Source organism: Carassius auratus, chromosome 41, assembly GCF_003368295.1.
Source record: "Carassius auratus strain Wakin chromosome 41, ASM336829v1, whole genome shotgun sequence".
Classification (NCBI taxonomy): domain Eukaryota; kingdom Metazoa; phylum Chordata; class Actinopteri; order Cypriniformes; family Cyprinidae; genus Carassius; species Carassius auratus.
The window spans coordinates 21576463-21720641 of NC_039283.1; the positions used below are offsets into that span (position 1 = coordinate 21576463).

At 36.6% G+C, this 144179-nt stretch overlaps 5 protein-coding genes and 1 pseudogene across 9 annotated transcripts; 4 read left to right on the forward strand and 2 right to left on the reverse strand.

Moving 5' to 3' along the window:
* Window positions 1-12797: 12797 nt before the first annotated feature.
* On the reverse strand, window positions 12798-14021 carry LOC113059264 (type-4 ice-structuring protein LS-12-like). Its single transcript, XM_026227638.1, has 4 exons — window positions 13908-14021; window positions 13720-13789; window positions 13330-13456; window positions 12798-13116 (listed from the first exon to the last, which is right to left on the reverse strand). The coding sequence occupies exons 2-4, from the start codon at window positions 13763-13765 to the stop codon at window positions 12897-12899; spliced, it is 393 nt and encodes a 130-aa protein (XP_026083423.1). The 5' UTR covers window positions 13766-13789; window positions 13908-14021; the 3' UTR covers window positions 12798-12896.
* A 1672-nt stretch (window positions 14022-15693) lies between these two features.
* Window positions 15694-16488, reverse strand: LOC113059265 (type-4 ice-structuring protein LS-12-like; annotated as a pseudogene).
* A 1163-nt stretch (window positions 16489-17651) lies between these two features.
* On the forward strand, window positions 17652-21517 carry LOC113059267 (RNA-binding protein 8A). The gene is made up of 6 exons (XM_026227639.1): window positions 17652-17796; window positions 18207-18266; window positions 18348-18425; window positions 18535-18671; window positions 20809-20945; window positions 21106-21517. The coding sequence occupies exons 1-6, from the start codon at window positions 17730-17732 to the stop codon at window positions 21149-21151; spliced, it is 525 nt and encodes a 174-aa protein (XP_026083424.1). The 5' UTR covers window positions 17652-17729; the 3' UTR covers window positions 21152-21517.
* Window positions 21518-22259: 742 nt separating this feature from the next.
* Window positions 22260-48253, forward strand: LOC113059268 (OTU domain-containing protein 7B-like). Of its 4 annotated transcripts, none has more exons than XM_026227640.1 (12): window positions 22260-22488; window positions 36166-36346; window positions 36936-37112; window positions 37331-37558; window positions 38034-38135; window positions 38457-38584; window positions 40582-40688; window positions 40793-40920; window positions 41203-41352; window positions 41573-41687; window positions 42720-42804; window positions 43139-48253. In XM_026227640.1, the coding sequence occupies exons 2-12, from the start codon at window positions 36262-36264 to the stop codon at window positions 44591-44593; spliced, it is 2760 nt and encodes a 919-aa protein (XP_026083425.1). In that variant the 5' UTR covers window positions 22260-22488; window positions 36166-36261; the 3' UTR covers window positions 44594-48253. The 4 variants fall into 4 exon arrangements, with proteins under 4 accessions (XP_026083425.1, XP_026083426.1, XP_026083428.1 ...); XM_026227641.1 differs by having other exon boundaries at window positions 42720-42798; XM_026227643.1 differs by having other exon boundaries at window positions 22261-22488; window positions 36936-37094.
* Window positions 48254-48332: 79 nt separating this feature from the next.
* LOC113059269 (myotubularin-related protein 11-like) lies at window positions 48333-79970 on the forward strand. Of its 2 annotated transcripts, XM_026227646.1 has the most exons (18): window positions 48333-49120; window positions 50608-50720; window positions 64129-64198; window positions 67449-67585; window positions 67732-67801; window positions 68306-68445; window positions 69202-69286; window positions 69596-69743; window positions 70600-70687; window positions 71563-71651; window positions 71748-71872; window positions 72072-72150; window positions 72451-72521; window positions 73647-73819; window positions 74813-74983; window positions 75938-76153; window positions 77117-77416; window positions 77738-79970. In XM_026227646.1, exons 3-18 carry the CDS (start codon window positions 64135-64137, stop codon window positions 78152-78154), a joined length of 2373 nt encoding a protein of 790 aa, XP_026083431.1. In that variant the 5' UTR covers window positions 48333-49120; window positions 50608-50720; window positions 64129-64134; the 3' UTR covers window positions 78155-79970. The 2 variants fall into 2 exon arrangements, with proteins under 2 accessions (XP_026083431.1, XP_026083430.1); XM_026227645.1 differs by lacking the exons at window positions 48333-49120; window positions 50608-50720 and adding an exon at window positions 50744-51216.
* Window positions 79971-89164: 9194 nt separating this feature from the next.
* On the forward strand, window positions 89165-115720 carry LOC113059270 (synaptic vesicle glycoprotein 2A). The gene is made up of 13 exons (XM_026227647.1): window positions 89165-89356; window positions 100974-101714; window positions 106162-106342; window positions 107128-107279; window positions 108410-108543; window positions 108661-108750; window positions 109193-109303; window positions 110250-110338; window positions 110428-110592; window positions 112054-112187; window positions 113527-113730; window positions 113827-113986; window positions 114969-115720. Exons 2-13 carry the CDS (start codon window positions 101117-101119, stop codon window positions 115150-115152), a joined length of 2202 nt encoding a protein of 733 aa, XP_026083432.1. The 5' UTR covers window positions 89165-89356; window positions 100974-101116; the 3' UTR covers window positions 115153-115720.
* Window positions 115721-144179: the final 28459 nt, after the last annotated feature.

Genomic DNA, 144179 nt, shown 5'->3' on the forward strand with positions numbered 1-144179 from the left:
GGTCTTCTTGAGACATTTTGAGATGAAAGTCCAGAGATGTGGAACAGAAAACTATCTGGGTCTTTGTTTCTGGAAAAAAAATCAAACGAAACTGTCATTCCAGTTTGTTCTCATTGATGCTAATAAAGGGTGTTTTTTTGTTTTATTTTTTTTCAGTGTGTTACAGATCTGCCTGTTGCATTTGTCCATGTGGTTTATACTCTCAGCTCAGAGCCACTCAGGGCTTTCTGGTATTGAAAGGTTACAAGAGGAGGATGGATGTTTTTGGCCGACTGCTGTGATTACGGAGTCTCATCCTCCCATAAGGGATAAATATTGTGTCTCACCTCCCTCTCAGAGAGTCTCCATACAAGCAGCAGGAGGTCATAGTGCCCTGACCACAATTACTGGCGCAGAACCCTTCTTATGCTGCAGTAAGGACATAGTGATGGCTCCAGACTTCCTCCTCTCTTTCCTACTTCATCAGAATCAGCAAAGATAGAAATATAGATGGAGAGAGAGAGAGATGTGGGTGCGAGTGAAAAATCCATCTATGGTGGTTTTCTATCCCATGGCCCTAAAATGGCAACCCGAGAGTTTGGACGGTTCTCTCGTGCTCTTTAAAAGCTCATCTTGTGAAGAGGCTTTTAAGACCATTTCGCAGATTCCGGACCCAGTTGTTTACCTCTTTACATCTAGCAGTGTGCCTGTGTGCTTCCGCAATCCATTGATTTATTTCAGTGCATTCTCACTCTTTTCGAAATAGCTAAATCCGTCAGGATGAGGAGAGGCCGGTTATTAATACTCCCTCTGTGTGCTTTAAAGAATAACTCACAGACATATCCATACCGACTATTACACACCTTACAGATCCTGTGAGTTAAGGGAATAGTTTGATTAAAAACTTCCGATTCTGGCATACATTTTCTCCCTTTATTTTGCGGAGTGCCTTCCCAGTCTATTAATGTTAGGCGTAGGACATATCAGTGATTTTAAACAGGATATGCTGAATAAGTCTTTCAAGCCAATCAGAGTAGAGAATAATTGAATTACAGGCCAAATTCACCACTCCCACACAACAAAACTACTGCTAATGGGCTGCAGCTTCCAAATAAGAAGGACACACCAGACCTTTCTCAGAGACGGTTCAAAATTGATAGCATGTGAAACAGAATGCAGTATGCAATGATACATTTCAAGTAGTATTTTAAAAAGTAGTGATTTTATTTAAAAACTTCTTAAATTGCATCCATTTCTCTCTGAAATCAACACATTTCTTTTTTATCTTCATTCATTCATTCATTCATTCATTCATTCATTCATTCAAAAATACAATTTTATTTAAAAATGTCTTGCTTTTTGGCATACTTTATTCATTCAAGTATTTATTTAAAATAATTTCATAACAATTGCTGTCCAATTAACTAAATAAATGCATCTACTTTTTTTCATTCAGTGTTATAAATTGTTGAAATATTTGAATAATTTTAGTATTTTTTTAGTCTTAGTCTTTACTTTTTCCTAAGCAGCAGTGACGACAGAAGGGGAGAGTAGTGACCGGCTGCAGGTTACTCAGTCCACATCAAACTAATGTCCTGTCACAGAGAGAGACCTGTGCAAAGTGGACCGGAGTAAAAGCACTTCTGGAACTGGTACAAGGAAATGCTTTTACACCTGCAGTGGTTAATATATGGATCTCCACACTACTGCTCTCCAGTGCCACACACAATAAAGCACAAGTTGACCTGCTTCTGTGCGCTGCATTTGCATATCCAGTTAAGTTATTAATAACGTCAAATTAAAATAACACCATAAGCTTTGTAAATTTATTGCAGCCCCCAAAAAATGTGACCCTTCACCCCTAGTTTTAAAAATATTGCTCAGTGGTTCTTAAAACACATTTGTTTGCATATTAAAGAAACAAATGGAACAACACATACTAAGCTGTTTTTCTCTGCAGGGTGTGGCCTCTCTGGCTCATCTTCCCCACACATCATCTCTCTACCAGGAAGCAAACCCCATCAACACCCAAAACACAGTGTTAGTGAGACTCGCTGGGGTAAACCTGGGATCGATTGGCTCGTGCTGCTGGGGTTTTGGTAATGTAACTGAATCTAGGTTCTCTCAGTAGGGACACGAGAAGCCTGTCTTCATGCAGATGAACCGAAACTCGAGGAGTGCTTCGCCAAAGACTAATGAACATGCAGCATCTCCTCTCCTACTCTTCATTCTGACTCGCTCTTACAGTTCTTTTCTTCATTTCTACCTCTTTCGTACCTATTAGCTCACTATTATCATCTAAGCTTCACTGCCCTTCTTAACTGAAATTAAAGCATAATGATTACATTATGTGGGGGTTTTTTTTCATGAAGACTCTGTAATTATCTGCACTGCTTCCATGAAAATATTCTAATAAAAGCGGTATTAAAAAGTGCAGAGGCATAAGAGGATATCGACTGATCCTAAGTGTCTCATCAGGTTTGGTCTTGGTCCGGATACGTTTAATTATTATAATGCATCATTATGAAATAGCCCAATTACATGACTGACCTCAGTGCAAAAATAGTATTTCATTTCTTCAAATGAAAGGCTCCCAAAAAGCCCAAGGCTGGATCTGAACACAGCTTCAGGGCTCTCGGGGTCGATTGCCATTCACCAGAAGACATGAAGTGTCCAGCATCTCTGATCCTTGAAGAAACTGCAAATAAGGTTTCTCCTTCAATAGTAAATGCTCAAAATAGATATTCTCATGCAACTTAATTTTTTATTAAGAAGAAGAAGAAGAAAGACTGAATTGTGAGATCTAAACAAAATTCTGAGGGTGTAAAATTTGAGTTTATTAATAAATATATTGAACTTTTCTTTATTATTCATGAACCACCACATGTTATTTGTACTGAAATATAGTGTTCACACATGAGTATTTAAATTAAATTAATTATCATTCTTTATAAAACACCCCCTTAATATGTAAGTTTTTATTTAAATTGTAACGAAAATAGAGAATATTAGAGAATATTAAATAATGTTTTAGTGATGGACTAATGAGATTAAAACAAACCTTTTTCATCTTCTCAGTGTTTGATGGCTGGTTTGGCATTTGAGGCCAAACATTATCCAAATATCTGGGTGAGTGCATTTTCTTTGATTAATCTCATAACCTACGCAAGGGTTAAAGGTCTGTGGGCAATATGGCTTGATGCATTATATTATCTCATGCATAATGACTTATTCATAAGCCCACAATGATTTTGCAGTAAATGGAAGCTATTCCTAAACACAGCAGTGAAACATTGCCTTTTCTGTAATTAATGGAAACTTATTGGTTGTGCATTATAATGATCTTGAAACAAATGCCATAGTAGCAATAATCTGACTGATCCAAGAACAGCCCATTTTGACAGGTGCAGCATGGAAAATTACGGGATCTAAAGAAAATATTATACAACAATTTCAAGAGATTCAACACCAGTAGCATTTATTTCACAGATATGATATTTTAGACTCTTTTTGATTTTGTGGGTGTGTGTGTGCGTGTGTGTGTGTGTGCGTGTGATATATCAAGGTCTTTGAACAGTTTAAGTGTGGACTTAAGGTCCGTTCACACCAAGAGTGATAACTATGAAGACAACCATTACAATAACTATATTAGCATCCACACAAATACATGTCAGTGTTGTTCTAAAAATTTAAATAAAGCTAAGAAATTTTTGTTAAAAAACAAATAGAAATAGAAAAACTAACATGATTATTTAAAATTAAAATGAAGCAAAATGTTATAATCAAAATAATATAGTAATATATATTATATTAAAATAACACTGGCATTTTTTATATTGTTGTCTGCAACATTGTGTTCAAGGTCTTCATAGTAGGATGGATTCTTATTCGGTAAATACGAGCAAATTTTTTTCCATTTCTATATTGGAAGAGGTCATATTAGAATTCAAATGATTTGCAATTGACATTTTAATTTTAAATGCACAAATACATTTGAGAATGACATGATTTATTTTATGATGTTTTTTTAATATGTAACCCCGTGAAGCTTAGAATAAGTTTAAAGTGTAAAGGATCTCTCAATCACTGCATGTCACCTCCTCTGGGAATATAACACAGATGGGTAGCTTCACGGTGCACTTGTTCATCCTTAAAAGCGGCCCATGCTTGTTCACTTTTGAGATCAGATTCACAGAATTACTCTTAATAGCAGTACCCCTCCCCCCCGCCTCCCCCCCAAAAAAAGTCTGAAAAGCAAATCTATAAATGTGGTTTTTCATCAGATGACTCAGTGAGCTGATAATGAATCACTGGCAGTGTCAGGAAGGAACTCAAGATGGATGTGATCTAAATGCAATTCAATTGTCTTTGTGCGCAGCTTTAGTTCTGATAAAAGACACACTGGTCATCAACTGAATTAGCAGTTATCTGCTTTTTACGTCACTCACCAGGATTATGACGATCTGTACAATGTTTGCTTCAGGTGTCAGTAGTTTCTATCATTACAAATAGGAAAAAAAATCAGTTTCATAAATCTACTTTTGGAACTTTCTATTCATCTAAGAATCTTACATCTACATGAAAAATATGAAGCGGCATGGTTTCTTGAGCATCAAAGCAGTATATTAGAATGATTTCTGAAGGATCATCTGACACTGAAGACTGAAGTAATGATGCTGAAAATGTATCTTTAAATCACAGGAATCATTATTATTATATTTAAGATACATTTAAATAGAGAACATTTATTATTTTTTATAATGTTTTTAAAAATTATTTCGAAAAATATTTCACAATATTACTGTATTTTCATCAAATAAATGCAATCTTGGTGAGCATGAGAGATTTCTTTTAAAAACATTACAAAATCCAAACCAAACTTTTGAACAGTATGCATATTCGAAAAAATATATAATTTATATTAAAGTAGCTAAAATATTGTTTTTGTTACAAGGAAATTGGACTTGTATTTAAATGATTCTTTTAAATAAGTATTGTGATGTACAGGTATTTTATTATATTTAACTGCTAACACGCAGCACATTTCCAGCGCATCCGTTTCACTGTGTTTACTAGCAGCTACTGACCTTTTCAATTGTCTGTCTAAACACTCCACTGACCCTTGTAAGCAGATTTTCCGCTCTCGGTCGGAGCACGGCTGTGCCATCAGGGACAGATCGATAGCGGACAGGCCTGACATTGGTTATTGGCTAGAGAAAGTCTCGTCGTTCAGATGTACTCGTAATATGACGGTGTAGTGGCTACATGAGCCCAAACCAGATTCTAGCAGATATCAATCACAGGCCGTCCAGTCGCTCTGCCAGCGTTCAGATCTCTCTGCTTCTGTTCTTCATTTATGAGGTAAAATAATAAGGTGTAGGTTTGTGTGTGTGAGAGAGAGATGATTTGTGGGCCTCTCTTGTGTACTAGCATTACAAGAATGGCCCTCATGGGTGGCATAAAAAGGCTCTTGATTGTAAGGAGTGGTAACTTGATATTCAAGCTCCTTGCCCTGATAGATTTATTTACATTCAGCACCTCAGCCTTGTCTAGAGAAAGAGAGAGAGAGAGAGAGAGAGAGAGAGAGAGAGGCATTGCTGTTTGGTGATGATCATGTTTTAATTGAAGCTCTTTGTGCTTCTTTGTACAATCACACTACTTATTGGTAGGACTGATTTTATATTATTTGCAGGTCTTTTTTCTATTTTTTTTGTTTGTTTGTTTGTTTTTGTACACTTTGTTCAAAATTTTGTTCAAAAGTCGCTAAGAATTTTCTCTCTTTTTTTAAAAAAAATTCGTAGATGAACACAAAAACTGCATTAAGTGTATTGAAATAAAGAGGGGAAAAACTGTAATATTGTGAAATGTTAATACAATTTAAAATACCTGTGATCTTTCAGAAATCATTCTAATATGCTAATTTTGCTGCTCAAGAATCATTTATTATTATAAATGTTGAAAATTGTTGTGCTGCTTCATAATTTTTGTGGAAACCATGATATATTTTCTTCAAATGTTTCAGATGAATAAAAAGTTCAAAAGAACTTTATAATGGACTTCAAATTCCAAAACTGTTAAAACTGTGAGCCTGCTTGCTTTTAAAATATTTTTTTGTTAAAAATAATAATAATTTATAATAATGTGTATTATAGTTAAATAAGACAAAAACCATTAAAAAGAAATTAACTAAATAAATGTTAACTGAAATAAAATACTAAAAACAACAACTTTTTTCCAGGTAGCTGCCAAAGAAATATCTAACTTTAATTTAGTTTTACTTTATGTATAAAAAAACCTAAACTAAACCTGAAATAATACAGAATAACTATATACTGCTTTATAAACTTTAAACATAAACATTAAAAACACACACATAACTACAACAAAAGCAAAAATCACACTGTACAAAATTTTAAATGGAAATGGAAAATATAAAAATAAATCTTGATTTAAAAAAACAATGTAATATGTTATATGTTATATATTACAAAATTATTATATAATAATATTATAGATATTATATATTATTATGTTTTATATACAGTACATGACCTGACATAAAAAGCAAGAGCAGCTGGGTTCAACAATTCATTTAGAAAAAAGTATGAAGTTTTCACAGCATCATCCCTAAGTGTGTGTGTGTGTTTGTGTGTGTGTGTGTATGAGAGAGAGAGAGAGAGAGAGAGAGAGAGAGAGAGGGGGAGAGAGAGAGAGAGAGAGAGAGAGAGAGAGAAAGAGAGAGTCCTCATTTAGGGGATTGGACCTATTTACCCTGACGGCCATTAAATATGAATTAAAAACCACACAGGCCTTTTTGCCTCTAAAATATGATTACGCATCTTTATGGCGAGCAGTTGTTGAATAAGCAGTTTGCAGGGCTCCCCCGGGTGGTGCTGCTGCTGGATGAGGCCAGCGTCTGCCAGTGAGAGTGCCACAGGGCCAGATGCATGTACTACTAACAGAAAGCTCTGGAAAATAAGCAGAGATAATAGCCACTGAAATGGAATTTACATTAAGAGCCCTACCGGAGTGGAACACTTCTGGTTTGGGCCGTCTGTGGGGCTGATGGGGGCGGGTGGGGGGCCTTGAGTAGAGTGGAGTGGAGCTCCACCATTTCCTCAACTCGCTGATGGGGAAAATGAAAATGAAATTGCAGCACTGGAGCAGTAGCTACATTAATGGAGAAGCATTGTGTGCCCATCAAATATGTCTTGCCAAACTGCACTGCAGCCATACTTTAATATGAGAGCAGATTTGTACAAAAATAACTGTAAGGATTTTACATGTCCCCATGTTACACTTATATATGTCCTAATTACCTGATTTGTTCTCACCCGTCGTGACAAACAACAGAACACTTTGTTGGTTGCTTGCACAAAAAAATCTCAAAGCAAAGCTGAATGCTCTCGATGTTTTTATGTCTGTTATTGAATTGTTCATGTAATGTTGCTATCATTGCATATTAGGCCTCAGAGTGATTTTCCTGTACTAACACATGCCTTGATAAGTAGTGTGTGATTACCTGGGTTGTGCAGAATTCAGAATTAAATGAAGAAGGCCTTTTAAATAAGGCCTTCAAACTTTAGTTGAATTTGAATTGAGGTAACAAACAGGATGCAGAATTGCTATTTGAAATTGAACGTAAGAATGCAGAATTAAAAAGAATTGAAATTCAAAGAAATTGAGGAGCAAACACAAAACCAAAAAGATTTTGTGGCCATGAATTAAGAAACACTAAATATGAATTTGTCCCTTTATTTTAGTTAAATCAAAATTATATTTATATGCATGTGCGAGGCTCTATTTAAGTTTATATAACTGTAATTTTTACCTAGAAAAGTCAAAATAACCATTGTATGTTAGCTTAACAATACTTTGCTTGAAACTCTTCAAGGTTTATAATTTTAGTAAGCTATTATGCAGTTCAGAATTCAGCAACTGTTGATGCACTAAGCAGCCATTTTGGATTGTGAAGTCAGAGTTGTTACAGTTCCTTCCTCCAAAATTCCGAGGCAGAACTCTGACTTGAAGGAGCAATCCAGTTCCTGCTGGGAAATGGAACACACCATCAGTTCAGTTCATTTCTCCTCCTGTCATGCCATTCCAACTTCCTGTGCACTGTGGCCAGTGGATCATTTTCACAGACTGATGATCCATTTCCACAGTTAACATCATATGTCAACAATGAAGAAAAAATGTATAATAAAAATTGGAAACAATTTTCCTGTAGAAGTTGCTATTATATTTCACAATTTTTAAAAATAAACAGCAATAACAGATTGAATTAAACATGAAATTTTGAAGTCAAAAGACTGAAATAGTATTTTCTTGGAAAATTTGCTCAAATGATTTTTTTTTTATTTACAGCTTTTTTTTTTTTTTTTTTTTTTTTGAGTGATAGCGAATGTTTTATACCATAATTTCCCAGTTTTTTCCTTCCTTTACATTCAACTACAGAAAACTATTTAACGCTGCTGTATGATTGTTTCTAATACAAAGATTTTTTTCCTCCTTTGCAGAGTCATAAAAAAACTACCTTTGATTTGATTGATTGATTGATTGATTGAATGATATTGGAGAAAATTTTAGTTATTGAATTAATTGTAGTTTCTATTCACTACTACAGAATTTTAACCAGCTATTTTTTAACATCAGCTTCTGAGAATCACGGAAATGTGAAAAAATTTCATTCAATTCAATCGGAATTCAATTCTCCAGTTCTGAATTTTGCACAATCCTTGTAATTATCATATTCATAAACTATGATTTTTGCAAGACACATAACACACTTTAGGATTTTCATGTCCAGAAAACTGTGACAATCCCATTGTGCTCTGTTCTAAATGATCATTTAATTTTAGAAAGCCATATGGCAAAGGAGCATTTTAATGAAAAAGGTGTGGTTTTAATAATTCAGCCTCATTTTAATATCCTAATTAAGGGAGGTGGGGAGGCAGCTCCTGAAAAATACAATTAATTTAATTGTGCTTTTTAATATTGGAAATGCCTTATCCTTGCAAGTCAGTCGTCGTCTTTCTCAGCATCGCCCAAAGTGCACCTGCCTCCCTCCTTCACTACCTGCCTCTTGCTCTCTGTTTCTACTGTTTTCAAGTCTGTTCTCTCATTCACCTCCACTTTGTAGCTGAACCCATCAGTCATGGGCATAAAAATACCCACTGTGCCTCTCAGGACCACTGGATCACTGGATGTGTATTAGAGCAATTTAGTCTAATTTACATCTTGCTGCAGGTCCCATTGTGAAGATGTCTAAAACTCACTGGGGTGCATCAAACTTGCCTTATGCATTTCTTTTTTTCCCGCCAATAATGGGCTGTCCTCAACTTAACGAAAGAATGGTATTCTAATTACTAAGCGTTTGCCTTTAGAAAATTGAATTTGCAATTGATTGATAAACTGTAAGTTGAACTACCATATTATAATTTTTTTTCGATGTAAAAACAGTCAATTACTTTTTGAGCCACCCTGTAATTTACATGACAGATTACATTTGATTATATTTTATTTTAACCGTTACATTCGTTTTATTTTATGCACTGTATAATAGCGTTTACATTTACATATTATGTTCTGTAGCTAATGTTTGTAGGAATCAGTTTCATTTGTGTATGCTGGTGAATAATTTTGTGTTTATTTCCATTGTCCATAAAGCAAAAATATATATTTTCAAATACATTTTAAAATATATATATTAAAAATAATGGCCAAGATATTTGAAATATTCACTCAAATGTTTACAAATTATATATAATTGATCTTATATTTAGGATTTCTGGTGTTTTTTTTGTTTTGTTTTTTTGCCATATGGGTTAATAGTTTATCAGGTAATTACACAAAAATAACATCTTATAGTAATAATCTTCAATAATCGGGAAAAATGTAACATTTAAAATGACACAGTGCCATAAATAAAACTTGGTTTATAAATATGCAGTAGGTGAAATTGTTATTTATTTATATAGTGAATTTATTTATATGGCATTAAAACCCAAAGAGTTGCAATAAAATGACACTGAAGATGAGCTCCATCTCTATTTAGCTCAGTACATCAAGTTTAATTTGCTTTGCTCTGCTACTTTTAGCCCAAAAAACAGCCTTTGGTTTCTAAGGAGGCCATTGTATTTCCTCCATCGCCTAGCAACTATCACCAAGGCCAGCGCTTCATTGTTGCTGAGGCCAAGCTCTGTGTGTGCTGCACTGTCTGTCTTCAGATTCATCTGCATGCTTGCATTACTCTATACATTTTACTCTATAGATTCTGCTTGTTTAAATGTACTTGATTGTTCAAGCATGTTAAAAACATATATGCACTAAAGGACATAATTAATCAAATACAGCTGAATTATCAAATGCATAAATGTGAGGCTCTTTAAAGGAGACACTAGTCTATAGAACAGATGAACTTGTATACAGTGGAGGGCGGGACTTTTACGCTGAAAAGATTTTCAAGTAAAATTTGGTTGACGTCATTTTTACACAATATCCTTGAATAGCACCTGTGTGCAGGAGGGGGTTGTCTGTCTGTCAGCTTGGAGTAAAAAACATAACCCATGTCTGCAAAGCCTACCCATTAGTATCCACCACTGTCCAGAGACGCAGAGCTTTCCTCGCGCCCGGGGCCCTTCAGGACCGGACGTTTTTTGAAGAGATAAGACTCCTCAGGAAGCAAGGGCTCTGGACTGTTAGTCCTGCAGTTTTTCCAAAACAAACCTGTAGATTTGTTCCCCAATTTTCATCTAAAGCACCTTGGAGTTTGTATCAGTACTCTATTCATCTGGCCTCTGTTTTATTTTCAAGTGCTGCAGAGCCTCCAATTATCAGCGGGAGCCTTGTTTTTCCTCTTTTTCTGTTTTTCTTTCTTTTTCGTCAAAGGCAAGCCCTTTCAACTATAAACCGGTTCCTTTGAGAGACACACAGAGGCTGGTCACGGTGAGTACCAAGTGTTTTATTTGATTTTGAAGTTATTGTGAGAATGGTGACGGACACGACATACCTCCATGTACGCTTTGTCTGACATTAATTCTGCTGCCTTGTATCATTTGCTTCATTTTAATTCATCCATTTTTGATCCATCCTTATAGGTCACCAGCTATTGAAGACTTTGAATGCATATTTCATACCATATGGACCAAGTAAAAGTAGATTAATGAGACAGAAAGGGGACAATCGTCGACTTATTTTAAATCCACCACATCAGGAATCGAAGTGAATGTCCTTGTAAATCATTCTGGTAAGTTTTTATCCATTTTTTGGAGGTAGGGAAATGCAATATTTTGTACCTTTTAAGACATTCAACACTGTTTCAATTGTAATGTTCTATTAAAAAGTATTTTCCTTTATACATTTTTGTCAAATGAAGTAATTTGCTTTGGAATAATCAACATTTTGCATATGTAAACCCCCCCCCCCCCCAAATTTTAATAAATGGCATTGAATTTCGAAGAGAGGTGCAAAAATGTGCTTTATGAAGGTTGACGTACATGAAAAGCTTGATGTAGTTTATTTATCTTGCTATACAAGGAGAAGGTCATGGGGACTAACACTGTGTCCCTCACACCCGTTTGACCTTCACGCCAGATATATCATGGTACTGTTGATGTGAGCTGATAAACCACCCAATTATTGCTTCATAATGTGTTCAAACTCTGACAGATGTATATAAAATGTTGATTTGTGCTCAAATGGGACAGTTACTGCTGTCTGCAGGCCAAGTGTTGCATTGAAAGAAAGAAGTGGCAAAAATTATCAAGACAGGAGAGTTTGTATGTAGATTTATCTTGTATTGAAAGCTCTGATGTCTGCAATGTGGGAATACATGCCTTTTTTAGCAAATTAATATTTGATTTCAGATTTAGTCAGAGATGTTTTCATCAAATCCATTGCCATGTGGAAGACTAGTGATTTTGTTGTTTTTATTATCTAAGAAGACAACAAACCCTAGTCTACCTCAGGGCTCTGAGATGAATGCCTTCAATGCACACAGAAAAGAAGCAGAGTTTATTTATTTACACTGCCCTCTGCTGCCAGACTAAATGACTGACGTGAACTGAGGAGATTCATTTGGAGATAAATGTACCCAGATTTGTTTGTGTGGTTATTCAGATGTGTGTAAGGTTTTATTCGGGATAGATGAACTGACTCCTTTAAGTGGTTCTGTAATTATATTTTCTTATTGTGATGCAGCTATCTCTGTTTCTTTGCATAAAATATTGTTATGTAGTGAAATCAAGAAGAAAGATAGCAAACCTGGGCTTCCCTGAAATGTTTTTATAAACTTTTTTATTCTTCTCCTTTTTAGCATTGGATATGAATGTGAGATTCACTCAGATTAATTAAAATGACAAAATGATAATTTTGCACAAGTTCTATTAAACAATTGTTTATAACATTTAAAATTTCAGACCTAATATGGCCACTTTAGGTTATTTTTGCTCAACCAATAAAAATAATAATTTCAGATTTGTATAAACATATATATTTTTAAATGTCCTAAAGCTTTAGCTTTTGTTTAAAAAATAAATAGATAAATAAATGAATAAATAAACTGAAACTCTGTCCATATTAATCCATCACTGATTATTGAACTATGGCATACAGTTATTATTATTTTTAAAGATAATCACTAGAATGTTCCTAAGACTAATGTACAATTTCAGTTCAATATGGATTCAAAAATCTAAATTCATTAATATATTTTAAAGAGACATTACTACTGTTATATATTTTAAATGCATTTTTATTAGGTTTCTCCACTGTTTCACTATGAGATGTGCAAAGGAAAAACACATAGAAGAAAGAGATGGCAGACTGACCTTTAAATCACTTTTATTATTATATAAACACACATTAATTTAAAGAACAAAATGGAAGAGGAAAACTAAAAAGGATTCCTGTGGGTTTTACTGGGGAGGCAGGATGGCTTTACTCTTGTCAGCCACAAACTTGAGGACATCTTCAACATGAGTCTGGATCATGCTGGCCAGGGGGGCGACCTGAGCCTGGACGGAGGCGGCCAGAGGCTTGATGTGGTCTTCAATGTTGCTGGAGAGGGGCTTCAGCTGCTCCTGGAGCTTCTCAACCATGGGCTGGAACTGGGCTCTGCTCTGCTCAAAGTAAGCGCTGCAACACAAACCAAAGATAATCAGCACTGCTCTTCTGTCTGAACAATAGTCATGTGATCCAATAAGGACTTTTATTTCTACTAATCAATTCTTTATGCTGATCAGAATTGTTATTTGAAATGGAGGGAATATGATGTAACTGAAGATTGTGTTCCTCACTAATATTACGTTTCAGATTCACTGATGATGAAGACGAAGCTCATGGACTTACTTGGCCTTGTTGACCAGCTCAGGGCCCTCGACGTGCTTTAGATTGTCCACGAGATCCTGAAAATACTTGGCGATCTTCTCCAGCTCAGCAGGAGCATCTCTCTTGACCAGAGATACTGATTCAGAGCCTGGAATACGAGCAGAGATGTTTGATCAATACAGTCTTGCATCTTAAATGGTTTTACTCTCAGCCACTCGAGCTAAATCAGGTGAAAGACTGTACGTTTCTACAGAGCACTTTGTTATGTCTAGCACTTTAGAAAGTGAAGATAAAATATCAACAACACGCATTGTTCTAGTAGTCTCTTTAATCCCTAAACTAACTGTATAGCATTCACAAAATACAACATATCTTGAAAGCATCACAAGCTAACATGATTTAAAGTCTCACCAATGGCCAGAGCAACAACAAGGATGGTGATGAGAGAGAATTTCATTGTTGCAGGTTGAGTAAGAGTTGCCTGTACAGAAAGAGACAATAATTCATTTTAAGTTTCTGGTCATGTCATCATAGATTTCCTTTAGGAATTAATGGTAGAGGTCAACATGAACATACACATAAGGTAGCTGTAATCTTACCTTGTATCAGGGGTTTTTAGACCTGATGTTGTGGTGGTGAGTTCTCTAAGAATCCATGGGTTTTTATAGTCCCAGGATGCTGGGATTGCAACCGTTCAAAGGGTGACCTGTGCTGATGAATTCATCCATACACACCAAACCTTCAGGCTTTACCTGACACTGAAATGATTGAATCAAAGCTCAATAGCAATCTGTGTTTGTGCTTAATTAGTGCGTTTCTGTGGTGCTTGATACCCACTGACTTCATCAGTTTTAAAGACGACATTCCAGAAGCCTTCACTGTCTTCCATGTGTGCAGAAAACTTATATACACTGAACTTAGGTCATCAATGTGCTTTGGTTGTACAAGAACTAAAAATACTGTTTTGGAATTTGGTTTAAATAAATGTATGTCCTAAACTGCTTGCGTGGTGATTTCAGTGACAGTGTGATGATGAGAACATGCTGATATTTAGTTTTAGTCATTAACTTCATCACAGCTTCTACTTAAATGTGATTGTCCCTCCGAGGGGGTTTCTTCTACTTCTTCTTCTTCTTCTTCTTCTTTTATTGTATGAAAATATCTCATAACTGTCTTTGAGTCTGATCTTGCATGCATAAAATATTTGAATGCAGTAAAATTAGGATAAGAGCAGACTGAGTGACACTGGCAGCATGGTGTGTGAAATGCTTTGTTTTTCAAGATTAGAGAAGGTAACTAAAAATGACGGGAAAAAATCCTAATTACATGTTTTCTATTAAATTGGTTGTATTTAAGTGAACTGTAGCCTACTGTAGTTACAATGATCATTCTGTTTTTATAGGGCTATTGTAGCATTGCCATTTGATTTGATTTGTTTAAATGCAATGATTTTAAAAAAATGTTTAACATTGCTTTAAACTGTGAACTGTAAACCCCATTCTTGAACTCAATTAGAGTCAGGAGTACCTTGCAGTAGATGGTTTTAGGGGGTTGATAATGCGAATGCTATGGTGTTCAGGATGGTTGCTTAGGCATTATTGTATGATCACATGATTTGAGGTATAGCTTTTCTTTTATGTCTGTAGCACAAACGCTGCCCATGATAAAGTAGTCCTTTTCACAAGTTGTGCTGTTTTATTAGTGAATTTGTTCGATGTAACAACCGAAGTAATAAAATTGATTAACATTCTTCCAAACGTGTGGGCGAACATGACGCAAGTTTCTGCGCATGCGCTAGATTGTTGTTGGATGCATGTGTCAACAACTGGGCCCCGGGATAATCAAGATAATCGAAATTGTGTATAATGCAGAAAATATCAACCAAGAATTAAGAAAATCCTTTGATTGTTATCATTCTCTTACCATATTAGATACAACTGTAGCCCATTGTATAAACATAGCCACTATGTGTTAAGAGCTAGTTTGACCAACTTGCAGTTATGCAATGGATAATCAGTTACATTTCAGATTCAAATTAAACCAATCTACCTTTTTGTAACTGACTTAAAAAAGTTATGACCAGTCCTGAAGAAAAAAGAACCATGATGACTAACTCTTTAAAATGAAGCAGTTTATGCAGCCAGCCTAGTAAAATGTTGTATCTTTATGATGAGTTATCTTATTTGTCAATGAAAGAGTTCAAAGTCCATGAAGTAAACTAGCTATCTTCAAATTATCAGCCACTGTAGCTATTTTACTTAAAAATTACTGCCTTACTAAAAAAAAAGATTGTTTTACATTATTTCTCACAATAATTGTTGGAAAGTAGGTGGTTTTCCAAAAATATGTTTAAATATCTATTAAAAAGTATTACAATTTCAGACATTTGAATAACCAGCCAGCACAAAAGTGGTCACTTTAATCCTTTTTTATCATTACAAAAAAACCAGCATACATACGAAGAGAGAATGAGAAAAGAAAAACAAAACTATGAAATGGTTATTCCTGTGGGTTTTACTGAGGCAGGATGGCTTTACTCGTGTCAGCCACAAACTTGAGGACATCTTCAACATGAGTCTGGATCATGCTGGCCAGGGGGGCGACCTGAGCCTGGACGGAGGCGGCCAGAGGCTTGATGTGGTCTTCAATGTTGCTGGAGAGGGGCTTCAGCTGCTCCTGGAGCTTCTCAACCATGGGCTGGAACTGGGCTCTGCTCTGCTCAAAGTAAGCACTGCAACACAAACCAAAGAGAACTCATTAATAAAAACAATTAAGTTTAAATTGATCAATTACACAGCTGAGATGAAGATTCCACCACAATGGATGATGATGATGATGGACTTACTTGGCCTTGTTGACCAGCTCAGGGCCCTCGACGTGCTTCAGATTGTCCACAAGATCCTGAAAAGCTCAGCAGGAGCATCTCTCTTGACCAGAGATACTGATTCAGAGCCTGGAATACGAGCAGAGATGTTTGATCAATACAGTCTTGCATCTTTACGCTCAGCCACTCGAGCTAAATCAGGTGCACACAATGTCCAGTTTATGTAATTTAACCCCTAAACTAGCTGAATTACCATATCTTAAGAGCATCAAGTTAACATGGTTTAAAGTCTCACCAATGGCCAGAGCAGTAACAAGGACAGTGATGAGGAAGAATTTCATTGTTGCAGGTTGGGTGAGGGCTGCCTGAACAGAAAGAGACAATAATGAATTTCAGTTTGTGGTCACATCCTCATACATTTCCATTGAAAATCAACAGCAGAGTTTGACATGTTTATACAAATAATGTAGATATAATTGCACCTTGCTTACAGTTCTTAGACCTGATGGTGTGTTCTCCAAAGGATTTTATATAGTCCTGGGACAAGTTCAAAGGGTGACCTGTTGATGAAATCATCCACACACAGCCTTTAGGCTTTACCTGACACTGAAGTGATTGAATCAATGTTCAGCAGTAATCTCTTTTTACATTGTGTGCTCACATGATGCATTTTGTGATGTTTCAAATCACCTAATGATCAGTTTTAGATGAGGATATACTGTATATTTTCCCAAATTTATTTTATGCAAAATATGTGTAATTATGATATTCAAAACCTCCCTGGCTAATTCTCTTATTTTCACCAACAAGTTATTCTGGCATGGATTCTTACTCTTTTATATATATATATATATATATATATATATATATATATATATATATATATAATCAGAGGTTCAGTAATGAAATGAGTCAGTTTGGGAATCGCAAACCATTTGAATCAGTTCGGGAGTTCGGAGCGGGTTCGCAAATCATTTGAGTCAGTTCGGGAGTTCAAAGCGGGTTCGCGAATCATTTGAGTCAGTTTGGGGATCGCGAATCATTTGAATCAGTTAGGGAGATCGTAGCGGGATCGCGAATCATTTGAGTCAGTTATGGGGATCGCTAATCATTTTAATCAGTTTGGGAGTTCGGAGCGGGATCGCGAATCATTTGAGTCAGTTGGAAGATCGGAGCGGGTTCGTGAATCATTTGAATCAGTTCGAGATTTCGGAGCGGCTTCGCGGATCATTTGAATCAATTCGAGAGTTCGGAGCGGGATCGCGAATCATTTGAGTCAGTTGGGAGATCGGAGCGGGTTCGTGAATCATTTGAATCAGTTCGAGATTTCGGAGCGGCTTCGCGGATCATTTGAATCAATTCGAGAGTTCGGAGCGGGTTCGCGAATCATTTGAGTCAGTTCGGGAGTTCGGAGCTGCTATTTTTGATTGTGTTCTAAATTTGTTGTACCATAAACTGCATCCTCATATACTTCGATAACTTCCAAAACAACAGATGGCGACGTACTCGAATAGCATGTGACGCACAGAAGCCGAACAAGACGCAGCGTTGCGTTGACTGTTCTGCGCATGCGCTCACTCACTCACAATCAGGCATCATGGCGGACGTGTTAGATCTTCATGAAGCGGGAGGTGAAGACTTTCCTATGGACGAGGATGGCGATGGTAAAGTGGTTATTTACATTCAGACGATGCACAGATATGTGTTGTAATCTAATTTCACCTGTTTATTAGTGTTTAATGTACTCATACTTGTGTTTGTGTCCGGGGGCCTAGTCCTATTAGCACGCGTGCTAATAGTTAGCTAATTCAAACGAGTCGTACTGTTGTTGTGATTGTTTTATTTTGTAGCCTTGCTTTGGTTTTAGTTTGAATCCATTTTCATTTTTATCATACCCAATAAAAGTATTGTATGGTCGTTGAGCATATAGGCTCAGATATTCAAGTTCATCGCCTTTGTGCTTCATTGCAGTCTCACATTTTGTTTTATTTTTATTGTTCGCATATAGTTGTCTTTAAAAACGCTTTCGAATGCATCATGTGGGATTAATTATTTTCTTTTGTTGACTTTACAGAGAGCATTCATAAGTTAAAAGAAAAAGCCAAGAAGAGAAAGGGTCGTGGGTTTGGATCAGGTAAGTCACATCATCTCCAATCTTGTGTTTTCATGTTTTGATAAATCATGTGCTGATGATGTTTGATGCTTTATTTGCCAGAGGAGGGAGCGAGATCTAGAGCCAGAGAGGACTATGACACCGTAGAACAGGATGGAGATGAGCCTGGACCACAGAGATGTAAGTGTAAATCGCAGAACTATGTAAACATCTGGCTTCTCTCATTCGACGTCGTGATAGAAATCAAGAGGCTGTGATATATTTTTTAACATGTTTTGGTGTCTTTCAGCTGTTGAAGGATGGATTCTGTTTGTGACTGGTGTACACGAGGAGGCGACGGAAGAGGATGTCCATGACAAGTTTGCAGAATTTGGAGAGATTAAGAACGTGCATCTTAATTTGGACAGAAGAACCGGTTACCTTAAGGTTAGTTTGCAGATTCTGGTTTAGTAAAATGTGTGTAAATGATTAAAAAAAATTCTTATCTTGCACATTTGCATAATTCTGTTTCTAGTTTTTGACTGAAGTTTGTAGACAAGAAACTAAATATACACACACAGACACATATATAAGCGCATCTGTAAAGTGTTTTATAAATTTCCAAAAATATATATTTTAGTTTAATATATGTATTCACTCATTTATCTGTTCATATAATCACTTTGGATATTTTATTATAATAGCTGCTTTTTATTTTCTGTGTTGTTGAAGTAATTGATTCTACGGATAACAGGCTTTTGTTTTAACATCAGTTTTGGCATGGTTTATTTGGTTCAGGAAGGTTTTTTTTTCCTCTGTATCTATGTATCGGCTCTGACAGACTTGCTAATTTTTCTCCTAATTAAAGTAATTGTTGAATCTGATACAACAGAGATACACTGGCATGTGCTTGATTTTGTCCACCAGATGGCAGTGTTTTAAATGGAACCCAATCTGACTCTTTGATTTAAAATGACCCTGTGTTTAGACCAGGGCTCAGCACTATGTGCCGTTTTAATTTTTCTGGTTAACCGCTGCAACCCCCCTCCCCTTTCCGTATTCTGTATTTAAACAGTACATACACATTTTTAAATACGATAAAAAAAAATAATGCTAAAAATAATTTGATGCAAATAGTTTCTGAATATTTTTTTATAGTTTTTTAACTTTAAAAAAAATGTGAAAAACAGATAAGCCGTGTGTGTGTGTGTGTGACTAGGCCAATACATTAAAACACTTCCGTTTTAATCACCCTTAATGCTGATGCGTGTGCGCACATACATACACACACACGACACTTGCACACACAGATCTGAGATCACTGTGCAAAAAGTAACATTCAGAAGCTCGTAAACTTGTTAGGGCTGCCACTTTTATTAATCGATACTGAATCACTTCATTATTTCTCGACAAGGGGGCAAAATTGCTTCATTATTTGTAGAGAGAGACAGACACAGACAATTTACACATCTCTCTCCACCCTCTCTCTCTCAAATTGGCCATATTTGAGCAAATTTTTCATCACTGGATTTAGCTGTCGGTCATTTAAAATTTCTATCGTAAAACGTATTATTAAAAGTTGACTAATTTTAAATGATTTGCAGCTTCATCTTACCTCGTTCTCTTTAAGGTTAAACTTTGCACTCTGCTTCAGTGAACCGTAAACCCCGCCTACTTTGATTTGATTTGCCATCTGTCATTTTGACATTGAGCGCTGTTAGACCTCTGCTCTGATCTGAAGTGCCTAATATGTGCAGCGTTCACACGCGCATCCGTAGACTAGCGGAAGCTAATTCTCGCACTAATAGTATTTATAGCACCTAACAGGCTGTGTGACTATGAGAAGTCTTTACCTAATAATGTACGTCAGTGTGCAGTTTTCCCTATTGCTCACTTGCAAGTGAATATCCCTCTGCGTTCCACTGTTGGAACATGTGCCATAGGTTGCCGACCACTGGTTTAGACAGTGTTTCGTATAATAATATTGATGCTTTCTTGTGCTTATGCATTCTAATAATTGTTTTAGACATTGTTTAGAATGGTATTTTCCATGACGAGAAATTTCATTTAGTTTAATGTACTGCAGCAGCTTTGTATTTGACTAGGGCTGTGCGTCTATGATAATTTGTCTATTCAAGTACTTTCGAGTTCTTTGTTCAGTGTATATAATATGATGTTATATAAAAAATATTTAAACTAAGAAAAACTCTACCTCTGTGTCCTTTTCCACTCAGTCATGTTTCATTTAATGGTTTTTGATCACAAGATCCTCTATGTGAACAGGAGTTTGAATGTGAACACTTAAACCTTTTGTTTTGTTCATATCTACTATTCTGTCATCATTTTTTTTTTATGCATATCTCTGTCTGCCATTGGAAAATTCTATTTTGGTCACTCATGAAACTTCCTTGGGTCAAGCTGGCGTGTGTTAATGCATAAAGTGTTTTATTTACTCCTGTTTTAAGACAAAGAATGTAAAAGGCAGTTCTGGAACCAGGCAACCCCTTGCAAAAACATTCCTTTGAGGCCGTCATGTGTTGTTTAAAACATTATCTTGGCAAATAATGATACTTGTTTTTCATAGGGCTATGCACTGGTGGAGTATGAGACCTACAAAGAAGCTCAGGCAGCAATGGAAGGGCTGAATGGCCAGGAACTTATGGGACAACCAATCAGCGTTGACTGGTGCTTTGTAAGAGGACCCCCTAAGAGCAAGAGGAGGTGAGTCAGTTTCTGATCCTGTTAAAGTGGATTTATGTACTTGGACCATTTCATTGCTCACTCAAACTTCATTTGTAGTGGATATTTGTCTTCTATTGAATTTGTTAATGGTACAAGCTGTAATACAACATGACTAATGGACTGCTTTGCTTTCCTCAAGGGGTGGAAGAAGACGCAGCAGGAGCCCTGACAGGCGGCGACGTTGATTTTCCCCGTTTTTGACTCCAATGTCTGTTTCCCAGCCAGTGTGGCATTGTTTTTCGAGACAGTTTGGAGTCAGATTGGAGTATGCGTGTATCTCTTTACATAAGGATTTTAATGTTTTTGAAGGACTATATATTTTTTATTGTCTTAATCGTTAGTTATTCAGCAGTTGTCTGTAGGTCTTTTGTTGAAGAATGACAGACAATGCAGAAGCATATATGTGTCGAAGCTGTTGGTATTATCACCACTTTTATTTTATTCTTTTTTGTACAAAGTGGCAGTACACTGTATGTAGACATGAAATCTCTCATTGAAACTTGTTATGAGTAGTGATCTGTATATTTCCAATAAATTAATTTCGATTGAAATCTTTGTTGGTTTCATGCTTTGCATTTGAGCCCATTCTACTAAAACAGTATTAATACCTAATAAATAAAATAACCAGTATTAGACAGATGTCAATAGTTATGTATAAAGGAATGCTCTTGAGTTTCAGTTAAGATGTTTTTAACCCTCCTGTCCTGCCAATCTTGTTAATGACTAATGTATTAACTCATATTGACCACATATAGTTTGATAATTTAAAAATGACTCAATATAATTAGTTAATTTGCATTCTTTTTTTAATCAGAATTTTAAATGAAAATATATATTTATATATAATTTTTTTTTACCTAGTAATTAATATCGTCGTATTTCATCAGAACTGGAATTTACACCACAGAGGAATGTCATATCTCCATTATGAAATGTTTTAGACGAGTTTTCCACTGACATCATGTCACGCTGACAGAACGTAGAATTGACCAAAGATATTCTTTCCAGCATCAGCAAAGTACGTCGTGACTAAGCCGGTCCCCCTCAAGTAACATTATTGCTTATTGCTTTGTCACCGTCACTCCGGTCCGATTTTGTTTCGTGGGCTCCTAGATCCGATGCTCACCATGTACAATGTGGTTAACCAACCAGCGTGGAATACTGAGCTCCCCACTCTCTCTTTACATTTGCCCTCACTGCCCACAGGCGGAGCTTAACTGGAAACTCCTACCGCCATTGGCTCACGTATGTGCCTGTCAAACTTAACTCTCTCTCTGATTGGGCCAAACTGCCAGTTGAGTTTCCTTAGATGGGCGGATTTGTAGCGCCTTGGTTGACATTGTTGTTGTTGTGGGAGTAAGAATGTACTTAGTCGTGAAGTCTTTTTAGGACAAGAAGCAAGCCGTCTTTCTGGCATATACTCAAAACTGAATACCGTATTACCCTAGAGGAAGTCATTTTCTGCGAAAGTAAAGCCCAGAGTGTGAGGAAATGAGAGAGAAATTCCGCGAGGCCGCTCGAGGTAAGCGCGTTACTGCGTTAGCTTTAGCCGCACGAGCCAGAAAACCCCTCACGAGTGTTTTGTAACTGAACCGGGGTCGTTTTTCCACAGCCTCCGAGTGTCGGTGATTAAAGAAAAGTGTCAGTTATGTCCGCTATAACCACAGTTTGACACCAGGTTAGATGTTTTCTCTAGAAAAACTGTGTGAAAGTAGAGCGTTAATAAGAGAAAGTTGGCCGTCAGGTCATGTTTTAGGCTGGACAAACCGAGGGGACGGTGAGCAAATGGTGGACCCTTTTTTAACTGCTGAAACTGTGTTAACTAACCACCCAAACTATAAAAGTTCATTACAATTATTATTAAACGCTCTTAATTGTATAACAAGACTCAGTTTGTGGGCCAACACAATATTTGTGGCTCGGTAACTTTGAGAGACCCTCACTGTCCGCTAGCCGAGCAGCTAACGTTAACTGACTGGTCAAGCAATGACAGTCTCGATGAAAGATTAATTGTCTAGTTTAAAGGTTTTAGATTTGAAAATGTGTTATAGATTATTGAACACTTATTGACGATATCATCTGGCAGCCTATGGTTGTGGCGACTGACCCTTTGTGCTTCACATGCATTTGGTTTTCAATTATGTGTGATACTGCATATGCTGACCTGTGCATCATATTTGTTTGCCATTTGCTTTATATACCGTAGCTTATTATACTGTGCACAATACTTGTCCCAAAGTGTATATTATATCCAATGTATTTTATGATGACCTGATTTGCATCCTTAGTTATTATCTTCATATGACAATTTCAGCTAAAGTTCATAATCTTTTCAAGTTTATGTATGTTATAAGATATATATGTATATATGTATAAATGTGTGTGTATATACATACATATATACATATATATATATATATATATATATATATATATATATATATATATATATAATACATAATACACACACATCATTTATAAGTTATTTTTTAAATTTTTTGAAAAGGGAAGTTTATTTGGTTAAATATGTCACTCCAGTCTTTTAGAAGACTATGTTTTGTTTTGGTTTTTTTCAACATGGAGGTGGTTGCCCAATCAATATTACGATAAATTCTCAAAACAGCAGTCTAAAATAGCAGTCTAACACTGATTGAGAATAAACCGTGGGAGATCAGTTGCTAAAATCAATCAAATAATTAGTAAGAGTTTGTTAAACGCAAGCAAAGTCATACTGATTGCATCTTTAACCGTATATTAAAGTGACCGGCCAATTACAGCTTAAATGTTTTGTTGTGTGATTGCACCCATCTCAGTTGAACTTTTCAGTAACCCAAACGAGTATGTGACAGTTTAAGGAATTTAAGTTAATTAGATACTTTTCCCACAACTTTCTTTCTTTTTTCTTTTTCAGTTCTTTTTGGTGGAATTTAACAGAGATCTTCGAGTGTGGGGTGCTCAGTACTGAACCCCGCTTAAAATGAAAGCTGTGGGCACTTGCTGCCATGGTTTGAATCCCTACAATGTGTGGGTACGGTTACAGACAGCCCTGAATTATTCAGCTCTGTGTTTACAAGCTCTTTTGTCAGCTTGTTGTTTAGTGAAGGCAGCCACCCCTAAACATGAAAGTAGGACATGCAAACAAAGTCTTGGGGTTTTAGACAGTTTGGGCTTGTTTTTTCTCTTGTGTGGACCTTGAAAATAGTAGTAGCTAAGCCTTCGTAGTCTAAACACAGACCCACATGATTTCATATTTGTTTTTATACTTGGATAACTGACAATTGAGCATGAACATTAACTTTTGTTTTAATTTTTATATATATATATATATATATATATATATATATATATACATGTTCTGTGACAAATACATTTTTAAAAGTAGAAATTTTCCATGCAGTTTCTAGAATAATATGAATATGAAGTCATGAAAGCTGCATGCACAATAATTATTATATAATTTGACATGCTGTTTGATGCAGTTTTATGTAGATTAACTTGTCACACCACAGGACAGTCCACTAAGTTACTTTACATTGTCTTAGACATCTTGCTTTGTGTTTAAAGCAGAATGTTTTAACACTTAAACTGTCCTGTAGCTCTGCTAACCTGCAGTTTTCTGTTAGTCATGGTGAAGTTCAGAGGCAAAACATATTGTGTCAAAGCTACTGAACAACATTAACTAGGAAAACAGTCTGTCAATAATGCAAAATGACATCGGCAGTTCATCATTGGATTCAGTGATGTCATCATGCATCTCTGTTAAAACAGTTCAGAGAGAGTGTTATTGATGAAAACATGCTTTAAAGTTATGCTGATAAGCATGTTTAAATGGCCAGCATAGATCATTGTTAGAGTCAGGAATTTCTCAATAATCATTACTTGGGTTGGGCCTTTTTACAGCAGTGTGCATGTTTGTTATAAGATTATTTTACTGTCACCATTTAATAGTAATAGTTGTACCTGCAGGGTTAGTAAGTGTCCCCTTTCTACTGGACATGACTTGGCTCTGATTTCTAAATTGCCCAAAATGTCCAGTTTTTGGTTTTGTTTTCCTGTTCTTTTCTTACACATTGAAGATAATGACTGAAAAGTATTTTGACAAATCGCATGCAGGCATTGTACATAATCATGAAATTGTGGCGTGTGAGAAGGTGCGATCTATAGAGAACAACCAAAACAATTCAAATGGGCATTCATATAATGTATGGGGACTGTAGAGAGCATGTAAATAGGAAAACAAAGCCAAAACCTGGACATTTTAGAAAGCCTGACAAAGGCATGTCCAGGAAAAAGAAAGACATATAGCCACCCTATATTATTGATAAATAAGTTTACTGACGTGTGCTATTTCAGACACCTGCTAACTGATAGTTATATTCTATGCTTCACATCAATCTGTGTTTGTGTAATTTCCTTTTTTTTCTTTTGAGAGCTAATTGTGAGCTAGGTGCAGGTACTGCTTGTTAATTATGAAAATTTACGTGGTGTCCCCTCACCAGTGGGCCTGTGAACAGCTGGTAAATGAGAGCAGGTGGGGCAGAGACTCCATATCACTTACAGTGTTATCCACTGAGCCAAAATGCTCCCACAACAATCATCTGCCCCGATAAACACAGGCACCATATTAAATTGATATGGGACCTTCCGCTTTAGACATCTAGCTTTGTTTAAATATACAGAATTTATAGAAAATATAGGCTATCACTTGATGTCTTTAAAATGCAGGTTGTTTTTTCTACAGGACAGAGCTTCTAGGAGCTAACTGTTCTCTTGGTTTCTCTAAAAAGCCAGGTGACGACAGCCAGTGCCCACGGTTTGATTCATTACTCTAGAGAGTCCCGCTAGCAGCATACCTTGCTGCCCCAGACCTATGCGTCAGCTTCACAGCTTTCTTTAAGAAACTGCTATTCTTCAGTGCCACAGATTATACTGTGCAACTAAAGCTGACCCGGTAGTTTTAAACTGTGGTCAGTGAGTCAAATAAACAATATCAGCCACGTAACCATCAGTTTACCCAATCCACCCACGCTGTGACTGTCATTGGGCCGGGTGCCTGGTGTGAAAGTGTGCTGATCACATGGCTCATTCCTCATGCCTTGAACATCAGTCTTGATCCAGAGCAGCCGTAATCCTATCCCAGAGAAGCTCTAGAGGAGTCTTTCGCCTTGGATGACATCACAGGGATTGATGCAAAGATGCCTGGCTGTCGAGTTTGCAGCATGTGGGGATTCACATGAGCAATAGTTGCCTTAGGCTGTAGATAATTTCTATTGAGCTGCTGTTGCACACACGTTAGATGCCTGTATTTTGGTATATGGTCCAGGAGTCCTACTTGATTATACATTTGTTTGCTATGAAAGGAATATTTGTTATTTATTCTGTTGAAAAGCAAAACCTGATGAACCCACTTTGTTTGAAGTGTTTTATTTGAGTAACAAAGCAGTTAAGATTGACTTGCTTAAGCGTCTTGTACAGGTATGTTTCTTTAATTTTGTTTATGGTCATGGCAACACTTGATAAAATCTCATTAAGAAAGATGTGTAAATCAAAACTCAGACCACACCCTGCCACATTAATTTTGATTGCATAACAGGATCAGAGTAAATGCAACAACTCAAAGTCATCATTCATGCAACAATAGCATCCTTTGTTGGAGCTGCAGCTAGTTTCCCATGGCACAGTGAGCACTGCACATTTTTCAAATGACAGAAGCCGTCTTCAGACTTCACTTCACCTGCTAAGACGGCTAGTTTTCTGATGTCTGTTTGTGAATTTCAAATACATAAATCTTACACAGTCAGATGTGAAGGGAATAGGGGAACCCAAATCATGTACACAGTACAGTGTGACTCGTGGTCCATACATTGTTTCTTTTGGGATGGCAAACTCTCCTCTACTGTAAAAACTTTGGTGAATTGTTTGCCAGGGTCAATGACAACATAACTCTTGTTAATATTTTTTTCTCTCTCTCTTATTTTTTGCAGCACAGCAGTAGCTGTCTCATGCAGCGCACTATCTGCGTCTGAGTAACAAAACAAACAAACAATAAAAAAGTGCAAAATACTAACAGATGCACTATGCTCATATTTATAATTCCAAACAGTAAAAAAACAGGTGCTTGGAAACGCTGTTTTGGACTCATTTATTATTATACGAGTCGGCTGCAGTATGACTTGCTGAAAGCGATGTTCCTCTGTCACTCACTGCACAGATCAGACATTGAGAGAGACAACACTGGGCCGGGAGAGTAAGACCTTGCGCTCGCGGGGCAGCGCTGGCGACATCTTCCAACTGAATCATAGCTAAAGTCGCTAGGTTTGTCAGTGTATATATTCTATGAAAAAAAGCTGATAAAGCGTCTGAAAGTTGCTAAATCTATCGCTGAAGTCACACTCGTGTGTGTGTGTGTGTGTGTGGTGCGGGAGCTGATGGCAGTGGGCAGTGGATATGTGTGGCAGTCAATGGATATTGTGGACGAGTTCTTCTGTGTCATCACGTTCTACTAGTTCTACAGCTTCAGTTTTGGAACTTTCATGCTTCGTAGCACAAACAGCTATGTCCCCGCTAGAGGTCGACCGATATATCGCTCGGCCGATATATCGGGCCGATATTTGTCAATTTTTAATATATCGGCATCGGCCGATATCCGTGTTTAGTAGCGCCGATTTAAAGTCAGGCACGTCGGCGGGCAGCCCCGTGTTATTGGCGCGGTGGAAAGTGCTGCTGCAGCCACTGCATGTGAAGCTTTTGGAAGATTCAACAACAGACCTGCGAGATAAAGGTAGTCAGAAAATTTCACTCTGTAAATGGGGTGGAGAAGTTGTCAGCTCTTACAAACACTGCAGCGTGATTGAGGGCTCCGTTACTCCGCCCCGCTCACAGACACCACCGCGCTCTGAGAGACCGACGTCCTGGAGCTGCCCAGAACGGTGAATCACATGTGCTCGGAAGCATGGTTTGATGCAGACAATAACCAGTTTTCCATCCAACTCATTTGTATTTAGGGATGTCAATATTTGATAATTTCCATGATCGATCGTCGTTTAAATTAACGATCAAGTAATAACCTTAATGCTGCAAAATGCGTCTGCAGCGGTATTATTATTATGTGCAAAAGCCACTTGGAAAAAAAGCTCTCACCTGAATTAAAGAGGTTTTAGTATTAATAAAATGCTAGTAGCAGGACTGTAAAATGAATAAATGTGATTATGATCGTTTGATAAAATGAAGAGAGCGCGCCATACGTTTGAGATCATTTTACTTTGCTGAATGTTTCCCGTCAAGGAGACCGCTGAATGCGCCTCTTTAAATGGTTTCGTGGTGCTCGTTGTTGTATTTTGAAACGCAACTGCAATGTTTTCAAATGACACTATAGTATTGGTGGAACGGATCATCATTGATCCGTGATCCGTTCAGATCAATATCTTCAGTTCGACATACGCGTGACCCGCGGATTGATTCATGAAAACAAAAAAAAAACAAAAAAGTTGTGCATGTTCAGTCCACACTCAGTTATAATGCCGAGCGGAGGAGCTTGAACGCCCCGCGCATTTTGGCTTCCCTGTCAGATATAATGATGAAGGAAAGAGGTTAGAGTGAAAAGATTGCGCCAGATCTTTATGAACAGGAGAAGAAAAAAGTTGTGGATGAGCTATCCCGAGCATCCTCTGTTGCGCTCACGACAGACGGGTGGACGTCCAGGGGGACGGAGAGCTCTGTGATGATAACTGCTCACTTCATCACAGCAGACTGGGAGATGAGAAGTCCTTATTATTGTTAAAAAGAAGATATTATGCCATGTGCACTAAGTCCATACGAGGACGAGCGAGCGCGGGTTTGACTAGATGTATTTGGAGGTTATTGCTCACGTCTCGTTCTGCACATATCCAAATGTTTCCATATTCGCAATGTATCTGAATGTTAAACTATAATATTTTTTTTAATGTAAACTAGACGGAAAAATCATCCTCTTCACATGAGCAAAAACGTCCTTTGCATAACAGCAGAGAGGACCGGTATAGGGTGTATTTAAACTGCAGTGTAACTTTTTAAATGTTTGGTTGACTCTACTTTATTTTAATAATGAACAGACTGCGATGTAAGTTCGAAATTAGAATGCACTTTAGGTGTTCTGTGTCATTTATACCAAACACAAATGTTGCTGGTTGCTAGTGTCTTTGCAGCACTACTGTTATTTATTTTTTATATATTAATTTTTTTATATTTTTCAGTTTAATTGATTTTTATTTCTAAAATTGTATTTATTTAAATGTATATTTAAGTTTACATTTATGTTCCAACAAACCTGAAAAATTCTACTTGATAAATGTAAATGCTCTAAAACTTTATATATTTATATATATATATATATATATATATATTACCTGTTTTATATATTTAATACTTGGTCAGTTTATTAATTTTAGTGCACTAAATTAAGATGAATGAAGAGATGGTTCAAGTCAGTGCTCAATAAATTATGATAGGTTTAGAAAAAATGTGTTGTGCATCCACTTATTATTAGTGTGACATTTTAGCATGCAAATCAAGGGGAAAACTCCAAGATATCGGCCCTAAAAATCGGCAGCACATATCGGCCATCGGCTGACCCTGACCTCTAAACATCGGCATCGGCATCGGCTATAGAAAAACCCATATCGGTCGATCTCTAGTCCCCGCCACAGTGCAACAGTGAAAAGAGACCCCTATCAGACGCTTTCCGAACATTATTTAAACAACACCGGTATTGCAGTATTTTTAAAATTCATATCATAAGGAAAATAAACACCGGTATACCGCCAGCACTACACAGCAGTAGTCTTAGCCTTGAAGCAGAATTGCCATGGTACTACTGAGATGGCGGGCATTCTGCATTTCCTTCACTGATTTGTTTTGGTGAAAATCTGTGGTGGTATGGGATTTAATAAGTGTTAAATGGAGTACTGTGCTCTTATTGGTAGCTGAAAGAATCTGTTGGGGCAGATGTTGTGTGGGCTGGCTGATAGGCTTATCTCTTAGTATTTGTATTGTAAGATATAAGCTGACTTTAGCAAACTGTAACTATTTTCCATACAAAAGCTTTAAACTTTTATTTTTAAAGGCACTGCCTTCTGTAGATGTTCTAGCTCAGCATCCAGTTGCTAGCATGATACATTATACACACTATGTTTCTAATGCCTGTCCTTAACTCGCTGACACAGCAACAAGTTGACGATGACATCATTCTCTTATCTTAATGATTTACTGTATGTTTTGGTAATAGAGTATTACGTAATTGACTGCAAGCTGGTCTCATTGTAAAAAAAATACTTCTCAATCATATCAGTAAAGTGCATTGTGTTCCATGGTATTCATAACGTGCCAGTTTGTCAGATTTCTTGCTCTTCTGTGTCCCCTTTCACTGCTGTCTGTTTTGCAGACTTTACTTTGTGCCATTTTTTTTGGTGGTGGGGGGGGGTGGTATGATTGTATGCCTGTTTTTTTTGTAGTCAAGAATGGGCTTTTCTAAACTTGGTGCTTTGCTGATAAGAGCTTGAACGTGCGTTGGAAACTCTAGACCCATAGAACGCTCCAAAGATGTTTGTTATGTTTACATTTACAATACATCGCTCTCATCAGACTTTTGACCCAATTCCCAATGTAAGAATTTACATCAAAGTAGTTTAGTCATCAGTGTTTTGCCACACCTGCAAATGACAGATGATTGATTAGATGTTTTCTTTTTTTCCAAGGTCAGCCTTAAGCTTTTTTTTATATTTGTTTAAAAATTATGCATTAAGAACCAAGGGTGTAAACTTGTGAACCTACAGAATTTTATTGCATGCATGACTGAATGAATCACTCCCCGAGACGACTCATTCTTCCCGAGTCACAATAAAGATTCGTTCAGGAACGACCCATCACTACCCGACAGTGGAAAAGCATCTAGTTGTGTAACACATCCTTACACACTATTTGTGGCGGTACTCCCCTGCCCCCATATATACATACATATGCAAAAAAAATTCTGCCGGCAGGAAGCACTTTAAGAGCGGGAGAGATGGAGGTTTCTCTATGTAATTGTATATAACATACAATATGAAATTAAAATGAAATCGGAAATTTTCTAAATACAGTCGTTTCTTTCTGAAATACAGTGATATAAAAACACCCGCATCGGTTTTTGATTTTGAAACATGCAGTGCTCATGTTTATTCAATGAAGTCAAAGCTTTTTGGAAAATCTATTTGTTGCGGTTGGCAAAAAAAAAAATGCATTCTTTATTCGGCCTTCGGCCCAGTGTTTCATTTTGTTCGGCTTTGGTCAAGAATTTTTAATTTTGGTGCATCCCTACTCTCTCTCACTGACCCGTGGGGTCATCTTTATTATTGAGCCATGACTTGTTTTATAACTGGTGCAAAGGTTATGAGCATTTGTGTTATTTCCATCAACTTAAGCAAATCTTTATTATTAGATTAAGCTGTACACAGTGGCAGCTATCAGTCGTAAAGGTTAGAGGGCTAGAGTTATTCCACAGAGCAAACACAATCGTGTTGACCTCTGCTTGTGTGTCTCTGTTTCAATGATCGTGCTATCTTAAAGCACCCATGTGTTGGCAGCAACACACGTTATATAACAGTCAAAAGCCCAGTTAGCCTGTGCAGAGCAATCTGTTGGGTGCTTGTCTGACTACAAACCATCACCTAGGTGTCTCTGGCAAAACCTGGATGTCGTAATGATGCTACATGTGTGACGTTGAGAGACCATCCAAATTGCCTATAAACTGACCCTGTTAACATGCTGGTAGCCTTTTGTTAGTTTTTTTCAACTAGTATTCTGAGAATATATAATCGCCCTTAGGCCATCTAAAATGTAGATGATTTTGTTTCCTCATTAGGAACAGATTTGGAGAACTTTAGCATAACATTACTTGCTCATCAGTGGACCCTCTGCAATGAATGGGTGCTATTAGAATGAGAGTCCAAACAGCTGATAAAAATATCACAATTCACACAACTCTGTTGGGCCGTTCACATATCACGTCTTTTGCGGGCTCAAGTTCGTTATTTCCAATGGAAGCACTTGCGACGCGCACGCAGTGCGACGCGCTAAATTTTTCCAGGCGCGTCCACACCGCATCGAGTTAGAAATATCTCAACTTTTCAGAATGCCGCTAGCGCACTAACCAATCAGCTTCATCCTTTACCCTAACAACGTTGAAAGCTCAGCCAAGATGAAGGAACAGCTGATCACAGCTGTAAATGGATTGCCATTTTGAAATAAATTTAGTAGCAGAGCTACTTCAAGCTATTTTTAGTTCTGCAAATCCATTTATCCTTTGAAATTTCCGCGTCTTCATCGAGAAAGCAGGTCATGGTTGCTAAGCAACGGCAGATGCCTCAGCAGCGGAACTGCCCGAGTGCTTTGGAAAGAAGAAAGCGGCGCGCCTAGCTTTTTCCACACATTTTTAGACGCGATATGTGAACAGCCCCTTAGACTGTTTTTGATTGTAAACAGTGCTTTTTGTCATATTTCTTTCCTGATTTAGAAAAATTACTTTTTCACTGGAGAATAACAGATTAATATTTTATCCGGAAGCAATGGTTTAAAGTTCTACAAATTTCCCAATGACCGATTTTCTTTTTTACATGCACAGATTTTTCACTTCACAAGATGTTTTTGAGTGAACATCATGCATAACTTCTGTCTTTGACCATTTTGCTTGTTGGATTGTCCTGCTTTATGATTGTCTTATGACCTTGTCCTGTGGGCTCAGACCTCTGGAACTGCTGTTGTGTGTGTGTGTGTGTGTGTGTGTGTGTGTGTTTGTTTGTGTTATAGAAGACTGACTCACTTTAACTAATGTAATGAAAGATGCAAGGTGAGTGTGAAGCGAGCTGTACACTACTGAGTCATTCAAGGTTTTATTTAGCACTTCATATTTCCTTTGAACTTTGACAGGAGCTGTTTTGAGTCACTAATCTTATCCCCACCCAGTGGATTAGTCTGATTAGCAACTGTGGGCAGGAGCGCTTTACATGCCTAGAAATCATCAGATAGAGATGTTAAATCATGTTCTAGATTCAACTGACTCTCTTGTTTTTTGTTGTTGTTTGTCTTTCCCTAGTTGCTCTTTTGTAATTGCCAAACAAAGTCCAAGCAAAAGAGAAAGCAGCTCCCTCACTAAAAAAGCCCTTTATGTCAATCAGTGTCACTGTGAGCTGCCTGTCTTTTTATTGGGCATAGAGGTGGGAAGGGCCCAGTAAGAAATCATGAGTCATCTGCATTATGTTGAAAAGTTTGAGTCAGAGCTTAAAGGAGGTGACGGCAGCGCTGACAGGATGCACCATTACATCAGGGAGAGGAGATTTAGGCCTAGTCCACACTAGACCTATGCCGGTATTCGGTGGTGCGATGTATCACGGTAATGAATATGCACGATATTGTTATCGTGGGCACTCCTAAATACCGTGAATAATTTTATATTACAAATTATTCAGAAATTTTAATGCATTTAAAGAATACTATTCCCATCAACTGGTCAAAATGCACAACACCACTGTATCCTGCTTGAAAGACAAGCACGCATGAGAAGCACATGGGGGAACACGTGAGAGACACGCTGAATGAAAGCACATTCACTATCTGACATCAGATGGCGCTAAACTGCAGGAAATGCAGCTGTTACTCTGGAAACCCCATAAATAAAGCAGCTGCACCATGGTGTTCATCACAGCGCCAAATACTTAAATATTTGGATTTAATAGTCTATTTATTTTCAAACTTTTTAATTTTTTTTAGTTTTCATCTGGGCTACAACATGCTCTAGAAATTGTTTGAAAGTGTGTTGATTCTCTATTGTTCATTCACACTTTACATTAGGGCTTCATTATTTAACGTTAGTTAATTCATTAGTTAACATAACTGCCAATTAAAAATTCTTCTAAACATTTATTCATTTCAGGTATTCCAATAGTATATAACACGTTGTTCAAATCGAAACTTGCAACTGTGTTATTTAATGAGCTAACATGAACTAAGATTTTGTACTTAAAGTAAAAAAAAAAAAATTGTTATTATAAAATCTTGTCCACATGAAAATGCAAAAACGAGCTATGCACTACTGCATTTTGACGCTCTGTCAAAATCATGCCAAACCAACAGGTGAGGGCTCCACGAGATTAAGTTATCCCCCGAATTTGGTGGAGATCCACTGGCTATCATGAGATAGTGACACCAGTCAACACTTTCACTTCAGTAAGGAGGGCTCTTGTTCATGATTCCAGTTCTAAGGGAACGTACATGTTACATTCAAAGGACAATTACATAAATTAAAGAGGTATATAGATGTATATTATGTCACACTTAACACTTCTCTAGTAAGTTTCATCTATGTGAAGACAATAATGCGATTCCCGAATAAATTTGAATTTGAAAGTTGAATGGATTTTATTTGAATTAAAGTTGATGAAACATCAATTTTACTGTTCAGTGCACTGATATCAAACTCATTTTGGATAATAAAGTCTATTGTTAAATTGTTAAATGCTCAGCCTCCATTACATATCTTTATGATTATAAGTGCTTATAAGTGTTTGATCACCACATTTGAGTGATCATAGCAAAAAATGTGTTTGTTTTTATATATATATATATATATATATATATATATATATATATATATATATATATAGTACCAGTCAAACGAATAGGAAAGCATCCCATTGCATAGAGGCACAAAATCACTCTCCATGATATTCTGAAAATGTAAATCATGCAGAAATGGATATTGTAGTGGCATTGTTTGTCTCGTCTCGTGCTTTCCTGCACTGGCTTCTCAGCTGACCATCTCTTTATATGTCAGGATGCTTTGGACAGTGTAGTTTGAGACATAAACATTCAGAACTGTTATGTAAATTGTGATTTGTGCACTGTGATGTGATTTTGTGCATCCTTCAAGTCACATTCAAATAAATGTACTTACGAGATAATGACACATTCATGGTACTTGCTGTGTCATAATATTTAGTGAGAAATTTTGAGCTCTGTGGATTTATGAATCATGGTAGTTATAAAAAATTGGTTTGTCATAACTTGTAGGATAATTGTGAATATTGACTGTAGAATTTAGTCTGTTTGTGGTGGTGTTGAGGAATAGCTATAAAGCTTGCTAGAAAATGTTACTCATTTACCCAGTCCACAGGTTTGCGTGACAAAGCTACATTTTCCATCATCTATGTATCATTCTTGTGCTGACACAGACAAAGCATCAGTTACACACATAATTTGCTCTTCTTTGTGTTAAATTTGATCCAAAAAAGCTTCCTTTTTTGAAAAGGTATAAAAGAGAGTAAAAACTAAAACTAAAAATACATCTATTTTATTCAGACCAAATTAACTTTAATGCACATGTTCATAATTATGACTTTCAAACACATATTAAATTCTCATGATGACTTGAAGAGAACAAAAAAAAAAAAGTTTTCTTGCTGTCTCACCTAGGCTGTATTTGATTCAAATATAGTAAAAACATCTATATAATATTATTATAAAATAAGTGCTTTCTATTTGGATATATTTTGAAGTGTAATTTATTCCTATGATGCAAAGCTGCATTTTCAGTATTATAACTTCAGTCTTCAGTCGCACATGATACTTCCGAAATAATTTTAATATGCTGATTTGTTAAGAAGAAACATGTTGAAAACAGTTGTTCTGCTAAATAGTTTTGTGGAACCTTGGTACTAAGTTTAAACAGCTTTGAAATCTTATGTAACAATTTATTTAAGAAAAAATCTTGCTCAACCCAAACTTTTGAACTGTAGTGTATTTTGCAAAAATACAAATAAAATTGTAATATTGCTGGTGAGGTCGGCAGAAAACATCCTTATTGCTGAGCCCTGTCATTGATTTTGTCTGTGTGGGTGTTTTTTTCCCCCCAATATGTGATTTTTAATTCCTTTTTATTTTTCAGTTATAGAATTAACATAATTTGGGGCTTTAGAATGTGCCTAGAACAGCGCTATCATAGTAGCCATCTTTCTAATGAATTGCAAATTCTCTGTAATGCAAACTGAAGCGTTCAGCTGAGCTCCTGAGGTCACAGGAAAGACATGTGACTGCTGGAGTCAACAGATCTCTGGTAATGTGCACCAATATGATGCACAGAGCCAAAGCTTAAACATGGCCTCACTGTCTGTTTTCTTCTCTTGCTCTTTAGGTGTGGCCGAAACAGTCCTTCTGCTGTGAGGGAGAATTGCTCTCCTGTCTTTTCTCTCTCCTGATGCCCCCTTCTGCACTGTAAATTCATGATCACATGACTTTGGATATGGACGCAGTCCTGTCCGACTTTGTCCGTTCTACTGGAGCTGAACCCGGACTGGCCAGAGACCTGCTGGAGGGTGAGCAAAAACCATCCTGTTCCCCATTGTCCTCACTGAGTTATATATATGTACCGTATGTATATGTTTATTTGTGTGTGTGAGATTTATGTAATTTTAATTGTAATTTATTGTTTTATATTATATTTAACTTTTCTTGATTATGTATACTTTACAAAACTACATTGTAACATTTATTATTATTATTATTATTATGGATACCATTCTGACTAATTCTGTTTGGGTGAGCCATGCATAATTCAATATGGTGTCTTCCCTGACTAAGGTCTTTATGATTAGGTGATTGCAGAAGAGCAAAAGAACAACTATATGAATGTGTGCAGTTAAGCCGTACCAAACCCAGCGCATGTTGCCTAGCAACACTGCAGATAAGAGAATGAGTTAAAATATGTATAGTTCTGCAGTATGCTTGCTTGACAGGTGGTACTGATTATTTGCTCCGTATTCGTGAGTATAAGTGACTACAGTGGAACGTGTCATTGACCTTTGTTGCGATGTCGGGTTAATGTTTAAAGTCCTAAGCAGAGGTGCACTGGAAGTCTGAACTCTCCTTTTCTTGCATGCTTCATGAATGTGGCTTTCCTCGCAGGAAAGAATTGGGACCTCTCGGCTGCGCTGAGTGACTTTGAACAACTGAGACAAGTGCACGCTGGGAACCTCTCATACACATTTGCTGAGGAGAGAGAATATCCCTCCATTGAGCGGACGGGGCGACCCTTCTTGAATCGCCAAGATGAGGTTGCGCAAGGTACAAATGCACTAGAAGGTCTGTCTGCGTTGCCTGACCTCGATTCTCAAATGTGTTTCATACTTTCTGTAAATGATTTACCCTGATCATGACAGTAATTGCATATGATGTCATTTCAAAGCCTTGCCCACTCTCACCTGACTAACGTTGTTATCTGGTCGACCAAATAATAGGTTACCAGTGTCTAGTTTCATATTCTCGAGTATATGCAGTAATCTGAAAATGTATCATGGCAGCTGCCACGGAGAAGCGGTTGTCGAGGGGAATCTCTCATGCCAGCTCCACCATTGTCTCTCTGGCCCGCTCACACATGTCCAGTACGGGCAGCAGCAATGAACTGCTTCTGGACACTCCGCTCTGCACCTTCCAGTTGCCTGACCTCACAGTCTACAGAGACGACTTCCGCGGCTTCATCGAGAGAGACCTCATTGAGCAGTCCATGATGGTGGCACTGGAGCACGCTGGTTAGTCATTTCAGTTCAAGAATCTCTTCTCCAACTTTGTTTTATATTACCAAATATTTTGATGTTATAGGCTTTATTGTCAGATATTTCTAACATAGCATTATGGTTAGCTGCTTTATTCTCTACTGCATAAACATGCTGACTAAAATGTAACTTCATAAGTGACTGATTTGAAATGCCCTACATAGGCAGCATATAGAGCTTCTCGTGTGTTAGTAGGAAGTATTAGGGATGGTAAAGTATCCACTGGATACACACTTAAGAATCTCTCCAGATAAATTCTTGTTTACTGTGAATTTGGTCATACTACGCTGTTTTTATGCTGTTTTGCCTGCTATATTACAGGAAAGTATGAGAATTTTTTTATTTTGTATTTTGATTCAGCCATAGAAAGACTTAAGAAGTATAGTAATGTCATATTTATTTATTTAGTATTGTCATAACCTTGCCCCCTCCCCCACCCCCCAAACAACAGGACGGTTGAACTGGTGGACTGGTTTGGGGACTGGCTGTCAGAGTTTATTACCTCTGGCTACTAGTGGTGATGGGAACTGTCTGTTACACGCCGCCTCACTGGGTAAGTGTTCGAACAGACTTTTTGTATGCAGGCGATCAGCACAGATGATATGAGTTTTTATACATATTCATTCCACATGAAGTTTATTGGCTAAACGATTTTTTCTTCCTGTGAATTAATGTGTTATTGAAAATAGATGCTCATTGGAGTGGCATAGAGTTCAATACAGGAGCTTTTTTACTGCGTTACTTTTGTAGTGTACCTATGTAACTATTATTTCCAAAGCAACAGTAAAAGAACTGCATACTTGCCTAGAAACCACTGCCAGACCAAGATATTAATTTGGTAATTATGCTTAAAACATTAAACATTAATATGCAGGTATGTGGGGCTTTCATGATCGAGACCTGATGCTGCGGAAGTCTCTCTATGCTCTGATGGATCATGGGCAGGAGAGGGAGGCTTTAAAGCGAAGGTGGAGATGGCAACAAACCATGCAGAACAAAGAGGTTCGAGCACTTTATCTATTGGTTTATTTTGTTCAAACAGATGGCCACAGATAACACTAGTCAATTTAGTATCAGGCTTCAAATAAAATATACCAGTGTTTCCCACAGACTTGCATTCTATGTGTGGCGGCACTTTCCCTGGGGGAAATATACATGTATACAAAGTAAATATAAAAAAGAAGACGGGCTTATTGAAAGTGCAAATTCATTCTCTGGCAGCAGAAGATGCTTTAAGAGCAGTGCGGTAATGGCTGTAATCAAATAAGGCAATGTTTGGGAAACCCTGTTTACACTACCATTTGTTTTTTTAAAGAAATTAATACTTTCATTTACAAAATAAACAAAATCACAGCAAAGGCATTTATAACGGTATAAACCATTTATATTTTACATAAATGCTGTTGGTTTGAACTTTCTATTTACCAAAGAATTCTAAAATAAAATGTATAAAGCAGCGCAACTGATTTCAACATTGATACTAATTATTAGGGATGCACTGATATCACTTTTTCCAATACTCGCCCGACTGATAATTTTATTTTTGTTACTTGTCGATACTGTGTACCGATACCGATATTTTTTTTATTGCATTTGTACATATTTTTTAAATATTGGTTACAGAAACCAAAAGAGTATGTAATAATGTTAACTTAATTTATTAAATACAATCAAACCTAAATTTATTCAGACACCTTCAACATATCTTACATTTTTAGAGTTTATTCTACATAGTTAAGATAGTAATAAAATATGACAAGAACTCAGAATTAAACTGTGTGCCAGAACAAATTCATCTTGATAATGTTAGATATCTTTGAAAGAAAGGTATGTAATGGATTACAATCAACCAAAAATTATTAAGACAGCTGTTACTATAAATGTATTAACACAACTATCAATACTTAGTCGAGCAACACTTAGCCGTAATAACAGCCTGAGGTCTCCTCGGCATGCTGTCATCCATCTTCATTTTTTAATCCGGTCTGAATCATTTTTGGTCCCAAATTTTTATCGGTTTTACTGGTGGTCCACTGTTTGAAGAATTTTTTGGGTATAATTTGTCACAGTTTACTTTATTTTGCTATCCTCACTTCCATGAATTAACTATAATACACTGCACCTATTATAAAAATAAAAAAAAATCTGGTTTCTGAATAATTTTTGGTTTGACTGTATATCCTTTTGGTTATTTTCACACTTAATTATGCTCATTAAAATGTATTTTACAAGTTTTTGTTACTTTCTTTGTTAATTTTTTTGTTTTGTGGTTCAACATGATGAATTTAATAGCATAAGAGCTGCTCCATTGCAGCAGATTAGTGCTGTAATCACGAGTTTTCCTGTAATAATGCAGGGAACCACACGTTATAAATCTCCTAACTATGATATTTTTCCAAATAGAAGACAAATTTTTTATTTTTATCTGAAACATGATGCGATTTATAATCCAAAGCCATTCATATAATGCAGAATCATACAAGTAGGCAAAACACGTGCAACATACAGTATTTGTACTGGTGCAGAATGAGAGGAACAAGTAGTAACAGCCTAGGCTGCTAAATTCACTTTTGCCAGAAAGTCGTGTATGCCTAATTTTGGAAATAAATTGTTTAAAGTGAATGCCCCTATAAATGGTCTTATTTTAATACTGAATGTTTAACAAAATATTCATTGCATACATCCTTAATCTCTAATAACATATTCTGCTGTCTGTTGTCGGTGTTTCTTTGTCTGAATTTGGCATTAAGCACATGCTGTGTGGTATCTGCGTTTGGTATCGGGGCATTTTAACAAGTACAGGAGCTCAGTATCGGTATCGGTGCATCCCTACTAATTATAAATGAACACTAAAGGATCATGTGACACTGAAGACTGGAGTAATTATGCTGAAAATTCAAACTTTCGAACAATAGTGTAATTAGGAAAATTTGAAAATCTGCACAAATTTGGCCTTGGTTTTAGCCTAATGATGATTATGTGTGTGGATTTGTGTGCAGTCGGGACTGGTTTACACGGAGGAAGAGTGGCAGAAAGAGTGGAATGAGTTATTGAAACTGGCATCTAGTGAACCCAGGATACACTACAGCACCAATGGCAGCAACAGGTGTGTTGATTACGTCTGATTTTATTTTCTACATTGAAAGCTGTAAACAGAGGTTTTCTGGAGTGTTTTGTTCGTGCTGTGAGAGTGTGTTTTGTGTCCTGCAGTGCCGAGTCACAGGAGGAGCCGGTGTACGAGAGCCTGGAGGAGTTTCATGTGTTCGTTCTTGCTCATGTGCTCCGCAGGCCAATAGTGGTGGTGGCTGACACCATGCTGCGGGACTCTGGGGGAGAAGGTAAATAAGGACAAAATATTTATTTTAGAGGTGTTTGACAAACTTTGAGGTAACATTCTCAACTCAAAACTGCCTTCCTTGTCTTTTGAAGCCAAGTGGCAAAAATGACTCCATCAATATCTTCATGGATATAATGTAACCATGGGCACATTAGGACTATGGCTACAGCAGAAAAATGCAGTGGCACAAAAAAAGTGTTGACTATGTAATTTTAAATAATGCTTATTCCATTTGTCTTCCGTGGTTCCATAAGCAAAGGTTATCTTTTTGTCTGTTGTTTAGCTTTTGCACCAATCCCGTTTGGAGGGATTTACCTGCCCCTGGAAGTACCAGCCAACAAGTGCCACCGCTCCCCTCTCGTTCTGGCATATGACCAGGCCCATTTCTCTGCCCTGGTCTCAATGGAGCAGAAAGACAGTTCCAAAGAACAAGGTGAGGAGTGGTTTATATGCAGCAAATCTTATGGTGCTTGCTGTTTGCTGTTCTTGCTTGATAAACCAGTTTTTCAAAGCAAGACCGAACAAATTCTGCAAAAGAATTCTGGAGTTCATTTAAATATTCTGTTTTGTGTTTGTAAATAAGCCACAATCGTAATGCAATTCGGAATGGTACTGACCATTTGTTACCTTCTGTTTGGTAAAAACCTCTGCAGTGGTGATCCCTCTGACAGACTCGGATCATAAGATGCTGCCTTTGCACTTTGCCGTGGACCCTGGAGAAGACTGGGAATGGGGCAAAGATGACAATGATAATGTCATGCTAGCAAGGTAGAATTTCATTATGCACATTTGTCTGTTTAAGCAATACTCTAGTTACAAAACAATTTGCAGTATGCATTTTGCAATCTGGATGTATTATTATTATTATTTTGTGTCCTTTACATGAACATCAACATTTCCCAGCTTTTTGAGGCACTCGTCACTTTCTCCGCTCCACTGTCAGTTATGTAATCCTCTGTACAAGTGTACCACCTAGTTTAATGCATTAAAAAGCCTCACGCTCATGCATTTTTGATTCAGATTGAATTATTGTTTACAGTAATTAACCTTGCATGTTAATCTGAAGCAAGACATTCTGGAGTGTTTTAAAACAGAAATGCTTAGCTCATATTTATGTTGATATTATGAGAGTAATTTCTCTTTGCTATATTTGCGTGTTTATACAGTCTGAGGGATGAGTCAAAATTATTTCCTGTGGTCATCAGCCGCATGTCACAAATGCCATCCATAGGTTTTCTGCTTGTTTTAAATCTGGACATTCCTGTAATTGATGTGTCTTGTGCCTATACCAGATTTGCTCAGAAAAATGTTTTTAAAGTATCCAGGTTATTTTGACTATGTAGTGCAGAATTACTCAGCTCTGACTCATTTACAGCAGAGTTCAGTAATGTCTGACCATAATGACGACATTAGCCCTGTGGATCCTGCTGGGACTGTGCAATGTTGGCCGACACATAAGATTAGCAGCTCTCCTACTTTAATTCAGATTATCACTAAATGCTTGCTATGAATGGAATAGAGAAGGTCTTAAATCGCATCTATAGTTTCCTCTTATTCACAGTGATTTTTCCACTATTTGATAACCCCCAAAAAATGTAATTATCTTGTTAAATACATCTGCACATCTTGACTTTTTACTACTTAATTTTTTTTTTTTTTTTTTTTTTTCATGAAACATGCTAATTAATTCTCATGCTCGGTATGTTTCAATAAGGTTTCTCTTTTTTTTTTGGTCAGGCATTTTAAGTGCCACTTATAAGTAAATATCAGCGCTCTGACCTGCCTCTTATTTGGTTTCAGTGTAACCTTATCTCTGGAGGCCAAGCTCCATCTGCTGCATAGCTACATGACTGTCACCTGGCTTCCTCTACCCTGTGAGGTACAGGTGAGCTTCTTGCTTTGTTTGACATGCTAAGAATAATTTCACTGGTTTAGTGTAAACTATCAGCCGGAAACCTTTAGTAAATTTGCTCTGACAACAAAAAAAAGTACATCCAAAGCGTTTTTATTTCTAACACATACAACAACAAAAAAACACTTAAACTGCAGTGTTTTATGATAACTTCCCATTTCCACGATATCTAAATATAAACTTGTCTGGTAAAAAACTATTACCTTATGATTCTTTTGATTTGTGGTGTGCTCTTTATTTGTATTCCAGCTAAATCATGTAGCATCTATACAATTTTATTTTTTTTTATTTTTTTTGGTATCCACAGCAGGCCCCTTTGGCCCAGCCAGAGTCACCTACGGCATCTGCAGGAGAGGATGCCCGCACCCCGCCAGACTCTGGAGAGTCTGATAAAGAGTCTGTCAGCAGCAGTTCCAATGGCAATGGAGACAGCAGCACTACTGGAACCAGTGGGACTACAGGCAAAACAAGTGGTGGATCTTCCAGCTCCTCTAGCTCATCCAGTAACAGTTCAGCAGGGACAACCGGCACACTTGGAAAGGAGAAGGGGAAGAAAGACAAAGAAAAGGATAAGGACAAGAAACGTGCAGACTCTGTTGCAAACAAGCTGGGTAGCTTTGGAAAGAGCCTGGGCAGTAAGCTTAAGAAGAATGTGGGAGGCCTGATGACGGGGAAGAATACAACTGGAACTGGACCCAAACAGGAGAGTCAAGAGAAGAAGAAAGGCTCTCTGAGAGGTCGAAAGGGCAGTAAGGACAGCTCTCCCTCTATTCAAACTGGCTCTGAGGACTCTGGGAAAGGCTCACCATCCTCAACCAGTGAGCGACAAAATGGAAGCTATTCTTCAGAAAGTGACCCTTTTAAGTATAGCTCTGATGTGAAAGTGAGTCTTAGCATCCTTCGAGCCACTATGCAAGGCGAAAGGAAGTTCATCTTCGCTGCACTACTCGCTACAAGCAACCGGCAGCCATTTCAGGAGGAAATGATACAACGCTACCTGGTTGATGCCGAGGAGCGCTTCCATGCTGAACAAGAACAGAGAAGAGAAGCTGAACGGAAAGCGACAGGAGGTCTTGCAACGACTGCTGGGACCCAACTGAAAAAGGACGGGCCTGAGCTGAGTTACAGAAGTTTTGAAAGCAAAGAGGAAGTTACTGATAATTCACCTCCTACCTTTAATGCTTTGAAGTCATCATCTTTCAGCCCAGTGATGTACTCTGGTGTGGTCCCAATCCCTAGGGCCAACTTCATTGACCACTCTCCTTCCCCACTCACGCAGCATCTCCATATGCATGGTTATTTGGATACACGACGGCAGCTGGCTGGAGGTTCAACGTCTTCTTACCCAGGCCTACCATCCTATGCTACTTTGCCCCGACACTGCCCCCTAGCACAGGGCCCACCCCATACCCAGTACCACCCACCCTCCAACAGCTTGGGCAGCCCATCCCGTATCATCAGCCCCTGCCTGACGTCTTTTCCCCAAGAGCATGACCCAATTGATTACCAAACTGAACCTGCTGGAGGCTACACAAATGGCTTGAGGGACGCACGATTCACTTTGGACAGCCACAACGGACCGATGCCCGTGAGGCATTACTCTTTAGGGAGTGCAGGTGGCCTCGCCAACCTGCAGTCCAGCAGATGCCGAATGCCTACCTGCAATTACTACGGTCACCCCGAGACGGGCAATTACTGCTCGTACTGCTACCGAGAGGAGCTGAGGAGACGGGAAACGGAGCCGGCCATACACAGGTTTTGAATGGACAATTTCTGTCCAGTTTCTCTACTATAGGACTCATTGGAGCCCAACGTGTGAGCCACAACATATCCTGTTTGTGTGGATCTTGCTTTAAGACCAGTTCGGCCTTTCTGAACCAGGTTACTGAGACTTGGCATCCACAATGAGTGGCCATTGTGGGAACAAGACTGCTATTGTGTTACATTTGCTGTGGCGCATAGGCTGGAGCTTTAAGCTCCTCCCACATTTGCTTGAAGTGTTCATCCTCTTTCCTGTCTCCTTGTCTCCTCCTGTTGGTGAGAATGTAAAGCACAGGCAATAGACATTGGAGCACAATGTGCTGTTGCATCACACAAACATGCCACATACCCCAAAAGACATTTTAAGCACAACCAGAAAATTCTTATTTATATCCGCTGCATTTGTATACTAGACATTACAAGTAGGATCTCAGCTGCAATCAAAGTTAGACTTGCCATATTGCGAGTGTAAGGCAAAAACCCACAATTAACTTTAAGTGAGTTTTATCTGCATTGTCCCAACGCTACAGTAATTTAACTTGTACCCTTTTGAAGTCATACCCGACTGGCTTAAATTAGCAAAAATGGTGCTTTCTCGCTTCTAAGATTTTCAACTTATGGAACTGAACCTTGATAGCCAAAGGTTTCGCTTTGGGTCATCACATGTCCATTGTAAAAAATCACAGTAGTTTATGTTTTATTTAGTATTTCTAGAACATTTAAAAGTGCAAAGCTTTTCAAATTTGTGCAAAAAAGGAAATGGTACATCATGCTGAAGTGTTCTATTGGTTCTGCTAATAAATGAGTTCTAGGTGCTCGCAGGTCAAACGGGGGCTGATGTTGAAACAGTTTCTGACCACTTCAAATGTTACTGCCCCAAATGTTAATGATCGATCACCCCCAGAGCAGACCAAATCAAGCACTTCTCTAATGTCCAGAGCTTGTGCGTGTGTGTTCCGGACACAACAATGAATAGACTGTTATGTTGCTGTGCTTCTAGTCTGGCATTTTGCTTTGTTCTGGAGGTAGAGCTTGCAGTTCCACTCGCATGGACTGCAGAGGTCAGGGTTCGGCTGTAGGTGCCACTGCTAACTTGTTTCCTAGTTGCCTTTTCAGTCTTACAGGGGTAGTTTATACTTTTGTTTGATTTTTGTGGATGCTTGCAGATCTCTCTGTATCTCACTTATACGATGCACCGTGTATTGAGATTTTATCTTTCTAGTATACTATATTACGCTGTTAACAGACAGTAAAGCCTCCGATAAAGTCAGCCAGAAATAAAAATACTGTTAACTCAGCCTTGCATGCCATTCCAAACCTGTATTACCGGCAAATACAAAAGTAGATTGTTCTTTTCCATACAAAATGTTAAATGTGGACCATACAACGTGTGCAGTATATTTCAAGTAGCCATACAATAACTTAATGTAAGTAATAGACCAGAAGTCATTATTCACAGAAGGTCTTCTCCTCCAGCTCACTTACTGGCAAATTTGACACCAGTGATGACAAACAGCCTTCGGTTCTTGTGTCGTAACGGAGCACAACAGCCAAAGTGGATGTGCGAATGAGATTTGGAGAGCTACGTTGGAAAGCAAAACTGCTAATATAGCACACGTGACTCAGAATCTAGATGAGTCACACCAGTCTGTTACATGTCATTTACTTGTTACTAATTGTGCTTTGTTAAAATATTTAGTTACAGCGTTTTGACTTTGCGCAGCAGAGCAAATGTACTCATTTAATTTCATTATATGGAAAAGAGCAGTCTGGGCATTCTGCTAAACATCACCTTTTGTGTTTGACAGCAGAAAGAAAGTCAGGTTCAGAACGAAATGATGGTGAGGAAATGATGACAGGTTCTTCATTGTGGGCTGGCCTGTCCCTTTACCTTCTCATTGCTCATGTGAAATGGGCTCTATAGTACTGTAAGAGGATGTTGCTGCTGTGATCATGTTCATTTGATGTGGTTAAGTGTTAGTGTGCTGCATGGGTGGTAGTTGTAGAGCTGGTGTTGTAGTCACAGCAAACTCCCTTCCGCTTCTCAAGCACTCAATACAAATCTAATCAGTCTTATACAAATATTTGTATAACTGTGTCAGCTCCAGGTCACAAAGTTCCCACATTTGCATTACTGATTTGCACAATTAAATATATGCTAGGTTAGTATCCTAACAAAATTTCAACATACCTCTAAATAGCACTAAATTGTGTATTATCTATGACAGAGTAAGGTTTTGCAGCAAAATAAGAATCTGAAGGGTTGCTAGATTTATTTTTCACCCAAAAGACAGCAAGATTTTTTTTTGATGTTATTCAGTCTTATAACCAATAGGTGGCACACATGTTTAGGTTTCTTTGTTACTCTTATATTAATGTCTGAATCAATGCATCCCTACAGTGACCCTTTGAGACCCATGACACGTTCATAGTGTAAATAAGGGACAGTATGCTGCTGCTTTAGGATTCAGAAAGTACCTTTATTTTATTTTTTCGAGCACGTTTGAATATGAGCAAACAATTAACTCATGCAATTGTTTTTTTGTTTTTTTTGTATTTATTCTTTTTTTGTCTTAAGTAAGGCATATACCATTTACCCAGATTTCCACTCTGCTAAGTTGCAAAAAGGAATTCAGCGTGTGAGCTTGTCTTTGTGTGTGCGTCTGGTAAATTGTGCTTTTGCAAACCTATTGCAGCTTTCAAGGCACAAACAAGAGGAAATTGTCAATGAAATGACAGCTACTCTCTATAGGAGTTTATGTTCTCTTTCTAATCTACTCATCGCTTGCGTTTAACGGATCCAGTTATTTAATGAATGGAAAGCTCATTCAGCCACCCCGGGTGTTGGACATCAATAAGAGTGCAAACATTTTTGTATAAAGAAATAAAAAATGTATAAATACGTTCAAGTTATTTTTGTAAATCAAACACAGTTTTACAGTGTTTTTTAAAGATAAGAATGTATGCTGTAGGACCGTCAGCTGAATTTGTGGTGGAGTCAGTATTCTGGAGCTTATGGCGAGAGAGTTTCTTGTGAACAAACTAATTTCTCCATCAGTGATCTGACAAGGTATGATTTGAAAATATATATTTGTAGTAAGATTTTTCAAAAGTTTGGGATGTTTAGTTCTGAAACTAGGATGTTCTTTCTTATGTGGCTAGTTGTCAAACAGACGGGCCTCCTGAAGTTTCTTAATTTCGATTTCTATTTTAAAGCTATTATGATACTTAATTGCATTTCGAGGACATTTTTTTTAATGATTGTGGTTGTGTCCACCATCAGTTTTCACACACTAAATTCTCTTATTTAATACAGTGGGATTTGTTTTGTTATGATATAGCTTACTATTTTTATATGGTATGTTTTCATGGATGTGACAGAGCTACAGTCATCCGCATTCTCAGATTTGCATGAGACTGAAACTGTTGCATGTACAGAACTGGCAGATGCAATCTATCGAATTAAACGTTGTGCATTACTTCAGGCTAATTGGGCAGTTTGTGTTTGTTTTCAGCTGTTTGACCTTTCTCCTTGTTTTGAAAGGTGACCCCAGGCTGTGTGACAGTGCAATCTAGGTGGAAAGAACATCTGATTTTTATGTTAGTTTTATTTTCTTTTTTCTTTTTGCACTGTTTTAATAAAATTCTCATTGTATTTAAACAGTTGTTTGTATTGATTTCATGTTGCACCCTCATTCTACATTTAACTTTGTAATAACAAACATCTTGTATCTTCTCAGTGACACAAGAGATTTCAGCTGCGTATACAAGGTGCCACTGTCATGGAAGAATTGTACAATTTTAGCGGGGAATTAAGAAACAGTTGAGCCAAATATGAAAATTTCCTGAAACATTACTCGCCTTCAGGCCATCCAAAATGAAGATGAGTTTGTGATGATCTCCCCAAGGGATCCTCTGTTTGTAGTTTTAAGCAAGCATGCAGCTTGTTTCTTCAGTTTCTTCAGCTAAAATACAGCTTATGTATGTCCTTCCTGTTGTTTCAGAAATATCATAAGTTACTACAAGTTAAAGACATTTAATTTTATTTTCCAGCAAGCGCTGTCTGCCATTTAAGACTGCCACAGCATGTGATCTTTGCCCTGTGTCAGGCTAAAGATCACACAGGGTAAAGCTTAAATAAAGTTTACTCTCCTAAATGCGAGTTTATATTAGATTGCTTAAGGCTTATTTTGCTTTCACTTCTTAATGAGAGCAATTTCCAGATTATTGCACCGGATGTTTGTATTATTTATGAAGCATTTTTTTTGGACTATTGAGTTCTTTTGCTCTAATAAATTCAAAGTGAGAGTCTGATGAATTAGTAATAGCTTTGGGATCAGTTTTCTTTTGTTTTGCTTTACAGGTATCCATTTCAAGTGGAAGCCTTTTCCATACAGTGCACACTGCATCATGTTCATATCCACCTAACCACTAATGATGGACACATCGTAATCTAAATATGCTTGTCTCAGTCTCTTTGCTGTTTGGAAGTTACTGTGAAATGGTTCTTTGGTACTGCTGTGATAAGGTATGTCAATTGTGTTTGCTCATCTGTGAAGTGCAATATGTTTGAGAAGAAAAGGGAATTGCATGCAACAGTCTGAATCGTCCTGAACAAAATTTTGACTGGAATTTTGCATGTTTAGATGCATTGATCAAGCATAGAATGAGATTTAACTACCTAATGTTCATTGCTTGGCAGACCATTTATTTTTGGCATGCAAAACCTTTCCAAGATTTACTTTCACACACACATATATGCACAGCTGTTCAAATGTTTGGGATCAGATCAAATATTTTTCATGTTTAAAAGTTTAAAATCTGTTCATCAAGTATGCATTTATTTGACCAAAAATACAGAAAAAAAATAATATTTTAAAATAATAATATTACCATTTGAAATAACTGTTTTCTGTTTTATTATATTTTAAAATATTATTATTTGACGCAAAGCTGATTTTTCATCAACATTACTCCAGCCTTCAGTGTCACATGATCCTTCAGAAATCATTCAAAAACCATTTGCTGATTTAATATCAATTTTGAAACCAATTTCGAACCCCCAACTGCTCCCCGGGCACTGCAGCATAATTGGCTGCCCACTGCTCCAGGTGTGCGTTCCCAGTGTGTGTGTGTGTGTGTGTGTGTGTGTGTGTTCACTGCTCTGTGTGTGTGCACTTTGGATGGGTTAAATGCAGAGCACGAATTCACGAAAAGTATGGGTCACCATACTTGGCTGAATGTCACTTCACTTCACTTAAGTCTATCACTTTAATCAATTTAACACATTCTAGCTGAATAAAATAATTAATAAAAAAAAAAAAATACTGACCCCCAAACATTTGAACTGTAGTGTATATTGTTACAAAAGATTTATACACATATGCAAAAAAAAAAAAAAAAAAAAAAATATATATATATATATATATATATATATATATATATATATATATATATATATATATATACATAGTTAGTTTTGTTTTGTGATGGTTATTCATGAGTCCCTTTTTTCAGATGCTTGTTCTGAACATTTAAACTGAGCTCTGTTCTTCAGAAAAATCCTCCAGGTCCTGCAGATTCTTCATTTTCAGCATCTTTTGCATATTTGAACCCTTTCCAGAAGTGACTGTATGATTTGAGGGACTCACAAACACAACTATTAAAAAGGTTCACACATTCAGTGACGCTCCAGAAGGAAACACGTGCAATAAGCCGGGGGGTGAAATCTTTTGAACAGGATGAAGATGTCCACATTTTTCTTATTTTGTTGAAAAAATATTTTTTCCCTTTAGTACATGCCCTTTGGAAATTAAGTACAATTTACAAAAGGCATAGTTCACCTGCTTGAGCTACCAGGAGCTGATATTGCAGTTTCTAAATTTAGAAAAATCTATATTTTTCTTACACTAATGCATTGTTTCGCTTCAGAAGTCACTTATTAACACCCAGGAGCTGTGTGGAGTAGTTTTATGATGGGTGGATGGATGCACTTTTTTTCTGCTTCAAAAACAGGGGCACCATTTATTGCCATTATTCAGCTTAGCAGAGCCAGGACATTTTTAAATATAACTGCGACTGTGTTCGTCTGAAAGAGGAATGTCAGATACGCCTAGGATGCCCTGAGGGTGAGTAAATTTTAGGTTAAACTGTCACTTTAATGCATCATGTTTCCTTCTGGGACATTAATTAATGTGAAGGGCGTGTGAGTAATTCATGCAGAAAGCTGCTGACTAGGTTTTGAAACCGCGCACAGAAGCCAGTCAGTTTTGGCGGTACTGGCCCTTTAAGAGACTCGGTCCTGGTTTTTGTTACTCAGTAACACCCCGAGTCATTTCACTATGGCGAAGGGGCTGTAAACAAGTGCGGTGGGAAAAAGTGCGTACTCTATGTGTAAAATAGATTTCCGTTAGAGATGATTTCGCGTTTAGTTGCGTATATATAACATAGCATACATAGTGATGCAGACAGTCTCAGATTTCAGTAACATGGACTGGATCAAACCATCAAACCTCTTTCAAAGACACCTTTTATCCTGTTAGTCCGGAACTATTTTAGGTTGAAATCATGTTGACAGGGTCCAAAACCACCTTTAAAGTGAGACAGATGGTCCCGGACATGAAGGTAAGCTTTACAGTCAAATAATAATTAGCATATTTTTTTTAGAAGTTAATTATTGTCTTCTCATTTCTACGTCGTCTAATAATAATATAAACACTTCAATTCATATTAAAGTAACCACGATTTTGACATGATTCCAAACATATCCATGTACATTTTATTTATTTAATCTTTCAGTTCATAACAGTTGGGTGAATGTTTATGCAGCGTTTGTGCAACTTTCACGCAAACGCAATGAATCACTTTCCCTGGAAAACTGCATCCATTACATTCATTATTTTACCAGAAATAAATTAAATGGATGGGACCACAATCTGCATCTGTGGTAGGGGTCATTTTTCAATTAAAAATAGTTTAAATTTGTTATTATTATTTTAAATGTTGTCTGGCATGTGAATTTAAACTCAAGTTAGTTGTATTAACATTTGGACCTGAGCTACATCAGTGAATAGATTAAATGCTGTCACTGTGAGTGATGGAATATAATGTTCCGTTCTGTACTACTCTGTCCTCTATAACTTACTCCTTAGCCTACTGTGTTTGGAAACAGCATTCACATAATTTCTCCAGAAACTCTTTAAATGGAATTATTCGACAATTTGTGGTTGCGGAGTCAGTTTTTCCATTTGGAATTTTAAAAAAAAAAATAATCTAAGAATAAAAAACTCTCTAAAAGGAACACACACACAAAAAAAGCATAAATCTGCTTTAGTGGGGATGTAATGTCTGGCTGATGGTATTTGTTAATTAAAAATTATACAGTCTAAATATGTTTGAATAACAGCCTCCTTTATGGGATTTGCAGATGGGATTATGTTTTCATTTTTCATTTTCTTTTTTTATGAATTGTTAATTTATATATATATATATATATATATATATATATATATATATGTATATGTATGTGTGTGTGTGTGTATGTATGTATGTATACTCTGTGTGTGTTTGTGTGTATTATATATTATATTATTATTATTTATTTATTTTGGAGATTGACTGTATAAATTACCTTCCACTTTTGTTGTTTAGAAAAGAGCAGATTGGACATTCTGCCTAGCATCATCTTTTGTGTTTCATTACATTTACATTACATTTATTCATTTAACAGACACTTTTATCCAAAGCAACTTACAAATGAGGACAATGGAAGCAATCAAAAACAACAAAAAGAGCAATGATATATAAGTGCTGTGACAAGTCTCAGTTATCTTAACACAGTACACGTAGCATGGGATTTTAAATAATATAATAAATAAAAAGAAAACAGATAGAATAGAAAAAGAATAGAGCAAGCTAGTGTTAGAGGTATGTATGTGTGTGTGTATATATATATATATATATATATATATATATATATATATATATATATATATATATATAATTTATATTTGTTTATAAATGAAAAGAAAAGAAAATACAAAAAGATTAGAAAGGTAGTTAAAATTATTATTACCGGTATTATTATTATTATTAAGAATAGAATTAGAGTAGTGAGTGCTAAAGTTAGAGGGTCAAATGAAGATGGAAGAGATGTGTTTTAAGCCGATTCTTGAAGATGCTCGGATTGAGTTGGGGAGGTCATTCCACCAGGAGGAAACATTTCATTTAAAAGTCTGTAAAAGTGACTGTGCTTCTTTGGGATGGCACAATCAAGTGACGTTCACTTGCAGAACGCAAACTTCTAGAGGGAACATAAGTCTGAAGTAATAAATTTAGGTAAAGGGGTGCAGAGCCAGTGCTGGTTTCATACAAGAAAGAAAATAACACATGGTCTGAATGACATGAAGATGAGTAAATGATGACCGTTTTTATTTAAGCTATAATCTGCCAGTGCTCACCTCTGCTCCACAACTTTTCTTCTCTGGCTATTTTAAGCTTCCTCTGGGCGGTGGTGGGGGGCGGGGATGGAACGCTAGCAGATGCGTCCACCCGCGGTTTCTGGAGAGCGTGGAGGCCCTGATGTGCACAACATCTGGCTGTTGCCATGGAAACATTCTACCCTGGAACGCGCTAGGTGTGGAGGTGGTTAATATGTATTGCTGAAGTGTCAGATGCACAATGCAAGTGGCTCTTCCCTGCTTCGAAAAAGAGTGTATAGGTCACCCAAGCTGGTGCATTTGAGAATGGTGTGACCTATATTTTGTTCCAGTGATGTAAATGAACAGATGGAGAAAGAATTGTGAACGTAGCAGTTGTGGCAAGACTTTACCACATTGGCTTTTTCATTTAAAACTCATTAAACTTTTAAATCAGTCACGAAGATTTTCAGTGCTGACAAGTGAAGTTTCAAACTTTTCAGACAGGAGTCTTGGGATCAGCTTGTATTGAATGTCTATGGTTTAATAAATAAAACTCTAAATATGATACACTGCTTCGCTGCATTGGTCAAACTTCACACTGTAAATGCAAATATACTGCTGCAGAGCAACTTTCCAGCTCCAGAAATATCTCATTCATTGTTGCTTGTTTGGTTGGAGTGGAAGACGCCATGTGGCATATGTAATTACTTGTGTTTATATTATTGAAGTGAATGCCGTCATCTGGTTTCGGTGCGAGATGACTGTTTGTTTAAATAAGAGATTTGCTGAAGGTTTGTTTTGACTTTAAATTATTTAAAAATGTGTTCCTGTAGCTCAAGTGATGGTTGGGGGTTCGAATCCCAGGGGACACATGTTAGGAGAAAATTGTCAGCCTGAATGCAATGTAAGTCACTTTGGATAAAAGCATCTGCTAAATGCATAAATGTAAAAAGACTGTACATAACATAAACATGACTGCAGTGCACACACCCTCTAACTGACCTTGGAGCACCATACAGAACATGACGACACTGAATAAGCTTTAGATGACAAAACAGTTGGAGCAGTGTGGTTGTGTATGTGATCTGAGTGCGGTTGCTTGGGTGTTATGTGTTTCTTACTAGTCTAAGTCTCTAGACATGGCTCAGGTCCTCTTGGTGGACTTTTTCGCCCCCTGCCTGTTTTATTACTCTCCAAGCCAAAATATTTAATCTAATTGCAATTTGCAGTTTATCAAATTGGAAGTACTGATGTTGCAGGATGATATTCATGCCAATTATTATTTCTTAGTGCGATATAGTAATATATTATTTTAGTATCATTGAGATAAGGGTTTTTATCAATACCCCCCCCCCTTCAAAAAAAACAAACAAACATTCCTTGAGATAAAATAAATGTTAACTGAAATTAACTATAAAAATGTGACATTTATTTTTATAAATATTAAAAATGCAATGAGACTAAATAAATACAAAGCCCTATGCAGACAAAAAAAAAAAAATAATATATATATATATATATATATATATATATATATATATATATATATATATATATGTATATATATATATATGTGTGTGTGTGTATTGCTCTCTCTATAAATTAATAAAAAATGAAAACACTCAAACTAAAATTAAAGTGAAATCAAACAAAAATAAATAGTAAAATCTAATTCAAAATATTGGCAATAACAACTTAAATGATACTAAAATGACACTGATTTTAAGTTAATATTTTCAATTAGTAATTAATTTTATATTTAAAAAATTCATTTAAATTTTTGTGTTTTAGAACTGTTATTTGTTTTTATTTTGTAATTCATTTTTAGTATTTATGTGCCATTTAATTTTTTCATTCATTTTTATTTAATTTGTAGGTTTTTTTTTTATTTATTAGTACATCGTTAAATTAAATGAAAATTTTAAATTTTGCCTTGAAATGTAGCTAAAATAACCTTTTATAAATATTTTATTTCGGTTAACGTTTATTTTATTTCAAGTAACAAACATGTTTTTAATGGGTTTGGTTTTGGTTTTAGTTATAGCTATAACTTTAGTATAAGTTTAGCTATAACTCTTGTTATGATATTGATTCCACCCGTTTTGCACTAAGCATTGATGTTAAAAGCTGCTTTAGTAGGGATAAAAAGGCTATCAAAGGCAGCGACGCGGCTAGACAAGAATAATTTTTCGATTCAGATATGTTAGTTTGAGAAAAAAGTTGCTATTTTTAACCATCTGAACTGACAAACAGAAAAAAAATACTTCAAACGTTTTAGAGAAATAGATGCATTGTTCCCATTTGTTGACGTTTCTCTGCAGCAGTGGTGGACGAAGTACACAAATCAAGTACTTGAGTAAAAGTACAGATACGAATAATAAAATATTACTCCAGTAAAAGTAAAAGTACTCCTTTTTCAATTTTACTCAAGTGAAAGTACAAAAGTACTCAATTTTGTATGTACTTAAGTAAAAAATTACTGAAAGATAGATGTTTGCAATTTTTATATAGGCTAATTTAATTTTATATTAGCACATTTTTTTTATAATCCTACTGCTCAAAATACCTGGGATTTTTTCCAAAATAGCCACTATATTTTTGTTGTTGATATGGACTATGCTTACGAGAGTAATGTTCACTGTGAAGCTTACACTGTGATGTACCTGAGAGAAAACAGAGATGACCATCTGATTTTCACCAGTAAGAAAAAAGTATTTTAAAGTTTGTGGTTTTACAGAACACCACAGTTATATATGACAAGATAATAAGGCCTGAAGTTAGGAAGAACATCTTAAGGAAAATATAATTATATTTTCTTAATGATTTTTTTCCTTCTCAAACTTTGTCTGTGGTGTAAAAACACCCCTGGCCAAACGGGGTGCATCTCTTCCCCTCTTTGATAATTACTGTAGTTACCATGTTCTGAACATCACATCCTTTCTTTTCTCCCCAGATGTAATCTATCTATTTATCTATCTACCTATCTATCTATATATATATTTACCTACCTACCTACCTACCTACCTACCTACCTACCTGTTGAATAAAAATATTTGGACATTATTTATAAAAATTACCTCCAGTTAGCACCAGCAAGCCTGCTAGACATTTAGCATCAGCTACAATATTTACTTATTTTCAGTACCGTTCTGAATAAACATTCATGTCTGTCTAACGTTACTCGTCTAAAAAAAAAAAGCCCAAATATTCATTTATCACCAATTAACTGTTTGACAAACACTTCCTGCGAGATCTGAATTTAAAAAAATCTCAAACATGCTCCGAAGTCCTGATCTGAATCAACCGAGTCGTGAACAGGCTCCGAAGTGCCGATCTGAATCAACCGACTCGCGAACATGCTCCGAAGTGCCGATCTGAATCAACCGAGTCGCGAACAGGCTCCGAAGTGCCGATCTGAATCAACCGAGTCGCGAACAGGCTCCGAAGTGCCGATCTGAATCAACGGAGTCGCGAACATGCTCCGAAGTCCAGAAGTCCCGATCTGAATCAACCGAGTCGCGAACAGGCTCCGAAGTCCCGATCTGAATCAACCGAGTCGCGAACAGGCTCCGAAGTGCCGATCTGAATCAACGGAGTCGCGAACAGGCTCCGAAGTCCCGATCTGAATCAACAGAGTCGCGAACAGGCTCCGAAATTTGCCGATCTGAAAACTTCGACCAAAGAATGTAAAAAATAATTCTATTTCTCTAATAACTCTAACTCTACAACTCTATGAAAGACTCAGATCACGTATCTAAAAATAAATCGCTATAGTAAATGACAAATAATAAGAGGAGTGAAGTTTCCTACCGCTCTGCTGTGTTTGGTCCTCACGCACGTCTCCGCCCCTCACACGCGCCTTTACAGAGCTAAATTAATCATCTTTGCTAATTATTATACATTTAATTCATTGTCAGCTTCAGGTACTTCATTTATTGTTCAATGAACTGTTTGAAACAAAAAAAAGGTTGTATTTCAGTAATAATTCTAAATTATCAAAATAAAATATATAAAATAAATAATAAAAAATATGATTTTCAGTTACAATAATTAATCCTAAATTCCGACATTAATAACTTACTTTTAGCAACATCAGACGCACGCGCTCACAAGATCTCACGGTTCTTACTTCTGTAGACTCACAGTAAACAGTTCATTTGAATCAGTGAGTGGTCGACTCCAGAACAGCTGCAATCGGATCATTCTAATTCGTAAACGAATCGTTTGGTGCGATTCGCGATCCGATTTAAAAGTTTATTTTGAAAAGACTCAGTTCGTTCATGATGAATCAGACACCGCTTCTGCGTGTCGGAGCACGTGATATATTATAGGGAGTAACGATATGTTTTATGAAATGTAGGGTTAAAAGTACGATCTTATGCTTTGGAATGTAGTGAAGTAAAAGTTACTCAAAATAAAACTACTTCAGTAAAGTACAGATACTTGAAAAATGTACTTAAGGACAGTAACGAAGTAAAGCTACTCCGTCACTGTCCACCACTGCTCTGCAGCAGAGAGATGCACACGAAGAGCACATGAAAATAACAAGCCACCGAACAGTAAATATATGCTCTACAAAGCGATAGTTTTAAGCGTCCCACTGGGCCTCTAGTTTCCTTGTTAAGCTCTAGATTCATGCTCTGCACAAAAGCTTATTATGCCTCTAGGCAATGACTAATAAACTTAACAGTGTGAGGTTTATATGGTGGCACCGTGCATTCCCACATTCCCATTGGCTGTCTTGTGTCTGCGAGTCTGGCCGGGCTGATTCGCAGAGAGGAGGCCTGTATGTTCCCTCAGCTGCATTCTCTGGCCACAGAAACCAGTGGAAGCCATGAGCAATGGAAACTGCAATGAGTCTTGTCTGCTTCTGCCCTCAGAAGCTGAGCGAAGGGAGGGAGAGATATATTTAATGATGAAGAAAGAGGCAATGAAAGCGATTACACGATAGCGGTGGCGACCATGTGACTCAAAGAACTGAACCCTCAGCAGAAATGTGCTACTGAAGGCTTTTTTCCCCCATTTCATTTATCTGTCTTGCACTTATTGCACATTTATTCACTTCCTCAGAGCCGTCCAGTTTCCTGGACTTTGAATTCTTAATGACTCTTGTCTGTAGATCTATATTCGTTTAGGAATTCTGCAGGGTGGGATTTGGATTTAAATCCCCATGAAAGCAGATGCAAGAGCGTGTTTGTTTGTTTTGTGTTTGTTTTGAACACAGTGTTGCAGATCACAGGGGGATATAAAGTTACTATTTAAAAAATTAAGACTGAAAACAAACTCACTTGTTCCTGTCCTAGTTACTTTTTCAAATGTAGCCTCTGTTTAGAAACACTTTGTAGTTGTGTTGTTTTCCTTCAGGTCTTGGCCAGAATACCAGCCTTTAAAAGTTCAAAAACAAAAACACCTGTTAAGATGTTCAAAGGAAACTAGAATAAAACTATTTTTTTTTCTTCTTGTTCTGGTGGATTTTATTATGGCTGGCTTTTAGAGTATCTTGCTACTAAATTTACAAAATACAAAACTGAAACTGAGCAAGCAGTAAATAATTGTATACATGATTTGAATTTCCAAAAATAAAAGTATAGCATCATGATAATTTTTCTTAGAAAAAAATAAAATAATTAATTAATTTGTTTAAATGTTATTTTAATCTATTTGTTAATTTAAATTTAATTGGAGTGGGGGGGGGTTAATATAATTAATAATTCATATAATAAATAATATAATATTTCATATTAGTTTATTACCTCACAAGTTCTCAGAAGTTGCTAATGTGGGCAATGCAACATTTCTTGTTCTCTCACCATCTTTCCTGTCCTTTCTCCATTAAACATGACTGAAAGGTAACAAATAATAAATAATTTTTTAGAATAGTTCAGTTGATATCAGTTGATTCATACACCTATTTCTATAAAACATATTTTTATACATGTGTAAATATCCTTTTTTAATTCTCTATTTCTATTTATTGAAAATATTTTTTTCTGGTCATTTGAGAAATCTTAATAGAAAAATGTAAAAGTGCTCCACTTGCATGATGAAGCTGGTAGGGTGTAGCTCAAGTGATAGAGCATTGCGTTAGCAAGCACAAGGTTGGGGGTTCGAATCCCAGGGGACACATGATAAGAGAAAATTGTCAGCCTGAATGCAATGTAAGTCGCTTTGGATAAAAGCATCTGCTAAATGCATAAATGTAAAAAGACAGTGCATAACATAAACATGACTGCAGTGCAACACACCTTCTAACTGACCTTGGAGCTGTTTCTGCACTCCTTCTTTTGAGACTTGGGTTTCTTAATAAGCACCATAAAGAGCATGACGACACTGAATAAGCTTTATATGACAAAACAGTTGGAGCAGTGTGGTTGTGTATGTGATCTGAGTGCGGTTTCTTGGGTGTTATGTGTTTCTTACTAGTCTAAGTCTCTAGGCATGGCTCAGGTCCTGTTGGTGGATGTTTGTTCAGATCTCTAACTTTAAATACGAGCAGCAGTAATATGTTATTTTAGTATCATTGAGATTAGGATTTTAATCAAAATTCCTTCAAATAAAATATGTAAAATATGTGAAAACTTGCATGTTGACACTGGTAGGGTGGTTTAGTCAAACTGAATGTTTGAAGAACTGCAGTTATTATCTGTATGATGCAGCCAGATGAATCTGGTTCAATCTCGCAACATTAATGTTAGAGATGCTGAAGCTCTTTCTCTATTTAGGTGTGATTTGGAGCTGTGGGTTCAGACCTCTGGAAGAATGTCAGCCCTGTTCTACCAAGCAGAGGTGTCAAGTAACAAAGTACAAATACTTCGTTACTGTACTTAAGTAGAAATTTGGGGTATCTATACTTTACTTGAGTAATTATTTTTCAGCCGACTTTTTACTTCTACTCCTTACATTTTCACGCAAGTATCTGTACTTTCTACTCCTTACATTTAAAAAAATAGCTTCGTTACTGCTATTTCATACCGGATTGTTATCGTTCAGAGAGAGAGAAAGAAAAAAACCCTATCCAGATAAATCGCGCCATCCGGATGGAGTGAATTTGATTGTGGTTGGATGAGAAGTATACACATATACCATTCCGACACCCTATTGGTCCATACGCGATCCATCACACCTGCACATGACACAAGTCACATCACACTGCATAGACAGTTCTGGGTTCGTTTATCAAAAAATATATTTCTTAAAAGTAGGTTGGAACCAGTAGTATCCGATCGCCTCAGAGTCAGTCCGCTTGAATTTCAAATGAAACCGGCGTCAGTCCGGTCTCCTCCCGTCTTTCAGCGCGCTCTTCAATCCGCCGACCACGGTGGAGCAGCGCGAGCTCAAACAGAGACAGAGGACACAAGGTGTGTGTTTACCGATAGATTGTTAGAATATCTGTATCTGTGAAGTTCTTTGTCATAAATACAGTTTACAAAAGGTCACGATCAGTCGGTTTCTCATCTAGTGTAAAGTTTTCGCTTGTCACCGCTAATCACGAAACAGCTGTTTCCTTACACTTATTTAAATATACTTCATTTAATCATACGTACATACACTACTGTGCAAAAGTCTTAGGCAGTATTTTCACTTAAAAGAATGGTGTTCGGCCAGTTATTTATATATTTTGCTGTAGAGTGTCACTGTCAGTATAAAATATCAGTTTACAATTCCAAACATTCATTTTGCCATCGTCAAACTGCTTGTGCATTCAAAATCGCACTAGATTATTATTAAAATTAATGGCAAACTACTGTCCTACTGACACATTGCAGCAAAAGATATAAATAACTGGCTTAAAACCCTTTTTTGGGATGAAAACACTATTCTTTCTTTTCCATAAGACTTTTGCACAGTACTGTATTTTAAAAACGAGATTGTTGCTTCTTTATAAAGAATGAGCATACAGTCATTCACAGAACTGATTTAAGACAGTGACAGACAGCACTCATCTTAACTAAATATCAGAGTGAGTGACAGAGATACAGTAGAAACATTATGTGTACTTTTGTATTAAATAATGACCCAGATTGTGAAATACATTTATTAGCCTTAGATTAAGGGAAGCACAACTTGGGAAATGAGAGCATCCAAGGTGAAAGCTATGGATTTATTTTAAATATTTGTAATGTTCTTTAATGTTATCCATAGTTTTTTTTGTAGTTCTTTTTTTTTTTTTTAAGTATCGGTTCAGGCACGTTGAGGCGCCAGTACCATTTTAAAAGTATCGAAAAGGCACTGGACCCTACTTAAAAGTTATTATTTATTTCTCACTACTGGCTCATTTGCCAAATGGGTGCTTTCTCTTCGTCCTCCACAAATTAAGCTACTGTAGGTAGTTGGGTAGTGAGACGTTTTAATAAATTATCGTTTGCGATTAATGACGCAAATGACAATGTTGTGATATCTAGGCTATAGAGCATCACAGTCCCACCCACAGCTGGTGCCGGAACTAAAAATTCAATGCAATTTCTGCATTGACATTTGGGGTATAAGCCATTAAAACGTAACCATACATGGTAGACTTAAAACCAGCTACGGCTGTACTAAGCAACAGTATATGCTCATATAAACGTAAAAAGATCATGGGGGCACTAACCTTGTTTTGATCTAAATGCCTTTTATTCGCTATGTCTTGGCTAAGTACTTCATTACCCACAATCCTGAACAATCTCACAATCCCACAGTGATGCATCTGATTGGTGGAGCTCGTATAACCGTCTGGTTAAACCCCTCGAAGGTCCGTGAAGACTGAAGATCATTAATAAAAAAATAAAATAAAATAAAAACCTGTATTGCGTTTTTGCACGGTAGACTTATCAGTGCAATCATGATCTCCTTGGCTGCCATTGAGAGTTTTGCAGGGAGGTTGGTAACTTTAGTTAGCATTATCGTCCACTTTAGCTAGGCTACTGTAGCCTCCATATGAAATGAGTCATATCAAGCATTTTATAATGCCACTGTCAAAACAATATTTAGCCTAGACATACCTTTTTGTGCATTTACTGAACATTTGTGTAATGGTAACGACATGTGTTGACAACTGAGCAGTGATTGCAGTCAGATACAAAGCACTGCACCATTGCTGACGTTATCGTTAACCACTTTCACACACGCACACAATATAAAATACACGATGATAAAATAAAAATCAATACACAATACATATATAAAACACTATTTATTTACACGATTAATACTGAAAGAACTGCTATTACTGCACATTCACTATATAAAATAAAATTCACTGGAGGAAAAAGTTCGTGCGAGCGGCCGTCATCAGATTTGGATGTCGCTCAAAAGGCTCGTTGCCTCGTTCGCAGTTGTGGCTTCAGTCGATTTCAATGGGGCGCGGTGGTTTATGGGATGAGTAGTTCCTGCGCTCGAAATGAAAATATGTACACAGTCTTGTACCTTTGACTTTTTTTGGATTTTGTCTTAATTTTTTCACTTGAAATGATATGTTATATGCTTATGAGTTCAGCCGTAGCTGGTTATCCTCACACATGCTCTATAACTCTTTAGATACAGATTTTTCCGAAAGTGAATGGGAGAAATGAATGGGAAATTTACTTCCGGCACCAGAGCTCTCTCGGGCTGTGGGTGGGACTGTGAAGCTCTATATCAACTGTGTAACTCGTTACCCTCCGAACACTGGACATAGCAGACGTATGTACCGAATACAAGAAGCTATCAATCAAGAAGGTATCAGGATTATGAGTTATTTTTCATTTTTAGTTTTTGAATAATCACTTAGATTAATCATTCATTTTGACAGCACTATAATGTTTATTGTAAATAGTCAACCATACAAGTGTAATTGTTACTAAGCCTGCACTGATGTTCTTGTCCATTGCCCTCACAGAGTCCTGCAGCTAAGCTTGGATGTACATTTACATTCGATTCAAGGTTATTGATGACATGCCTCTGAAGTTTGACTTTTTGCACCATAACAATACTTATTGGCAACTAGTCATCATATCTCTAGCTCTTTAATGTATTTGCATTGTACTAAAATGAGTTCATTTTCAATGGGCATATATGTGGCTGAAACAGGTAGCCTAGTGCCTCCCAAATTTTTCAACATGAACATTTTAATATAACATAGTCATTATGGCCTTTAGAAAAAAAATTTTTTGAGGAGGTGGGGTAGTGCACAATAGGCCCTTGTGGCACGGCCCAAGCTTTTGTTCTTAATGGCATTTTTTTTCCTTACATTACTTTTATACTTTAAGTAGTTTTTTAGACCAGTACTTTTACACTTTTACTTGAGTAAAAAGCTTGAGTTGATACTTCAACTTCTACAAAAGTCTTTTTAAACCCTAGTATCTATACTTCTACTTGAGTAATGAATGCCAATACTTTTGACACCACTGCTACCAAGTAGTGCCTCACAACTGAATGACGCTTTGTAATAAAAGGGTTGATAACATCAGAGTGTTCAGTTTAAGCCTCTTGTAAATGATGCTACTTGTGTGGTTCAGTTGCACTGTGGGAAAATGAAACCTGAAAGACTATTTTGAGATTAATGCGATTTAAATATAGCGCAAGGAGGTGCTTTCTAGTTAAACTATTCTGAGCAGTGCATATAAATGTAGACCTCATTTCCTGTGTCACTCTATCAAAAGGCAAATAAAATACATGCAAAACTGAATGTTTGCATAGCGTGCATCAGCCAGACTAATGAATTGTTTGATATTTTGAAGTTTTTAGCATTAACCAGTGTCTGGTTAATATGTTAATATAAGTCCGAGCTTTCCATTTTCGAATGTTTTGAGTGTTTTTTGAGACAGATATATTGTATAGTGTATTTGTCAGAACATCACCTGACCAAACTGGAAAATTGGTCCCATTGCATCCTCTTGTCAACGAAAGTATTAACAGCAATATGAACTAATGGCGATATCTATGAACTTTATAGCAATCAGCTAACCTTGCTAGTTGTTATTGCTGCTGGTGAAACAGCTCAATATTTAACAAACCCCATAAAAAAAGACCTGAACCGGACCTGTTTTAAAGAATGCAGAAAGAATGTTTTTTTTTTTTTTGCACATACTGTATAACCCCTATTAATTTTACCATATGATATGACAACCTTAATTTCTTTATCTCTCTGTGTTTGCAGGAGAGGATGATGAGCCACAGTAGCCTTCATGCACACGGGAGAGATGTGTTCGGCCTCTGCTGTTTGCCAGGTGAATCTTACAATGCAATCTTATTTGTATAATATATTGACATTTATAACAGGATATTACCTATTTTTCAAATTACACTTCTGTTCAATTTTTATGCTTACCAAAGCTGTATTTATTTCATAAAAAGTACAGTAATATTGTAGAATATTATTACAGTTTCAAATAACTTTTTTTGTATTTGAAAATATTTTAAAGTGCAATTTATTCCTGATGCATGTAGAATTTTCAGCATCATTACTTCAGTCCTCAGTGTCAGAAATCATTCTAATATTATGATTTTCTCAAGAAACATTTCTTATTATTATGATTCATGAATCAGTAAATCATATTGTTGAATCGGATTATTGAAATCTATCAAGCTTCCAAACCAAATGATTGCCTGAAATGAATCCGACTTCCCAACACCGTTTGAGAGAGGGGAGTACTCCAGGAGAGTGTTTGTTTAGTACAGTGTTGCATACAAAAACAGTGATGTAGTGATTTGGCATGTGACTGAAATAAGTAGTCACGTTAGTAGCAGCGCTGCTTTCGGTCTGACCCCCGACAGGAAAGCACCAGGTCTACAGGGTGTGAATGGCCTCAGAAAACAACGGCTCAGTGTGCAGAGTGTGTGTGGAAGCCCAGCAGCCCCTCACCATAATCTCAGCGTCAGCAGTGTGTTTAAGCAGTAGCTTTACTCAGGAATGTTGGCAGGCCGTGAATCTGACCCGGACAACCTAATCTGTAACGCTTCATATCAGCACTTCCATTCAGCGGCCCTTTGGGAGCACAGAGCCGCTCACCTCAGCACTTCTCTCACACAGAGCTCACTATTTGTTGATTTTTTTTAGGGTGCATAGTCTCTTACTGTTTGGACATCAAACACACACAAACATATTGACTGTATTTCCCAGCTAGTTTTTACTTTATTCTCAACGACATTTAAAACAGTTTCTTCCCTTAGGCAATCCATTTCATGAATGGTTACCTCTGCAATAAATGTGTAATACTCAACATGACTTATACATTATTTATTTAACACACATACCTCTTTTTCCATTTCCTTGCATTTGTACAAAATAAAAGAAACGTAATATAAAAATGTGAACACCTGCAAGTTGACACTGGTAGGGTGGTTTAGTCAAACTTAATATTTGAAGAACTGGTTCAATCTCGCAACATTAAAGTTAGAGATGCTGAAGCTCTTTCTCCATTTAGGTGTGATTTGCAGCTGTGGGTTCAGACTTCTGGAAGTATGTCAGCGTTTCTTTTATTTTGTACAAATGCAAGTCATGTTGAGTATTACACATTTATTGCAGAGGTAACCATTCATGAAATGGATTGCCTAAGTTAGTTACACACCTGTACACACACAAACCATCTATTGTCTACTTTGTATATTGTGTATTATTTTAAAATATTTTTTGTATATTGTTATTTCCTGTTTACTTATCCTGTTTTTATTCTCTGTATTATCTGTGTCTTGTCTTGTCACTGTAATCTGTTTGCACTGTGGAAACAAATTCCTCATATGTGTAATCATACCTGGCAATAAAGCTCTTTCTGATTCTGATTTAAATCATTTATTATTTTAATTTATTTTGAATGATTCCTTTTGTAATTATTATTTAATTTAATTTATTTATTACTTTTAATTATTTTTAAATAAATATTATTTGTAAATTTTTTATTCTTTTTTTATTTATATATTTACTTTCATCTTTATTTTATTTTTACTGCATTGCTGTTCACAAACCCACAGCTGTCCGACTTCTCTAGAAACCCAGTTATGTAATATCAGAAACTAAAAGATTTTTCAGTGTGATATTCCATTAAAGAAAGAAAAAAAACACCACCTTTAAAGGGGAGAGGCCTTATTAGTTTAAGGTCACTGTTACATGGTATAAACCTTGCTGGAAATGTCTTAACTGCAAGTTCATGAAATAATAAGAGTTTGTTTGCTCTGTTATCATGGGAATGTAAGATGTGACCTTGCTTCATGGTTTCTCATTCGTGTGATGAAAGCTGGAACAAACCGGTTGACGTGACCCGGAGAGGTTTGACCAACATGGCATGAGTCTGGTAGTGCACGCTACCCTTGTCTGAAAGTGAAGTGTAATGGAAAACAAATGTTGACAAAAACAAATCGAACTGGACGTGTGGTTCACATTAGTAAAGCAGCAAATCGCTGAAACTCAACACAACCCGGGAGAGATGGATTTGTGTTATTCATTTGGACTGAAAGAGTTTTATTTTGAGCTAAATTAAGAAAAAGTGAATTGGACAAACTGAAATGAATCGGTTTTATTTATATAAGATAAGATAAGATAAGAAGCACTTTATTCGCCAAATGCATCAGCAGATACACAGGAATTTGATATGGCCATCAGTAACACACAAACTCAACACACAAACATATATGCGTATAGCTGCAAAAGCATGCCTAAAACAATCCATCAAATAATAAAATAGTCCAAAAATAGTGCAAGATCAGCTATTCATAAGGGAAATGGCTCTTGGAAAAAAACTATTAATTTAATTTATTAATTATTGTTTGTGTTATAATATTTATAATACAGTATAACATTTAATATTTTATATATATATATATATATATATATATATATATATATATATATATATATATATATTATTTAGTATTTGGTTTTAGTACTTCAACTTGAACCCATTTATTTCAGTAAACTGCTAAATTTAAGGTGTTATTTTATTCTTATTTACAGTGTTTTATTGAATATTTATTCGTTTTTCTAATATCACCATGGTGGTCCGATCTCACTGCTTCCGTCCTGTTCTCTCTGACATCTGCTTCCCATGATGCCTCAGGAATGAGTTTTGAGATCCAGCTTTTGAGAGTCCTAAAATTCAGAAACTCGCCTTTGAAAAGTGACCACTACTCATTTCACGTGTATGAGAGCAGCGTGTTCATGCCTGGGTTTAAGAGACTCACTGCATTAAACTTCTGTACTTTGCCTTCACTTATTTATGATTGTGTGAGTTTTATGTCAACAGAATCATAATTCCCTCAAACAATTTTTAAAATGCCACATATCCTTTATATATATATATGACCATAATTGCCTACAGAGACTTTAAAGTTTCTCTTTGAATTAAAAGCCAGATGTAATTCCTTCTACATATCACACAATTTTCTATTTCTGTTGCATACACTTTTAGCAGAATGCTATATATGAGCCCCAGGCTAACATGGACTAAAAGGCATGTCGTTTTCATGTGTGATTTGTATTTGCAGGAGAGTGTGTGCTCCAGCGAGCTGTGCTGGTGAGGAAGAAGCTGTCTGCTAAAGAAGGAGGAGGCTGGTTGTCTGGGACTCTGTTCTGCACTCATTTCAGAGTGGCCTTCGTGCCTCAGGACAGCCAGAAACCTGACGTGAGTGCCACAGATTGCTGAGATGTTTCAGGGATGAGAATCCCAGCACTGTTTTTACTGTGTAAAGTTGAGCCTCACTGTATTTTTTGTAGATTTGATCTCTGCAGCTGTATTTATCTTGATGGCTTCTTTTTCTCCTTATTCAGGATAATGCAGATCCTGTGCTGCTCGGAGACCATGATGTAGCTCTAGCCTCTATTGACAAAGTCGTGGCAGGTGAGGCAATCTCTACAGACAGATACATGGATATATACGTGACCTTGGAGCACAAAACCAGTCATAAGTCGCATGGGTTTATTTATAGCAATAGCCAAAAATACATTGTATGGGAGAATTTTTTTATTTTTTTATGCAAAAAATCATTAGGATATTAAATAAAGATTCTGTTCCATTAAGATATTTGATAAAGTTCCTACTGTAAATATATTTAAACTTAATTGATTAGTAATATACATTGCTAAGAACTTCATTTGGACAAATTTTAAGATGATTTTCTCCGTATTTCGATTTTTTTGCTGCCTCAGATTCCAGATGTTCAAATAGTTGTATTTCGACCAAATATTGTCATATCCTTGCTTTCAGAAGATGTTAATCAAAATTGACCCTTATGACTGGTTTTGTGGTCCTGGGTCACATACTTTCATGAAACCTGTCAGTATCATGTCCAGGTCAGGTTTCAACCATATGCTTTAAATGACTGCATATAAATGTGTGTTTTAGTGGGACCATCTCGGACCAAACTAGTGACCCCTACCTGCTCCCTAAAATTCACCCCTGAGGAGCTGGTGTTGTACTGCCGGGACCTGCGTGTCCTCTGCTTCCTGTTCGACAGACTCACGCCTGATACTCAAGCTCTGGAGGTCTGTCTTATATAAGAAAGTCTCTCATGCTCATCAAGGCTGCATTTATTTGATCAATATACAGTAAAAACAGTGAAATATTATTGCAATTATTTACAATAATTTTTTTATCTTAATATTTGTAAAAAAGTAATTTATTCTTGTGAAGTTAAAAGTGAATTTTCAGCATCATTACTCCAGTCTTCAGTGTCACATGATCCTTCTGAAATATTTCTGATTTGCTGCTCAAGAAGCATTTATTTTTATCAATGCTGAAAACAGCTGTGCTGATACATTTTTTGGGGGGAAATGTGATGCATTGTTTTTCAGGATTGTTTGAGGAATGGAAAGTTTAAAAGAACAGCATTTATTTGAAATAGAAATCTTTTGTAACATTATAAATATCTTTACTGCAACTTTTCATTTTAATGCATTCTTGCTATATGAAAGTATTAATTCTTTAAAACAAAAATCTTACTGACCCCAAACTTTTGAATAGTAGTGTTCCTATGCAATATGTGCATCATGCTTTTCAAAGACAAACTGAATTGTTTACAGGCAAAATAGCAACTTTTATTCTACTCTGTTTTATTCTACTCTATTCAAAAAAATGTAATGCCCATCAATGAAAGAAGTAACATTTTTTTTAACCATGAGGCCATGCTAACCTTCCCAACTGCTAACTTTGAGCTTGAAGTATTTTCTTTTACTGTGCATTATTGTGGAGTATGTTTATCCTCATATGAATGACTGCCACTCTACTTAACCTGCTTTCAGATCACGTATACCATAGCTAAAACCTACCAGCCACTGAAACCTGGAACCATCCTCTCCTTCCAAAATGCTGCTTTGGGTAGTATTGGTAAGTTAATGATAATCAATACAAAAAGTCATTATGTCAGCAAGGAGAGGAAATCCTGACAGCACACGTACATCCAAATTATTCCTTGAGGGTTGCCAGCAGATGTTTTATATCGTCAATATATGTGTGCTTCTAGGACGATTATACATTTCAAGTAGACATGCATAAACATTTTTGTTTGGACTCGATGCATGTTCATTGCACCGGTCCACTAGCTCTGCAGCAAGCAAGTTGAGTTAGCAGCTCTCAGGACAATTTTGCACAAAAACCAGATCTTGTAACTAAACTGCTTCTCTATGCCTTCTATAGAAATGAAGCAGTTCCTAAGCAACAGGTGGCATGACCCTAACATGAACTGGTTCGAGTGTTCGATGGGATGGGAGCAGGAGCTGGAGAGGACAGGTGCCAGCGGCTGGAGGGTCAGCTCTGTCAATGACCGCTTTGAGATGTCCACCAGGTAGAGATCCTCTTTCAGACCTCCGGAGCTCAGTTTAGCTTAGACATTAGAACACATTTTCCCGCTTTTTAGACACAACTGATGTTCATTGTTTCTTATTCCCACACATTAACACTAATGAATAGTCTTTTGTTAAAAACCGCATACTATTCATGCCATTTCGCCAGCATGCAAATAAACAAATAAAATGAAGGTAATGCGAGCTGTGGTTTGAGCTGTGAACACATTTAAAAATGAAAAGAAATTAATACTTTCATTGATGCACTGAATTGATCAAAAGTGACATTAAAGACATTTATAATGTTACAAAAGATCTCTATTTTGAAATAGAACCTGTTCTTTTGAACTTTCAGTTCATCAAAAGATCTTGAAAAAACTATGTATCATGGTTTCCACAAAAATATTAAGTAGCACAACTCTTTTCAACACTGATAATGATAAGAAATGTTTCTTGATCAACAAATCAGCATATTAGACTGATTTCTGAAGGAATGTGACACTGAAGATTGAGTGATGATGCTGAATGCTTATTCAGCTTTGCATAGCGGGAATAAATTATATTTAAAAACATATTCAAATAGAAAACACCTATTTTAAATTGTAATAATATTTCAGATATTTTTGATCAAATAAATTCAATACCTTAGTGAGCAACTTCTTTCAAAAACATTAAGAATCTTACCAAACCTGAACTTTTGAACAGCAACAACTTTTGAAATTGAAGGCTATATCTATTTGTGCCTATAAGTACAGTGAGCTCACCACATAATATCATGTTTGCAGAAGCGTGTCCAATAGGCACATCATGTTCCATGTGGAAACTGCTCACATGTTTTTTCCTCCTGTGTTCTTGTAGTCTGCCCAGATTCAGTGTGGTTCCTCAGAGGGTCCTGGACACAGAGCTCAAGAAAACATTTGCCCACTTTAATGAGGGTCGCATCCCAGTGAGTTCATTCTTAAATCCCGCTACTAAAGACAAAGCATTTTAAACATGGCGTGAAAATAAAAGCGACATTATTCACTACTTTGATAAATGTTCCATAACGGAATGTTCCTACGTTTTGTTTTCATAGTCCATTATATGGTTACCATAATCGAAATGTAAATACTTTCTAACCAAGGCTACTAACCAAAACCAAAGGCCATTCCTGGCAAATCAAATGATTAAGGATAAAACCAGTTTCTGCACAACAGTGTTTCCCACAGAATATTCTGTTTCATCACGCGATGGTTAACCCAAAAAGAAAATTATCATCATTTTCTTGTGTCGATCCAAACCTGTAAGACTTTCTTTCCGCTGTGGAACATAGAGAGGATATTTTGAGAAATGTCTCTGTATTTTCTTTTCTCCATTAAAATGTAGTTTGGTTCCCAGCATTCTTCAAATCTTCTTTTATGTTTACGTTGGAATTCATACAGGTTAGGAATGACATGAAGGACAGATTTTTCATTTTTGGGTGAACTATCACTTTAAAAATACAGCACATTGTGAAAGTCAAGTGTTGGTGACTGCTGTTTATGGCCTTAAAGGAATAGTTAGTCAAAAAATGAACTCATCCTCATGTTGTTTCCAAAGTCCATGCTGTTTTTTCTGTGCCAAATGAAAGGAGAGTGTTTTAAGAATATTTATGGAGCTCTTTTCCATGCAACAAAATAAAGTACTGTATGTTGAACTCCAAAAAAGACATAAAATCACCATAAAAGTAGTTTATACACAGCACTGTTTTTAATACAGCACAGCTTGTTATACTCCATTTCAGAAACTTTTTATACTGAAGCATATTTTATCATTTATGAGATATAACTTGACTCCCCTCAGCGCTGGTGCTGGCGACATCCGCATGGCAGTGACTTACTACGAATGGCCAGCTTCCAAAATAACATCTACCACGAGAAGGACGACATCAGGTTTGCATTTATATTTTCTCTAGATAACTTAGACGTTCATTAGCAGCAGTCGAGCATCCGTTAGGAAACCGAGCTCTTGTCGTCTGTGATCTGCAGGAACCTGGAGTCAGTGCTCTTCGGCGGACAGCAGCTGTGTGTGATTGTGGATCTGGGAGAGGAAATGCCGTCACCTGCAGACATCCAGCTGGCTCACACGAGACTCCGGACACTTTGTCTGGGCGGTGGGTCATTTTAGTTGATTTTTGATGACCTGATGATACCCTGGTGCAAAAGCCAGCTTGACTTTCCAGACAGGTTGTTTGCGGTTCCAACAAAGTCTACTTTAAGATGCTGGCCAGGCGAGCTTTATGTGTGCAGCTGCACATAAGCAGTGCATATTAAAGGAATAATTCATATTATTTTTGTTTCTCCGCCCTACAGATATTTCATCATCAGTATCGGTGCCTGATGACAAGTGGCTCTCCACTCTTGAAAGCACTCGCTGGCTCGACTATACCAGGTATATTTGTGAATGATTATAAATAGTGATCTTTTAAACTATATAACAATATTTGGATGCATCATATAGAAATGCTTCCTCTCTTGTAACTATGTTTGCTTCCTGGTCAATATATAGTATGTATACTGTAGAAAGCATGCAAATCTTACCTAGATGACCCACAATTCATTTGCTAAATGTGGAGTAAACAAAAGAGCATACTGCATGCCACATTCCAATCTCTAATATTGAAGTTTTATTTTTAGTGTTGTGTATTTATCAGTGTACCCTGCTGTGTTTGATGTGATTGTGTCTCCACAGGTGCTGTCTGAGAAAAGCTGCAGAGGTAGCTTGTTTGCTCGGAGGAGGTCACATGACTGTTGTTCTCCAAGGTTAGTCACACTGATGTTAACAGCCATCTGACCCGACTCTGAACTTGGCACCCTGTTGGTATATGATGATCTATGTGTGTCTTTAATGTTTAATGTTCCAGCCTACTGCAATAAATTGATCAAAAGTGACAGAAAAGACATTTCAGTGTTACAAAAGATTTCTACTTTATATAAATTTTGTTTTTTAAACTTTATATTTAACAAAGAATGGTTTCCATAAAAATACTTAGCATCACCATTGATAATAATAAGCAAATCAGTATATCAGAATGATTTCTGAAGAATCACGTGACAGTGAAGACTGGAGTAATGATGCTGAAAATTCAGCTTTGCATCACAGGAATGAATTACATTTTTAATATATATTCAAAAATAGAAAATAGTAATTTTAAAATGATAATAATATTTTACACTATTACTGGTTTTACTTTATTTTGGATCAAATAAAAACATAAAATAATCTTACCAACCCCAAACTTTTGAACAGGAGTGTAAATGCATTTTTTTTCCTTATCTTTACTGTATATTGTCATAAACCTGTTATTTAAATTTCAGCTTTGTTCATAATGCACCCAATTGCCGTCTATTTTAAAAAGCAATTATTGATACTACTTGAAATCTGATCTGACCCCTAGTTGCATTTCTAAAAATCTTTAAAAATAATATGTCAAAGCTAAATTAGACTGTGGTCTGTGACGATAGGATTTCATCTCTTTTTTTAATGACACACTTAGCAGAAGTTTAAACATACCACACAGTTATGATTTATTATTTTACCTCACCCATAAACCAACAAACAGCGACATCTGGCAGCACCCTTCAATTCTTTTAATTCTCATTTCATTTTACAGTCCTCTAAAACGTTTGTTGTCCTCCACGTAACCCGCAGCTGGCCTGCCATATACATCAGTATTCCTGTGTGTCTCGTCAACCAGTGAATAACTTCAGGAATGAATGCACCCGTCTGTCACTGTAAAACCTGTTCCCCACACGTGTTCTGAGCGCAGACGCTGAGAAAGCACCACAAGAGGGCGATGAAATCCACTGTTAATAGGCATTTCAAATTTAAAGCTAGAATTGTAAAGTCTCAGATGATGCATTGAGTTTTACTTTGTGTTTTCTCAGAGCCAGAGGATCGAGACATGAACTGTGTGGTCTGCGGTCTGGTGCAGGTGATGTGTGACCCTCACTGCAGGACCGTGCCTGGATTTCAGGGGCTGGTTCAGAAAGAGTGGATCACGGCCGGACACAAATTCCTCAGCCGGATCAATTACCACAGAGAAAGTGACAAAGAGGAGGTAAAAGAAAGAGAAGCAGAAAACTGTTCTGTCATGACTTGTTTGGGTTCAGTAGTCTCTGATTATTTAGAAGAATTCTATTTTGCTCACCAAGGTTGCATTTGTTTGATTAAATATACATTATTGTGAAATATTATTATTACTCATAAAAATAGTTGTTTTGTATTTGAATATATTTTAAAATGTCATTTTTTCCTGTGATGCAAAGCTGCGTTTTCAGCATCATTACTCCAGTCTTCAGTGTCACATGATCCTCCAGAAATCATCCTGATATGTTGATTTGCTTTTGTAACTCTAAAAATGCTTTACTGTGATCAATTTAATGCATCCTTGCTGAATAAAAGTATTCATTTCATTAATTAAAATTAAATCTTATCGACCCAGAGCTTTTGAATTATATTGTATTGTGTTTCCAAATAAAAAATCACTTAGGAGACTACATTTCAGTCCTATTTTCAGAATGCTGTCTTAAAAAGCAGCTGCTTATGTAGGCTGGAAGAGAGCAAGGAAGATCACTAGGTTTTGGACACCGCCAGAAGATCTTTCCTTTGAGCAAACACTAGTGTCATACTATATATTGTCATACAATCCCTTATGAAATGTCATAATAATGAACGAATATCTCCAGATAAAAAAAAAAAAAAACTGATGTAGTGTTAGTGTACTAAAAAAACCAAAACATGCAGAACACCAATATGGGTGGAAGTAAATAATTAATATTCTATTGATACCTTTTATGCAATAATTTTTTTTTTATTGATTTCCATCTATCTATATGCTTTCTCAAATGAAGAATCTTGTTGAGATGTATCCATGTGATTTTGCATAAAGTGAGGTTGTGAGCACACATTTGATGCCTAAAGTTTTGCGTAAATCGACTGTTTTAGTCTGTTTTAGCTGTACTTGTTCTCATTTCAGCTTAAATTTCAGTTAGAATACACAGTAAGTGTCCTGTTCTTAATGGCTTGTGTGATGTACCTTGCTCTCCGGCAGGCCCCTGTGTTCCTGCTGTTTCTGGACTGTGTGTGGCAGCTGTGGGCGCAGTATCCCACACGCTTCCAGCTTACTGAAGACTACCTGCTGGCTCTGCATGACAGTGTGCACCTTCCTCTCTTCAGCAGCTTCCTGGCCAACAGTCAGAGGGAGAGATGTCGCCGTTCACAGGTACTCGCACAGAGAGTTTCACAAAATATGTCAAAGCACAGACAAAAAGTTGCAAACTACATGACAGCTATTTTATCTTTGCCTTGTTATTAGCTTTAAGCGGTTAATTTTACAATAAGGCATCATAAGATCGTATAGGATCTTCTTTTTGTACAGCTACTTAAAATATAAACTACCAGTAATCATGCATTATATTGAACAAAATACACATTAAAACCATTTATAAGGTTACCAAAAAAATTATATTTTAAATAAATGCTTTTCTTTTGAATTCTCTAATCTTCAAAGAATTAAAAAAAAAAAAAAATGTCCACACACATATTAAGCAGCACATTAGAATGACCTGTGAAGGATCATGTGACACTGAAGACTAATTGGGGATGTAATATTTATTTTCTTAGAGTAACTGTCTATTTAATAGAGTTATAATTTGAGAAGAAAGAAAATGTTGTGTGATGCAAAAGATGTGAACCTAGCTATCAGAAACTGACTATAAATAGTAACTTCTAATAGTAATAGTAACTATTGTCTCTTTATTAGTTGATTTTTAGTTGATTATTAAATGGATAATTTACAAAAAAATGAAATTTCTGTCATTATTTATTTATCTTTGTCGTTCCAAACCATTTGATTAGTGCAAATGATTAGTTTGAAAACAAAAAAATAAAAAATTTGTAATGAAACGTGAAAGGTTTCTGTCCCTCCATTGAAAGTCTTGATAACCAACACTTAGAATAAGGCTTATTAAAACAAATCCATATGAATCAAGTGGCTTATTTCAAGTCTTTGGAATAGAAACCTTTCATTTTTGAGTGAATTATCCAATTGAACATTGCGCATATATATAAATATGTATATGTATAAAATTTATGTCTGGAAGTTTTGCTGATTCATGTATTCCTTTACCATCTAAAACAACAGATTTGAAGTCTGTGCTGTATTGTTTGCCTGCAGCATCTTCCCCAGAGCTACACCCCAGTGAACGGTCTGAGGGAATTGCCCAAGGGTGCCCCAGAGGAGCCAGTAGACCCACCGTTCCCCCCGGTGTGGGACTGGGCCTTGCAGTACAGCAGTCTGAGACGATCCCGCTTCACCCAGCCCGTGTCACAGCCCGCCTGTCCTCCACCCGTCCTAAATGGAAACCTCAACACCAACCAGGACCATGGCTGGGTAAGATTTACCTACTGTGATTACTACGCTAACAGTTACATTTCAGCAAGGATACATTCATTCAGTATAGGAATAGGGGTGTTGCACATTAAAGTTCTGGGCTGTTTACCAAAAGTGTGTAGGTTTGAATCCTGCTAGAGACAATCTAAGAACCATCATCAGTGTGCTCTTGATTGAGGCAGTTAAAGGGATAGTTCACTCAAAAATAAAATTATTGAATTTTTTCACTCTCATGCCATTCTGATCCTGTTTTATTTTCTGTGAAACACATAAGGTGACCTTGCTTCATAAAAAGTTAATGTTTATGTTGCCATGCTTCAAAATGCACCAAAACATTAGTCAATATTACTATTAATGCTGTTCTTTTGAACTCTCTAATCATCAAAGAATCTTGAAAACAGTGCGTCTCTGAACTTTTTTCATCACTGATAATAATAAATGTTTCTTGAGCAGCAAATCGGCATATTAGAATGATTCCTGAAGGACATCACTTTTGAATGGTAGTGTATGTCACCATCCAAGACAATAATAGACAATAAAATGGTCAGAATGACATGAAGGTGAGAAAACAATTAAAGACTTTTCATATTTAGTAAGAATTCTTCTTTTAATCTTGGGTTTCTCCGGAAGGATCATCCCTGTAATAACTGCACTGTAAGAACAGCGGATATGACTATTAATTTCCTTCCGTTATGGAGAGGAACAGTACTGAGTAATTGATACAGGGCATAGAAATTAATTTTCAGCTAACAGGCTTTACTTGTGTCAAGTTAATGTTCATTGATTCATGTTTTCTGGGCTGCCCTAGATGGCTGGAAATGAAAAGGGAGGTTCTTTATAAACGAGGCCAGCTAATAAACTTGTGCCAAAATTAGATCATTTTTCTAATTGGGCTGTCAACTGACTGTAGCACTTCATTAGCCTGATAAAGAGTGTGTTAATGCTGTTTATTCTCTCTCTCAGCCTAATGATGGACTGCCAGGCTCTGTGTTCCTGTTGTCCCGTGGCACATTCTCTCATCCCTCCAACCTGCTCCCCTGGAGGAGCGGAAACTCCGGCTCTTACTGGAAAAGCCACCGCAGGGCTCCTTCCTCAGAGAGTCTGTCTGGACTCGAACGTCTCATCAGAGCCTGTTCGCTCTCTGAACCCTCCGAGAACCCCTCAACCCTCCACGACCCATACGAGCCCCTGCTGCCCCTGCTCTTAGGACCCTGTGTCAGAGTATGGAGGGCCTGCTATTTAAGGGGCGCACTACACGCTCAGGTACACTGTGATGGTGCTTGGTTTTTCGGATGTGGCCAAATATGCTTGTTTTTTTCCCACTGTGTTGCAAATTTAATGTATGGATGAATAGATGGATGGCTAAACAGATGTTTTGATAAACAGCTAAAAAGGATGACGAACAAATGGATGGATAATAAATAGATAAATAGATGGTTAGGGTAAACGGGATAAAAGTATGAATGAATGGATGAATATTTGACTATTGAAAACATGATATTTCACATCCTCATGTTGATGATGAATTGTAATCAACAAGTTTATGTTTCAACATCCGTCTCTCTCGGTCTCCACTTCCTGTAGGCTTTCTCCCACCCCGCGTCTTCCTGCAGTCAGCATCCATTGGATCAGCTGGCCTGGGAAGTCCAGCAGCTCAGAGAGAAAGTGGCTCAAGCTTCTCACAGACACCCCGAGAACCAGACTAAACGACAGGAACCACTCCGGCTGGAGTCCAACCTCAACCAGAACGCCAACAATGGGACCTTCCTCTTCTCCTCTTCCTCTAGAACATCTCAACAACAGCCGTCCAGCCGAGGTGCGGCCCACTCCTCCGTCATTCCCAAAGCCCAGCGGACAGCATCCGATCCACCCAGGCCTGTGCAGAGGAATAACGGCAAGCACACGTTTCTATTCGGCCACCAACAAGAGCCGCAGTCAGGGCTGCGTTATATTCCCTCCCCTAGTGCCAAACTTCATAAACGCCCCGGAAACTCATACTGATATGTAGGAAGGAAAGAAACTGCCCCCTCCGGTGTTTGTGTTACTGAAACAATACAATATGGTACAAAGAAGAAACTCCACTAGAAATCTACGTGCATTTGAAAAAGCACAGATTGACACTGGCTTTTTGTACAAGTAGATATGTAAAGCGTAGCAAAAAAATAATTACAAATACAGACTAGCAAAAAAGTGTCAACAAGTTATGACATGAAATTCTTCCTCTGTTGTGTTTTTATAAGATAATTTAACTACATGGTCTAGTTCACCAAAGATTTTTATCCACATTTATTCATCCTCATGTTGCTCTAAATGTATATTACTTCTTCTAAAGTTATAAGTTTGTTCATTATTCACTGAAAATCTAGACATCATCTTTTAAAAGTAGCAGTATGCAATTTGTGAATTAAACTTTTGAGATTAATCTTTTCAATGTATCAGTTGATTTGGTTCACAGAATCAATCTAAATTATTTATTTTGAAGCTTGAAAACTGTTATTTGCATGTGTTCATATGTAAAGAAGTGATCATTTTCTCACCTTGTCTTCTACTGAAGAAAGAAAGAAAAATGTACTTGGTATGGCATGAGGGTGACTAAATGACAACAGAATTTACTTTTCATTTAAATAGATTTTAAAAAAAACTGTAGTGAAGCAGAGAGTGCTAGTAAACGTCTGCATATGAAATGTTATTTGTCTGAGGCTCATGCCAAAACTGATAACTTGTGTGTTGGTCATAAAACAGTTTTAGCTTTAGTAGTTTGTTTATGTAACAGTAGCCTAGTTCATGGTACTAGTAAAAAAGCATTTTGTGTTTCCTCAGCCAAAAAGGCGGGAAAATGGCTGCTATCACGCTAATAATATAACTAAGGAGGTTTTGCAGTTCCCTGAACGGCCACAAGGTGGACACAAAATAAGCTTCTGCCTCGGTGTTAAATGTAAATAGCCTAATACAAAATGCCGTCTTGCCTCTCAAGCAACGGCACAATACTTTCAAGTGTGTTATGCATTTTTGTATTTTATTAAGTATTAATACAAAATTAGAAGAGAAATCGAGACTAGAAATGATAATACAATTATTTATATGCTGCCTCTGCCGCTTCAGTGGATACTGAAGTGTTACTTCATCATGAATGTACAGGGATGTGTTTTTAAAATCATTTTGCGATTAGATTGAACTCAATCTGTGTATAAGGAAGGGTAAAAAAAAGTAGCACTCGTGCTGAAGTACATTTTATATTCTCATTTTTATATTACCTATTATCTTCTGTACATTACTCTCTCCGTTTTCAATCAGTGGAGTTCCAGGACTTCCTTCAACATGTTTTTTTTTTTCAACTCCTGTGGATTATTTGCATTATTATTATTATTATTTTTTTGTAAGATTCGTAACAGCTTGAACCAAAAATATTGTAGTTTTTTTTCTCTTTAAAGAAAATAATTTTGATGTTTCAAAGTAAAAATGTTCTAAGGACTGTACTCATTTTTTGGTGAACTATTTCTTTTAGGTTTGATGGAAAGCTTTTATGCTTTAACAAGACAGGCGGCTTCAGATCTGTCCTTGTGAGATGTTTTTCCTCAAAAAGTGTTATGCCACAAATGTCTGACAACAGTGACGTTCCAAAATTGAGAGCAACTCCAGAGGTTTGTGTCCTACTTTTATTTCCCCTAAGGGGAAAAAAGGTGCTGGAAACATTAACATACGGTACAGTGTTGAGTTTTTATTCTGTTGTCTCAGGACAAATGGACTTGAAATATCTTGCATCAACATATTTCACAAGACTGAATTTGAGCAAACGCTTATTTGATGGCACAAGAATTGCTTGCATTTCATGAAATGACCCAATGCTTGTGCCTTGAAACTGATTTCAGTTGTTTTGTACTTTTCATCCTTGCATCACAGGGACGAATTACTACCTGTTCTCATGTCTTTCATTCCTTATTCTTTTATAACAACCTTTATTGGCACATTTTAGAGAAATAAATACATCTTATAGTTCCTAAATACAATTGTTTGATGGTTTTCTTAACATTGGTTATTCTGGCTTATTAAAAATATATGACAAATGAGCCCAACAGTTCTGACATACTCGAGTCTTATCAAAATAGATATTTACAACATTGACGCATTAGTACAAAGAAGCATTACACCATTTAAAGTTCATGAATTGTAAATTACACAATAAATAAATGTTTACATTAACAGCACTCATTATAAAAATAAATAAACACTCATGAAACTTTACTACTGTATATCATATGGCATTAAAAACAAAATACAAACTGAATCTACTATCTATGAAAGCCAGTAGTTCATTAAATCACTTCCACCAGTAACGGAGTGAAATGCTCTTAGCATCAATTTACTTTTGCTCGATTATGGCACAGGAGAGTATTTGAAAATGATTAAATGATTCACTTACGATGCAAGTCTTAATTAACATTGTATTCTCATTTTACTGATATTAGATTCTGAATATTGAACCATGATATGAAGCCCAGTCACACTATCGCAGTGGATCACAAATGGCGCAACCTGAAAATGAGGGACAGATCTGTTCTTGTAAATCTGTAGTTAGAGTAGCAAGCTTTTAAACTTCATTATGTAAAATCTGTGTCCTGAAATGAATCCAGTTGAGAACCACAGCATTGAAAGAGTAGTTCAGCCAAAAATGGGAATTTGCTGAAAACTTGCCCTCAGGCCATTGAAGTTGTAGAGGAGTTTGTTTCTTCATCACAACAAATTAAGAGAAATTCAGCATTACGTCACTTGTTCACCCATGGATCCTCTGCAGTGAATGGGTGCCATCAGAATGAGAGTCCAAACAGCTGATAAAAACATGGGGAAGCTTTTCGCTTACCAAGACTTTAATGGATGGACAGGAGTCGTGCGGATTACTTATGTTTTTATTAGCTGTTTGGCACTCATTCTGATGGCACCCATTTACTACAAAGGATCCATTGGTGAGCAAGCGATGTAATGGTAATTTCCACAAAATTTGTTGTCATTAAGAAATACTCATTTATTTCATTCCCACAGGCCTCCTTTCTCTTCAACTAGCTGCTGCTTCTGACTTCCGAAGGGTGAACAGTGGGACATGCCCTGGCAGCTGTGGGCTGGAGCGAAGCCTCCCAGGTGACGGAGGGTTTTGCACATTGGGCAGGGATACTCAGCCAGGCCTTCTATGTCCTCAAAAGCCAGGTTGACGATCTGATCGGAGCAGGGGTCGCAGTAGAGGTGGCCGCAGGAGAGACGCTTCAGCCGGGCCTCGTAGGAGATGCAGCACTGACAGTGAGGAACATCTGAGTTCAGAGACAGACTACCAGTCAGAGAACTGCTCTCCATGCTGGCGGCCTGACTCGAGCCCAGCTTTGTGGATGACCTGAAGGACCACAGGACAGAAAAAAACACAGATGAGATCTCTAGTTTTTATTGTTTCTCCGTATTGCTGGTAAAATGGTAAACGTCAAGAAAATGCACAAGTTGGAAGGATGTCAGAGGGTTTCGATATGAAATCAAGTATTCCTCACAGACTACACTGAAAATGTGGCATTAAATTTCTAATTTTAAATTAATGTCAATAAAACAAATTATTTTTAAAAATCTAAGCAAACATTCTATATTCTTTCATTTTAATTTACATTTTTTCATTTCGATTCCCACTACGCTGATGGATTTTTTTTTTTTTTTTTTCAATAAAAGTGTGATTTAAATCTGGAATAAATATTTATTTGAAATTGTAAATTAAGGAATGTTCTTTAATCTTAATTTTTTCATGTTCAAATCAAATCTTATAATGATTGATTGGATTTTTTCCTTGTTTATTAAGTCAGTGTTTTCAATATATAATCAGAGACCACAATGAGAAAATGACAATCAAATTCCAATTTAAATCTGAAAAAAATTTATAATGAGGTAAATGCATTCATTTCGAATTTTAAATTAAGAAACATATCTAAATCTTTAGTTTTAAAGTCACAAGAATGCCAATATACTTTCAAGACCAAATTATTGTTATCTGAACTGATGTTCACATAAACCGCTATGTCTGTGTATGTCTCAGTAAAATATATCCTTTTTATAATATAAATATATCCTTTCTATAAATTTTCTTTCAGGAGACACATCTGAGACTAAGTAACCACCCTGGAATGAATCTTACCTTTACCAATTAATACATAATTTCATTGTTAAAGTTACCCTGCAATAACAGCTACTGTGGTTTAATCTAGTTTTACAGCCTGATCAATAAAAATAAAAAATAAAAAAGTGACCTTAAACCAGATTAGAGTAGATCATCAATCCATCTAGTCTTTGATTAAAGTATATAATTATTGTTCTGTTTTGTGCTGTAGCTACCAGATATGTCCATGCATTAGATTTGTATGCATTACACATCATGCAATGCACATCATCATACATCCTACAGTGATATAGCACAATCTCTGTAAAGATGATGTTCGGAGCAGGTATTGCCATAGCAACCCATTTATAGTCTGCCATTATTGTTCAGTCCGCCAACACGAATACTGCACATGCATGCAAACATCTTCATTGCGCAACACTGACACAGTTATTGAAACATGACGACGTACCTGTGCGAAGAGGACGGAGAACCTTTAAAACAATCCAAGCTTAATGTCGCAATAATCTTCCAACACATGTTCAGTTCTGTCATGATAGACGACTGGAGCGACGTGACATCTGTGTAACCGACTCATAGTTTTTAAACATGTTTACGCACGCGACCAGACACCCAGTGCGCCACGCGCGGCCACTAGTAAATAGGTCATTAAAAAACGCAGTTCACGACGCGATCGTTGGATTATCGTTCTCGAGGTGGGAAACAGGTCGATAAATCGATAGGAGGCGATTGCTCTCGATGGTCAGCTCCAGTGAGATGCAGATAGAAACTGGTCGAGGGAAAGGGGGGAAATCTGCTCATCACGCGCGAAGCGAGCGGCGCGCGAGCGTCTCTACAGGATCCTGTCTTCAGAAAGTTTCAGTCAGAACACAAAGATTAAAGCATAACTCGACCTATGTGTACTTATGGCAAGCCGTTTAACAACTGTTACTGAAAACTATCACATATTTTTATTTTCCATATATATATATATATATATATATATATATATATATATATATATATATATATATATTTGTCTTTTTTATATTACTACTACTAGTCGGTGTATTATTTTTATTTTATTTATTATTATTATTGTTAATATTTCTACTGCTACTAAGCAATCGAGTAGTTGCTGGTACCTCTTTCAGTTTTTATTCAAGGAAGCTATCTAGGTAGCTACTTTTTTTTAGTTACTATTCCAGTAGCCTAAACTTAATAGTATAAATTGCAGCATCCCTAGTATTATTAAATGAAATAGTATTTGATATTTATGAGATCATAGTGTCCATTCCTGTAGAGATTGTCGTCTTTACACATGATAAGTGTTTTATTTAATAGTATCATGCACTGCTGAACAATAGCCTATTCAAATATGTAAAATTATTAACTCGTTGATATTACATTACCATGTTTGTTTTTTAAGGCACGTTTTACAACGTGTACATGTCCATGTTTACGTCCGTTTTACTAGATTTGCACCAAAATGCTGAGTTTGATTGGATGCACGGATTGTGACGTCATCAATAAAGGAAATGGTAAGCATTTTCTTCTCTGCTAACCTATTTATTTTACTATCCTAACTATAAGTAAATGTATAGAACTATGCATATATATATATATATATATATATATATATATATATATATATATACTACATACATGTAGTAGTATAAATATACAATAAATATACAAAGTGAATATAAATAGTGTATAATTATAAAATAAAAAATATTTCTATAAAATATAATTAAATAATGTGTAAAATAATATAATTATAAAGTAAATGTATTTTATATGATATAGCCTATTTGTATTTTATATAAGTGAATCTAAATGAATAATGACAGAAATTTTATTTCTTTAAAATAAACAATTAAATATTTCTTTCCAGTCTGGAGTTATTGTGGGACAATGCAACGTGTATGCTTTTGGTTCAGTGTTGTCTCAAATATTGATAGAAAATGGGGAAAAAAGAGTGGATGCTATAATTAACAGCCATTACAGTGTTATTCAAAGTATATGCCTTCTTTGCTTCATTTTATACCAGAATATCGGTTACATGCTATGCAAGTCTAAACTGTAGACTTCCTGTTTAATTGTTTAGGGCCGGCCGTCCTGTACTGCTGGAATAGCCCTGATGTGATCTATCTGGTTTCTAACAGGTGTTCATTTCGACATGCTGTATTTTGCTGATCGGAAGACTGATCTAAATTAGGATAATAATATTAAGGATGGGCCCCATGCAGCTGCGACTAGAGAAACTAAAACTGTTGTGTTTCCTGTGCTCTCTGATATTTCAGAGTCATTTTACTAAATTTAATCCATGCATTTTGCTAAATAATTATGAAAATTAGGTGAGAATTTCTCTGGAACAGAAAATCCGGCTTGCTTCCTGTCGACAGCAGCATGGCACTTTTAAAGCACTAAAAATCCAGTCTGCAGGAACAGATAACAATAGTTAGTACATGACATGAACATCCCACAGAACAAATTAAGATGTTGAGCCAGAAGCATCTGCTGGAGCTGGAGGTTTTCTGTTTTAATAGCTTAAAGGTGTTGTGTATCCTCATGAGGCAGAGAGGTGTAATTTAGCATTAATGAAGTAATCCATTGTTGTGACAATGTTTCCAGGAATTAAATAGTACAAATAATTTTGTTGTATTCTTGTAATGACATATTACAGCTTGATGATGATTACCCTGTAAGGATGTAGCAGCATATTGGTGATTTGGGTTCTTCGTTTTCCTAGAATTTGCATAAGACGGAATCGTATAAAACACACGCTTCTTGATTAAATTGTTTACTTGCCTGCAAACTTTGAGGCACTTCTAAAAGAACTCAACATAACTGAGTGCTTTGCATACTGTTAAAGTCATCATGAAATGCAGTTTCCAACACATTGTCACGCTGTCTGGTCTCTGTTTCCCTGGGTGTCCACTAGTGGTCTCACTTCCCCATAGGCACCTCACCTAAGGCACTACAATTCCCACAAAGCCTTGTCCCTTCATCACGATAATTGCACACCTGTTAATTGCACTCAGGTGTCTTCACTTTCATAGTCATTATCCTGCATATTTAAACCGCTCTGTTTTTGTCATGGAGTCCTTACTTTCCATCACCTAGTTTCCTTGTCTTTGAGTTCCTGTTCTTGATCTTGTTTGTTTGTTTGTTTGTTTGTTTGTTTGTTTGTTCTGTTTGGATTGATCTTCTGTTACGACCCGGATTGTTTTTGACTCTGATTTGGATTACCCCAATAAATCTCACAATGCACTTGGATCTCTCATCTCCTGTGTTCCCGAACGTGACACACATGTTTTTATTTGGAATAATGTGCATCAATAATCATGTACAATATAGCCAGAAACATGTGTTAGGAAAATGTTATTATTATAATTCTAAAATAATTTATGCGCAATTTAAAATTGTTTACCCTAGCTGTTAGATTGAGGTTTTAGGAGATATTTTTCTAAAATAATTAGTCTAGATGGAATTACAGCAAACACAGATGGCTGAACAGCCTTACAATTAACCCGTACTGTATCATATTTCATACGCAGCTATCAGAATTTTGATCAAATGAATATCAGCAACTGAGCCAAACTTTTATTTTGCTCAGTTTTGCCTCCAGTTTTGCCATTTTCTGTATTCTCATTAGATCACAATATGAGCCATCAATGCAAATTAAATTCAATTGTCAATTGAAATTGCATTGTCAATAAACAATAATCAATACACTGGTCTATATCCTATTTTTTCTGACTATTATTTCATATGTCAGGCTGAAACCACCTGTCAGGTGTCTGCCATTGTTTCCTTAGGCCATATAGACTGTAAAAAATGAAACATGAATAATTTGTTGCATGTTGTTTTGTTGTTGAGACACTGTGGTGTGTATGCTCAGAAACCTGTACATCATGCTCCTGCTGTCAGCAGGAGGATGGTGACTTACAGCCCTATTTGAAAACCAGTCACATCGTCAAACTGCCTGTTGCTAAGCACTGGATTAGCCCATTATGACCGATAATACTGGCACTTCTGGAACTACGTCTGACAGACACCGCTTTTGCAGTGCAGCTTTCACATCACAGATACCTCAAGAGACAGACAATCGCAACAAATAACCCAAAACAATGTGGAACCAGATTTTTCCAGTTTTGCGGTGCTCATGTTCCATCTTTATTGGCAGATGGTGTCATGATTCATACGAGGTGTACTGAAAACAACAGCTTTTATAAGTGATGTCGGAATCAGCGTCTCTGTAGTTAATAACCAAAGCACCTCATCATGGGGGAAACTGCGGCAATTATATAACTATTAAAGATATATTTGTGTTAGAATAGTTACACTTATTGTTTCTTTTGACAGTTCCAGCTCTAAATTTTGATTGGATAAGACGTGATTGCTGTAAAACGCCCAACGCCATACATTCATATGAGAAGCATTGCTTGACATATGCAAATTACTTAGACTTATAAAATACATGGCAGAATATTTTTATTTGTTAGTATTTTATTAGTAATTGTTACTGAATATTTATTAAATATTCATTAAAAAAATATTGATATCTGACTTGTCACTGCAAAACACTGTCACTGTCAAAAATGCCAGCCTTGTGGCTTTTCACTAGAGGTTCTTGAGATACATTTTGGCTTTTTTTTTTTTTTTTAGAAGGGAATGTGATTCTGTTTTGATAGTCCATTATCCCAGGAGTTTTCAAACGTGCGTCTGGGAAACTGTAAAAAAAAAAAAAAAAAAAAAAAAAAAATTATATATATATATATATATATATTGTACAACAGTACTATTCTGGGGTGCCTCAGGGCTCAGTTCTTGGACCACTTCACTTCTCTGTCTACATGGCATCATTAGGTTTTTTTCATTCAGAAACATGGCTTTCCATACCACTGCTGCTGATGACACTCAACTCTACCTCTCATTCCATCCTGATGATCCGACGGTAGCTACTCGCATCTCAGCTTGTCTAACTAACATTTCTTGCTGGATGATGGACCGTCACCTTCAACTCAACCTTGTCAAGACAGAACTGCTTGTGATTCCAGCAAACCCATCTTTTCATCACAATTTCACCATCAAGTTAGGCACATCAACCATAACTCCTTCAAAAACAGCCAGAAGCCTTGGAGTTATTATTGATGATGAGCTTACTTTCTCAGACCACACTAAAACTGGCCAATCCTGCAGATTTGCTTTATTAAACGTCAAGAAGATCAGACCCTTGGAACATGCTGCAAAACTCCTTGTTCAAGCTCTTGTTCTGTCCAGGCTGGACTATTGCAGTGCTCTCTTGGCAGGTCTTCCAGCCAGTTCTATCAAACCTTTAAAAATAATCCAGAACGCAGCAGCGAGATTAATTTTTAATGAGCCAAAAAGAATACATGCCACACCTCTGTTTATAAATTTGCACTGGCTTCCAATAGCTGCTCGCATAAAATTCAAGGCATTGATGTTTGCCTACAAAACTACCACTGGCTCTGCACCCATTTACTTAAATTTGTTACTTCAGACTTGTGTGTTCTCTAGAAGCTTGCATTCTGCAAATGAACATAGCTTGATTTTGCCATCCCAAAGAAGCACAAAGTCACTTTTACAGACTTTTAAATTAAATGTTCTAACCATAACCCTCGTGTAATGACCTCCCCAACTCAATCCGAGCAGCTGAGTCCTTAGTCATCTTCAAGAATCGGCTTAAAACACATCTCTTCCATCTTTATTTGACTCTCTAACTTTAGCACTCACTATTCTAATTCTATTCTTTAAAAAAATCTAACTACCATTCTAATCTTTTTGTATTATATTTTATTTTCATTTATTATGCAATTGTGTGTGAGTGTGTGTATGTGTTAACTGAGACTTGTTATAGCACTTATATATCATTGATCTTTTTGTTGTTTTTGATTGCTTCCACTATCCTCATTTGTAAGTAGCTCTGGATTAAAGCGTCTGCTAAATGAATAAATGTAAAATGTACTTAATAATTTGACATTTTAGAATGGAGTCTTTTGCACTGGCATGATGGTCATTTTTGGGGTCCGTGATATCTAAAACGACTGAAAAACCTCTATCCTAACTCGAGCAGACAGTTATTCATTGGCAAGCGTATTTTAACCTTTAATAACGGCAGGTTGCGTCGAATTTCCATTAATTACAGTCCATGGAGATGGAGAGAAAATCGAATCACGGTTCCGTCCTTTTGGCCAATTATTTGAACGAGTTAGAGAGCACGTGTGCAATCATGCACAGACCAGTGATTTCGGAATTACTGCATGTTTTTAAAAGGTTTATATGTAAAACGCACAAAATGATGTCAATGTATAAAGAAACACGACTGAACCGTCCATAAAACCTGAATTGAGCATGGATTAAACATACTTTAACGTTTTGTAATCCTAACAAAAAACGCGTTTGAATTGCAGAGCACTGGTGATGGTGATATCCTATTAATCTCGGATCGCTCGCACACTGTAGAACGATGCGCTTGAGATGAGAGAATCGCTCAGGATGCGAATTAGATAATCCTACTATGGCGACGGTTTGCTTATGAATATTAATGACGTAACAACACGTTCGCTCAAGTAAACCTAAGCGATTGGCTGAAAGGCAGAGTTTCGTAAAGAGTGAAAGTCTGCTGGCGAATGAAGGGAGCCTATTTGTCTCATGAATATTAATGTGGTAGCGTGAAGTTCGACCTAATGATTGACTGAAAGGCAGAAGTTGACGTTGGAGCGCTGGTCGGTTGGCCAATCAACGAATTATTGTACGGAGGAGGCTTGGCTAGGAATACTAATTAGATTACGTAACTGGACGCTCCAGGAAGGTTACCATGCAACGTCAGCGTGCCGATTAATATTAATAAGTCAAGCGTTCTCCATAGTAGGAATCGTTAGTGTTGCCAGTGTTGTAGGTTTGCGCCCCGTTACACGTCACACGCGCCTCCGTTACAGGGTGAAGATACAGGCAATGTCACACAGCCCTCCTCATCATCACGACTAAAAATTCACCGTATCTTACATACAATTATTCCAGCATTTGGGGAAAATAATAACCAAATCGCACTGGTAAGTGACGTTTATTGCTAATTAATTTGTGTTTTAGAGCTAATTTATAATTAAAGTGTATATATGATTTTACACGCTCAACCACAAATATAACACATTTATTTATGTATGTAGTGTTTTAATGTTAAATGTTGAATTTTATGATTCCATATTTGAAGCATGAGATTCATTCATCTGGAAAATAATGTGCGCTCATCAATGATGGATGCAAACGTAATCTTGATCAAAAATGCGTCTTTATAATTATAGAACTGAAAGTAAATGATGTAAAAATCTGTGTTTAAGGAAGCATTTATCATTTAACACGGCTCGTGCGTCATCTCTCAAATTATTTTATTTTTTGTGAGCAGATTTTTATTTATTTTTTATTTAAAAAAATTTTTTCGGTGAAATGTGCTGCATTTTGCACCCAGAACGATATGTTATTGCTTATTTCCTGTAAGTATATTAATCTATATTTGCCATGGGATAAAGAAAAGATTAATAGAGTAATTCATAAAAGCCATATTCCCATAGAGACATACGGCACCTTAAGCCTCGCCCCTTCACCTAATATTCCTCAGAATAAGACTGATCGGGCTTTTGCATTTTCATCACTGGATGATTTTGGACTGATATACTATTTACTATAAGATAAAACAGGAGAAATATTGATTAAAATGAGATTTGTAGCGCGTGATATCTATAAGCATCAAAATGACCTTGCAACAGACATAAAGAATGGAAACCTGCTACATGCGCGCGCGCGCGCTCTTGTGTGTGTGTGTGTGTGTGTGTGAATCTCCTTGATGATTTATTCCATTGCTGATTGCATTCAGTCTCGTCACGACAACAATTGTCATTTGGTTTGACTGAATTCTCAGTGATGTTCTGGATCTGCATGTGCCTGTGTCACTGCTGATTTTTCAAGTGAAATTACCGCTTTGAGAAGGAAATAACAAACCATCACTGTTGCATGCGAAAAATAATTGTGCTCTTTACCAATTCCTTTATATAAGAGAAGATAATATTTGGCAGTTTTGATAGAATATGCAAAGCTGAATGTTGTTAGGACTGTTAGTAGGCAGAGATTTCCGATAGTATCTTTATGTTGGTACAGCTAAGAGAAAAAAGTGATATACAGATGTCTGAAAGTTTGATGAGCAATAACACAGATCACTGGTAGGATGACCTACTTGTGTTTCCATACTTCTAGATCGTAACTTTGATCCGATCCCTTTGAAAACGGCCAAGCACATGTCCAAGTCTTTGAGAGAACAAGTCTTTCTCTTAATGTGAATTGATTTGCAGGCTGTTTGTGGTACACAGCTTCTGGTGTCTCTGTCAGTGGTGCTGCTGCTCTGGATTGCAGTTGTTTCTACATAATTTTTTGTGTGTGTGTGCTCTCTGTGCTGCAGTGCTCTTTTCTGAGTAACCTTGAGAGGAATCCTCAGAGGAGGGATGGGGCAAAGGAGGAAAAGAGAGAACAGGGTCAGAAACAGGGTATAACGGCAGGAGTGTTTATTATTGTTCTGTGCCAGTGCTGATGTCTTATCTGACTGGGCCATCATTCAGGAATCAGGAATAGGATTATCAGAGTCTGGTGCAGTACATTTACATGTCCATGTCCATGTCACTTTTGGATAATTTTTTTTACATAAATTCAAACTTTAAGTACAATATTGTAATTTAGCAGATTAAGGAATAGTTCACCCAAAAATTAGGCTTTTCTGAAAATGCACTCATCCTCAGACCATCCAAAATGTAGATGAGTTTGTTTCTTCATGGGAACAGATTTGGAGAAAAGGAGCATTACAACACACGCTCACCAATGGATCCTCTGCAGTGAATGGGTGCCGTCAGAATGAGAGTCCAAACAGCTCATAAAAACGTTGCAATCCACAAAAAAAATCCACACCACTCCTGTCCGTCAATTAAGTTCTTGTGAAGTGTAAAGCCTCATATTTGTAAGAAGCAAATGAGTTATTATGGGGTTTTAACCTTCACTTCGTACCAGAATACCACTCCATAATCCATAATAACACTTCCTGCTGTGTAAAAGTCTCATCTCCTGTTGTCCTCTCACATCAAAATCCACCATCATCTTTTTTAGAACTGTTTTGGACTGTTTTCACTTGTGAACACTGCTTGATCTGTGCATATTTATCTCCTGATTCAGACGAGATTACTTTTTCACTTGAGAAAGCAATATTATGGATAGTGGACTCATATTTTAGCTAGAGGTAACAGTTTGAAATAAAATGTCATTTTAGGTTTAGTAAATTTCTCTTTCAAATCTCTTTAAATGAAGAAACAAACTCACCTGCATCTGGGATTGCCTGAGTTTGAGTATAATTTCTCCCGTTTTTCATTTCTGGGTTAACTTTTTTGATTTAATTTAATATTTCCATGCGTTGTACTGACCTCTAATATGAAGGGGAAAAACTGGCAATTTATGAAGAAATATTACTGGTGTACATACTGGAAACATTTCCTTGGGATAATTGGTAATTAGTTTATAGTTTATCCCCCTGTATCTTTTAATAAATGTGCACTGTCCATCTGTTTGTCTTTTGCAAAAATCACTTGAAAATAGCACATTATCAGAGTAAAATCAAAAGCAGCCAAATTGAAGCAGAATCTCAGATGTATCTTTACACACAGAGGGAAATCTTTACATTACTCACCCAGCATGTGTTCAGAGAGAGATTGATAAAGGCTGTAGACATCTTTGAGGTGTAACAAACAACAGTGGTGTCAATATGATTCTTTTCAAGATTACATCCAAAAGTCCTCAGTTTCACAATGATGCAAATAGAGGTTAAGGGGTTTCTTTGGAACTGCAATATGCTTAGGTTTAGTATAATGCATGAGTTTGCATATAACGGAATCATATGGTAATCTTTCACCCATTAATCCCTGTGGTAGAATATAAGCTCTTATAGAGGGACCTATCATTTCCCCTGGACTTCACTATATACACCACATGCAGAATATGTCACGAATGCGCTTTGGTTATTATATTATTATTACCTGTTGAGTTGCATGTCCCACTGTTAAGTAAGTCAAAGTCAGAATTTGAAACCATTTGCAACCCGTTTTCTTTAGAAATGTCTGAAACAGGATTTTTGTCAAGAAGGGATGTAGTCAAACTTGGTTTTATCAGCCTGGAATTGAGTGAATTGTGAAAAGTAGATGGATCTAGATCGAAGGCTGGTTTGGCTGTCAGTTATCATTATATGACATCAGTGAAAAGGGAATTTGTTTCAGAGGAAGAAGAGGTTCTTACATTTTGATGACAAATAATTTTTTCACTCAGAATTTACACAGAAGCAATTCTGTTGTAATACTTTGAAAGACAAATTGCAGCAGAAAATAGTATTTTCTATTTTTTTTTTTTATCCATATTGTCATATCATTGTCAAGTTTTCAAATATTTTGTTTTAAAATGTGGAAACAAAATAATGAAAAAAGAAATTTCCCATTTCTTTAGAATAATGTGTGCTAATGATAATCATGCACAATGAGATCAGGAACATATTAAGAAAGCAAATAAGGCCTTTAAGGATGATGATTTCTCTGAAAATTATCTTTGCAGAAAATATTTTTCACATTTCAGTTGCAATTCACATTTGCACTATAGCAGCATTATGTAAGAAGTGCTTCCTGTGTTTAATGAAATGTTGCATTGACAACACCCATCCAAATGTGGCTCAGTCCTGTTTGCGCTGGAGTATTTTGGGCTAAAATGGAGGCAGGGCAGAGGATGCTGGTGGTGCTGATGTAGCAGAGGGCAGGAGTGACTGTGGCCATGGTGACAGCCTGAGAGATTTGTTTTTTGGGCGAACTTGACTCACGATGGCTCTGTCCTTTTTTGAGAGACCGCTGTCGAGATGCTTCTAACCATTCGCTAACATCCTCCTCTCCTCCCTCTATTCCACTGCACTCATTCCCAGACCTATCAACCTTTTGAATGGTGAATATTTTTCAGTTAGATCCTTAAAAGTGGTCGTTATTTACAACATAATGAAATTTCAAAACTAATATTTGTTTTCAAACTCTCTCTCAGTTTTCCATTGGTTGAACAAACAGATTGTCCCTCCCTCTTAAAACTCATGCCATCGGCTGAATTGCGCCCTGAACATGTTCTGAACAGGCTTGGTTTAGATTCACCCACTTACAGATAAATTCACTTGTTTGTATCAGGCTTACTGCTTCATCTTGTTATAGCCATTATTATGTCGTGGATGTTGTATAGGCCTACTCATGTTTGTCCTGTGTGTGTGTGTGTGTGTGTGACCACTGGACACATATTCCATCTGTCTGGTGCAGCTTTGTTTTAAATGTTGTTCAAATAATCATTCACAATGTGGAGCATGGCTTCAATACCCCGGTTAGACAAGTGACTCAGCGTGTATTGTTCCTGAAGGGCAAACTGTTAATGCTGAAATTGCTTTTCAAATTATTTAAATGAATAATTAATGATCAGTTGAAGTGTATTAATAGGGTGTATTATATGGGACGACATAGGATTTATAATGACTTGTATGTAAATTACAGACTTAAAATGACTAACAACAAGTAATTTTTGAGAGTCTTTCTTTGTGATTACAAATGCTTTTGCATAATGATAATTTTTTATCCAGTGCCAAAACAAATCATTATCATCCGATTCAAATATGTATGATATTTATTCCAAAGTTATACATTGGAAAAGTCATATTGTGTCCAACATGATTTAAATCCCAACATTGTGCCTGTTAGTGTTCCTGTAGCTCAATTGGTAGAGCATTGTGCTAACAAGCGCAAGGTTGGGGGTTTGATTCCCTGGGAACACATGATAGGTAAAAATTGATAGTCTGAATGCACAGTAAGTCACTTTGGATAAAAATGTCTGCTAAATGCATAAATTTAATTTTTATTTAATTTAATTTAAAGATGGATAATTTCCACCACAAGATAAGTTTAGATAAGTTTGTTTCTTCATTACAATAGATTTGGAGAAATGTAGCATTTCGTCACTTGTTCACCATTGCTTATCCAAGATGGCGCAGAGGAAGATGGTATCCTCCGTGGTGTGCTCCGCAGATGTTTTTGTATTTCTGTTAGTTTGTCCTGTCTTTAGTTATATCCCTACAGTTAGTTTCACCAGAGATGAATTGCTGGACATTCTGCACTACACATCACCAGATATATTACGGGTTTTCAATAATTTCAAGGGGGCTGCTGTGGCCTAATGGTTAGAGAGTTGAACTTGTAACCTGAAGGCCACAGGTTCAAGTCTCGGTGCTGGCAGGAGTTGTAGGTGGGAGGGAGTGGATGAACAGCGCTCTCTTCCACCCTCAATACCCAAGGCTGAAGTGTCCTTGAACCCCCAATTGCTCCCTGGGCGCTGGATCTATAACTGCCCACTGCTCTGGGTGTGTGTTCACTTCTCACTGCTGTGTGTGTGCACTTGGATGGGTTAAATGCAGAGCACCAATTCTGAGTATGGGCTACCATACTTGGCAAATGTCACGACTTTCTCTTCTCTAATTATGATGTTTAGCTGGACATAGAAGTAGGCGGAGCCTCAGCACTGATCAAGCACTTCAGGACGCGCAGACAGGGGAAGAGAGCCAGTGCTGTCACACCTCCTGCAACCCCCACTCCCCCACACCTGCAATTCAGCTCAGCGAAGACAAGGTGCACCAGGTCTTCCGGAAGCAGAAAAGGAAAAAGCACCAGGCCCAGATTGTGTTACACCAGCCTGTCTGAAATCCTGTGCTGACCTGCTGGTCCCCATCTTCACACAGATTTTCAACAGATCACTGGAGCTTTGTGAAGTCCCTTCATCCTTCAGACGCTCCACCATCATCCCCATCCCTAAGAAAACCAAAATTACAGGACTAAATGACTACATGCCTGTGGCTCTAACGTCTGTGGTCATGAAGTCTTTTGAAAAACTGGTGCTGGCCCACCTGAAGGACATCACTGGAACCTTTCTGGATCCTCTTCAGTTTGCCTACAGAGCAAACAGGTCTGTGGATGACGCATTCATTATGGGACTGTATTATGTTCTGCAACATCTAGACAGACCAGGGACTTATGTGAGGATCCTGTTTGTGGACTTCAGCTCTGCCTTTAACACTATCATCCCAAAACTCCTTCTTTGTTCTTTAGAACAAGGGCTATTGATATAATAGTATTGGTATTATAAAGTACTATTTGTTAGAAATTTTCAGTCTCATCTCATCAGTTGATTCCAGTTGAGTTTGGCATGATTCTGCTGCTAGGCTGCACTTTTAAAAATAAAGGTTTCTAAAGGGGGTTTTCACAATGCCAGGAGTCACAATGCCATAAAAGATCAATTCTGAGTTTCACAAAGGACTCTTTTCCATTATAAAGACCCTTTTGTGGAATGGACTGATTGAATGGATCTTAAAGGTACTTCATGGAACCAAAGATGTCAATAAAGAACCTTTATTTTTAAGAGCATACAAATATACAGCACACAGAACTATTGGATACGTTTGTGCATTTTAATGTCAATTATTGTCTATTGATAGTTTAGTTGTTGAATCAACATTTTTTATTTCTTTTTCTGCTATATTGGATGTTTTACTAAGCTCTTCATAGGACATTATGGGATTGCATTCTCTGTGAAAGATGCATGTGATGCTGCTTTAGAATTTGGTCAAAATAAGGTATTTTAGAAGGCAGCATAATAATTACTTCTAAATGCTAAATGGGCATCAGCTTGTGTATTTTATGGAGAGGAACATGTCGTGGGTTGATGTTGTATGGGAATGTAGTCTTGGGTCGGGATGATCCTTAATGTGACTAATTATTTGCATGTTTTTGGTAAAGAAAGAGACAATCCAGCATTGACTTTGGGGTGACGAACACTGTTTCAGTGAATGTCAAAATTCTGTCAAAGCTATTTGATGTCACCCACCAAACCATCATCGGTCTGTTTCTAAAAATCTGTGTGAAGGGTTTTCATTGACATTAGCCACTTAATGGAATTATTGTAGCACAATATCAGCTCACCAGAAAACACCCAAACAAGATGACTTCATACTCCATGGTGCTGTTTCCTACAAAACCGTAATGAGGCCCTCAGGACTGTTAGTGTTAGTGTTTTAACTTGTGATTTATTTTGGCAAACAGTGAGATTCTCCAGTGCAGTCCCATGTGCCTCCTCACACTCGAGCTGATGCGCTGCTTTGCTGTCGTCTCTCATTGAATGATGATCTACACTCCCGCTGGCGTCGACTCAGCTTCAAAAACTGAATTACATAATTGGGTCTTTCATCACTGGTGAAACAAGAGGTTAAGCCATTGCCCACCCTTTATATCAGAATTAATTCACAATCAGGTTGATCCTAAAAGGATGTTAAAATTAAAGATGAGGCAGTAGGAAGATCTTTTACTAATACGTTGTAACCTTTCAGAAATGTTCAGAGGTTTTGGGTCAGTAAGATTTTTATGCTTTTAAAGTTTTTTTTTTTTTTTTGGTTCACCAAGGCTAGATTTTATTGGATTCAAAATGCATTCAAAACATTAATATATTCCGAAATATTATTGTAATTTAAAATAAGTGTCTTCTATTTGAATATAGTTTAAAATGCAATTTATTCCTGTGATGCAAAGCTGAATTTTCAACATTCCTCCAGTCTTCATTGTTGTTTGATCCTTCAGAAATCATTATAATATGCTGATTTTCCACTCAAAAAACATTTATTATTATAGTCAATGTTGAAAACAGTCGGGCTGCTTAATAATTGTCCAACCAAAAAAATTCAATATTTATATAATTAAAAAATAAACACTATGGAAGCTTGTTTCTGCCACTAAATAACTTAATTCCAAGTTTACATTTCGCAGTTTTGACCTTTTTCTCAGTATTACATTATATGAACTTGCAATTGTAAGTTATGATGTCAGAATTACAAGATATAAGCTCACAATTGTATGGAAATGTCAGAAACGAGCTTACTTTATAACTTGCAATTGCAAATTTATATCTCCAAATTCTGTGAGAAAAAAAAAGTCTTTATTTTTTATTTCTGTGGCGGAAACAAGCTCCCATAATATATAGTGTGTATATAAAGAAATATAAAAGACTAGTATTTTTGCAGTGTTCCATCTCTCTTGATTTATAGCAGATATAGAGGAAATTTCCTTCATTACTGTATTTAAGAAGGGCACTGTCGTCTTTGTATGTGTTTTACTCCATTTTAGATCTACCACAGTCCTTAATCACATCTAAAAGGTCTCTAATCTCATATTGCATAGGGCAGTGTATCAGAGTAGATTTGACAGCGCTGGGCCAGGCTTTGGATCACAGAGCTTGTAGGCCCTGTTCTTAAGCGCTGACATGTGTTCCTGAATGAGTCTAATTGAAACGCAAGTGTTCCACCAAGAGGAAGACTGTTGTTCCCAGCAGAGCCTTCTCACACACACCGCTGCTCCTGCACGCCTCTATTACTGTCCCCGTCTTCAGACCTGAATAGAGAAGAGATGTATTTGTGAACTCTGAAACCATACTGCAGCATAGCCTGTGTGCTCTGCCTGTGCAGGACTAGTTACCTGGGTTATTAATAGGTTTATTGGTTTGACATTGAATGTCATTGAGAACTTTTAAAGGGATAGTTCACTTATAAATTAACAATGTATTTAAGGATGGTTATGGTAGATTTTTGTGAGGATTGGACTGAAATGTGAACTATTACCTCCCATATATAGCTCTCAAATCTCTTTGACGGTGTTATGGCGGAGAAGTGCAGCATATAACAACCCAAATTTCAATCTGTTTGTCACATAAAGCTATCATATGGTTTCAGAAGACTTGAAATAGCTGTTGTGTTGAAACTGAAATAATTTTGGTTGACTGATTTAGTGGTACTTTTTGGAGCTTGGCAACTACATTTACAGCACTTTCATTAAGTATGTTAATTGAATGGAAGTTTCATTGTATTTTGTGTTCTACTGAATTATATGAAATTGAGTAAATGACAGTGTTATTGTATTAATATTTATATACAGTAATATTATATTTTTATTAATATTAGCTTTTTTATGTTTTTATTATTATTACTATTTAGGTTTAATATGAGAATGTTTCTGTTTTACTTTTATTTAATTACATTTAATAAATGTAATTCTTAAACTTATTTCAGTTGGTTGGCCAAATAACATTTGTTTTATTTTATTTTATGTATTTTTATTTTATTTAGCAAAACATGCTTTAACAGTTTTAGTTAATAATAATTACCCTGGTAAATTATGTCAGAATAATTTTTTTTTTTAACTGAACCATTTAACACAGTAACCAAAGGATTTCCCAAATGATAGTTTTTAAAATGATAGTTGAAGAAGAAGGAACATATTTGGAATGGAATCCATTAATACAATGTTGTTTGGACACCACCAATTTCCGATCAGATGAGATACAATAAAATAAACACTACAACCAAAACAAAACTACAAAAATATCCATTGTGGTCCACAGAAGAAAGTCAGTCACACAGGTTTGGAATGATATGATGAGTAAGTGAAATAAATATATTTATGTATTTTGTGTATTTTTAATATTTGTGTATTTTGGACGAAGTAGTTCCCTGAGTGTGGCCACAAATGCTGATGATTTTCAACATGCGTCAGCGCTGTATCGACTGAATACTCATCAGAACCCACTTGCATGGATTTTTCTATAACAAATACTGTTTTATCAGCCTTGAAATCAATCAATATAAAAAATGACTTGCACAATGGCAGCACAGGTCTCTGCTGGCAGAGAGGTGCACATGCGGAGAGAACATGCAGGGATTGTATGAGTGAGAATGAAACGACTACAGGGGACAGCATAAGGCAGATCCATGGCTGCTGCCGCCAACTGGGCCAGTTCTCCCTTAAGACCAGTCGCATCCATTGATGTGCTCATAGTGCCCCAGTTTCACCTTTACAGACATTTATAGCTTTACAGCCATCTCCTCTATTATGCAGTATTAACTTTGAGTAACAAGAGAAGCACATCAATTTGTTTGATTGGCATTTACAGCTCAGCAGTCCACGTGGCTGGTCTGTTTCTGTGTATTCACTTTTCAGTGCCCTGATAACGTAATAGGATTTGGGTCGAGGTGTTGAGCAGAGCAGTGCTGACAGATATCCCAGATTGCCTTTTTTTTGTTTGTCACTGAGAAGACTGAATGTCTTGCCGGCTCATTATCTTCACAGACACGGGGTGATGTGGATGCTGAGTGGTGACCGCCCAGCTGATGAGCTCTATTCAGAGAGGAAGACACAACAAGAGAGAGAGAAAAGAACTGGCAAATTAGATGAGAATGTGAAAAGGAATGTGACTTGTTTACATGTAGTTTACAAAATAGAAGAGCGGCGTCATTAGGAATGGGAATCATTATTTAACTCTATATACATAGGCCTATATATATATATATATATATATATATATATATATATATATATATATATATATATATATATATATATATATATATATATATATTCATTTATTTTATGTATATAATTATTTTATTGTAATATATTATTAAAATAAATCTCATAATGTATTACATCAAAATTAAAGGTTCCAAATGTTCCAAACTTCTTTTTATGGTTTTTATTATACATATGGGTATGTGGTTGATTTTTTTTCTTCTGATTTACAGTTTATACATACAGTAGATAGATGAATGGATGGATAAAGAGAGAGAGAGAGAGATTAAATACATGTATATATTTTATTTATTTATTATATTATTAATTCTGATGATTTAAATAAATGAATAACCCTTAATCTCAGCCCTTTCAGGTGTTTTCAGTGAAAGATTTCTGTACAAATCTTTATCTGTGCTGTAGAGATCCTAGGTACCCCTGAGATAATAGTAATGTGGCTCAATTATGTATATTAGATTATTAATGCAATAAATGGATCCAGACCAATTTCAACAGATTGTACGAGGCAACACAGCCTGATGGTTTTATGAATTTCCCTCGGGAACAATCTAATCGCCATTTTTCAGCGAGGCTCAATTGGTTTCTTAAATGTTTTCCTCTGGATGAAACAAGGTCACCGTGAGCTGCTTCACCTATTCACATGCTGCCAGTGTTATACATGTAGTCATTTGTAATTGTGTAATTCTTAGTTTTAAAAAAATTTGAATTCTGTGTGTATGACTTTCTTGCAATCACAAATATGATTAAACACAATCAAATTTATTCAGGTTATATCAATGCTTGAAAACCCTGTCAAGGCCAAGCTCAGTGTAAAAGCTGGTTTTGCATGATTTCTAGATGGTCTAAGCATGTCATTAGCTGATTTAAGCTGGTTAAATGGTTGATTAGCTAGAATAGCTGCAGATGCCTGGTTTTGACCATTTTTCTAGCTTGTATATCACGTATTTAATATTGTGGGGAAAATCCATTGATATGAACAGATAAACTGCACAGAGCAGAAAGCCATACAAATCACCATTATATTGCCCATTGGACCATCTTTTTACCATACCTATAACAAGACACCTTATGTGATGTATGATATATCTGTAAATTGGTGTGTTAATGTTGTAAAGTAATGCTTTCATACATCAGTCTTTCATCTTGAATAACAGCATGTGTTCTTGTATATTTTCAGACTGCTGTGTAGAGTTCTGTGCTCCTGAAGCTGCTGTCCAAGGTCCTGAATTTCTTCAGCCCAGCTTCACTCTGCTACATGCTAACAGGCTGCTCTTGACACCCAGTTCCAGCACTCTTTACATCAACGCACAACTTTAAACCATGGAGGAGGGTTACAGAGACCGTACGGCATTCATTAAAGGTGCTAAGGACATTGCTAAGGAGGTCAAAAGGCAAGCAGGTAAAAAGGTTGGCCGCCGCATGGACAAGGTGGCTGATGAATACACCAAACGCTCTTATACCCGTTTTGAAGAGGAAGACGATGATGACGATTACCCCGTGCAGGCCCAGGACGGTAGCTACTACCGCAGCAACAGCAGGGCCAATGATGACGAAGGAGCTCACAGTGACTCCACAGAAGGCCACGATGAGGATGATGAGATCTACGAGGGCGAATACCAGGGCATCCCCAGAAATGACTCCGTTGAGAAGGCTGACATACAGGTGGGTGGAGTGGGAGAGTCTCAGTTCCGGGACAAGGCGCAATATGAGGGGGAAAGAAGGAAGGACCAGGAGGAGCTGGCCCAGCAGTACGAGACCATCCTCCAGGAGTGTGGCCACGGCCGCTTCCAGTGGACCCTGTACTTTGTGCTGGGTCTGGCCCTCATGGCTGATGGCGTGGAGATCTTCGTGGTGGGCTTCGTACTTCCCAGTGCTGAGAAAGACATGTGTTTGTCTGAGCCCAACAAAGGGATGCTGGGTAAGTTCAGCTCATTAGCTTTTATATTTGGCTTCTGTTATAAAGTGCTTTTATCTGCTCATCCATTTTTCACCGGAATTATATCCAAAAGTGTTCTTCTCATTACTAATAAAAAAATAAATAAAATTGTTAAAGAGTTCAAGCCATGAACCAAACCAACCATTGACAATGTGTGTGTGTATATTATATATATATATATATATATATATATATATATATATATATATATATATATATATATATATATATATATATATATATATATATATACATACAGACAGAGAGAAAGAGAAAGAGCGAGAGACAGAGAAATACATTTTCCATCTTCTTCTGATTTATTTTTTTGGAAATGATTAGGATTGAAAAACGAAATCTATTGCAAATAAATGTAATGAAAAGGATTTATTTTCAGTGTGATAAAGGATTGGTTTACTCAATTAACCATTTTCAACCCTGTATGATTGTCTTTTTCTATGAAACAAAATTAAATGTAAAGCAGAATGTCCACGTCACACTTTTTCCTTAACAAAATTGGCTGATGATAATTTACTTGTTGATGATATTTCATGGCCTTTTTTTTTTTGTTTGCCAATATAAATCACCATCTGCATTTTTGAAAATGCATTATGGAAAGCGGAACCTCAGATAATCTTCCTAAAGTTCCTATTTTGTGTTGCACAGAAGATTCTGTCAGACTGGAACAAGTACATCATGCAATTTTTCATTTTTGAAAACCAATAATACTACTGTTTAGATCCTTTGCAACATATTAAACCAGCTGGTTTGCTGGTTTTATCTGGTCTAAAAAGTGCCTAAAACTCCTTTAAAACCAGCCTGACCAAGCTGGAAGACTAACTAAGACCAGCAAACCAGATAAGGTATAGAAATGTGTAAGATCTCTGTCCAGTGGTCATGGGAAAATAGCTTTCTGTAATATATAAACAAAATATATCTTAAAACGAGTTTCCACTGTCATCTTGTGCCCATTTCACCATCTGTCAATCCATCCTGGTCAAACCCCACACAGCATTGACGCAGTTTGATCTATAATTAACTGACAATAGACATGCTGAACAGCACAGTGTGCTTTCATAGCTTGTTATGACTTTTTGTGGTCTATGATACAATATCCAATCCTTGAATATCATGCTACATATCCAAAAAGGTATTATCATTACATAATGTCCACAAAAATTGCATTTAGACCATATTATGTTTCTTAATGTTGTCTTTTTGATAAATGATCTTTTATGTGATTATTCTCGTAACATTCACACTGTTATGTTATTGGGTTATAATATGAGCTTGTGTGCTCATAATAGTGCTTGTTCACTGACATATATATATATATATACACTGCGTGGGTCTCAGCTGAGCGTGTGTATGTGAGTGCCATTTGGGAGCAGGGCCCTTGGTCTCTCCCGTTACAAAACAGCCCTGACTCATGCAGAAGTGCTGTCTGCATCTCTGCTGGGTCCTAGTGCTGAAACGTTTCCATGCACATACAGCTGCATTTCTGCTGCAGAAATGCTCCAGCCTCTGTCACATGACATTCTCCAATCAAATCCAACAGCGTGGATGTGTGGGATGAAATGGCCCGCAGAGGGTTTGTTTCTGCTCACTGCATCCAGCAGTCAACCAGCATGTTTCTCTACTGATGGCTTTAAATGTAATGAATGAGGCCTAAAAGAGAAGACCCTGCATTATTTGTTTGTGTAGTATGAAAATAAGATGGATTAAATACTATTATAAATTAAAATACTACTGAACGTAAATCGCAATATTAAATGTTATGACAAATCAGCTGTAAGGGTAATTGATGGATGGATTCTACAGTGGCTCAGATAGATAGACTTCCTCTTTTACTCTGCACTAAAGGTGATTGCTGCTGTGACTTTGACATCACACATTTAGCCTATTCCTCAGCAGAACACCAGGTGCCAAACGGCACATTAGTTCAGGTGAAACTGAAGAACAGAATACACAAACCTGCCACAGTTCATCGCGCTCCTCTCATCTGTGACGCATAGACACACTCGCAGAAAGGAAAAAAAGACTCTATAAATAGTCTCCCGGCCCCTCCCCCACTTTCTCTCTCCTATTTCCCTAACCCTGGTGCCTGTGTGCTTTCCTGTCACTGTGCGGGAGACTCACAGCCTCCTCTCTCACCCTTCCCCCTCTCTCTCTCTGAGGAGGAAGAGGAGGCGGAGGTCAGCTGTCTCCAGGCACTTGCCCCGCCCATCCCCTCTCCTTCTCTGAGACCCCTGTGACATAATGCAGGTGGCCCCGCCCACTCCACCATCACCTAGCCCAAATTGGCTGGGTCGTGTAGCATTAGTGTAGCAGCAGTAGCATAAAACACAGACTTTCCCTTTAAATTCAAGACACGTGGTAAACCGCGAGTGCGACCATGTTTATTAATGCTGTCAGGTGAGCGAGTCGTGTGAAATCACACTGCACATGTGATCTGTGTTGTAATCTCTATTGTTTAGGTCTCCCTAGCAAATATTCTCTGCATCACTGCCTATAAAGGTCATAAAAAGGCCTGCATGACTGCAGAATTCAGAATGTATACACTATATACATTGTTTATGGAATATTATTGAGAATATTACCATGCTTTCATCTTGTCTTTAGTATACACTAAACAAAACAATACTATTTTTGTATAATGTGAAACTGTTCTTAAAATTAAAACAGCATTTAATACAACAAAAATATGCATATATTTTTAATATATATACATATATATATATATATTGTTTTCAAGGAAAAATATCCTTTTATAGTTTATTAAAAGATATATGTATGTATTTATGTATACATGCTAAATGTATGTATAAAATGTATAATGCATTATAAATGTATTCATAATGTATATTAAATACATTTTATCTTTTTCTATATAACTGTAATTAAAAACCTAAAATTATGGTGTTGTACAATGCAGGGTAATGCAAAATACTTTCTAAAGGTGTAACAATAAATATATATATATATATATATATATATATATATACATTGTGTGTGTGTGTGTGTAAACATTTATTTTACATTTTACACAATATTTTTGCCAGTAAATGCTTTGAAAGATTCACCATTGTCTTTGTGTTGTTTTGCATTACCCATTCTTTTATCCCATCAAATTCAACCCAGATTTCAAACACAACTTTCTGCTGCTAATAAGAGAGCAGTCTTGTCATATTTAAATCCCAGTGTTCCATTTTAGGGTTACTCCTCTCTGCTAATGCATTGCCCAGTGGACAGCGCTTCAGTCAGAGGTGCTGAGAGCCTTGGGGCATGTCCTGTGCAGGGTTTATGCAGTGTAAGCCGAAGTGCCATGGAGAGGAGGGGTTGAGATAACAGACCCCTGTGCTGCATTGCAGTGATGCCTATCAAGGTTCATCATCACGGCTGTCAGCCATAGCGGCCCATTATGAGGCCAAGGTGAGAGAAAAGTAGTGCTGACAGCTACCTCACAAAGTCAACTTTAATGCTACTTAAACATTTTCAGCACCATCTTAAACACCTGCAGATCTTGCAGAAACACCAGACACCAGCACAGATGCTCATCAGAGTATAGTGGTGGTTCTGATGGTGAAAATATATTTTGGACTATTTATAGGAAAAATTGATACAAAGTAAAGTATATCACTAATATAACTTATATATATAATATATATAATACATACATGACATAACATCTATATTAGTGGTATATTTATTTTCATTCTTTTTGTATATTTTAAAGTATAGCCTATTTTAAATATATTTCTGAAAATATAAACTGATTTGAGACTGCCATGCAAATCACATAAAAGGAGCATAATATTTATGTTATCGTCAAAATAGAGGTTTCCATTTGAGGTAGGAGGATGTTGCCTATATAGTCTGCATACAGGAACAGAGCCATTGTGTTTTGGATGCTGGTGTGCTCAACTAGCTTCACCAACAAGACCCAAGGTGTGAAATGATGTTAATCAGATGTTAAAGAGCATTAGCTGAGGAATATAATTTTCCTTGGGTCATTCATATTGCATCTATGGATGATTCACTGCTTTCTGATTGCCGTGGCAGGCAGCACATCCATGCCATCGGTGCCAGCGGTCTGCTGTGTTGCTGCCGGGTGACGCCTGTCTGTGTTCACACCCGCAGTCACATGACCTGGTGCTGAAGCTGTGAAAGAGTCGTCAGTGTGAATTCACTAACCAAAGAAATCCTTGCCTACCAACAAAAGACTTTGAGCTCTCAGGCACAAAACAATGAAAAGGTCCCATTCTATAAAAGAAGCACAACTTTGACATTTTAATCGTTATTTGGCTTCAGTTCCAGAAATGTTATTTTACCCAAACGATCACTTTGATTGACCGTTGTGAGTCATCCTGATTGGGACAGGATGCTGGTATGGTTATTGATCGGCCTGTCTCTTTGTGTCTTTCTTTTGCAGGTCTAATTGTGTATCTGGGTATGATGGTGGGTGCCTTTGTGTGGGGAGGTCTGGCTGACAGAATCGGCCGCAGACAGACACTTCTTATCTCTCTCTCCATCAACAGTGTCTTTGCTTTCTTCTCCTCCTTTGTCCAAGGATACAGCTCTTTCCTGTTCTGTCGTCTACTCTCTGGTGTGGGGTAAATGCACATTTCACACAGCCTCTTTTACATTTATTATTATTATTAAAAAAAGCTGGCAAGTCGCAACGTTTCTATTTTTCTTTTATTTCAACTTTATTTCAATTACCAAAAATGATTTTTAGTAGTTTTAGATTTTGTTAGCAATAACAAATATAATACACTCTAAAAATATATATATATATTTCAAAGTTTGAAATAAAAATAAAAACTTTATCAGTCTTACAACTTCAACATGTCGTGTTCAATTCAATGGTTTACTTGCCGTTTCTGTAATGTTTTGTATTTACTAAAAATATCAGTCAAAATTGATTACTAACTAGAAAATCCTAATTAAATTCTACACCACTTTTAGAGTATAAACTTATTTTGAAATATGGTGGAATAACACATTTTATGAATGTATGTAATTTATTAAAATATTATATGTAATCAATTAATTACACATTTCTGTAGGTGGCTTTTTAAACACCACTTAATTAATATACCTATCATCTAATGCGAAATACCCCATAAATGCTATGAGTATGACCATGTTTACTGGTAATAAATAATGTTGAAAATAAAATCGTAATAAAAACAGCAGTTATCTTACTTTTTAATTTCATTCCGTTTTAATTCTACTTCCTGACATTTTTACTAGCTCAATTCAAGTTCAGAAAATTGTAATGGCAAACAAAATATTACACTATTATGTTTGATATTAAATCAGATATTATTATTATTATTTTATTAATGATGAACAATATCCTAATTCTGGAGTCCCTCACTGTCTCATGCTGTAGGATCGGTGGCTCTATTCCCATTGTGTTCTCATATTACTCTGAGTTTCTGGCTCAAGAGAAGCGTGGGGAGCACTTGAGCTGGCTCTGTATGTTCTGGATGATTGGAGGCATCTACGCTGCTGCCATGGCCTGGGCCATCATTCCCCACTATGGTAACCATCCCGCTTACATTGTTTAGGTTGTGTGCTGTGGCTTAATGGTTAATTGATCTCGGCTGGTTGGTGGAAGGTTCTAGATCCATTGACAATAACCACTGTGCCCTTGAGCGGGGAATTTAACCTCAGGTTACTCCACAGGGGACTGAACAGGTTACTTAAGATGGAGATAGAGAAAGTAAATCCACCAATTAAGGATTTAGAGACCATATGAACCGTAGTTATAAATCTCATAAGCTTATCTTCAAAAGTATGACATGATTTTAAAAGCCTATTTGCCATGAATATCAAAAATATTATAATGTCATAACTGGAAAGATTGTAGTCTACATAATTAATTAGTTGTAAATTAACTGGTATTTTTAGCATTAGCTCTTTAAAATGTTTACAGTCAAAAAATGGAAACAATTTGATATGTTGAATCATTTTGGATATTTTATGATTTTGTAAATGTGCATTCATTGCAGGGTCAGAAATTATTAGGGGCTTGGGGTAAAAAGACCACTAAAATCAATAAAAATAAACATGAATGGGCATCAAAAAGTATATGTGACAAGTGGGGCGGGGCCTCGCTGCTGTTACTACGTCTCACGGCCCCGCCCCACTAGTCACAGTATATTAAAAGATAACCTACAGTGCATCTTACTGAAATGCCTCATGTAATCGCTCATTCATTGTTTCATGCTGAGGAAAATGAGTAAAGCTTGTAAACAATGCTTCGTAACAATTTACCTCAGAAGAAACATTCGGCGTCCATATTGCATAGTCATATTTTTACTTAACGTGTTCTCTACATGGTACATGGTGATAAATAAATAAAACCCATTTATTCTGTGGCACTTAAATAATTAATTTTGGTGCCTTATTTTGTTTCTTAAAGTTGCCAATGACTCCTTAACTGTATTTTTTTTAATTGCCTCTGCTCAATTAAACAAAATCGATTACGACTGTCATGAAGTAATAAAAAAAAGAGAGTATTGCTGGTAACAACCTATAGTATTTTAATTGATTGATTGGATTAACGTAAAAAAATGCACCAGGAAACCAATTCCAGAGGGAATTTTTTTGTTTCTGAGCCTGACTCAGTGTAACTAGTTGAGTAATATATGCCCTTTCGTTTTAACCAGGCTGGAGTTTCCAGATGGGCTCAGCCTACCAGTTTCATAGCTGGCGAGTGTTTGTGCTGGTGTGTGCGTTCCCCTCCGTCGCCGCTATCGCTGCGCTGACCACCATGCCAGAGAGCCCACGCTTCTACCTGGAGGTTAGTGACGTCCCACATTCCAGCTTAGATCTGTTTTTGGGTCCTGTTGAAGAAAAAAATTGCAGAATAAGTTTGTAAATCAAATATGTCTTTTCTGCAATGTGTGTGTTTTAACAGAATGGAAAACATGATGAAGGATGGATGATTCTGAAACAGGTCCATGACACCAACATGAGGGCCAAGGGATACCCAGAGAGGGTTTTCTCTGTGAGTACCACTTCATTCACTCTCAGAAGGAACAATAACATTCGAACGGAAGTGATCTGTGGAAATCTGTGGAATTTCAATTCTTCAGTATGAATTAGAAATGAATTATGCAGCCACGCTAATGGGTTTCCATTTATCCGGCCGAACTGGAGTCAAATTGGTTTTCATGCACATTTAATGAAGGTGAATAAAGTTATTATTTAGATGTAAATTATTTTGGTAACGTAAAGGACATTTTATAACTGTTATGGGCCCTTTTAATGTCTGCAATGATTAGCATTGTAAATCTTAATCTTGCCGCTTAATTAGACACGGCAAACCTCTCATTGTTAAGTAGTTAATAATGGCTATCCATGAGCAGATTCCAACCAATTAACACACAAAACTGAGAATATCACTAATGTATTAAGGCACATTTTGAAGCATGCTGTGAAATCCCCAGGTCACCACTATTAAGACGGTGAAACAGATGGATGAGTTGGTTGACATGGGTGGAGAGGGCACAGCCTGGCATCAGCGCTGGAGGATCAAGCTGACCAACCTCTTCCATCAGGTAGAGTACGATAAACACAGCAAAAGTCACTAAAATGACATCATCCATTTGAACTTTTCATTTCAAATGATCGACAGAGGACATATTTTATACCTTTACACATTTTATTTAATATCAGTAAAAAATTCCATTCAAAAGTTTAGTGGCAGTAAGATTTGTATTTTTTTTTTTTTATTAACACTTTTATTCAGCAAACATGCAATAACTGATCAGAAGTGACAGAAAAGACATTTATAATGTTACAAAAGATTTATATTTAAATCTTTTTGAAAATTCTATCCATCAAAGAATCCTGAAAAAAAATGTGTCATGGTTTCCACAAACATATCAAGCAGCACCAGGTTTTAAAACTATTAGAACCAATTGTGTTAACTAAATAGCTTAAATAAATGTAAATAATAATATTTAAAAAGAACAAAGACAAAAAGCACAAAACAAAATGACAAATAAAAACTGAAAATGAAAATAAAAGCTCATTCAAAACATGAATAAAAACTATAACAATACAGTACATAAATAATAATAAAATAACACTATGCAGCACAACTGTTTTCAACAATTAATTAAAAATAAATATTTATTGATAACCAAATCACCATATTAGAATGATTTCTAAAGGATCAAATGAAAGGAATACTGTATTTTTGATTAAATTAATGTAGCCTTGATGAGCTTAATGGACATACAAAACATAAAAATCTTGTTCAACCCCAAACTTTTAAACAGCAGTGTACTGTATTTATAGAATTTACTATAAATGACTGTTGTTATAATTAGTTAACATTTGCAGGTGGTCATATGGTAACATGCTTGTGTCTAAGTGACACATGGCAATTATGATTGACACATATTTGCAGTATAGCTTCCATAAATTGTAAACATTGAAGTGTGTACAGTACTTTAAACTCCAAAGCGTGTCTTCCAATTGTTTATCTTGGGTTTCCAGGTGTGGAGCAACTTCCTGACAGTGTTTAATCCAGAGTACCGGAGGACCACCTACATGATGATGGCCGTGTGGTTTTCAATGTCCTTCAGGTAAATACACTAAACTACATGCATTTTCCAACCCATCCAATGATTTTTCCCTCTGCATTGATTCATGTTTTGTTGCTCTCTGCCTTCAGCTACTACGGACTGACTGTTTGGTTCCCTGACATGATCAAATACCTGCAGAAACAAGAGTACTCCTCACGCACAAAGGTCTTCATCAAAGAAAAAGTGGAGCATGTGACCTTTAACTTCACCCTGGAGAACCAGATCCACCGGAATGGAGAGTACTTCAACAACAAGTAAGCGCCACTCATAGGCAGTATGCCAAACATATTTCAGTAAATAGGCCTGACCTTTGTATAAAAGGTGAATTGTGTTGTGGCATTTTGCTTGCTTTTAAAAGGCATATTCCAGATTAAATGCAATTTAAGTATGATAGAATTACGTAACAACCTTGTCTTTTGAGCATGCCTCTGTTTTTCTTATATTTATGGCAGAATTTAACTAGGACAATGACAATTGGTTGCTATTAGCATTTTAGTACCATGCAATGTTATTTCTGTTCAAAAACCTAGTAAGCTGCCTACCAAGACATCAATTTAAGGCATCATTTGTGTGAAGACAACTTCTTCGGCCCAAAATCTAAGGCAGCAGCATTATTTTATTATCAGTTATATACTACTGTACTACCGCATTTAGCAATATTGTAAATTAGCTTTTAATTTACTATATTATGTAGAAGTTCTTTACTGTGAGTGAATAAGACACAAAGTTTGCAATTTGTAATACGTGTAGGGGCAAAAGAAACCATGGGGGAACCACAGGGCTCGATTCTGGGACAAGTAGACTTTTCAAAGGAGCAAGTGAGAGACAGTTTTACTTGCCCGACAGGAAAAGAAGCCTGATTTAAATATCAACAGCAAAAATAATAAGTGTAGCACTAAAACTTTTTTTTACATTTGGGCGAGAATGATTCTGATTTTATTTCATTCAGTGTAAACGGTGACTTATGTTTTATAAGCGCAGTGCTGCCAGTCAAGACTAACCACTTTAAGATTTATAATCTATTCATTATTGAACAACAAAATCGGTAATGATCACTTTGGTACATTGGGAAGTCAAAAAAATTTAATTAAATTAAAAAAAAGGTTCAGCCAGCCAAATCAGTCAAATCAGATTCTTAGAAAGAATTGGCAAATCTGTTTTAGCCTCACACTTTCACACTTTTGGAATTGGCCAAGAAAATTGCAATCAGTTTATCTCTAATATATACAGTTTTCATTTTAATGTAAGTTCTATTAATTTTGTTTTACTTTTTGCATTTTTATTTAAATAATTCTTTATAGTGTAACTATATTTTTATTTTAGTTTTAGTAATTTTTGTACTGTACTTCAAGTTTATACTTTAAGTTCAGGTTTTTCATCCAATATTTATATATTAGATTTATTTCAATGAACAAAAATTATTTTATTAGTTTTAAATTTAGTTACAATAACAACCCTGATCACACAGTGTATCCTTTTTAGAAAGACAGTCCCAGAGTGTGTTGTTAAAAATCATGTGATGCAGATGAGTTGAGATGATGCTTTGTTTATTATTTGCGTTGTACTGTATATTAATATTATTTATGTATGTTTCATGTTTACCACAGGACAAATGAAATGTGTGTTTTGGTGATTGCACCAGCTTTATCCTTTATACAATTAGATTTACATTGTCTATTTTTATTCTTTGTGATTTTTTTTCTCTGTCATTAAAGGTTCTTGAATCTGAAGATGAAGTCTATGGTATTTGAAGACTCCCTTTTTGAGGAATGCTACTTTGAGGATATCACGTCAAGCAACACCTTCTTCAGAAACTGCACCTTCATCGCCACCCTCTTCTACAACACAGGTGAGAAGACCACAGGTTGCACCCTTCTAGCTCTAAACAAATATAGTGCTGCTGTTGAATGTCGAGTGCGATTGACACATTCAGGCATATTCAATATTTGCATTTCATCTGTAATCGTTCAAAGATTTGATGCTTTATAAGAAGACACTTGTATGACATGTTTTTCTTCGGTCAAAATGGCTCCAGTTTCTACAGCTATTGAATGCATTAAAAATGTTTCAGGTATCCTAGCAACACCAGCTCAGATTCTTCCCCTGCTTGTCTGTGAAGGAATGACAATCTGCTTTTCCTGATTTAGTCATACTGGGGGGTTAAGATTGTTTCTCCTGAACAGCTTGCAAACGAATGACGAGACTAAGAAACAAAGGCTCTGTTCCAAAACCTATTATGCTTCCTACCTAGACAGCATTGTAATGTTTACGTGAATGCATTTGCAGATGATTTTATCCAAAGCAACTTCCATTGAATTAGATAGTTCACTGTCATAATTTACTGGTCCTCATGTCATTCCAAACCTGTATGCATTTCTTCCTTCTTCAAAGCACAAAAGAAGATATTGGTAACTAAGCAGTTTCAGGTCCCATTGACTTGTGTGGCCTTTTCCTTTAAGGTGTATTTTATAAGTTCATGCATCATAGGCATGCAAAAACCTGTTTTTCAGAAGGTGAAGATGCACTGCAGTGAGATAAATTAATAAATTAATCCAAGCTGGCAATGAATATATTATCGATATCCTGTGTGAATGAACATTTGAAGGCAGTAGACAGTTTTAGAATAAAGGCAAATATCAAATATGCAATTTCTTTCAGTCCTCTGTGTAATAAAGTAGCTCAATGCATTAGACCACATGCATAAAGATGTCATCTGTCTGTTGGTTCTAGAGTGACCATATGTCCTTTTTTTCCCCCAGACAAGTCTTGGCTGTGATTTCGAAGTTGTCTAAAATGTCCAGGTTTTGGCTTTGTTTTCATATTGTTTTCATACATGCTGAAGGTAATGACTGAACAGTGGTTTGACCAATAACGTGCAGGCATTGTACATAATCAACCAATCATGGCATGTAATAAGGTGGAATCTGCAGAGAACGGTCAAAGCAATGCAAATATGCATACATACTGTATAATGTATAAGAACTAGAAAGCATGTCAATTGGAAAACAAAGCCAAAACCCGGCAATTTAGAAGTCACGGCAAGGACAACACAGTCTGGAAACAAGAGGACGCATGGTCACCCTATTGATTCGTATGGCAGTCTGACCTAGAAACGCCTACCAACTTTAACTGGTGTAAGGGAGGAATAGCTGCTGCATTGGTTAATAAGAGCCCTCATCTGTTTTTAGACTTGTTCAAGTATCGGCTGATCAACAGCAAACTCATCAACAGCACCTTTCTGCATAACAAAGAGGGCTGTATGCTGGATTTCAGCGATGAAAACAACGCCTACATGATCTATTTCGTCAGCTTCCTTGGCACACTTGCCGTCCTGCCTGGGAACATTGTGTCAGCTCTGCTCATGGACAAGATTGGACGTCTAAGAATGCTGGGTAAGAAAAACAAGTTGCATCGGTGCAATTTTGGGAGTTCAGAATAGTATGAATTATTTTTTTTTAAATAATAAACATTTTTGTCATCTGGTGCAGCGGGTTCCAGTGTGATTTCCTGTGTCAGCTGCTTCTTCCTGTCATTTGGAAACAGTGAATCGGCTATGATCGCCTTGCTCTGCCTTTTTGGGGGCATCAGCATTGCATCATGGAATGCCCTGGATGTGCTAACGGTAGAGCTGTACCCCTCGGACAAGAGGTGGGCCAAGCTCATATTTCTATGGTTACTGTGCATCTATCACAATTGTACCCATTTGTCTGTGCATGTGTTTTAAACTTGTGTTATCTCAATATGTATTTGGGGACTTACACATATATTTGTCATCAAGGACTTGGATATAAACAAGATTTTCTCCAGTAATGAAAATGTTTTCATACGACATGAAAGATTACTAGATCAAATGTATGTCAGTAATTTTGTGCTGCATTGCCACTGCAGTGCAGATCAAATATATTATAATTTAGGGCATATCTAAAAATTCTTAGTCGAAATGAATAAAGTCTGAGTGGTTTTGCCACAAAGTGCCATGCATTATTTCTAAGAAAATATTTTGACAGTGCCTACTTAACAATATTTGCTCTTTAGCACCCCTAAGAGTTCAATTGCTGAACAACCGTTTTATTTCAGAAACATTGTTATAAAAGATCTCAAATAACTTTCTATTTAGTAAAGAATCCTGTACAATTTTTATTTATTTTTTGGTCAACAACCTTTCTTAAAAGAAACAATGTTTTTCTTAGAACATTTTTCCACTGTAAAGAAGCACTTGTGTACTGGAAAGGTTCCATAGCTTCTTTGTGGAACCATCAGTGACAAATAAAGAACCTTTATTTATTTTTTAAGTATAGAATGACTTCTAAAGAATCCTGTGACACTGAAGACTGGAGCAACGATGCAGAAAATGAGTCTGAGATAAATTACATTTAAAAAAAATAAATAATTTGTTTTAAATTCTAATTATATTTCACAATATTACTTTTTTTTTGGCACAAATAAATGGAGCCTTGGTGAGCATAAGAGACTTCATTCAACCCCAAAACTCTTGTATAGTAATACAGATAGATAGATAGATAGATAGATAGATAGATAGATAGATAGATAGATAGATAGATAGATAGAAGGATGAATTTATGATCCATTTTATGTTATTTTTACTCTTTTCCTCCTTTTTTTTCCACAGAACTACAGCCTTTGGGTTTCTGAATGCCCTCTGTAAGTTAGCTGCAGTTTTGGGCATAAGCATCTTCCAGTCGTTCGTGGGCATCACTAAAGCGGTGCCCATCCTCTTCGCATCGGGGGCTTTGGCAGTCGGAAGCTTCTTGGCCCTCAAGCTCCCTGAGACTCGCGGTCAGGTGCTTCAATAGTGCAGCGTTCCAGCACACAGGTGCCGGCATTTGAGTTTGACCCTGTCCGTGAGTGAGCAATGCTGGAAGCAGCCGAAACAAATCCCACATTTACTCCAGTATGTGCAGTTGTATTATTATTTCATTTAATTTGATTTCATTCAAATCTACATGCATAGATATGTTCCCAGCTGATGTTTGACTGTCTCACGGGAAGACCATGTGTGCATTTGTGTGCGTGTCGAAAAACTGCCATGTTAAACACATGTGAGATTTAATTTGTTAAAAGTTAATTTTGACTTTCCCCTTTAATCTTCATCCAAGCCATCACTTGATTTTAAAACCATCACGAGGACCCGTGAAATCAGTAGGTAGATATATTTGAGTGGACAGCGTTGGTCTAGTGGTGCAGGTGATGGTTAATGTTGTTGCTTTACTCTTTTCCGTTGTGTCCCAAGAACTTAAAAAGTGTGTGATACTGCAGTTTTCAAGCACGTCTCACATTTTAGATGTTTTAATGCATTAACACTATAGATAGTTGTTCAATCATTTTTGGTTTTACTCCATCTGAAGAATTTGGTTGTTCTTTCAAAATGTCTGACTATTGACGGTGTTGTGCATGAAAAGAAGCGTGACGATTCATAAGAATATGCTTGAAGATAGTGAACATAACTAATGAAAGTGCTCTGTATTATGCTACTCTACCTATGATTCTTTGGACATGATGTAAAATATGAGCTGAGTGACATGATGGGTTATCATTTGAATGATTTAGTATGCCATTATTCATATTATGCGTTATTGTTTTATGCTATCAAAACAGAGTTTATTTGTGCTCCTTCTGAGAACCACAGAGTAGCTCCAGTAGTGTCGCTTTTGAATGTGTGCGAACATTACATTCGCCCCCGTTTTCATACAAACAATCCATTTAACACATGCGAAAAACGAAAAAATAAATAAATGAAGCACAATGTGATTTGATTAAACTCAAAACAATAGTTTTATTTTGATGATTATGTAAATTATGTATTGAATATAAATATATAAAAATAAGCTGTAATTCAAGTCTGTCTGTTTGAACACTTAAATATACAAACATATATATATATATATATATATATATATATATATATATATATATATATATATATATATATATATAAAGATATTTACATGTTCAAATGTTGAACTATCAACATAATGTCTTAGATTCCCTTTGATGTATGTATATACAGTTTATCTGTTTTTCTCAAAGCAAATATATATATAAAAAAAGTCAATACACTGATTTGCAGTACACACAAACACCCTCCTTCATGTTTTCTCTTGTGTTCTTGTAAAGAAACAGAGCTATCCGTCTGTGTGTGGGTGTGTGTGTAAGTGTGGAAGTATGTGTGCTTGCATGTGAAATGTTGAGTGTTCTCTGAATATTTGTATTTATTTATATAACTGTTTATGAGAGTTTGATTTTATAGTATTTTTTACTTTGAGTATGAGTATCTGTAGAAACAGATGTAGTGCCATATGCAGGGTGATTTTTTTTTTTTGCTGTATCATTGTTGACCTGATGTTCAATTCTTTGGTAACTTGGTAGCAGAAACTGAATATAGTATCAAAAAAAAGTCAAAACCCATTTTTTTTTTTTTAATGAAGCAACATATATTGGAAGCAAAAGCAACTTGTCGAATTCTGCTACATTTTACCAAGCACAATCAATACTAGTTCCATGGAGTGTCATGGAAAACTGGTTAAATAAACAGATACTGAAGCAAAAAATTACAAATAAAAATCAGAGAAGACAAAACCCCCTCTGGCTGGAATCTATATTTCCGCCCTGTTGCTTGTAAACACAGCCAGCACTTTTTTGGTTTCATTCAACGTTCTTTACTGCCGTTTTGTAGGATAGCAGCCATATTATGTGCTCAGAGTAGACACACAATTCAGCCAACCGTTTTTAGATTGACAGTAAGTATACACAAACTATAGTAATTTTCAAGCGCTCAAAATGTTTATAACAGCCTTATAGCTCATTTCAATTGGATGAAGTGGCATTGCGCAGGGCCACGCGTCACACAGTTTAAAAATTCAACTGTTTTAGAAGCTGCCATCCCTGCCGTGACCGTCGGTCACCAGTAGTGTCACAGATGCTGTAGTGACAATCTCTATATGTGCCATGTGGTGACCGTGCACATCTTTAATTGCCAAATATTTTCTATTTCCTCGGTTTGTACTGGCAGATCTCACATCATCACGGCACAGACAAAAACGTGATTTATAATACATCGATGTTGTAGCAGGGTGTGGCATTCCAAGCAGAAAAAGGATATGAAAAAGAAACCATTTTGAGACTTATCTCCATCAGGTGTTTTACTCAGATGGGACACACTTATTGCTCTAGCAGACATTTAAAATGAGCTGAAAGTTCTGTGCAATTTAGAGAATGCTTGTAAAAGATAATGATTAAAGATTTGGTTTGTACGCACAACCAGTCATCTGTTATATAAAGAACTTCTTTGTCACTGTCAAAATGGCCCACTGAACACATTTCCAGACAATCCTGCAGTTTGTAACCCTTCATATGGTCACATCTCCAATGTGTAGCTGTTGTTCCCTTCATTGAATTACAAATTGCTGTTGTATGCTGTGAATTACAGTAACTAATCTCAGTGAAGCTATGACTTATCTGTGTACAAGCAGTCCTGGATTTGGTCCTCACTTAAGATTGTGTACTGGCTGTAATGGGTTTTGTTACAGGGTCTTTTGTATTTCTAAATGTGTTCACTTAGCAACAATCAATCTTGTGTGCAAAAAGAAATCAAAGCAATAAGTGGTAAATATGTTCGTTCTGCCTCCAAACTATCGGGCAAGAAAGCACACTAAAATATCTGCTGGCCATATTTGATGAAACAGCAGCTGATTGAAAACAACAGGCCAACATCAGTGTACTCTACAAATATACCATAGGTCTTCTGATGCTTTTGTCAGTTTCAGTGTATTGCCATAATTTAAATGTGACAGAGAGTTTATCACCTTATCATTGTACTGTGCTGTAGCGATCGTAGATGTTTGTTTGTAAATGAATAAATATGTGGAATAATAAAACAAAAAGAAAAAATGTTGAACATGAGAAATAGAGTACTATTGTATGTTGTTCATTTTGTGTGTTTTGTACATGAGAATGGAAATGTTGACATTATTGCTGAATATAGAAACTATTCCATCCTTACCAAAATGGTTCTGTATTAGTTTGTGAAAGATTTACTTAGTTTTTTGACTCGTATTCTGGGGATCAGACTGCACTTGTGCGGTTAAAACTGTCCCTCAATGGATTTAAAACATACATACAAATAATAAACCAATGGTATAATGCTTGAATAGATTTTTGGAATTCTTCATGTACCACAAACTTTATGCTGAACATTTTTTTGTGTCATTTCAAACTCGTTTGTGAAACACAACCAATGTTATGCAGAAGATCTGAGGCCTGGTTTGCATTATACATAGATAGATAGATAGATAGATAGATAGATAGATAGATAGATAGATAGATAGATAGATAGATAGATAGATAGATAGATAGATAGATAGATAGATAGATAGATAGAATTTTCATTTTGGAGTGGAGTATCCCTTTTAAAGAGCCACACAGATGGGAAATCAAAAATGACCTGTATTACAGTGTGGTTTGCATTATACATAGATAGATAGATAGATAGATAGATAGATAGATAGATAGATAGATAGATAGATAGATAGATAGATAGATAGATAGATAGATAGATAGATAGATAGATAGATAGATAGATAGATAGATAGAATTTTCATTTTGGAGTGGAGTATCCCTTTTAAAGAGCCACACAGATGGGAAATCAAAAATGACCTGTATTACAGTGTATGATGTAGCTGTCCATCAGTGTAAACAATGTGCAAAGTAATTAAACCAAAAAGTACACGATTTATAAAGGTATTGGCTTCTAAAGTAAGGAGTCAACTCTGAATCTTTGAAACAAGTGGTTATAGATTTCAAATCTTTTGCCCATCTCTATGTACGTCACTAGGAGCACTTTGCATAATAATCTCCGTCTACCGTCTTGGGAGAAACAGAACTAACTCTGACCTGCTCTTTTGAACAGCTTCGCGCGAATTGTTTGGGGATCTCTGAGAATTGAGGTCATTTTAAAATGATATTTTGACAAAATGACAATGTTTTTTAACCTTGGATGGATTTAAACCTAATGTACAGGACTTATAAACAGTGATAGAAAGCTTAGAATTTTCATCTTACTGGCTCTTTAAGTATGGAAATATTGCTTGGGCTGCCATGACATGACAACCCCAACACATCAGCTTTTTTATATACTTCTGATATGTAGCCTAAAATATACAAGTATAACAGTATTCATGTGTTGTCAACAGTATATTATGAAATCAATGCATAGACGTAGATTTTAAACTGCTATGGTTACATCCTCAATCGAATTCGAGTTCTGTTCTCGAACGTTTATTTGGCGCCAAATTCAAATGCGCACTCTGACTAATTTGTAGCCAAATTCGGAGGTGTTGCGTTGTCTGGTCTGGTCTGTCTAGTTTGTTTATGTCATACATAAAATACACTTTTTTGTATAATTACTGTAGAAAATTGGCATCACCCTCATGTATCTGACGTAACCTTATGTCCAGCCGTGCAAGGCAGTAATGCCATCTCAGTAACGTCTTCTAAACAGTGAAGGACTATCTGCAGCCAGGAATCGAGTTTATACAAAAACAACGAGCTGGAGGTGAAAGGTGAGGGAAATGATTTCCATATTTGATCGATCATGCATTTGTTAATATTATTTTGTTATATATTAATTATAACTATTAACTTTATTAACTCTAGGCTGAATGTAATAAAATTTATGTTTTGTTTTGTTTTGTTGTTCTTTTCAATAGAGAGTGAACACAGCAGCACAATTCAGCTGATTGGTTTAAATTAAAAGACATTAATCCTTTTTGATAAGATCACAGAAATTGATGTAGTAAAATAATATAATGTAATGTAATATGATATAATAAATAATACAGAACCCGTACTTAGCTACGTTTAGATCTTTATTCTATTCCTGCTAAAAAAAATCAAGTTGAAATATTTGAGAGCATATTTCTCAAAGTCTAAATCAAAAATAAAAAATATCAGTAAAACTACAATATTTTTCACGAAATTTTTCTGCAGTGGAGTGTAAAAATATGCTCAAAAACTCATTTTTAATTAATTTTATAGAAACTTCAGTTTGTAAATAAATAAGCTTTTCCACTTTCTAGCTGTATTAGACACTCATAGATGTAGCAGAAAACATCTGGGTCATGTTTCCATTTTCTCCTGTTACTGGCTATAATTATATCCTTGAAATTGTGATCAGGTAGAAAATATCTTTTTATAAAAATATAATTTTCAATATTCAGATGTGAAACCATATAAAGGAATGGATACAGAGGCCAACAAAAATGCTCATTTATTTGTTTCATTTGACCTCCGCTCATTACTAACTCAGCGATTCTGCATTATATACATTTAAATCCAAACTCCACTGTCTGATATACTAAACTAAAGCTTGTAATCACTTTAATATCATATTGATTTTCTTCTATAAATCAACACACTATTCCCCTGTGGCGAAGGCACTTGAGTTTCCTAGCAACTAAAGAATAAAAAGTAAAGAAAAAAATAAATAATGAAAATCTAAAACCCTCAATAAGTATGATTTAAAGACAAAATAATAATAATAATAATATTGTGTTTGTTGTTAATAACTGTTCATAATAATATAATTATTATTAATATAATAATGTAACTGTTTGTTTTTGTCGACTTCGTTTGAGCTCTGTCACTATATTCTTTTTATCGACTATTTTTTATCTTAAAAAACAATTTTATACCATAATTTCCGTTTCTATAACTTGTGATAACTACGCGAGCTTGGCCCTGGGCGAGATCTCCACCCGGAACCGCTTCGCTCCCCTGGTGCTCATGTTCTCGATGTTTCTGTGCAGATACCCGAGATCCTGAAGGCCGACGGGAGCCCCAGAGCGGTCATGCTTCATGCCGGGGTTAACGACACCACGCTGCGGCAGACGGAGATTTTCTATTTTATATTGACAATTCATACATGTGAGAATCGTTTGGGAATTGAACAAATAGTTGTCACCTGGCTTAGAGGAAGATAAACCATGTGTTTGTCTGGTTCTACACCTTACAGATGGTTGTTGAAAGGAAAAATGTTCTGGAATGCACATCGTATTTTGTGAGAGAGTGTGACATGCTTGAGCAAAACAGACTATTTTGGAAATCGGCAAACCAAAATTAGTAGAGAACTGGATTTCATTCAGCAAATATAATAAACAGAAGATGAGCGGCCGGTTATGCAGTGTTGCAGGCCCGTCGTCAAGGGGGGGCATCGGGGGGCAGTGCCCCCCCAAATGACTTTTTGTGCCCCCCTAAACGTAACGCACAGAACAATTAACCAAACTTGCATTACTGTGCATTCACACCGCCATCACCTAGAGCGACAAAGTGGCCGGAAGTCATTCATTTTCAATGTAGAGCAGCGGCGAGGAGCTGCGCGGCGCGACTTGGCCTTTGAGAGCGTCGAGCAGAGTTTAAATCAAGGCAACTTTATCGTAATGAGCTATGACGCGGTTGGGCAGCAACCAATCGGAACGTAGAAGTCAATCGCTTGAGAGGATTCCAGAGGACGCAGCGGCAGCTCCGATCACATTAGTTCCCAAGCAAAATAGAGGACAGGTTGATTATTGCTGTTTCGCGTTTGCAGTAATCTATGATGTGTCCCTGTTTGCGTACAGGGACGTAAAAAAATAATTAAAAGTGATACGTGGACCAAGGTGTCTGAAATGGTTCATTTTAAGTAAAGGATCTTAATATTTCGTCCACAACAACATTTAATGAGATTAACTTATAACGTTAACCTCCTTGTGGTTAGTCTGCACAAGATCAACAAGTCTGTTTGCTTTAAGGCCACTTTTAATACAAAAGAAGCATTCGGTCTATGTCAGAGCGTCTGAGTGCTCACAAAATCTTCCTGCAGTCGTGTGCAGAGCGGCAAGAGCAAATTTTGACGCTCCCGACGCCGCTGGTGTGATCGCGCAGTTAAACGTTCGATATTGAATGTTATTGATATAGCTTATTGCACTAATAACGTTGTTTCAGCAGAACTTACTCACAGGAACAGTAATCACTACAACGGTAACACTAGAAATGCATAGCACATTACCTTCAGAAATGATTCAGACGATTCATTATTCGACGCATTATTACACAGAACATAATTTTAAATATAATTATATTCATAAATGACTGTTAAAACATCCCAAAACAGCACCCAAACCTTGCAAAGACCTACCTCGTTAATTATTCAAATACAACAACCAATGGCAAGTCTCCAGCAGCAGACCTTTCAATATGTTATTTTTGTGTTAGTAGTTTATTAATTCAAATTACAATATGCAGTTTGTGTGTAAGTATATGTATATGTAAATCATGCAATTCATTTAGTTAAGCATACAGTATTGTATTGTTTATACGCAATTCCTTTGATCTTCCTGCGATCTCAATACATTTTTGGCGGTTTTGGAAATGTTAAGAGACAATAAACAGAGACGTTGAGATCAAATGGTGAAGTATTTTATTTGAATAATTGAACAAAACAAGACTATTGTGGTCTATTTTAGTTATAGCCTAATATGGGTTTATGTTATGGTCTGTCTCAGATCATTAAAAAAAGTGTGCCCCCCTATGAAAATTAAATGCCCCCCCATTTGGTTTGTTCTGGCGACGGCCCTGCAGTGTTGTAATGGACAACAGTCATTATTTAGAAATATATGGCTAAATGCTTCAGTCCACCAATCAGAAGCAACTATTTTAGAGAGTCAACAACAACAAAACAAAAAAGTTAATTTTATTCTTCTAAAACTGGATGGAATCATCTTAAATCTGTACAGTAGCTGGCAGAAATTGTACCACCAGAGGGCAGCATAACATCAGAGTCTACATATAACATGACATCTGTGAACTGGTGCCTCTTCCACTTAAATATCACATCTGGTTATGTAATTAAATATATAAGCAGAGCTTCATTTGTGTTAGAACAGGCTTGATCTCTGTCTGACACCTCCAGAATTGGATCTGGCATCTGTTTTTGTGGATCTTACATCATAAACACTGAAAGTAGTGATTTATTTAGGTAAGCAATGTTAACATGATTATTTAAAGCAACAAATATACTATGTAGGGTCAAAATCCTTACGTCAACTTTCATAATCTAATACCAAATACAAATATCAACAAGTTATAGAGGTGATGGAAATATGTTATTTAGGCGATATGCAGAGAAACATGACATTACTGCCTGTAACAGGAAAAAAGAAATACCTGGATAGCTAATAGCAATCTTTTTTAATGTTTTTTATTTTTTACATTTACAGTAGACTACGGTAAAGTCCAATAGAGTATAGTAGAGACAGTTATTTACTTAATAGTTAGTAATTAAATACATTGTCAAATAATTTTTTTACACAAAATTTCAGGTTGGTCAGTTGTGGCATCTTATGCTCAAATATATTTGTATAATATCTATAATCTGTATAATCGACTGTTGTCACAGTAAAGGGATCGTCTGCATAGCTGTGTTAGTTTCATGTGTCTAATATCACACTATGTATTTTCTTTTCACATTCTAAATGTATTTAAACCCAAATCAATATTTCATGTGTGCATTTTTATTTATTTGGTAAGTATTCATGTAAAGGTACACTCACCTTACACTTTATGTCATGCACATACTTGTTTTGTAATAATAATAAGTTTACTGTGCAGTGATAGTAAATACTGACAATAACAGACTTTTGTTATGAACATGCATAAAACAACATCTAGAGAAAACACTACAGTTAATGTTGAAGAACCAGTTTAGTATTAATTACTGATGTACGCCACACTAGCATTCAAAAGTTTGGGGTTAGTGAGAATTTTTTTTTTTTTTTTAAGTAGATTAATAAGGTTGCATTTATTTGATCATAAATCCAGTAAAAACTTTAATTTTGTGAAGTATTATTACAATAAAAAGTTTTATTTGAATACATTTTAAAATGTAATTTATTCCTGTGATGCAAAGCTGAATTTTCAGCATCATTACTCCAGTCAGTGTCACTGATCCTTCAGAAATTATACTAATATGCGGATTTGCTGCTCAAGAAACATTTATAATAATCATTAATGTTGAAAACAGATGTGCAGCTTAATATTTTTTCAGAAACGTGTACTTTTTCAGGATTCTTTGATGAACAGAAAGTTGAGAAACAGAAAGAACAGCATTTATTTTTTATTATTATTATATTTTTTTTTACTTTAATAAGTGATTTTACATTACTTTTGATCAGTTAATATCTTTACTGAAGAAGAAGAAAATCTTAGCAATTTACGGACCCCAAACTTTTTTTTTTAATATTATTGTTTGATCCACATTATGTCTTCCTGAGATAGGGAGATGGTTTGCTTTCAGTGACGATGAAGATTTTGCTGCTGCTTAGAGAGGTGAAGTGGACAAAACTGTGCTTCGTCACTGAAGTAGTCAATGGAAGGTAAAACAGGTTTTTCTTCCTCCATGCAGAACAGAGGAGTCCAATCACAAAGCCGGTGAGGAATCAGAATAACTAGTGTAATCATTTGGCTGGAAAAACAGCAACATGACCATTTTATGGCTCCGTCCATTAGAGAGAGCCCTGGGGTGATTCCACACAGGTCAAACTAAAGTGTGTTTAATGTTCACTGTCTCAGGAGAACACAACCGTTCCTAAAAGTGTGATTTGTGTGCTTGAGCTCCAGGTGCGGCGATGCCTGAAAGATACATGACTGTGATGCAAGCCAGAACAGGAAGCCCTGTAATGCAGGTGGGGTTATATGGCCGAGCATCTGAGCGGCCGAAGGCTGATCTATCCTGAACGGGGTCACGAGGGCTGCCAGGATGGCATGGTTCAGTGGGAACCGGCCTGGTAGTGCGTCACAGCAGGGAGAGTGATGGTGCCAGGCCTGGCTGGGACCCTGGACGGTGTGCCGTTCCCGCCGGCGTTTGATTTACAGGCTTGGGCTGGATCTGGGCTCCCTGACACAGCTGACCTCTCTAGGTTGAGGGTCAATAGGTTAGGGATGGGAGCACCAAATGGTCGTCTGAAAAAGCTCCTATAGGGTCCGGCCGTCTCTGTGGAATAGTCGTCTGTACCATTCCCCCGTCTGATGCACTGTTTGTGTTTTGTGGGGGGTAACACGTTTACCATTTGCTGGGAAATGTTCACATGTAATGTGAAGAAATCTCACTAAGTCTGTGGTGCTCAAAGGGAGAGTTCACCCAAAAACTGAAAATCAAACGCTCAAGTAGTTCCAACTCTGTATTATTTGTTTTCTTTGATGAAAGAAAACAAAGGACAATAAAACGAATTTACTTATTTACTTTACTACTTATAGTTTTTTATTGCGGTAATCATATATTTTTTATGTTTTTAATAATTTGCTGATTTTTTTTTTCCCCCTTTGTCGTAGCTTTCAAATCTCTTTCAGTTTCATTTTCAGATAAAAACTAATTCTACTTTACACACATTGCAACAGGTTTAGCATAACTGAGGGCAATAAACATTTATTCCTGTGTGTTTTGGGACCAGGCAAGTTTAAATGTAATGAGGTTTAAGAGGTACGGCAAAAAAGGTATTTATACTATTCAAAAGGTTGAAGTAGGTATGATTTTCTTTGTTAAATTTTTTTTGAAAGATGTTTCCAAGACTATATTTATTTGATCAAAAATACAGTAAAATCAGTGAAATATGTGTACAATTTAAAAGAACAATTTTCTATTTTAATAAATGTTCAAATTTATTCTAGTGATGCAAAGATCCAGTCTTTAGTGTCACATGATCCTTCAGAAATCATTCCAATGTGCTAATTTGCTGTTCAAGACGAATTTCTGTTTATCACTGTTAAAAACAGTTGTGCTGCTTAATATTTTTGAGGAAACTTTGACACCTTTTTTCTCAGTATTCTATGATAAGTAGAAAGTTAAAAAGAACAGCATTTATTTGAAATATAAATATTTTGTAACATTGCATGAAGTGCATTTGTGTGTGTGTCTATGTGTGTGTGTGTGTGTGTGTGTGTGTGTGTGTGTGTATACACATAATGCATTATGTGTGTAATTAATTTTTTTTTTTTTTGTCACGGTCCCTTTTAGACCTTATCCACTTTGCATGGCAAAGAGCAGCTGGGACATTCTTCAAAACATCTCAATTTGTGTTTTACATTAGACAAAGTCATAGGTTTGGAATGTCAAGAGGGTGAGTAAATAACGACAGGTTTCATTAGGTAATCAGTTTCTTTAAAATGAGTATAGATGCTTTGTGTCCGATTTTTCCATCACAATAATGTGTATCTTTTTATTTCAAACCGGCCACTATTAATTTCATGAGCTCTGAGCAAAGTTTGCATTGTTTTCAGATTTTGACAGGATATTCTCTGGACTGATTGTTGATCTGTTTTGTTGTTTTGGAGGCAAAGTAGGCAATTAGATTTAAGGTGAGAGTTATAGCTCATTAAGTCTTTTTAATTTGGAGGATTTTGTTTTGTCCGGCTGCTCGGCAAACAAATGAGACTAGTGAAAGAGAGGAAAGACAAAGCTGTGATAGGGAGGACAATATCCTTGTGTGGGAGAATTAGTTACACTCAGTAGTCCAAGTATTCAAAGCATAGAGGAGATCAGCAGGGATTAAGACAGAGTCTACACAGGTGGGTGATGGGGGTCACATGACGGGACATTACCTCGTTTGGGACATTAGTAAGACTTGATGATATTTGAGTGTTATTTAATGACATGGCTCATAGTGAAACACGATCTGAAGCATACCACACTAATAAAAACAACAAAAGACTTGTAAATCTTTCTTAAGATGTAGTTAAAATACAATACCTCTTAAAGTTTGCACAATCCATAGGAAGAGTTCATTAAAATGTGAATGTGCCTGGAAAAGTAGCATTTGCATTCAATATGTGTTTAAATTTAGATCTACACTTAAAATAAAAGTGTAGGAACAAATTTCACTCAGAAAGGGCAATTAACACACTGAATTAAATGTGAAATTTTAAAGTAGAAAGACTGAAATAGTATTTTCTTGTAAAACCTATACTTCAATAATAGTTTTGTTTACAACTTTGAAATTGTTTTGTTTAATTATTTTTTTTATAATGTAGATTTTTACTTATTTTATTTGTATGTGTGAGTGGTGTTTGCCCAACCAAATGTTACTGCTATAAAGCAATTGGTGCTGTTTCAATGGCATTTCTTTGTTGTTGCTAAGTGTTTTTGCTTGTTGCTAGGGTGTTCTGGAGTCAAAATCTAAACAATCCTAGTTTCTAGACACATCTAGAGTCATATAGGGTTCTTCCTTCAATATAATTGTTTCTTACCTTCTTTCTTTACTTATTTATTCAAAAAAGTAACAACCCACCTCTGCGTAAATTGAGGAGTCATTCATATTCCTAGCACAAACCTTTCCAAAGAGTTTACAAGAAAATACTATTTCAGTCTTTCTACTTAAGAACATTTATTTCAGTGTGATACTTACTGTTTCATTGTAGTTAATTGTAAAATTTACTAGCAATTTCACTGAATTTCTGAGTTTCTTCACCAAATTTCAGTGTAAAAGTAATTATAAGTAATTCTCTGAGAAATCTAATTGAACTCCTTTAAATACCACCATTTTAACGAAATCTCATTATACAAACACAGTTCATAAGAACACAACAGCCGAGTGATGACCCCTATTTGAATAAAGAACACACTAACTGTGACTGTCCAGAATTAAAAAAAAAAAAATTGCGGCACGTTAGTGATGGTTTCTAATTCCCCTCATTAACTTTGACCCTAAAGAGCCCGAGATAATGTTCTTCACCTGGAAATCTCCCAACCAGGGTTTAATTGTATGAACGCAGTCAGTAGAGCACTGGACAGACGCAGAGGTCATCTACCGAAAGCAGGTCAGAGAATGGAGGGTTAATCTGCAGCGGTCCAGATGCGTGGCCCGCTGAAAAGAGTCGAAAGCGCCTCGCACGGCTCAGACAAAAAACATGATCTATTGTTGGCATGTCAGCGCCGTGTGATATATTCTATCCTACACGCATGGACAAAACGGATCTGTGATTATACTAGCCCCGCTCCCTCTCCGTCCGTGTCCGCTGAAGAAGTTCTGGATACCAGGCCATATGACCTCTAGGTCTTCTGGTCTTTGTTCCAGATGCCCTCTGTTTTTCACCCCGCTCTGAACCCGGGGCTCCAGTGTTCCCTCTCAAAATAAAGAGACGGGGCCCTGCGGTTTATTTTCATTAGTGCTTTAAAACGAGGCCTTTGAAAGCGTTAAAAGCCAAATGAAAGAAAGCCTTAATGTGGTGATTAGAGGTTAAATAAAACATTTAAGCAAACAAACCTTGAGGTTGGCCGAGGGTTTACTGCATTTCCTCACGACTCTTTAAGTTTAACACATGATCTGCTCCTCCGTGCTGGCAGTTGATCTGATGTGGAGATTGTCAAAGTGTTCAGTGTCTTTGTGGAGGTGAATTGCATCTCCTGTTTCTTGCTCTCCATACATTAGTGGTGGTTTGGTAAAGAAGAGGTCCGCTCTGGTTACAGCCCTGAGGTGGTTCACACCACACTGCAACCCCTGACCCTAGGCATTAAAGCCTGGCACATAACTCGCCCCGCACCATTTGTGAATGAAACCTAAAATCAAACAGCCTGTTGCTGGTACCATTTGATAATTAGTGAAGGATCCATATCTAAAGAACATTCGAAACATTGTCGAGATTTGAGGGTGGGCTCTTTTGACACAATAACTTTTTTTTTTTTTTTGCAAGGGAAAGTTTCCAAGGATTTTCAAGTTTCTTCTTGGAACCACAAATGCAAAAAAAAGAGCTTTTAGTTTTAAGAGTAAAGATCAATTTTTGGTTCCCCAAAGAACCTTACAGTGAACAGTTCTTAAAATAACAATTTATATCTTAATGCGAAGAACATTTTAATGGACCCGCAGGCTGTGATGATGCATTTGCAAAGTCATTAACATCATTAAGCAAATCTAAAGCAAAGAAATATACTTAATCTTTTATTACCTTGGCATTAAATGACAGAAAACTGGTTATTGATGCTGCCTAAAAGTGTTTCTAATACAACAGTTGAGGGAGTGATGGACCTTTTTCTGACCAACATAATCAAAAATCAAACATACATATTTCAAATAAAGCAGTTGTTTTTTTATTCATATTTTGGAAATGCAATCATGGATATTTATTTATTTTTATTTTATTTATTTGCTATTGGGGCAAATGGGACAACAAGAATTATTATTATGAACTGTGACAACTTCTGACAACCATGGAAACGTGAAAAGGTGATCTTTTTCATTTTAAAGAAGCTGTAAAAGACTCCATGGATGTTAAAGGTTCTTCATGAATCATAGATGTCAATAAAGAGCCTTTATTTGCAAGAGTGTAGCATTATGTTAGCACGTGTCATATGAACAAGAACATCAGAAAATGTAAAAATCTAGTTTTCCTTTGTGTTCCGAACACATTTCCCCTAAACATTTGGACATGACTGTGAAGGTTCTTGACCGCTTGCAAAATAGACAAACAGCTTTTCTCGGAAACCCTCTACCTCACCCTTCACACAAACCAAACGTGACCTCCCTACATTCATGGCTTTTTGTTTGGACTCGTTTGACCATAAAATATCCAGCAGAAAAGCATCTTGCTCTTTGACTTGCTCTTAAGTGCACTATATCTGAGCAGCTTTCTGACAGCCTGCAATCTTCTTTCTGGTCATATACCTGAGGCTCAACAGACAGGTCAATGAGTGGTTGAATTGTTTAATCCAGGTCAGTGATGATGCTGAAGAGGAAGATAAGAGAGATGTGGAGTTTTAGGTTTATGCCCTTAGTCAGGTTAAATGCCATATTTGACGTGAATGAAAATGCTTGGAATGCATGTACAGTTCATATAATGGAATGATCAGACTAACTAACTAACTAAATACATTGTCATAATTTACCATTTATAATATTTATTGTAATACTATACATACAATGTGCTGTCTACCTTTATGCTTTAAATTTATTTGTTTATTAAATAAATTTCTACTTTTGTTTTGCATATAGGGGAAAAAAACACATTTGTTTGGAATGGCAGTTCAGTTTTGGGTGCAGTTTTACAGCATTTATTTTTTTGTCAACTGGATTATTATTATTTATTTATTAATTTTTTCAATTTTTTGTCAGCTTATAGTTTGTACACAACAGTGAAACCCATTACGCAGACTGTATATTTTTCCCTTACAGCTTTGTTTTCCTTTGAATCAAATGAAATGTTTCTACACTGACACTGAGCTCCATATAGTAGCAATATATTAGTTTTCTAACTTGTTTAATCATTTCTTCTTAAAAGCAAAAGCACAACAATGTCTAATAGGTAACTCTTTACATTTATTTCCAATAAAAATACTTCTCAAGCAATTATTAATCTTAGTTAATGTTAGTTTTTTAACATTTACTAACACATTATTAAATGTATCTGTTGGTGAATCTGAGCTATCAAAGAACATTTTTTTATTATTATTAATGTAAATACTATAACTAATTGGTAATTATTAATGCATATAGCTATAAGACCTTATTGTAAAGTGTTACTGTTGGATTTCATAATTGTTCCTCCCAGTAGCATCAATATTAACTGATGAACTTTTTGATGCATCACCCAAGTGAATTTGGCAATGTCTCTTATGGATTTTTTGTGTTCAGAAGTGCGTGTTCTTGTTCCTCTTTCTTCTGTGTTTTCCCTCAATTGTTTTCAATAGCAAGAATCAAAATCCTAAAGTATTAGTGTTCGCTGACAACAAGAAACATATGTGAGCGTGGCCTACAGAATTTCATCTCGCTCTTTTAAGTGGCTTGCTCCGGGGCGACCAAGTAGGTCAAGAGAATTGACATGAGGTGAAGAGGTTCACAAAAGCGTGAGGAGAAGGTCAACCGTAAAAATCCCCCCCACTTTGGTGTGGAAAAGAGTGGGACACAGAGACAGGAGACATGGAGGCTGAGTTAGAGCAAACTCTCTTGTCAATGTTCTCTGTCGACCCCCAGTCAAAACTGCTCACCCCTGTCGCACCCCTGCGCTGTGCTGGCAGCAGCGGGACGCTTTCTCGCACTTTCATTGAGTCTGCAGCAGCTTACAGTATGACTAAAAATGAGCCTGAACAACAGGAAGCATGTCTTCTTATCCCAGTGGAACAGTGCTAGGAACTGACCTGTTCTAAACTTTAAATGTCAACTGTTGCATATTTTCCTTCAGTCTCTGAAGGGTGTAGTCAATATGATGATTATGGTCTTTCTCCACTTTGAGAACTTACTGATTTTTATGTATATATATGTGTGTGTGTGTGTGTGTGTAATATAAAATATAATTTTTTTAAAATATATATATTTGAAATTTTAGATTAATTAAATGTAATATTTAAAACCACTATATATATATATAAAATATGGTTCAATGCAATGTTTAATAAATACCAAAATTAATATAAATTTTTCCATACTGTATATTATAATGTTTTGAAGCCTAAAATGACTTTATAAAATTGATTTTATTAATCAATACAATTGATTTTATTCTTTGGTGTCATATTTTTAAATGTGGAAAAATAGTATACAATTTTAATATTGGCTATTAAAATTTTCAATTGGCTTATCAATATTAATCAGCATTTAATATCATTGCATCTGTGGTAATTTGTGTAATTCATACAAAAAAAAAAAAAAAAATGTTTTCAAACAGGTTTCCTGGACACTAACCCGCTATTGGTTAAACAAACAGATGGCCCCGCCTCAGACTCACGCCATTGGTTAAGGTATGTTGCTGTTTCTCTCAGCCTAAACAAACAAATATGTGTTTTGTTTTGACTTTTTAAGTGACTAACGAGTACTTCTCTGAGTTTGGTAATGAAATGAAAGTTAGCACGAAATGCCTCGCTAGCACAAAACTGTCACCCAAAGCGATGACAGTGTCATTAACTGTAAAGAGCTGTCACATCAGACTGTAAAGTGAGAGCCGGCACTTTGAGGAGGTGTGGAAAGGGGAGGAGATGTAAGAGAGGTAAAAGAGAAAGGTGGTGGGTTAGCTCCTGCTCCTCCTTTTCGTCAGGGGAAAGAGGATGAAACCTGTCATTAGGAAGGTTGAATTAAGAAAGCCCTCAATGGGGAGGCCATTGTGTTGGAGCAGTGAGGAGGGTTAACTCTTTAGTGCCTCAAATAACATGGCTTGCTGCTTTGTGGAGGGCTGAAAGAGACAGAGGGGGGCCAAACGGAGGCCCTGGTGCTAGAGAAAAGCCCTGTAGGCCGGGCCACAGTGGGGGTTGATGGGGAGGACAGGGACCTTTGGGGATTTTTTCATCTCTTGTTTTTCTTTCTTTCTTAGCAGCTCATCCAGAACCTGCATTTTTATAGAAACTCCCTCAGATGGTTCATTCTCAGGAGATTCCGCTCCCTTGTGTTGAAAAAATGCTCCTGGATGAATGCATAGTTTGCATTTAAGCCTCCCTTCAATGCACAGCTTAGAGATTTACGCATCCCAGTGTTAAATGCTGTTTGGGGTCAGAAATCTGTTGGTTTGGAGAGAGTCCTTCACAAACTTCTGAAAATCAGATCGAGCTAACGAATGTAAATAAATATGCACCCGAGCAATTCCATTGGGTTTGTGGTGCCACGGGGCCATTGTAGTCATGTGTGCTGTTCTTAAGTGTTTGTGTAATTATGCGGTTAAGTAGCTGGCTGTTATCAGAGGTTGGTGGCTGTCCATTTTAGCAGAAATAATTATAGGTTTGGAAGATAGAGTCATGCCAAAAAGTATCTACAGCTTTTTCAGTGGATAATGAACCATTAAATATATGTATTTTAAATGTATTGTTGCTATTAGCGATTAGTTTTTGCACTGTCTCAGTTTTAAGTACAATTGAAATTCTATAGTTTGTAATGTATTAATATTTGGATTAGTTTTTGTTTCTATATTTTTAGTTTTCATTTTAATTTTAGTTAAGTTTTAGTACTAGTAATTTTGTGTGGGGTTTCAAAGTGACTTGCATTTTCTTCTTTTGATTTTTGTTGTTAATGTGTCTGTCTTATAGCTCTTATACATTTTTTTTCACTTTCAATTTTAGTAATTTTAGTTCATCAAGTTTAATTAAATGAAAATCTGAAATGTTTCCTTGGAAAGAAGCTTAAATAAAATGTTTAACTAATTTTTCCTTTTTTAATAGTTGGGTTTTTTTTTTTTTCAAAAAAATTAATTATAACCCTGTTAAACTAACAGAACCTGTGTATTTTGTCATATTTTCTACTCGGATTAAGAAGGAAAATATACAGATTACTTTGAAATTTATTAAATTAAATTCAGTGTGCTAATACTTCTGATGCATTTGCATATTTCAAACTTGTATATTCCCGATGAAAATGTATTTATTTAATTGAACATAATTTTGAGCCTTAAACTAACTTTTCTTTTCAATTGGATGTTTTCCCCCGATAAAAAAATAATAAATAATAATAATTTGACAGAAACATACATTTATATTAAATTTATATTACATTTAATTTTATTAATTTAGCAGACATTCTTTTAAACTTCTGCTTTGCTTCGGCAATAATTAATAAATGTAAATGCAGGCCTTTACATTTACATGCCTTCTTTTAGTTTCTGCAGAGCATCTCCTTTTGGCTTCACAAAGCTTTGATTCATTCACTTCTGAAAGTCAAACTCCATGATATTTTGGCATATCCGCCTTAACTTGACCCTCTTTGTTAAAAAGTATTTCTCAAGTTCACATAATCTATAAGAGTAATCACATTTGGTTCAATGGAGGTGCTTTTCCCCTCCAAATCTAACAAGGAGTTTTAAAGGTGAATGGTTTGTGAGTGTCACACATCGATTGGCAGGATTTGATGAATAGCTCTGTCCAAACCTAAATTTGCAATGTCTTTCATGCCTCTAAATGCAACTTAAATTTGCATTCAGAAGTAAAAACCTGCATGTTTAGTCTCTGGAGCACTGTTCGGATGGGTTGTGTTGTTCCAAATTACTTTTGATTTACATTTATTAACATAAAGAGGGGTAAGTGGTCATTATGAGCTGTTTTTGGGAATGAAATCTTCTTATTCATGAATTTGCATTTAACCCCAGAATTAAACACCAAGAAATCTAGCTTTAGTTTTCACTAACAATTACACAGTAACTGCAAGTATCTGAATTAAACATGAAATGGTGAAGTAGAAATAATGTAATTGTACATTAGAGAAAAATAAGTTGATTTGGACCTCCCTTGACTAGTCCTATCTGAATAAGGCTTTGGTTTAACATCTAGGGTCACACTTGCTTATCCTCCCTTCGTACCTGCTTGCCTTATAAACCTATTTGGCCAATTAGTGACTCCATTGAATGGCGCTCATTCAGTGCTAGCATCATAAAAGCCCAGTTTAGCTTGATCAGGATTTGCTCCTACAGAGAGCAGAAGCTGAGGTCGTCAAAAGCCCATTTAAACCATCATGCAGTGCCAGCATTCTCATCTCGCAAAATAAAGACAGCTGAGTCTTGCAATGCTGCAATGTTTCTTGTTAATGGCGACCTTTGTGCTCTGTAGATGAATTACCCAGAGACTAATTGAGGATCAAGTGGATAGTCGGCGGAGCTGGTTAATGAATACTCACCAAAAAACTACGGGGCTTTCCTGGTTTGTCGACACGCCAAAAATGTTGAAATGTCAGGTCAAGTCAAAATGTATTTGTAAGTTATTAATTCGTTGTGAGGTGATTTTAAGAATGTCAGACCTGTAAGGTTTTGTTCAGTTTATAACGAGCCTAATTATTATTGGTGATGTGTATTACTGACACAATTAAGTATGGAAGCTTATCTCTGCAACAGAATAGAGATTGCCAGCAATAAATTTGGAATTGAAAAGTCAAAACTTATTTATTGGAATAAGAAAAATTAAAATAAGCTTTTTATCTCACAATTCCGACCTTTTTTTCTCAGAATTGCGAGTTTATATCTCACAATTGCGAGTTAATACATTGTAATTATGAGATAAAATGTTAAACTTGTGAAAAATAAAGTAAAGAAACTTTTTTTTCATGGCTAAACAAGCTTGGGATAATAATAATAATAATAATAATAATAATAATAATAATAATAATAATAATAATAATAATAAAGATATAACACAAGTTGTGACTTTTTATCCCACAATTCTGATGTTTTTGTAGCAATTGTGAGTCTTGCATAAAAAAATCAGTGTTCAGTGATGCATATAAAGTAAAAAAAAAAAATGTTGATTATATTGCCCACCCCTGAGAGTTCATTGAAATTATTCTTAAACATAAAACATACATGTGACCCTGGACCAAAAAACAAGTCTTAAAGGGTTGGTTCACCCAAAAATGAAAATTATGTCATTAATAACTCAACCTCATGTCGTTCCAAACCAGTAAGACCTCCATTTATTATCGGAACACAGTTTAAGATATTTTAGATTTAGTCCGAGGGCTCTCAGTCCCTCCGTTGAAACTGTGTGTACGGTATACTGTCCATGTCCAGAAAGGTAAGAAAAACATCATCAAAGTAGTCCATGTGACATCAGAGGGTCAGTTAGAATATTTTGAAGCATCGAAAATACATTTTGGTCCAAAAACATCATGTAAACATCATGTTCCATGAAGATATTTTGTAAATATCCTACTGTAAATATATCAAAACTTAATTTTCAATTAGTAATATGCATTGCTAAGTACTTCATTTCGACAACTTTAAAGGCAGTTTTATTAGTATTTTTATGTATTTGTTTATTTTGCACCCTCAGATTCCAGATTTTCCAATAGTTGTATCTCGGCCAAATATTGTCATATGCTAACAAACCACACATCAATGCCAAGCATATTTATTTAGCCTTCGGGTGATGCATAAATCTGAATTTTAAAATTTTTACCCTTATGACTGGTTTTGTGGTCCATGGTCACATATAAAGTACATGGTACAACTGTTTCACTTGCAAACTGAAAGATGTGTATTGAGTGTTGTATCTCCATTAAAAAGGTTGCACCTTTCCTCGGTGGAGGTAGTTGTTTGTGGCTGGCTGTGAGAGGAGGGTAGCTAATAACTTTCTCTTCTGCCTCTTCACTGGCCGGAGTGAAAGATCATAGTGCTAGCGGGACGTCCGGCCCACTGGAGCCCACAGCTCCTCCTCGCCCTATTCTCTTGCTCCTGGGGAGGCTGGTTCAGGCCGCTGAGCCATTGATCGGGTGAATGATGGCTTCATAAGGCAGCCTGTCGCAGGAGGGACGCTCCTGAAGGAATGTCATCCCAATCTCCCTTTAGGCAGGAGACAGATGCGAAGGCTTTTTCCCCTCTGAGCTTCTTTCCCATGATTCCCCAGGGAGAGTGTTAGGAGAGGTTCTGTTGCTCCTATTGTGTGTCCAAGTGTTTGTTTCCGTGTACTTATGATGCACAGGCGTGTGTAGCCATGTGTCGATTTGATCCCGGCTATGGAAGATGTCAAAGGGGGAAATGCCCTCTGTGATCAGGGATGACCATAATAACCAGTTTGAGGGATCCTTTTCTTTCTGCCTTCAGGGCTTTTGGGGCGACAGCACACACTGGTTTCCCTCTGACTCTCCATTCATGCCGTGGCTCTCTAAGCACAGGCGTAGAAATCGGCTACATTTAATCAGACACGGTGTGGAGGATCAGGAGAGCTTTTTCTTCATTGATTTTCCACAGTCCAGGATCCACCACACTTGGTTACTGGGGTTGAAAGGATTCCTCATATAACGCAGTAAATGAAACCACATGCTGTCTTTACAGATTTTCTACTTTTATTAATCCAAACAGCATACTCAGAGGTACATGTTGTTGCTCAGCAGTTGCTCTTTCATAGCTCAGGAGATGTAATTGAGTTCTCAGTTATGTTACATTTTAAGTATGAAGATGTTTCTCCTAAAACTCCAAAAAAAAAAAAAAAAACACTTAAGAATTCTAAAAAGACTTGGTTTGCCGATCTTAAAAAATGAAACCATTTAAGGAACAATTGATTTTAGGTTTAGGTCATTTTAGTCAAAGAGGATAAATTTGATACTAAAAAGTAATATGACTGAGAACTCCAGTCTGCTGTTTTAGTTAAAGTATCAACTTTTTCTGGGATGTTTCTCCTAGAATTCCCAAAAAAAAAGAAAACACTTAGCATTCCAAAAAAAAAAAAAAAAAAAACTTGTGACAGTTTACTCTGCTTAAAGACGAAACCATTTAAGGATCATTTGATTATAGGTTTAGTTGACAGGCCATTTTAGTCTATAGCCAAAGAGGAACAGTTTATTGCTCGGGTGTTGTTCATTTACGGCTCAGCAGCCTTTTCAGTTATGTAGTATGGTTTAATTGCTGACTTTGGCAAATTTGAGCACAGTTTGCTGAACAATGTTGAGATGTCTCTTTTTTGGCTTTAAAAGACATTTCAATAAATCCTCAAACAGATTGCATTACAAGCCTGCCATTAAAAGTCAATCTAAAAGATTTCTCATTAAATTCAAATGATCTGAGCTGCTGTCCACATTGTCTAACTCTATACTCTACTGTATGGCAACAATTGTCTTTTATTTATTTATTTATCTACTTTTAGGAGAAACATCTCAGAAATCTCAAAACATAAGAGAACACTATTAAATCTACAGTTTTGAGTTGTTTTGTCTCTGCAAAAGACTACAGATTCAGAACTTCTCAGTTGTTATTCATTTAACAAAAGTTGAGAGAAATGAGACTATGGTTGACATACTGTAACAGTCTAGAACTACAACATGTGGACAGATTAGGCCATTTGATGCTTATATGACAAATGTTTGAGCTCATATTGAGAATTTTGATTTGATTGCAGATTTTGCACATTTGAACACAGTTTGAAGCATTGTTCAGATACATTTAATATTACAGAGGCATTTCTCTCAAGTTAAAAATGAGAAACAAGCGATTTAATACATGTTTGTTTTGCTGTGTAATAACATTGTCTTTAATGTTTCCTCCTAAAATAAAAGCAGAATAATAAATACACACAAAAAACTACTTAAGAGTATTAGAGGTAAAAGTACATGGATATTGTCTCTCAGATAATTTGGTCTTTTGTGAAGATAGAGAGATAAATAACATTGGCATTTGATTGCACAGTTGTAATCTAATCTGAGAATGTTTAAAAAACGAAAAATACTCTAAAGATGACACATTACTGTTGAACATTTTAATTTAGTTAGCTTAAGACAAAAAGTTTTGCAGAAGACCAAAAGTTTCCATTCTGAATCTTAATGCTGAGCAACTGAGTTCAAAGAAATGCCATTTAACATTGTTCTTTCATACGTGTTTGTCTGTTGCAAATTTCAAGTAAAAGGGAAAAGTAACAAAGCAAGATAACCGCTTGACAAAGTGAGGCAGTATATCGAATGGCTCGACACTCACTCAACAGTTAGTTTGTTGTGGTGCACATGAATGGAACTAAAGCTGTGCACACACACTACCAAGGCAAGAATTACTCAGACGCAGTACAAGAAGCCTTTTCAGTCAGCCTCAAACACTGATTACATTGTAATGGTGCAATCAAAGCACAAAATGACAGAGGGGCTCCATAATACACCACTCATAATGGTCAGATGGTTCAAAAAAGCATTGTGCAAAGCTTTTAAGTTGCACAAGACTGTGGGCAGTTGAACAGGAGAGTGGGAATCGCACTTTTAAAATGCTCCCTTGATGTCACAGACTGTTAGCTAGATATTATATGTAATTGTGCTCCGTGGATCACAGGAACAAGGGGTATACATCGAATAGTCATCCTGAAAGTGTTTCTGTGTGTGTGTGTGTGTGTGTGTGTGTGCGAGTGTGTGGGAGGCTTGCAAGAACAGGAGATTTTTTGTGTTGGAGAAAAAGAGCCTTGGACACTTCATCTTCTCCTCTGTGCACTGCCAAAAAGGCCAGAGGTCAAATGTCAGGGTGAATGAAGAATTCCGAACTGCATGCCGACAGATCGGGTTTCTGGGACGGGGGAGGGGAGGGAACAGCCCTAGAGCAATTGGTGCCAGTATATGTGTGAGCAACTTTTATTTAAAACATCTCCAAACTGCCCTTTAGCTCTGAGGCTTTATGAGGTTTCACTCAAAGTTGCACATTATTTTCTCCAGACAAGAAAAGTTTTGCCTCTGAATGCATGATTTCCCAATAAGCACTGACCTCTGCATTATGTGATGAACTCTGTTACAACAACAGAAGTAATTTGTTTAAATGTGTGTTTTGCTTAGCATTTCATTGTGGGCTAAAAATAAATTTTTGCTGTGGTAAATACAGTTCTTATGCACATTTGTGTGAAATTCAGAATGCTCAATATCATTTTGACAAAGAAAAAGCACTCCGTATAGACAGAATCAGTCATTCTGAGCAAACATTGTGATATTAATTTTTTTATTCCTTTTCTTTATTTGTTCAACAAAAAAGTTTAAGATATTTAAATGAGTTCTACTTTAATTGTTTTTTATTTCTTTCTACTATTTTAGTGGGTTAATTTTTTCCTTTCTGCTTTAGAACATCAAACAGAGGCAAACAAAATCAGTCTTGTAACTTGCCCTGACTTTTTGTTTGTTAGAAAGCTTAGTCTCGGGTTCTATAAAGGATAAACAGTTTTAGTCTTCTTTACTAGTCACTCTATTGTGAACTCTGTAAATGATTGTCATCCAACATGTGCTCTGTGTCTCATGAGTGAGTCTCAAACCAGAATCAGAGATTTCAGAGTGAGAGAATTCAGCTTATCACAGACTGCATTGTTTCATAAAGTTTTTGCTACACATTTCTTTGCCATTTATTTTATGTTAGCTATTCACTTTGGATAAAAGTTATCTATTTATTAAATATATTATGTATTAATGTGTTATATACTAATAAATCTCTGACCACTCATTTATTTACCTATTAATTTTTTTTTTTACTAATATTAATGATGGTTATTTACATTATTTCATTTAAATAATTTATTATTCCCGGAATAATACATTCATCATTCAGCATTTCATCATCTTTGACTGTTCTTAACCCCGCTGCTGTGAGTCATTGCCCTGTATAATGTTTTTCTCAGCCCCTCTGAGAGTGTAATATTATCGTAGTGTGACATCGGCTCTATTCCAAATCCTAGTGTGCTGCCTTGCTGTCTACTCACTATATACCTTCTAAGGCAGCATCCTTAATCAAGTGGAAAGTAACTGAAATGGAGCACTCTACATGGGTAACATAAAAAAGGTAGATTTAGAATGTTTTAGTTTTAGTTTTATTTTACTTTGGCAGTAGCATGTTGCTTGGCTCCATATCGATAAGGTATATAACAAAAATATAAGGTATAATAGCCTGTTATAGCTTTATGATGCCTTAAAATGCTGCCTACAACTAGGTTTTGGAACAGAGCCATCCTCTCCACCCCTCAGAACACTGCATCCTCCACAGTACACCCTGCCAGATTGAATCGCCCATAATGGGGCATTTTACAGAATCACATCTTTAACCTCTTTCATGGACCACCTGCTCTGCAAAAGGCCATGGATCATGAAGGACCCAAACAAGTTGCTGATGATTCAGATTGGGTCCAAACCACTGAGTCTTGGCTTGACACCCAGCCCTCGGGGGGAGTTTGAGTTCCATCCCATCTGAGTCCAGATCTTGGACTAATGGGGCAGTTTGTGGAGTGGAAAAGCTTTGATGCTGGCCTTTTTAACAACGTGTCCTTTCTATGATTGGGGTGAGAATTGGCCAGCAGGGTTCCAGAAGGAAAATGTAAACCACGGATTAGCTGGACTAATGACCCCTTGCCTGTCGTTGATGTTAATTAGTGTTAATTGGGGCCCCTGCACAGTTTTAGAGGGTTTCGGAAAGAGAAGAGGGGCCGACCTGCGCACGGTGGAGCTTTCAAAGCCAACCCTTTGCTTCATACACTAGAGCAGAAGCACTTGCGGCTGACGGCATCTCTCTGTTTGCTTTTCTCTCATTGTCAGAGCCGATTTGTTTTTGCCACAATGATTCCCGTTCACTTGGCTTGATCTTCACAGTTATTCAAGGGATTCGTTGTTGTTGTTTTTTGTGGTGGTGGTCATGGGCTTTGATGCCCCAACCTCTTTCTATCCCACTCTAGATCCAATTTCTGAGCTAAAATGCCTTTGAATTTCCCTACTCAATCTTTACGGATTAGGCGGTACCAAAGTGGTGTTTTGGTTTGGGCCGCCATGCTGTTATGCCTCATGAACCCGTACGGGTTTCTTAGTGTGAAGTGGGGCCCCAATTTGGTGGATTTTTTGGGAAAGGGGCTAGCCAACACCTGGTATCACTTTATTTGTCCTTGTCCATCTCAGGTCTTGAAGGCTCAGGAATAGCGGGGCCATCGGGGCGGCCCCCGTGGACGTCAGGACTGCCTTTGAAGGAGGGAAATGATGCCCCACATCGGAGCCTTGCCGATGACTTTACCAGTACCGTGACCTTTGTGACCTCATATCCCCCTTTCCACAGCTGCTGGCCCCCATTGGCCTCCACTGGACTGCGTTGGTGGAGTGAACGGAGAGCATTGGATGGGGGAAGAACGGCGAAAGGTCACCTGTTGGTCAGAAGGTTTTTATTGGGATTGGGAGGCAGAGGGAGAGGGAAAGAGTATGTGTTAAAGACCACCGTCTGAGATTTTAACTGCAGGGAATTTGGCCTCCCTTCCATGTGAAATCCAGACCGCTTGGACACCGTGTCTGATGCAAGTGCAGATTCTTCAGGCACCTTTTGGTTTAGGAAGAATCTGGGCTTGCAACAACAAGCTGTGCATTTAAACAGTATGAATGTTTTCTGGGAATCAAACCCATGATCTTGGCATTACTATTACCATGTTCTATATGTTAGGCTACAGTACATTTATACTTATGCATTAGGTAGATACATTTAAACAAAGCATTCAAGGTATACATTTAATGCATTCCCATGCATTCCCTAGGAAGCGAATCCATGACTTTGGCTTTGCTAACAATGGGATGTTTTTCGTATTTTGACTTTTTGTTTACCATGTTGCAAAACTATTTTGTGTAAGGATGCAACCAGATGTTCAAGATTTATGAAACCTAATGTAAACTTCAAGAACTGTCAAATGAAAATCCATAATGATTAACCAAAAACGCTAATATTATGAAGACGTGTCCCAATCGTAGTCCTATGAGACTTTGACTATAATAAGCTTGACCATAACTTGACTCTTAATCTGTTCCAAAGATCAGCAGTATAATTTTTCACGATTCTGCACGTTCCTGCTTATTTCCTGTTTTTGCCTCTTTATCTGCTTTTGGACACAAAAATGACATGAACAAAAATGCTCTGCTAAAGATGTATTGATGGTACGTGTCAGCACTGTTCCACCCAGAGCAGATTGCAACCCTCAATGGGTGGGTAATGTGTGCTTTTCAGGCGGCCGCCATGTCAGAGAAAAACAGTGAGAAAACACAAGGTTATCTACAGATGTGACCCTCTATGTCACGCTCTCCCGCTAGAGCCGCAGTACAGAGTCACAAGGACTTTCCCTCCAGTAGGCCTGCATGAGTAATTTATTGCTCCATCGCATGACTGAAGTCCGGGGGTAAAAATGGCCATAAACATCACATTATGGCAGAGAGGCTGGTGGGGGTGTTTAGCAAATCTGTTACAGCCCAGTATTTTGCCTTGTTAAGCTCATTGGTCACAGTCTTACAGAATGATGATTTATAATCAGATATCTTTCTCCGGTGACGTGTTGTACATGAGTGCCACGTTTTGTGTTTCAGGAAAAGGCAAAGTCCATTTCCCTGTTTGAAAGATCAAAACAAAGTGCAATGTAGAAAAACCTGCATTGTGCTTTATTTTCCACCATCAATATTCTCATGCCTCTCTGTAGGCAATGAATTCAGTTAATACATATCTCTAGACTTTACATAGGAGTGGGGGAAATAAATATTAAATGGCGCACTTATGACAATCTCCTTGTGTGACAACTAGCCCCGGCATCCCCCACACCAACTATCTTATATCTTCATTATCGCTCTGTTCTCTTTTGGCTGCTTTTTCCTTCTCTATAGGCATCTTTTTATGGAACTGACATTCCTGTCTAAAACAGAAGCTCTTGTTTAAGGAGTCACCCTCCAAACCAATCCCCTTTTTCATCTTCCTAGGTTTGAAGCCCAGGAGCAAAGGTCAAGACCCCCTCCAGCTTCAGAGGCATGTCAGGTCATGCTAGCCACATACTGTTGCTCTCCCTGTTTAGCACAGAAACTCCTAACAAGAAATGTGTGCGTAGACAAGTGCCTGTTTTAGTGTTGCTTCAGAGAACTTTATGATAGTCGATATCGGTTTTAGCTCAATAAACCCAGAAATTAAGAGCTTCAAGAACATCAATTTTGTTCTCAGGGCCTTTTTGAATGCAATATAATGTGGTATCTCAGTGGAAACTAACAAACACTTGGAGGTTATTTTTTTCTGCGGTATGTCTTGCTAGATGTTGGTTATGGCAGTACAATGCAGAACATTGTGGGCTGAGCTTCAGGCGGGTATCCAGGTCATGAGGGTCATCAGTGCCTTTACCCGTATTTTGACTATATCAGCACATGGCAAGAGCTTCATATTGCTACCGCTGTGAAAAATGAGACTTGGATGCATAAACAGGAAAAAAAATTAGGGAGAAATGCAAGACTCCTCAGAATAGATAAATAAATAACCAAATAAATCTAAAGGACATCGGGGTGAAGGCAGGCAACCCCATAGGGGTCAGTACAGGAACAGATAAATCTCCGTTAAAGACGCCATGCTTCACAAAGTCTAACCTCTTAATCAAGTCTAATCGGACAGAGGAAAGAGCACACTGTCCGAACAA

Coding starts and splice junctions, on each gene's coding strand:
- LOC113059269 (XM_026227645.1), top strand. CDS start 51,160: ATGTTGACAGGGTCCAAAACCACCTTTAAAGTGAGACAGATGGTCCCG. Junction 70,688..71,562: donor TTAATGAGGGTCGCATCCCA/GTGAGTTCATTC, acceptor GACTCCCCTCAG/CGCTGGTGCTGGCGACATCC. Junction 72,522..73,646: donor CATGACTGTTGTTCTCCAAG/GTTAGTCACACT, acceptor GTGTTTTCTCAG/AGCCAGAGGATCGAGACATG.
- LOC113059267 (XM_026227639.1), top strand. CDS start 17,730: ATGGCGGACGTGTTAGATCTTCATGAAGCGGGAGGTGAAGACTTTCCT. Junction 17,797..18,206: donor TATGGACGAGGATGGCGATG/GTAAAGTGGTTA, acceptor TTGACTTTACAG/AGAGCATTCATAAGTTAAAA. Junction 18,672..20,808: donor GAAGAACCGGTTACCTTAAG/GTTAGTTTGCAG, acceptor TGTTTTTCATAG/GGCTATGCACTGGTGGAGTA.
- LOC113059264 (XM_026227638.1), bottom strand. CDS start 13,765: ATGAAATTCTCTCTCATCACCATCCTTGTTGTTGCTCTGGCCATTG. Junction 13,457..13,719: donor TGTTGTTGCTCTGGCCATTG/GTGAGACTTTAA, acceptor CTCGTATTCCAG/GCTCTGAATCAGTATCTCTG. Junction 13,117..13,329: donor GAGCTGGTCAACAAGGCCAA/GTAAGTCCATGA, acceptor TTTGTGTTGCAG/CGCTTACTTTGAGCAGAGCA.
- LOC113059268 (XM_026227640.1), top strand. CDS start 36,262: ATGACTTTGGATATGGACGCAGTCCTGTCCGACTTTGTCCGTTCTACT. Junction 40,689..40,792: donor AGCACCAATGGCAGCAACAG/GTGTGTTGATTA, acceptor TGTGTCCTGCAG/TGCCGAGTCACAGGAGGAGC. Junction 41,353..41,572: donor AGACAGTTCCAAAGAACAAG/GTGAGGAGTGGT, acceptor AAACCTCTGCAG/TGGTGATCCCTCTGACAGAC.
- LOC113059270 (XM_026227647.1), top strand. CDS start 101,117: ATGGAGGAGGGTTACAGAGACCGTACGGCATTCATTAAAGGTGCTAAG. Junction 107,280..108,409: donor GGCCATCATTCCCCACTATG/GTAACCATCCCG, acceptor CGTTTTAACCAG/GCTGGAGTTTCCAGATGGGC. Junction 110,339..110,427: donor TGGTTTTCAATGTCCTTCAG/GTAAATACACTA, acceptor CTCTGCCTTCAG/CTACTACGGACTGACTGTTT.